The following is a 144179-nucleotide window of genomic DNA, read 5'->3' as shown; positions in this document are numbered from 1 at the left end:
GCCAATAGGTTTAGAGCAGTGGTTCTCAAACATTTTGGTCCAGGACCCCGTTGTGCTCCTAAAAATTACTGAGGATCCCCAAGAACTTTGCTTATATGGATTCTAGCTATATTTGTCATATTAGAAGTTAAAATTGAGGAAATTTAAAAATACATACTGATTCATTTAAAATTATAAAAATAAACATAACACACGTTAATATAAGTAATATTTTTATAAAAAATAACTATATTTTCCAAAACAAAAAATTTTAATGAGAACGGTAGCATTGTTCTGCATTTTTTGCAAATCTCTTCAGTGTCTGGCTTGCTAGAGGACAGCTGAATTCTCATAGCTGCTTCTGCATCCAATAAGTTGTAGTGTGTTGTTTTGGTTTTAGTATATGAAAAAAATCTGGCCTCACACAGATATGTGGTTGGAAAATGGAAGGTATTATCATAGCCTTTTCAGAGATTTGTGGTTATTCTCCTTTGATACTGCATCAAAACTCAATAAGTGATAGTCTTTCACAGGGTAGTTGCAAACTGGGATCTGAAACCGTATCAACAAAATATTTGTTCTCTGAGGACATAGACATGAGAAAATAGACATGAAAACAACATCTTAGTATTAGGATAAAAGAAATCTTGACCTCCAGATCCCCAAAAGGGTGTCAGGATCTGGATCTACGTTTTGAGAACCATTGCTTTAGAGCATAGTAATTGAGGAAATAATGGGTGAAGCTGTCCTCAGACAGTCCATGTAGGAACTTGCAGGTTGTGATGAGGACTTGGAAATTTATTCTGAGTAAAATTTGAAGTCATTGTAGGGTCTTGAGCAGAGAAATAAGTTGGTCTAACGTCTCAGAAGTTCACTCTCTGTGTCTGTGGAGAACAGACTACAGAGGATGAGGGTGAAGCAGAGAGGTCAGCTAGGAGGCAGTTGCAATCATCCAGGTGAGAGATGACGGTGGCTTGTACACAGAGGACATCTTGGAATATCTCTGGAACAACAGAAATGGAAGCCTATCTTTACCTAATGTCATTTTGCCACTGTGTGAAAGTTGATTAAAAGAATTTAAGCAGAAGCCTCTATTTTCCTTTGTGATGCTTCTGGTCATCTACAAAGGCTCTTGAGGTCTCGAGGAATCAAAGTGTGTCAGAGCATAAAAGAACCTTGGGGAGCATCTTTGTCAGTGATTTCTAAATTATTCTCTAAGGAGTCACAGGATCTCTATGAAGATACCATGTCAGTAATTATAGAAATTAAAGGAAACCAGTAGGGTAGCACTAGGCTCCCCCATCTCTGCTTCAGCCTGAGCAACTTTTATCTGTTTTATTAATAGAGTCTTTAAAAGTCGTTTGTCCCGGGAAAGCATTCTGTGGCTAACAAGCGTCTGTGAATCAGTCTGGGCCCTCTGCTCAGTCAAGGTGCAGCCTCAGAGTTCTTCTCAACGAAGTATTCTGCTTATCTACGAATAACGGGTCAGAATTGGCACTTTAGATGGATAATGTTTGCCATTCCTCATGTAAGTCCAAACTTGGTGTCTTATCACACAGCCATCAGTAAATGTCAATGCCTCTCGCTGACTTTACTAGTTTCTACTTTACACCCACCCTACGCTCATGGCTGTGTAACTGTCATCCACATAGAGATCACAGAATAGTCAAGCTAAAAAAATATTTATAGAGTGTTTAGGGGTTGAAAACTCAAATGCCTTCAGAGGACAAGTGGACAGCAGGCAAAGAGTAGAGACCAAGTGGGAAGATGGGCCCAGAAGTGTGGATGTCTTGACTAAAAGGTAGTCAAATTCAGAATTTTAAAAAATTCCGGCAAACAATGACAATAAGTCAACAAAACAAATAAAAACATTCCACAATGCCTTATGGGCTTTTTCTCCCCCTCTGGAATTCTGGAATCTCAAATTGGTTCAACTTGCTCATTTTTTGGAGGAGTCTTTTTTTTATATATAAATTTTATTTATTTACTTATTTATTTATTTTTGGCTGCGTTGGGTCTTCGTTGCTGCGTGCGTGCTTTCTCTAGCTGTGGCAAGCAGGGGCTACTCTTCGTTGCAGTGCGCCGGCTTCTCATTGCGGTGGCTTCTCTTGTTGCAGAGCACGGGCTCTAGGCGCGTGGGCTTCAGTAGTTGTGGTGCGTGGGCTTCAGTAGTTGTGGCATGTGGACTCAGTAGTTGTGGCTCGTGGGCTCCAGAGCACAGGCTCAGTAGCTGTGGCGCACGGGCTTAGTTGCTCCGCGGCATGTGGGATCTTCCCGGACCAGGGCTTGAACCCGTGTCCCCTGAATTGGCAGGTGGATTCTTAACCCCTGCACCACCAGGGAAGTCCCTCAGAGGAGTCTTATAAAGGTGCCATGACATGAGCGATTGTGTAGTTTGGGGACTTAGAGCTTGGATTTTAGAGTCAGACTGACCTGGTTTGTATCCTAGGACCACTGTTTGCTAGATGTGTGATCCTGGAAATAATGACTTCCATAAGCCTTCATTTCCTCATCCTCACATCCACAGAAAGCACATTGTCCAGGGCCAGGCACATTAAGTGCTCAGTAGAGTCCCACACAACTAGTCTCGTGCAAAGCTGGAAGATTCCCCATCATCCTGAGATTTTACTTTGAGAAAGTCTATGATTGACTTCTGGTCTCTGAGTGCACATGCGCACATGCGTGCGTGGACACGGCTGTTAAGACATAGCAAAGATGAGGATTGGAGAAAGAGGAGACCTGGGCAAGGGGACGAATTAAGGGATAGTTTGTGGCACGACACAAGCTTCTCTCAGCCTCATGTTGTTTCTCAGGCGCATCTGTTTTGCCTTAAGCATGGGGTCCCTTTAGGGGATGTTTTTAAAGGAAGTTGATCTTTTCCTCAGGTTTTTCCCAGCTCTGCCATGTGGTTCCACAGAGGCCAGTGGCATCCAGAGTTTGTGCACAGGCAACACTGCCTCCTGGGAGCACCAATTTACTGAGAATGAATATGGACTGCTGAATGGCTGTCAGGAGGGAACAATTTTCCGTCAGTTCAAATCTAGAACAGATGCCCTGGAATTAAAAAGTCATCCTGTCTCTGGTCGAATAGAGAATGAAGTTTGCAAATGCGGTTTTAAGCATGTTGCTTGGATGGGCTTTATGTTGCAGTATACCCTTCTCTAGAGTGTTAAACACTTTATGAATATCTGTTGGCTCTTTGGGTACGTATGGTTTTGATTAAATTAGATTCACATTTCTGGAGAAATGTCCCTGACATATCCATGTAGTGTAGGTTTTCGGCACTTAAAAAGAAATGCTTTCATAGAGGGTCCACTCCATCAATTCAGGACCTTGAGACTTGCAAGTTAATTTCTTGTCATTAAATAATTTATAATGTGCTTAAAGGGGAGAGGTAGCATGGTGTAATGGTAAGAGTATGGGCATCAAAGTCAGGAGGACAAATCCCAGCTCTCTGCTTTCTAGGTGTCTGACTTCATCAAGTCACTTATGTCTCTCTGAACTTCTCTTTCTTCATCCCTTAAATGGGCATAATAACATCTCCTACTCAGGACAGGGCTATTAGAAGATTCAAACTGCATAATGGGTGTTGAGTACTCAGCTCAGTGTCTGGGAATTAGTGGGTGCTTCTGAACACCAGATCAACACCCTCTACTATTGTAACAGCCTTGATGAGCAAAAATAATGAATCACATCTGTACAGTCTGAATTAGCACCTCATGCATTTAGGTGTCTTTAGTTCAGGGGGAGCAATCTTCAGTAGTTTTCTTATCATACGGCAAGTTCTGGGAGGCAAGTCCAGCAGAGAACTGAGGATGCCACCTTCTTCCCTTTCCTGGGCTTTCCAATGATCACTGATGTTCTGCATTGGAAAAGTGTAAAATAAAAAAAACAACTGCAAAGGAAAGCAATAACTGATGATGCCAAATAAATCAGGCTTGATTCACAGTTCTAGTAGGTAGATCGTGAGATGGGAGGCAGCTACAGTGTGGGCTTAAGTCTCCTGAGAAAATTTGAGAATTAAGAAAGGGAAGTTTGAGAGCCCCAGAGAGATAGATAGAAAGGCCAAAGGACCAGGCATAGTGGCTTCCTCAGGGTTCCTGGAACCCAGACTGCCCTGGAGGAGCACCATCCCCCGGGCTCTACCGAGAGGCGTGAGCATGGGTGTTCTGTGTTCATCCGTTCTGCTTGACGGGGCTGCACCAGCAGTGATTTCTGAGTTGTACCTAACTTCTGAGCTCAGCCCCCAATTTTATCCCTCCCTCACCTGCTGAAATGCTCATAATTGCCTTTCATGTGAAGGTGTTTTTCTAAACCAACCACCCTTTTGTCCCTCATTAAAATAAAAAAAGAATACTCTTTTCAGGAGAGTTTTCCAGTTATCACCTACTTTGCTGTGTGTCAGATGGCTGTTTTCCAGTGAGACAGCTAGCCGAGGGTGAGGATGAAAACATGGGGCTTGTGATTTTGAAAGAGGAGGATGTGGTGCCTGACACACTATTCTGGGAAGTCTTTTAATAAGTGTGGTCTGAGCACCTATATCACAAATCCTACCTAGACCGCTTATTAAACATTCAGATTTCTGTGCCTTACCAAATCAATCTTTCAGGGGCAAGACCTGGGAATCTGTGTATTTAATGAACGCTTGAGTGATTTGATCACAGCTTTGAGAGTCCCTGCCCTGGTGGAGAATCCCCAGGGGTGAACTACATTAAGGTTCAAGCAGTCAAATGTATGACAGATTTGCTTACATAATTGCCCCTAAGACAAAATCCATCTACTGTACCTCAGCATCTTTGTAGAGCACATCCTGGTACTATTTCTCTGCCATGCAAGTGATGCCTGTACCAACTGGCTTGAGATGGAGAGGCAGGACCAGGGGGGCGAATAACCTTCCTTATCCCCTCTACGCTCACTCTTTATTTTACACTAACAAAATCATCACTCCCAGGTGGAAATACACAGGTCCTTTGATCCCAATTGTGTTCAGTAGAGTACCACTGTGAGCATATCTGAATTGTTTTGTTTGGAGCTACAAGGAGGAGAGAAAAAGCTTTTAGCAGCTCCCTACAAGATCATCAGTCCAGGACAAAAAACCTTCAGGGAGCAAGTGTTGCCACAATCTGTTGTACAGAAACACGCTAAACCCCATTCCAATTTTGTAAAACTAGTTTGCATATTCCGTAAGTTCTGTGGTGATCTTTTGCTTTTTGTTTTGTTTTGGCAGAGCTGAAGGAAAACTATCATGGGGGTTATTTTCCGTGCTTTTACCATAAATTTTTATTTATCCAGCAGGAAAGAAAAGAAGCAGTAAATTGAATATTCTGCCCTTAAGAAAGACACAAGCAGGAGGAAGGAAACTCACAAGGCTTTTAATGACATCATTTACAAAAGAAAGTCCTTAGAACCCCTCAGTGCTGCCAATAGGGCTTGACTGGTTGGTGTCTGAAGGAAATGAATTGATTCCTGTTTTTGTACGCAGGTGGAAAGAGCATTAGAAGTTATGAATAGTGCTTTTACATTGAAGCCTGTCCTCCAAATTTGCAAACAGAAATAAATGCCCTTTCTCAGAAGTATTTTCTGAGAGAACCAGTTTAACCGAGTGAAGGGGCGTCTCTGGTGGTCTTCATTTCTGGTTGGAAAGGAAGGATTTTTGTATCTTAAAAATTTTTTTATAGAAAAATATGCAAGGAACGATTTTTGTGTCTTAAAATTTTTTTAAAGAAAAGTAGTAATAAAGGAATGCTGAGGTTTGAATTGTGTAACTGCTTACAAATAGTTTACATGATGACTCTATACATCATAAATTTTCTTACAGTTTTTACCTCTACTTTTCATATTAGTCAGACCAAGGTCATAGCAAAGGCTGTGCCATTTAATTTCATAATAGTTGTAAATGTATTGAGCATTTACTTTATGCCAAGCATTATAATATTGCTTTAGAAGTCTGATATTGTAAGAAATCAAAAGAGTTAAGTATTCTAATTTTTATGTTTCAGATAAGCAAACTGAGACTTGGAGATGACCAAAGTTAATCCCTTCCCAGCAAATAGTAGTGGAAGATCTGTAACTTGAAACTAGACCATCTGGTTCCAAAGTGTGTGGAGTAAATACAACCATAAGCTTGTAGTTTTCTATAGTACTTTGCTATGGGCATGCACACTCGTGCACACACACACAGATAGATGATTATTTCCTAGGGACAAGTTATTTCTTTACTTCATTTTTTATACTGGCATTGGTGGTATAGTGGTGAGCATAACTGCCTTCCATTTTATAGGGACCAGGTTCAAGAGAGAGAGGAGGGACTTCCTTGGTGGTGCAGTGGCTAAGAATCTGGCTGCCATTGCAGGGGACATGGGTTTGATCCCTGGTCCGGGAGGATCCCACATGCCACAGAGCAACTAAGCCCATGAACCACAACCCCTGAGCCTGTGCTCTAGAGCCCGCAAGCCACAACTACTGAGCCCGTGAGTCACAACTACTGAAGCCCGCGTGCCTAGAGCCTGTGCTCCGCAACAAGAGAAACCACCACAATGAGAAGCCTGTGCACTGCAAGGAAGAGTAGCCCCCAGTCTCTGCAACTAGAGAAAGCCCGCCTGCAGCAATGAAGACCCAAGATAGCCAAAAATAAAATAAAGAGAGAGAGGATATTAGAAGCCGAAACAAGGAACCCAGACACTTGGGAAAATAGGTCAGGGCTGTCAGCCTTCTGATACTCTTTCAAATCATTTTGGTGTTTTAGTTTTATTCTTTCACTAACTCTTTATGTTCTTATGGGCAGGTGATAATGTCCTTGACTCTGGGTTTTCTCATCTGTAAAAGATGGAGCTGGATCAAATAACCATTAAATTCCGTCAGTTTCTAACATTCTGTATGTATGGTTCCTGCCTTGAAGAAGCTTGCAGTCTCTAAGGCAGGTGTAAAAATACAAGCAATGCATGATGTAAACAGAAGTTCAAGTGAGTGATTGAGGTCTCTCTTCAGGTGGTCTTGGAGTCGTTGCTAAATGAGTGGTGAAGATTGTAAGGAAGGTGTAGAGATGACTCAACCCTGATGCCATCTGAAAAGATTTACCCAAGAGGATAAAGCATAAGCTGGGTTTATAAAAAGTTCTGACAATCGACTTGCAAAAATTTACAAATTGACTATATGCTCTTTGTAATGATTCAAATACTACAGGAGTACAGAAGTTGTAAGGTAGCCAGGTTGGGTAGGGAAAAAAATGGGTGTCCCTGCTGTAGTATAGTTTGGTTTTTCATTGTGCTGTGTTCCCCTTAACACTTCACACACATTGTGACTGACTTCACATCACTTCGTTGTCATTCACTCTTGGCACTTTCAGTTGGTCTGGAATTCCTAGGTGACACTTCTAGGTCATCATATCTGGTACAGTGCGTGCAGCAACGATGCACTTAGCAAATAATTGGTTGAATGAATGTTGTTATATTTTGGAGATGTTTGTTCACCGATTTAAACAACAACAATACCTCGGTTGAACACGTCGTGGGCCTGGCAGTACATGCAAAGATTAAAGTGAGATTGATCTTGCTCTCACGTATCTCCATAGTCCCATGGGGACGTGTTCATAAATGCAAAGTAGGAAGGGAAGAATTCCTCAAGAGAAATTTTGTAATTGAGACTCTTCCAATTTGGATGGACTAGAAGGAAGGGTGCAAGTAAATTTTCAACTCATTAAGGCCTAAAGAGAAGACATAGAATAGGAAAATATAGCCCCAAATAACTAGGTGATTTTCTTTGTCCTATCAGTTCCCCAACTCTCAAGTGGATTAGTACCCTTAGACCTTGGATGTTGACTCAAGTTTTCTCCACTATTCCAGCATCTTGTAAGGCTGTATCCAAGAGACTCAGATCACTTCCTGACTTGTGGGTAGAAGTGTATCTAATTCTAGAAGAATCCAGAACATGTATGAAAACAATATAACAGAAGTGTTGGCTCTTATCACAGACTGAATAAGAACTCAGATGGAAATGCTGGCCTGAGACTGAGGGGGAAAGGAGAGGAGAATAAAAATAATAGGCTAGTCTTTTCATTTCCATATATCACCTCACAGAGAATTAAGCATGGGAAGTCTAGGTGAGTGGTGGTTCCATTTTTAAATTAATTCATTTGTTTGACAACCACAAATGGAGTGTTGATAATGTCTAAGGCAATGTGCTAAGCTCTGAGAGACCCCAGAAACTCACCATTTCTGTAAATCTGTGACAGAATATTCAAAGTGTATTAGTTTATTAATGCTGCCATAACAAAGCACCACAGAGTGGGGTGGCTTAAACAAGAGACTTTTATTTTTTCACCATTCTAGAAGTTAGAAGTCCAAGATCAAGGGGTCAGCAGGGTTGTTTCCTAGACCTTTCTCCTTGGCTTGCAGATGGCCATCTTCTCTTTCTGTCTCCTCACGGTCTTTCCTCTGTGTGTTGCCTGCGTCCTAACCTCCAGTTCTTATAATGACACCAATCATATTGGATTAGGGCTCAACCATATGTCCTCATTTGACCTTCGTTACTTCTTTAAAGTCCCCGTATCTCCAAATATAGTCACATTCCGAGGTACTAGAGGTTAAGACTTCAGCATATGAATTTCGAGGGGACAAAATGTAGCCCATAACATGAAGCTTCAAACACTCAGCCTCAATTCAGGAAGGGAAAAAGCTTGGGGGTGTTTATTTTATTAAAATTTACCTTTAATAGGTAAATAAATATAGGTTCTTTTAACAAAATGAAAACCAGCTTGAAGAGTCCAAAGCATTAAAATTTTCCATTCACTCAGGGTTTCATTGTTTGATAAAGATAGTGATTTTTAAATTTTTTTGGCACTAAACTCCGTTAACCAGTCCTGACTGTTTTGTTTACTAAGTCCTTAGTTACAGCCTAGAGTTGATGTAGAATATCTTACTCTGGAAATGTGTACACATTGTACAAGCTCTAAAAGAAGAAAAAACATGATACTTTGCTGGCTTTAGGCTATTTGCTATAAAAAGGATTTCAAGGGTGTTAAAACAGGGGATGGATGGTACTAAATCATTTTCTTCCAGGGGACATAGGCAAATTGTTTGGACTTGGATAAAAGGAAACATTTTGACTTGGGATCAAGGGGAACAATGTGACATTAAGATTGTTGGTTATGCTTATCAACAGGAACCGCTATGCTTATTAAAGGCACTTCTGTTCCCATAGAGGTCATTTTCATTTATGACCTTAGTCATGACATATAAGAGCCTGTGCAAAAAGATGAAAGATAATGCAAAATTCCATCTCTGAGTCGATTTTGTTATCATCACAGGGTGGTAACTTTAAAAAAAATCCTAATTTTGTGCATGGAATATTAGATTGGGGTTATTTAGATAGTACAACTTATATGGATTTTAAATCTAGTAGTTATTAACTTGATTTTTTCCATCGAGGAAGAATAATTTTCATAATGCATTTATAGAATAGTTGAACTCTATGATGTATTATAAGGCATTTTGTTCAGCTCCCTTGTCTTAACAGGTGAAGAACCTGAGGTTAGCAGATGTGGCATATTTCTCTTAAGATTATCCTGTGAATTAGTGAAAGAATCAGGATTTAACCCAACTGAATTCAAGGTTCCTCAACTCCCTATTTAGGGCTTGTTCCAACTAGAGAGTCACAGAGCATTTGTGCTAAATGACCTCGGAGGCCACTGAGTCAAATCATCTTGTTATAATTGATTAATTCATTGTTGTTAATTAAGGGACTTGAGGCCCTCAAAGGTGAGACAGTCTGCTGAGGGCACAGGGAATTGATGGCAGAGCCAGGATCTAGAACCTACATCTTTATTCTCCAAGTCCCTGAGAGCCCTCCTCCAGGATTTCTCTCGGGATGTTCTGAGTATATGCTGTGCACAGAGCTAGTTAACGGGGCCCTGGCCCTTTATCTCACAGGGGAAGGAAGCGTGCAGTTTGGGGCTACTCTTCTTGGAATCTTTATCTTCCTTTTGTACAGAAGGATGATGAGACAGGGCTCAGAGATTCCAACAGGAAACTAGCCAAAGTCCCAGTTTTACTTAAGTGCAGTGGATCAACTGAAGAATATTTTTATCAATCGGTCAAAGTATTGAGTACCTGCTGGTATGCAAAGATAAAAACCAAAAAAGCCCCAGAAAAATGCACTCTTTCTGTGCTTTCTCCATCATCCATGTAGGGAAACTAGATATAAACACTCCAAAATATACCTAAAAATACACTAAGCGTAAAACTTTTCTACTCACATACCAGGTATTCCCTTTCTTTTAGTCTCAGGGGCACGTCTCCTCTCCCCTTCTAAATGGAAAGTTCCCTGAGGTAAAACTGTATCTTAGTCATTTCTATCTATAATATTTATCATGACCAATACCAGTTTAACTCAATGAACTTACATTTAACAACAATACAAGAAAGATTTCATAATACACAAGATGGCATAAGGCATCTAGACCCAACTGTGGGAAAAAGGAAAGAAAAGCAGTAGCTTAAACAAGAAGAGACATGTTTCCACCCCACATTCAAGATGTCTGTAGGCAGTAGCCAGCACTTCACAGTGCAACTGGTCTAGACACCTTCTTTCTTATTACACTGCTGGGTATGACTTCCATTCCCAAATGGCTGCTAGAACTATAGCGATGACACGTAAACCCTATCCAGCAGAAGGGAGGGAAGTGAGGAAGAATGATATGCCCCCTTTTTTTAAGAATACTTCCAAGAAATTGCATAGCCCACTTCTGCTTATGTCACATTAACCAAAATTTAGTCATGGGCATAGCTAGCTGCAAAGGAAGCCGGAAAATGTTGTCTCCCCCCCGCCCCCACAGAGGACCATAAGAATTCAATTAAATATCAGGGATTTGGGCTTCCCTGGTGGCGCAGTGGTTGAGAGTCCGCCTGCCGATGCAGGGGACACGGGTTCGTGCCCCGGTGCGGGAGGATCCCACGTGCGGCGGAGCGTCTGGGTCCGTGGGCCATGGCCGCTGGGCCTGCGCGTCTGGAGCCTGTGCTCTGCAACGGGGGAGGCCACAACAGCGAGAGGCCCGCGTACCGCAAAAAAAAAAAAAAAAAAATCAGGGATTCAATTACTGCGGGAGAAGGAGGATCAGGGAGAAAACTTGCAGGATCTGACACAACTTCAAACTCCTGAAAGAAGTATTTCATTGCAGTATTATTTCACTATTTTTTCTTTCTTAATCAGGGGAAGGTCAGCCATCTCTAGTCTTATGACTAAGATTGTAGATTTAATAATAAACAGATCTGATTGTATTCTGGCTCTGCTGATTACTGCATGTGTGTGACTTTGGTTAAGGAACTTAACTCATAAGATTGTTGGAAGAACTAAGCCACAGTCTTGGCACAGATGCAATGTGCAATAAATGATGGTGTTTATTGTCATTTTTTCTTACTAATTTCCCTGTTGAGAAAATATATACCTCAAAACATGTCTAGTAAAAGATATACCATCCATCAGCTGGAGGATGCGTACCTTATAAGCTGCAGTCACCAGAGTGCCAAAACAAAGAGTTGTTTTTTTCCTTCTAATTGAGTTGGTCTGGGGAATCATTGCTGTGAATATTCTGTATATATGGGTCTTGGTCGTGTAGCCCCATGGGAAATGCCGTTACTTGTAGGATCCTCTGTGTTTGCAGGGCAGGTGTCCTGGATGGAAATGGCATACAGGAATTCCAGAATCTTTAAATATGTTCCATTATAAATATGGCCACAAAACATATCTTTTTCCCATATTGAGGAAAGCTGCAAAGTTGCTGGTACCCCTTCCAGCTAATTTCATTGGTTGGTTGGTTTTGAATTAATTGAGCGATGAGGTTGAGCACCAGTTATTTACCCCAGCCTTGGTGTTTTCAGGCTCTTTTTAACAGAGGCAAATAGGTTATAGAACCACCCGCAGTGACCTCGGCCTAGAAAAAACAACTCAGTAGAACAAATATTCATTGAATACTTGCTATGTGGCAGACACCGTATTGAGCAATGAACAGCATTGATATCTTGTGGGAGAAACAGAATCCAAGGGAAGAGGTGATACCCAGATAAAGCATAATGATAACAGAAGCTCTCAGGTCAAGAAAGTTTGCATATTCATCTCTGTACAACGTAGCTGGAAATGAATATGTGTACAGAACTCAGGTTGGACAAATTTCTATTAAAGAATGAGCAGGGAAAATATAAAGATATTTGCATTGTGACCTTTCTTTTGCCACTAATTTTGTGATCTCTGTTGGTTTAGTTACCATTTCCTGGGCACTTAACTATTGACAGGGATGAAGCCAATGCAGTCTGGCTGGTTTACAGGAGGGAGGCTGGTAGGCTAACATTGTACCAACACAGCCCTGGGTACAGTGATTATGTTTTGCATGACAGTCACTAGGAAACTATGATCTGAAGTATATTACATTTTTTGGTTTACAGGCATTTGTTAAGTTATTCTAATCTGACTTGGAAATTAACATAGTGGAAACAAGATGGTGCTTTTTTTTTCTTTTTGTGGTACGCGGGCCTCTCACTGTTGTGGCCTCTCCCGTTGCGGAGCACAGGCTCCGGACGTGCAGGCTCAGCGGCCATGGCTCATGGGCCCAGCCGCTCCGTGGCATGTGGGATCTTCCCGGACTGGGGCATGAACCTGCGTCCCCTGCATTGGCAGATGGACTCTCAACCACTGCGCCACCAGGGAAGCCCCAGGATGGTGCTTTGAATGCAGGACAAGCTTGTGTGTAAATCTAGCTGCCTCCTTAGCTTCTGTGTGATGGCACAAGGGTTACTTAATGTCTGTTAGCCTCTGTTTCCTCTTCTGGGGGATTTTTGTGAGGATTAACTCTAATGATATATGCAAAACACTAGTGTATTGCCTGGTATGTATTAGATACTTATTATTTGTTTGTCATTTTCCCCTCCACTCTCCTTCCTTCCTGCCCAAATTGCTCTCACCAATTGCCAAATTCTGTGGACAATTTCAGTGCTTGCTTTATAACCCTTGTCAGCACTGGACACTGCTGACTATACACCCTTTCTTGCCTCTCTCTCCTGTTGTTTTTCATAATGCCACTGTTTCTTGTTTTCTTCCGGCCTTTACAATTCTATCCTTCATGGGCTCAGCTCTCCCCACCAGCCCCTTAAATACTGGTGTTCTCCTGCTTCCATCTTCAGCATCCTCTTATTTTATACTCTCTTTCTTGGCAAATTAATCTATTTCATGGCTCCAGCCACTACAGCTTTCAATGTGCTGGAGACTTCTAAATCCACACCTATTGCCCTGACTCTTTCCTGAATCTCAGTTCTGTGTTTCCAACTGCTTGCTTTCTATCTTCCTCTGAATGTCCCAGGAACTTCAACATATTAAAAAATAAACTTTTCCCTCTGCTATATTTCCTCTCTCAGCTAATACATGGCCATCCACCAAGTTATGTTTTTCTTTTCCACTTGGCCTAATCTTCCCTTTTAATCAGTTACAAAGTCCTGTCAGTTTGGCCTTCAGAATTTCTCCCAGACTTTTTCTCTTCCCCATCACTGCCACCACCACCCTAGTTCAGGTTTGCTTCACCTCTCTTCTATTTTGGATGAGCACACTAACCTGCTAATTGGTTTCCCAGCCTCCATTATCTTTCCCCTCCAGTCCATCTGTCAAAATCATAATTAGTCTTATGTCAACATATTCTCTTCTACTTAACTATTTTCAATGGAGAAATTTTGGCTAAAACAGGGGTGGATAGCTGTTTCTACTCCAATTCTATTGACATCTTCTAAAACCAACTGAAAAAAAAGAAAAGAGAATTTTTATTTTCAAAAAAACTTAGGAAATCCCTATAACCTCAAATTCTGAAGAATAATTGCTAAGCATAGTAAAATTTGGATCTAATTGAGGAAAGACAATAATAGTAAATCTGTATTTCCGTAGTGGTCTTTAAAAAGAGGCAGCACGTCATTAATGAGCCAACTGTGCCTGAAACAGCAATGTGTGGGGTTGTGAATGGACTAAGAAAGTATCTAAGTTCCAGTTCCCCACTGTGGAGTGTCATGGGAAGTGGAATCAAAAGAAAATCCTGCAGACATGCCATCTCTACAAGAGTTCTCAGAGTGAGAGTGTACAGTAGAGAGGTGATAATCATATCAGGGTCAACTGACATATACAGGTAGACACATACACACCAAACACTGCTGACATAAGAGCCTTTGCTGTATGCCAGGCAGACTCCTTGTTCTTGCATCAGGTAGTTCTCTGTAAAGAAATGAAAGGAAATTCCCTGGCAGTCCAGTGGTTAGGGATCCAGGCTTCCATTGCAGGGGGCTTGGGTTCAATCCCTGGTCAGGGAACTAAGATCCCATAGTGCAGCCAAAAAAAAAAAAAAAAAGAAGTGAAAAAAAGAAAAGCAGACATATCGAAGAAGATAAAAACAGACCATGGACCAAAAGTTAGAAAACAGAGGAAGCATTAAGAATAGAAAACATAACAAAGAGAATGTAACTAAGGACAAACACCTCTATCCTGTCAATAAATTGAAATGAGGGTAACATCATCTTTTAAAAGAAAGACACAATGAAAAACTAAAATCAAATCTATATATGACACCTTATAGCAAAACAAACTCTCGATTGATTAAAACTGTAAACATAAAATAGGAAGTCATAAAAGTATGAAAGAAAAAATGGGTGGATTTTAAAATAATATTGGAAAGGAAGAGACATTTCTAAGAACTGGACAGAGCCCAGACTGAGGAGCAGGAATAAGCCCAGTATTCTGGGATGAAGACAGGGACTCATTTTTTATTGCCTCCATTTGTACTGCTTGAATAATTTTTTAAATATGTGTATGGTTTTCGTAATGAGAATAAAAAGGCTAAATACAAAATACAATCAAATTCAAAAGAGAAAATTTCAAATCTCTTTAATGATCCTGCATTACTTGTAGGATAAATCCAGAAGGGCTGCCTCTCATGGTAAGCTAACCCAGCTGACCTTGCGAACACCAGCTCCCAGCATTTCTCTCTCTCTCTCTCTCTCTCTCTTTTGTTTCGTTTTGGCTATTATGCATAAAGTTACTCAACGTTCTTGTACTAGTATTTTTGTCGCTCTATGTATTCATTTCTGTAGACATATTCTTAGGAATGGGGTTTCTGGGCCATAGGATGGGTATATGTTTAACTTTATAAGAAACTACCAAATAGTTTCCCAAAGTGTTTGGACTGGTGCCCCACCAGCAACATATGAGAGGGCCAGTTGCTTCATTGCCTTGCCAACGCTTGAGATGGTTGGTCGTTCTTTTTTTTTAATTAATTAATTATTGATTTAAAGATCTTTATCGGAGTAAAATTGCTTTACAATGTTGTGTTAGTTTCTTCTGTACAACAAAGTGAATCAGCTATATGTATATATATATCCCCATACCCCCTCCCTCTTGCATCTCCCTCCCACCCTCCCTATCCCACCCCTCTAGGTGGTCACAAAGCACCGAGTGCTATGCGGCTGCTTCCCACTAGCTATCTATTTTACATTTGGTAGTGTATATATGTCAATGCTACTCTCTCACTTTGTCCCAGCTTCCCCTTTCCCCTGCTCGTGTCCCCAAGTCCATTCTCTACATCTGCGTCTTTATTCCTGCCCTGCCACTAGGTTCATCCGTACTGTTTTTTTAGATTCCATGTATATGTGTTAGCATACGGTATTTGTTTTTCTCTTTCTGACTTACTTCACTCTGTATGCCAGACTCTAGGTCCATCCACCTCACTACAAATAACTCAGTTTCATTTCTTTTTATGGTTGAGTAATATTCCATTGTATATATGTGCCACATCTTCTTTATCCATTCATCTGTCGATGGACACTTAGGTTGCTTCCATGATTTGGCTATTGTAAATAGAGATGCAGTGAACATTGTGGTACATGACTCTTTTTGAATTATGGTTTTCTCGGGGTATATGCCCAGTAGTGGGATTGCTGGGTTATATGGTAGTTCTATTTTTAGTTTTTTAAGGAACCTCCATACTGTTCTCCCCAGCATTTCTCTTGATCAAAGAAATGAATGAATAAATGGATGGATGCATAAACATTTTTTTAAAAAAGTCTTGCACTCATGTTTCCAATGAACATCACATTTGGACTAAAAGAGCTCTGAAATCGTACTGTGTACTGTCCTGTATTTGTCTTAAATATTTTTTTTTTCTGCCTTCACAGAATGCATTTGAAAGGGTGAAGCTCTAGGAGCTGGGAACTCAGATCATCCAAAACCACATCTTTCCCATTTTACAGACTAAAAGTGTCAGACTTCTTTCCTTGTAGTATTGATGGATGTTTCCAAATGAAAAGGTGCTGGTTTTTCTAAGATGTCTTCACTCATGAGTCTGCCCACCCTCCCCTGACATTGCCTCTCCTCTAGCCATACCTATCTTGTTATAGTTTCTTGAGCACGTCATGACCTCATTGTCTTTATTTATTTCCCCCTTTTGCATGAATGTCTCTGATTCCTTCCCAGAAAATTGTTAGTCATCCATTAAGGCCCAGTTCAAATGATGCCTCATTTATGAGCTCTGACCCTACTGTTCCAGGCAAAACTAGCTTTTTCATCATCCTTGCTGTGGTAGCACTTTAATCTGAGAGAGGCTAGATTTGTTGTCTTCTCAGCTGCTCTGTGAATCCCAGGAGGAGCAGGTGAATCTGAGCCCCCTTCGGAGCACCTGATCAGGGCTCCAGTTGCTGGGAAAATTGACTCATTCCCGTGGGACTTCCGTGAGTGGAGATTGTGTTGAATGACAGTTTGGGCTCACGCTTGCTTGGGCAGGTCACCATACGGAAGGTAGGGGACAGGAAGGGTCCAGACAGGTTTGCTAATATCACACACGTATGTGTTTTACATAAATTACCTCATTCATTCTTCACCTTTCAAAGTAGGTCTTATTATCCTCATTTGGAAATGAAGAAATCTGAGGCTCAAAGAGGTTAAGTGAATTACCCAGAGTAGATGGTGGAGTCTGGTTTCAAATTTGGGACTTTCTGGCCCCAAAGCCTGTCCCTGTTCAATTCTGGAACCTGTGTTCTGGGGAGGGAGATGTTCGGCTGAAGGAACAGTATTCTCACTTGAGAGACTACATCTCCAAACTCTCTTTTGTCTTCTGCTGTGGAGGTGAGCAAGGGCGGGGCTGAGGGCAGGGATATGGAGGGCCATGTTGGGGAAGCAGGGTCTGGGAAAGTTATGTGTGGCAGCTTTCCCTCTGCATGGCATTTACTCTCTAATTCTCTGTGGAAGTTCTGGATTTGTGGATGCTCTCCTGACCCCAGTCCTGTCCTTCCAAAAGACCAGCTGGAGTGATTATGTTTTCTGGAATAACACAGAGAGGATGATGATTAATACTTGGCAAACTTCGGAGTAGGAAATGTGAAACACGTGCCTGTTTGGGGTTCCTTCGCATGTTTCTAATAAACCAACCAGATTTCACTAGAATCTTTTATGGCTTCTCTGAAATTTGTAGTGAAATTGAAAGCCAAGTGTAGCCCTTGGACCAATTTGTGGTTGCTATAATAACTATCCCTTTTCCTGACTCCTTCCACCACTTAGTGAAAATTATTATTGCAGTAAAATTTCTTAGTCATACTTTCCAGGGGGTTGAAATTTCTTAGCTTGTCATATGGATAAATCTTATATTTATGTTAATATGAGAGCAGTGTGGTTGGATGAGTCTCTGCATGGAATTTGACAAAAGACGCAGTTGAAATTAGTTATTGAAAATTCTATATGTAGGATGTACTCCACCTTCAATTCAATTTAAGAAGCATTTTGAGCACCTATTATGTATGAGGTATGTCTGAAACTGTGTGTACAGAGATAATTCCTACCTTTACTTCTTAGGAAAGTCCATTACTTAAACTGAATACATCTTAGTGAACTCTCTATCTTCATAGTCCTAAGCTCAGATGACGGTACCACCAGTGACCCAGCTGCTGAAGCTAGAAATCCTAGGATCTTTTCTGATTCTTCTCCCTCTCTTATTACCATATTTAATCAAGTCCAAGAGATTTTTTCCTCCTCAATTTCTAAAAAAATTTGCATCCTTATCTCCATTACCATGATCAAGTTCCAGGCCTTCATCACCTCTTGCCTGGATATTCCAGTGGCTTTCTTTCTCACTTCCCTGCCCACAGGCTCTCATCTTCCTTACCCCTTATAGAGCAATTGCTCAAGACACAAAAATGAATATGACACTCCCTTGTTTAAAACTTCATGAACTCCCTAGTACCCACAGGATGAATGCAAAACTCCTCACAAAAATATTCAAGGCCTTCCACTGTGTTGCCTTGGGTGCCATGTTGGGGGAAGGTGGACAGGCCCATGAGTTGAAGACACCTTGGAAAGACCAGCATCTTTTCATTTGGAAACATCCATCAAGGCTACAAAGAAAGAAGTCTGGCATTTTTAGTCCGTAAGATGGGAAAGCTGTGATTTTGGATGAGCTAAGATGAGTTCCCAATTCCTAGAGTTCCACCCTCTCAAATGCATTCTGTGAAGGCAGAAAAAAATACATTTAAGACCATTACAGGACAGTAGGTAATAAGATTTTGGAGCACTTTTAGTCAAAATGTGATGTTCATTGGAAACATGAGTTCAAGGTTCTTTAAAAATATGTTTATGCATCCATCCATTTATTCATTCATTTCTTTAATCAACAGATATCCATTAAATACCTAGACAAGAAAGTTACAAAGAACCATGGTACAGTCCCTGCTCTCAAGTAAAGAGATAAATAGGCAATTATAAAACCATAGAATGAGCACACTGTTATGAAAAACACATGGTGCTTTGAGAACACGTATTGGGGGCTCCTAATCTAATCCAAAAGGGTCAGGGAAGAAGATATTTAAGTGGAGAGAAGAAAGAAGAATGTGACTTACCCAGGTGAAGAGAAGAATGAAGAGAAGTTCAAGCGGAGAACATGGGCAAAGAGTCAGAAGCAAGACAGAGGGGAATTTTGAGATGCTAATATTGCGGGGTTATAATGCTGAGGTTAGGATGGAAGCAGGTATAGGGGCTATTAGATATGCACCTACAGCAGGAAGTAATAGGTCATCCAGGGGGGATCTCCAGCCCTTCCTGTGTCTTAGGCAGAATGGGCCAGTGCTAGGGCTCATGGCTTGGCATGTGGAACACGGACCAGGTTCTAGCTCACTTGATTCCTTAGCTAGAAACTTTTGTCTATAGGCAGCAACCTTGACCAGATTATCACTAAACTAGATTATGGAATTAACACTTTATCCTTGGGACAATGGGAAACCCTGCAGTGCATTAAGCAGAGGAATTAGGTCAGGTTGGAATTTTAGGACAATCTGTCCGGCTGCAGAATGGAGGGTAGGTTAAAAGACTTCAAATTGGACTCAAGGAGAATGGTTAGGTGACTTTCTCAGTGGTCCAGATGAGAGGTTATGCCCTTAAGGAGTGGCATTCATTGGAGTTAGTGCCAACATGAGTAGTTAAGAGAAACTCAGCAGCAGCCCTCAAGGAGCCAGGCAGGAATTATAGTCTTGCTCTTTATTACAAAAAGCCCACCTAGTGAGAGACACTGAATAGTGGATTTGCTGCACCATGATTTTCACTCAGTGAGGAAATAGTTTCTTTTTCTTTTTTTTAAAACACATTTACTGAGGTGTAATTGATATAAAAAACATATCTAATGGATATAACTTGATGAGTTTGGCTATATGCATACACCAAATCAAAGTTAACAAATAACAAAGTTAACAAATAACAAATAACCATAACCTCCAAAATGGTTCTTAACAATAGACATTCAACAAAGAAGCAGGTAGAGAAACAGCACAAGATTCTGTTTGTCCTCCAAGCTGGCCCAAATGAGTGTTGCCTATGACCTTTTGTTGTATAATCACCTCACCTGAGCCTGACGGGCACATTGATGTTTGTGATAACTTGTTCTGTTTTTCCTCCCATTGGAAACATTTTCACGAGGCAATTGAAGAATCTCATTCATTACCCCGAAAAGCAATTTGAGCTTTCATGGTTGTGCAATCGCACCAAGTTAAATTTTTACAGGCCCTTGGTTGGCCTGGGGTGGGTGAGATGTGAGCCAGCAGGGGTGGGTGTGAGAAGGACAGGGAGTCAGACGGTAAAGGAATTATCCACACTGCAGATTTGCACTGGTCTGTGTTAATATCCTCCCTCACCAACTCAGGGGTGCTTTGAGCGCTAGTGTTTGATCTGGAAAAACCATTAATGAACAAAATAATCATTCATATTTTCTCTAGTTTTCCAACCATGTTCAAAAATCTGTTATTTTTATTTTATTTATTTAGTTTTTGGCCTCACCATGCGGCGTGTGGGATCTTAGTCCCCTGACCAGGAATCGACCTGTGACCCCTGCAGTGGAAACACGGAATCATAACCACTGGGTCACCAGGGAAGTCCCCAAAAATCTGTTATTTTAACCAAAGGAAAAAAAAATCCCTGCCTTAAAAGAACAAGGTGTCAGGAGAGTTGAATTCTATCCCCAATATTTTCCTTTCTCAGGCATTGGAGAAACTTGTTAAGACACAACCTTTTCTGGGCTTCATTTGCTTGTCTCAAAACTCCTTTCAAAGTGAAACTCCCGTGCTTCTATGAAATATTTGCATTTTGAAGTGTCAGCACATAGTAGGCTCTCAATATATATCTGTAAAATTGGAGGAACGAGCCTCATGTGCTAGGCCCAGGGCTATTAATAGGAGACACAGAAATAAATGAAAAAGGTCCTTGTGTTTTAGTTGTTCATAGTCATATGCACAGGTGATGACTGGACACTGTCTAGGCTCTGCCCCACAGGCATGTACAGGGGCTGTGAGATCACAGAGGGGAGGAAGTCAAGAAAGAGAGACAGTTGAGCTGGATCTGTACAGAGGTTTGCCAGATGTGCAGGAAAGGCCATTCAAAGCAGCAGAAGTCAGATGAAGGTCCGCAAATTACCCTCTGTAACTCGAAATAGACACTGGATGCTTACATGCAAGAACAGCATCCCTGGAGCTGGCAGGATAATGGACCACTTGATAGCAAAATGGGTAGATCCTGTGCCCACTTGCTACAGATGGCTGTGTCTGACCATTGGATTGCCTACCAAGGCTCAGCCACCTACGTTTTTTTTTTAATTTAATTTAATTTATTTTTTATACAGCAGGTTCTGATTAGTTATCTATTTTATACATATTAGTGTATATATGTCAATCCCAATCTCCCAGTTCATCCCACCATCACCACCCCCCCACCCCGCTTCCCGCCTTGGTGTCCATACATTTGTCCTCTACATCTTTGTCTCTGTTTCTGCCTTGCAAACCAGTTCACCTGTACCATTTTTCTAGATTCCACATATATGCGTTAATATACGATATTTGTTTTTCTGACTTCACTCTGTATGACAGTCTCTAGGTCCATCCACCTCACTACAAATGACCCAATTTCGTTCCCTTTTATGGCTGAGTAATATTCCACTGTATATATGTACCACATCTTTATCTATTCATCTGTCGATGGGCATTTAGGTTGCTTCCATGACCTGGCTATTGTAAATAGAGCTGCAAGGAACATTGGGGTGCATGTGTCTTTTTGAATTATGGTTTTCTCAGGATATATGCCCAGTAGTGGGATTGCTGGCTCATGTGGTAGTTCCATTTTTAGTTTTTTAAGGAAGCTCCATACTGTTCTCCATAGTGGCTGTATCAATTTACTTTCCCACCAACAGTGCAAGAGGGCTCCCTTTTCCCCACACCCTCTCCAGCATTTGTTGTTTGTAGCTACCTACATGTTGAATTCAGATGTACCTAAGAGACACCGTAGGAGGGCTCAGAAGAGGATGCCAGAGGCAGGCTGACACATACGAATAGTAAAAGGAAAGTAAAGAAATCGCTGGAGAGGAGTGCAGATAAACAAGACAAGACACAGGGTCCATTTAGCCTACATCCTCTGCCTGCTAATGGCACTGACGAGCATTTAGTGGGAAGAAGTAGGTTCTCTCCATCCGCTTTTTATGCCAGGAATGGACCTAATCCATCTCCTGCCTCCAACTTTCCATTAACAAGTACTCTTTGGCTTCAGCTAAATCTTGCCACTGTCCCTACTGTCATCAAGCAAAACACAGATGACCATCTGGCAGCGGGTATCTGCATGGTGTGTGAAGTTTTCCTAGAATAACAGTTTGAATTATTTTGTAAAGCAGCAGAACCCTCTTTCCATATTAAATTTTACTTAGAAGAACACTATGAAAACAGCTGTGGTCAAACATCGACAAATACACCACCATAAATATTGATCAGGCACTTATAATGGCCCAAGTGCTGTGCTGTGCACTTGCTATGCATCCCCTCATTTAATCTTTATCTCGATCCTATGATGTGGTGCTTATAAGGTAGGGTTGTTTTTATCCTCTTTTTAGAAATGAGGTAGCTGGGAATGAAGAGTAACAGCTAACCTGTGGCAAAGCTCGAGTCTGATCCAGGCAGTTTGTCCTCAGTGTGGGTCCTTTTGGTGCAGGAGGTCCTGTCCCAGTGGCCTGGCTGTGACGGGACTGGTGAGGCAGAACTGAGCCATCCGGGAATCCATCCCCTCTCTCGTTCCTCCGCAGTAGCAGGTGTAGCTAATCCCTGTATCCTCCTTCCCCCAGCTCAGGAATTCGGTAATTCACCAGGTTGCTGTGTAATGTGGTCTAAGAAATACTGCTTTGGTTTGTCCTCCAAGATCTCTCTACAGAGTCCATAATCTGCCACATCGACTCAGTGTGAGAGGGATCCTGCGGCCAAATAGGTCTTCAAATGTGGAAGTAAATGCCTATCACACACACACAAGAAATAAGTATTGTATGATTCCATTTATATGAAATGTCCAGAAGAGGCAAATCTATAGAGACAGAAAGTAGATTAGTGGTTATCTAGGGCTGGGGGGCTGAGGAGTCATGGGGAGTGATAATTAAGGGGTACAATGTTTCTTCCTGGGGTGATGAAAATGTTCTAGAATTGACTGTGGTGATAGTTAACCCTGTGAATATCCTAAAAACCATGACTTGTACCATTTAAATTGAGGAATTTTATGTTACGTGATTTACAGCTCGATTAGGCTCTTAAAAATCCCCAAACAAAAAATAAACATAGAGCATCTCTTTTTTTTTTTTTTTTTTTTCGGTACGCGGGCCTCTCACTGCTGTGGCCTCTCCCGCTGCGGAGCACAGGTTCCGGACACGCAGGCCCAGCTGCCATGGCTCATGGGCCCAGCCGTTCCGCGGCATGTGGGATCTTCCCGGATGGGGGCACGAACCTGTGTCCCCTGCATCAGCAGGCGGACTCTTAACCACTGCGCCACCAGGGAAGCCCAGAGCATCTCTTTAAAAATTTGTTTAATGTGATAATCCATTAATTTATCTCTGGTTGGGCGGTCTGCAAGACATGGGGGTACAAGGAGAAAGGATCACCGGGTCAAAACCAATCATGACACAGCTGCTGGCGGCAGCACAACGGCTCTAACGGGGACATGTGCAAAGAGAAAGGTGAGCCCTTTGGGGACACTGGGAAAGATCTGGCAGAGGAGATGGTATGGAGCCCAAATCCAGATTTTACCGGCAAGTCCAGAGGCAAGGAAACTCCTTAGACAGCTGAGATGCTCTATGGGTGCTCTTGGTAGAGCTGATATTACGTGAAAGCTTGGAGCAAGGACAGTGCAGGGCTTGTTTTGCGGTTTGCATGCCTGGATAACATGATGAGTGGGAGGACTCAGGGGAAGAGGATTGAAGGATAAGCTGGAGCGAAATGACCCCATCCCTTGAATCATTCATTCATTCATCCATTCATTTCCTTCTCAAGCATCACCCACGTGTCAGGCAGAGGTTAGGTCAGTGGTCTCAAGCTTGGCTTTTACAATTGCCTGGAAAGCTTACAAAAACTGGTACCAAGGTCTCACCCCAGAGGGTGCTCTGGGCATAAGGATTTTTCAAAATTCCTCAGGGAATTCTAATTGTAGTCAATGTTGAAAACCAGTAGGATGTCTGATGGAGATAAAAAATTAAAAAAAGATTAAGGCAAAGATGGTTGTGGCACTTGGGGGTTTAACTATCAACAAATGTTTTCTGAGAGCCTATTAAGTACACCCTGGGCACTGGGGATACAGCAGTGACTAAAAGATGGGTCCAAGCCCTCATGAAGGTTCAGACTAGTGGAAGCAGCAGGAAATAGGCAAGTAAGGGAACAAGGGAATCTCTCATTACAACATGGGATAAATGATGTGATGGAAATAAAGAAGGCTAACAGATAGCTGATGATGAGGGAGAGGATGGTTCCCTAGATTGGCTGTCAGGGAAGGTCTCTTTGAGGAGGTGACTTTAAGCCTGATTCTAAAGGAAGGAACTGACCTTGGAAGATCCACAGGAAGTATGTTCTAGACAGTGGATACATGTGTGGGGGTGTGTGTGTTGTTGTTATTGTTGTTAAAATGAACAGGCATGTATTCAGACCATATTAGGAAAAACGGAGTACATCGTATGAGAGACCGTTGAATATGTTTAGCGACTGTGATTTTATTTTTATTTTTTATTTTTTTGCGGTACGCGGGCCTCTCACTGTTGTGGCCTCTCCCGTTGCGGAGCACAGGCTCCGGACGTGCAAGCTCAGCGGCTGTGGCTTACGGGCCCAGCTGCTCCACGGCATGTGGGATCCTCCCGGACCGGGGCACGAACCCGTGTCCCCTGCATTGGCAGGCGGACTCTCAACCACTGCGCCACCAGGGAAGCCCCTGTGATATTTTATTTATTCTTGTATTCCCAGAATCAAAGATGCTGACTGTCGTGTAATTTAAACATGTTATGTATAAATGTCTGATGAATAAATGAACTAGTGAAATCAGTAAAGAAGAAACTGAAAGATAGAGGGACGGCTGATGAAAGAATGATCCAGAAGACATGGGAAGAGAGGGATTTCATAGCACACAGAAGGAGGGCCACTTCGAAAGTGGGAGGCAAGGTGTGGAGACTGGAAATAAGTTTTCTGGTGCAAGGACAGGAAGCAGAGCTCCCTCCTGATAGCTCTTGTGCCCTTTGCTGGGGGAGAGGAGGTCGTTTGCTGAAAGTCAGCTGGGAGTGGGGTCCGGGTTCTCCAGGGGTGGGAAGAGTGACTTTGTGGAAGTGAAGAGGTGGGCTGACCAGGGACACTCATAAGGAATACAGTGGTGCTGGACACGGCACCTAGGCTGCAGAGCACACATAGGTGGTGGTGCCAGTGGACACGGTGTGTGATGCTGTGTAGCACTAGCAGACCGTTACATCGTGGCTGAGGGTTTTGCAGATGGTATGTGGCAGTGGTTGAACCAGGAAATGAACAAACTGAGGTGGAAAGAGAGTAAGATCGAAACCAACATTAAAGTCTAGACCGGGACATAAAGGAAGGAAGTAATGTCGAGAAGGAGGAACAAAGTGGAAAGAACAAAGGACAAACTCTAATGAGTCAAAAGCCAAAAACGTATAATGGGGAGAAGGGAATGAGCTGGAAGGAAGGGAGTTCCTATTCCATGGTAGCTGCTGCACACATTAAAGCATCAATACTTTAAAAGACAATAGTAGCTACCTGTTGCTGAGCACGACTGTATGTCAGAAGAAAGGCAAAGGGTTTTACCTACATAATTTCATTTAATTCTCATAGTATGTACCATAATCCCCATTTTACTGATGAGAAAACTGAGGCTTACTGAGGTTAAATATATTGCTCGCATTTTTTTTTTTTTTTTTTTTTTTTTTTTTTTTTGCGGTACGCGGGCCTCTCACCGTTGTGGCCAATCCCGTTGCGGAGCACAGGCTCCAGACGCTCAGGCTCAGCAGCCATGGCTCACGGGCCCAGCCGCTCCGCAGCATGTGGGATCCTCCCGGACCGGGGCACGAACCCGCGTCCCCTGCATCGGCAGGCAGACTCTCAACCACTGCACCACCAGGGAAGCCCGGTCGCATTTTTGTAGCTAGGAAGAAGAAGAAACTGCATCTGTCTGATGAAGCCAATGCCCATAACCACCAAGCCAGGTTGATAGATATATTTTTCTTGTTGTAGAACAGCATAGGACTCCTGCATCCTTTTCTTATGAGCTGGTAACCTGGAGCCAGTTATATTAACCCATTGGGCTCCGCAGGATGAAGTCCAAATTCCCTCAGGTGACACAGGAGGCTGGTCAGAGTCCAAACCCACACCCTCCTCTCTAGACACAGCCTCCCACACCCTCTGCTCTTGTCTGCAGGAACTATTTTCAGTTTGCCAAAGGCATCAGGACAGCGTTTGGACGTGATGTTGTATGAGTCAGTGATGTGCTTCTTCCTCTTCTCCTCCTGGCCGACTCCTTCCAGTCCTGCCAGGCTGAGTGTGAGTATCACCCCCTTTCCCCTTCTCTAAGCGAAAAAATGAGAATGATGTCATTTGCCAGACCAGGAATCTCTAGAGCATCTCTGCAGACCCCCATCACAGCTCTCCTCATCACACTAAAATTCTGGGACGCTGACTCCTTGTTCACGGAGGCATTCTTTACAATCCCACAGTCTCTTCCCCTTCTATTTAGCATTTTGCCATCTGGAAGGACCCAGAAAAAGGAGGGAAAAAGGCTCCGATCATGACTAGTGACAGACTCTCGTAGCAGCCTCAGGAATCCCTAGGCTTGTACCAGCACCTCAGAGTTGCCAGTCTGGTTCCTATAGCATTCTTTTAGCAGCTGGTAAAGAGAAAATATTAGACCATAAAGAAACATAGTCAATGAACTCAAGATATCTGTGGACATCCTTAACCAAAACAGCTATTATTTTAAAACACTTTCTAACGCTTTTATAATTCAAACATTAAAATGTTCTATAGTTACTCTTGCTGTATTTTATGCATTATGACATGTGCTTACGTGTTATAATTAAGTTACTGGGGTGGGTCACCCAGCAGGGAGGTGGGTGGTTTGTGGCTGCGGACAGGATGTGATTGAGAAGACTCAGATTTCACTTTCTGGTTGGGTGATTGGGCAAATATCTTATTTTTCTGGAGCTTATTTTCTTTACGTGTAAAATGGCAGTAATAGGAGAGTCTTCCTGGCATTGTTTGGGAGGCCAAGTGACAGCATGATTGTCACAAGCCCTTTGTCAATTGTAGCATGCTTTAGGGGGAAAAATGGGGGTATTATTTTCCAGAGTGTTAGAGGAATTTATACAATATACCACTCGCGTTTAACCTGGGAATGCTGATTCAGGGAACTCATCAACAACACGGCAGGAAACTTCGGCAGCAAAATCCTTTCGGAAACCCCGGATAAAGAATCCGGCAGAATGAGGGAGAAATGGCAAATCAAACCTCACAGAGACTCTCCTTGAAAGATTACGGGATGAAAAATTAACTTGGCACTGTTGGGGGTGGGAATGCGGACGGCTGCCCTGGATGCCCGGTCTTCAGCCTCCGGTCACTTTCCTTCCCCAAAGCCATTTTAGTCAAAGGTCATGTGTGAGTCTTGTCAAAGGCCAGCTTCCAATGGAATCATTGTCCCCCGGGACAGCGGCCCCCTGACTACATCTGCATTGGAGAAATCCCAAAAGCAAACGGCCCAGTGCAAACAAGAGCAGCCCGAGGCAGCCGTCCCGGGGCAGAGCTCACAGCAGAGGCCGCGTCCGCAGCGCCCGGGCCGGAGCAAGCGCCCAGACGGTCGCAGCAATGAGCCGCCGCGCCGAGCGGGTACGGTAGGCGCCTCCCTCTCCCCGTCCTCCATTGCTTGGGCTCCCGGGTCCCAGCTGCTGTTCTGTCAGCCGAGAAACCTTGCAAAGGGCCTCCGGATGTGCCGGAAAGCGGTCCCCGTTGGGCTGCGTTCCCGTGCACTCAGCTGCAGCGATTTCCAGGCGCGCGAGATGCAGAGCGGAACTCATTTCGAGCTCTGGTTGCCAGGGAATGTTTGGGTTTGTAAATATGTATCTCGTTTCTGGAAACCCAGCCGGTAGTCCCTGCAGAGAGGGGCCGTGGACGAGTCTCCGGTCACCGCGGCTGGAACCTGTGCCAAGTGGGAGCTCCCCTGGGAGCAGCGGGTCGCGGGGTTCGGGGAGCTCGGTCCTCCGGGGCCGCGAGAGGGCTCGGCGTTTGGTGGATTACCTGTTGGACCAGGGCTTTGCGGGGACGATAGGGATTTTTAAAGCCATCTGCTTCAGTAATGGGCTGTGGGATCCTACACTTGACTCCAAAGGCAACAGACATCTCGCAGATGGAGGGAGCCCGTTCCACATGGCCGGGTCCCCCCGGGGGCTCCACAAAGGGAAGGTGTTGCCCGGCGTGCACACAGCCGGCGGCGGCACAGCCAGCCCCTCGGCCCTTTGTACTTCGCTATTTGAACAAGCTGACTTTCAAATGAATCTGGCTCGTTTTTGGAGAAGAGTTGAGAGAGCCCGGAGTCTCAGCTGAGCAGGGGTGCTTCTGATCCGGACTTGGAAATCTCGCAGGGCAAATACGGCAGGTGGGGAGGGTCGGAGGGGGCAGCGGGCACAGCCGGCGTTCAGGTGCGAGCGGTGGGTCCAAGGCTTTCGATGGCTGTCCTGCTACACACTCTGGTTTCATTTTAACAGGTTCAGCCCGAACCGAGCCGTTTCTCACTGATAAAGACAATGAAAACAAAAGCCTTTCTAGCGCTCAGCAGGATGCAGAGAGGGAAGCCGGTTCTGGCATTTGTTTATGAATTTTTCACCCAGCCAGGTCTGCCGGGAATAGGACGTTTTCCTCACTTCAGTCAATCGATGTTTGTTGAGTTTCTGCACTTCCTCTCTAGCTGAAAAAAATTTTTCTCCTTTACCGTCCCACCAAACGTTTTTTATTTAAATAGATAAATTTATTTAATTTTTCGCTGCGTTGGGTCTTGGTTGCTGCACTCGGGTTTTCTCTAGTTGCAGAGAGCCGGGACTACTCTTCGTTGTGGTGCCCGCGATGCGGGCTTCAGTAGTTGTGGTTCGCAGGCTCTAGACCACAGGCTCAATAGTTGCTCTGCGGCATGTGGGATCTTCCCAGACCAGGGCTTGAACCGGTGTGCCCTGCATTGGCAGGCGGATTCCTAACCACTGAGCCACCAGGGAAGTCTGCCCCACCAAATTTCTTGAACGAGTGGGTGACATTCACCATCTCAATGCCCTCACTACCCAGTAACTTGCTCGTCCACAGTCAATGGCTTCTGCCCTCTCTTCTGAAGACAAACCTTGGCCAGGGCCACCAGAGACCTCTTGGGAGCTAAACCAGAGAGTGTGTTGTGTTCAACCTTCCCCAAGTCTTCTCTGTGTCATTTTGAACTGTTGGTCATCCCCCTCCCCCGATCCCTCTCTTTCTTTCTTTCTTTCTTTTTTTTTTTTAAACTCTGTCCTGGATTATTTGATACCACGCTTCCCTGGTTTCCCTCTGACCTTTTGAGTTTCATTTAATGCCTCTAAAGTTCTTCCCTTCATCAGCATTGGTGTGTCCCTGTGTTCCTTGACTCTCTTCCCTTTCCATCCAGTAGTCTCCCTAGGAAACCTCTCCCACCCCCATGGGTTCACCCACTACGTACAAATCTATAGCCTATCCAGATCTTTCTCCTAAATACCAACCTTTTCTATAGAGCATCTCCACTTTAAGGTGCATCTCTATGGATCACTGTAAAATCAACATGTTCAAAGTGAATTTGTCTTCTCCCATTCTCTCCCAGGCCTGCTCCTCCTTTTTTATTCTCCAGTGTTCAAATGGCATCCCTAGTTGTCCAAGCCAGACATGACAGAATCATCCTAGACAGAATCATCATTCCTCTCCTTCATTCATGACACCTAGTCCTATCTGCTCTCCCTGCTTAATGCATTTCATACACATACCTGTGTCTCCAGCTCAGCTTCCACTGTTTTAGTGTAAGTCAGTACCACCCCAAATTTGATTCTGGTCACAACCTTCTGTTAGTCTCATTTGAGGCCACTACTACCCATCCCCATGCCCCCTGTCTTGTCACCATACTGTATCAAATGGTCTTTCTAAAATGCAATATGATCACGCAGATCTTTTTTGAAAAGCCTACAGTGGATTCCTATTTTTTTTCCTTTTGAGAATAATGTTGATGTGGGACTTGCCTTTCTCTTCCATTTTATCTCTCATCAGTCACTCCCTCTCCACATATTATGCACATTTTAATACACACTTTATGCATGTTGTATGCAAATTTAGGCATATTAAACTATTTACTAAATATGACTTTCCTCTTTGTCCTTCTCTTAGGTCTAACTTCTATTTTTCCCTAAGGACTCAGCTGAGAGCCACTTTCTCTTGGAGACCGCTCCTTATCCTCCAGAATGGGTGGGTGGCTCTCCCCTTTTCCCCCAGAGCTTCCTCTGTTCCTTCTATCAGGGCATTTACCATTCTTTATTGCAAGTACCTATTTACTTGTCTGTCCTCCACTGGTCTGTAGACTCCTCGAGGGCTGGCATCAGCTCTATTTTTCTGAGCATACTTCAAGCCTATAGCCTGGACCCAATGAGGATGCTCAGTAAATTTGTGTGAATTCTTGTACAATTCTTGTCAATGACTATGATCTCCAGGCATTGAATAAGATGAGAGAGATATAATGTATAATACAATATGGTAAAGAATGAAGAATGAAAGTCAACCCTGATTATCAGGAAAAGGTGTAGTCTTCCAATTATTTAACAGAAGAAGGGTGTAGACTTTCTGGGTACTTAAGATAATCCCCCAAGTCTCCAGATCTACAAGCTTGCTCTCCCATCCACATCTCAGTGGGTTTCTCCTACTGCTGTCCGCATCTATCCCAACCTTGCCCAAGGCTGGGAAAAGCTGCATGAAAAGCTGTTTGCAATTTTGCTTTGGCTTTGTGAAAACGAAGGAACCGTTTTCAGGATAGTACCTGGCCCAGGAAGAGGTTGAAGACGAAGCTAGGTGGACTTTTAAGACAGCCTTCTGATAAGCTGATATCAAAGATACAAGCTGGCACCTTTTGATACCAGAAGGAAGGCTCAGAAGGGACCAACAGGTGAGATCTCTAAGAGCTGCTAGAGAGGGATGGAGGCTTTGGAGACTACAGATGAAAAAATTCAGTTTGATTTTCTAAAGAAATTTGTGCATTCGAAACTCTAGACAGAGGTGAATGATGATGAAGAAGGTTTTTTAAACTGCAGGTTATTCTTGTTTGGAGCCACAGTCCTTTTGAGACTCAAATGTACATTACTCTTCTCAGAAAAAATGCACAATATACAAACATGGCACTTTTCATAAACTTTCGGGAGGTTCATACAAACCTACTCTTGGACCCCCTTGCGTTGTCATGAACCTCGGGTTAAGAATCTTGAATCAAAGAATTCATTCAGGGCTTCCCTGGTGGCGCAGTGGTTGAGGATCTGCCTGCTAATGCAGGGGACACGGGTTCGAGCCCTGCTCTGGGAGGATCCCACATGCCGCGGAGCAACTAGGCCCGTGCGCCACAACTATTGAGCCTGCGCGTCTGGAGCCTGTGCTCCCAACAAGAGAGGCCGCGATAGTGAGAGGCCCGTGCACCGCGATGAAGAGTGGCCCCCGCTTGCCCCAACTAGAGAAAGCCCTTGCACAGAAATGAAAACCCAACACAGCAAAAATAAATAAATTAATTAATAAACTCCTACCCCCAACATCTTAAAAAAAAGAAAGAATTCATTCATTCAACAGATATTTGGGAGAGTAGGTGGTGATTAATAGGAACCCACGTAAGTCCAATAATGAATATTTTCTCTTTTAGAGGCTCTCTCAGTGTAATGAGTGGTATTGAGTTTGGAGTCACAGGACTTGGGCTCATGTCCCTGCTTTGGCACTTGCTAGTTGTGTGACTTTCTCTCTGAGTGATAGTTTTATCATCTATTAAAAAGGATAACAGGTGTTGGAAATGGTGACTAAAAGAAAGTTTGTGAAAATACCTGGAACATGGTTATACTCACTTAACATTAATCAATTCAAAAACCTTGGTTTTAGGAAGGGCCCAGATCCTGTGGTATTCTTCTGGATTAGAAGCATGCACGTGGGCCGGATTAATGACTGAGTGCATTTACTAAAGAATAGCTGATTGACAGATGGACGTCTTTAGGATGGTATGCTACTGGGGTCCATCTTCATTTCTGTTTTTTTTTTTTTTTTTCCGCATTACGCGGGCCTCTCACTGCTGTGGCCTCTCCCATTGCGGAGCACAGGCTCCGGACTCTCAGGCTCAGCGGCCATGGCTCACGGGCCCAGCCACTCTGCGGCATGTGGGATCCTCCCGGACCGAGACATGAACCCGTGTCCCCTACATCGGCAGGCGGACTCTCAACCACTGCGCCACCAGGGAAGCCCTTCATTCCTGTTTTATTCAATATTCTTAACATCCATGAAGGCATAGCACACTGATCACATTTGCTCAGAGAAAAGGCATAAGGGTTAGGAGTCCAGAAGTTATCAATTAGTTGCAGCATACTTTGACTTTTTATTTTTAGAAGCAGTGTGCAAAAATAGATATAAAATATATCATGTATGGCTGCCAAAAATCAATTGCAAATTATTGTGTGTGTGTGTGTGTGAGAGAGAGAGAGAGAGAGAGAGAGAGAGAAAGCGGAAAGACAGAGAGGGAAAGTTAAAGACAGAAGTGGTGGCTTCATATAGTTAAGGTTTAGGGATCTAAACTGACAAGAAAATCAACCATGAGATGTTTCTTCTAAAATAATGTTAGGTTTTATTAATAGAGGTATGGAGTATAGCACATGGAAGGCAATAGACCTTCTAATCTGTATTATGCAGATCACATTTAGAACAATTGTATCTGGTTCTGGGTGCTACACATTAACACATTTTTTGAGCACATACATATATCTTATACACACACACACACACACACACACGCATACTATTTGCCAATCACTGTGCTAGATACTTATGACAACAGTGCTGAAAAGAGCAGACCTGCTCTCACAGAGTTCACAATATAGCAAAGGTGTTAGATGAAAAAGCAGGTGATTTTAATTAAATGTTTTACTTGTATAATAGGGGAAGCTTAGGTCCCTGAGGAACCACTTAAGAAGGGATTTTTAATCCAGACTTAATGGAATTGGGGTAGACTTTCTGGAGGCAGTGATGTTTAAATTGAAACCCAAAAGCCAAGTAGGGGTTATCAAGGTGCAGGTGGTATAAGGAAGAGGGTTCCAAGTGCAGGTGACAGTAACTTCCATAGGGCAAAAGTCCTGTGCAAGGAACTGAGAGAAGGGATACACACACAGAGGAGAGGGGATGAGGGAGATGAGATGAGAGTGGTGGTCGGGGATAGAACTTCATGCTCTGAAGCTGGAATTGATCCTGAGGAGAACAGGGAGCCATTGAAGGTTGTAAGCAAAACAGTGTCACAATCAGTTTTGTGTTTTGGAAAGGTCAATATGGACAATGGGTTGGAGGGATGGTCAATGATAGAGAGAAAGAGAGAGAGGGAGAGAGATGGAGAGAAATGACATAGGAGGAGTTATTATAGTATAAGCAAGAAGGATGGCGGCTCCAACGAAGATGGTAGAAGGGAGATGACAAGAGAGGAACATTTTAAAAGCTAATTAGGAGATACAAAGCAAATAGTGACAAACTTCAGGGATGCTGTAGGAAGGATGTCTGTAGGACATTTAACCTGCAAAAGAGAAAGTCTAGAGAGCCATATTATCTGTTTTTACATCTTTCACTCTCCATGGGAAGAGATTAGTATTGTGTTTTTCTCTCTGAGATGGCAGTGCTGGACCAAATGGGTGGGAGATACAGGGAGATAAATTTCAGCTCAATACAATGAAGAATTTTCTAACAGAGCTGTTCCAAGGCAATGCATTCTTTGTCACAGAGATATTTAAACAAAGGCTTGAAAATTTGGAGAGGCAGGGATGGGGTGGCCAAGCTGGAGGGCATTGACATTTCCTTTCAACCCCAGGATTCCAAGACTGTGTGTATGAAGTTCAAATATCTTACTTAGGCTGGCATTTAAGGCCCACTGTGACTCAGCCCTTTGTAGAGAAGTCTTATGTCTTGGTTTCCCTGTATATTCCTAGTGCATGCCTGGTGTCTCCTAGTAGCTATTATGAGCACTCAACGTTCACTCTCAAAAGGTCCTAGTTTGAACAATAAATTTTATGATCATCCATCTCTTGACTTAATGTTCCTGCCTCATCCCCTGGCATTCTGTTAGAAACCTTACAAACAACTCATACTGAAGTTTTTGTTACTCCCAGAGGAAACCTGGCATTTTGCTACATGTTTGTTTACTTATGCCATTTCCTATGTCAGGTATACTCCTCCTCTGTGCATTCTGTATACTTCATTGAGAATATACTTTTTCATCAAGGCCTTTTTATAACATCATAGGTTGCATTAAAGTGCTAAGTACATAATTATTTTTATAAATATTTGATCTTCCTCTATTATCCCCTAGAAGTCCAGTGAAAAATAGTCACCCAATGGTATGAATAGTACAATGTACAATGTACAATGGTACAATGTGTAAGGCAATAACATTTCAGAAGGAAATTCCCATTTATTAGAAAAAGTCATATTTTCATTTTTAAAGTGATTCATGCATTTTGTAGAAAAAATTTAAATTAAGGAAAGTACCAGGAAGAAACAAAGAATTGTCTACAATCGTAGCACCTATAGATAAGCATGTGAACATTTCAGTGAATATCCCTTCTATATTCCTTTATGCACATGTAGTCTTAAAATTGGAATCATGCATATCCTTCTGTAACCTGCTTTTCACTAAAACATACCAAGTGGTTACCCCATGTCATTATATATTTTTCAAAACCGTGGTCTTTGGCGGGTGGTGAATTGTGTTCCATTCTGTAGCTGTCTCATGCTTTGTTTAAATAACTTCTGGTGGACATCAGGTTGTTTCTATCTTTTGATGTTGCAAATAATGCTTTGATTACCCTCTGAGACATACATCCATGTACCCATATATCCATCTGTATGGGACATTTACATTTTCTAAAATTGCAAGATAGTTGACCAAAAACTGATATTGAGTTGCTAAGAAAGCATGAGTTTAAAAAAGGTCTAAGTTTACTTTAAAAACTTCACTATTATTCTATGTTATATAAATCTATTATATATGAGATATTATGTGCATGCGTGTGTGTGTGTCTCCACTTATTAATTCTCTAATTTCATGAAGGTATCTGATTTGAAAATGTATCAACAATCTGTGGGCTTGATGCAGAAATGAGAGATAACAAGTGAATACATTTCTTGAACAATGAATTGGGTTTGAAATCTAAAAACTTCAGTGACTGTCTCAGGGTGACAAATTTTTGTTTCCAAGCTAAATATAAGGAAAAGTGATGACATGTATGTTGCAGCATAAAGAGAATTCTCTGAAAAGAGAGACACTGCCTAATGTTCTGGTGTCTGGAGGAGGTATGTGGCCATGGCCTGAGATCTTTATTCTAAAGTGAATAATTCATCTTCTTAGACACTCAAGGAGCAGGTAGGTCTCCATTGTAGAGTGAAATGTTTCATCTGAGAAGCAGGCCTTGGTTGGGAAACACTGTGAATCAGTTTGGTGATTTTTAACAAAATAAATGAAAGATCTTGTCATGGGTTGATTTGTATCTATCCTCCACTCCTTGAAGTCCTAACCCCCAATACCTTTAAATGTGATCTTATTTGGAGATAAGTTCCATATTAGTCAGGGTTCTCCAGAGAAACAGGATCAATAGGATATACACTTGACCCTTGAACAGCACAGGTTTGAACTGTATGGGTCCACTTATATGTGGATTTTTTTCAATAAATATGTACTACCTTTCTACTCAGTCTGAGGCTGGTTGAATCCATAGGTGTGGAACTGTGGGTACGGAAGGCTGACTATATAGTTATACACAGGTTTTCGACTGCTCTGAGGGTCAGCACCCAACCTTGAGCTGTTCAAGGGTCAACTATATACATATATCTATATATAGATATATGTATATATATATATAGAGAGAGAGAGATAGAGAGAGATTTATAATAGGAATTGGCTCACACGAGTATGGAGGCTGAGAAGACCACTGATGTGTTTTCTGCAAACTGGAGAACCAGGAAAACTGGTGATGTAATTCACTTTGAGTCCAAAGAATTGCAGGGTTAGTGGTGTAAGTCCCAGTCTGAGTCCAAAGGTTTGAGAATCAGGAGCACTGATATTGAGGGCAGAAAAGAGATGGATGTCCCAACTCAAGCAAAAAGAGAAAATTCACTCTTCCTCCATCTTTTTGTTCGATTCAAGCCCTCAGTGGATTGGATGGTGCTCACCAGCCTTGTTGAGGGTGATTTTTTTAAAAAAAATTATTTATTTTATTTACTTTCCTTATTTTTTTGGGTGCATCGGGACTTAGTTGCGGCACATGGGATCTTTGTTGAGGTATATGGGATCTTTCGTTATGGCGCACAGTCTCTTTGTTGCGGTGCACAGGCTTCTCTCTAGTGGTGTGCAGGTTTTCTCTCTCTAGTTGTGGCACGAGGGCGCCAGAGCGCCCCGGCTTGTAGTTTGTGGCACATGGGCTGTCTCATTGAGGTGTGTGAGCTCAATAGTTGTGGCGAGCAGGCTTAGTTGCCCCGCGGCATGTGGAATCTCAGTTCCCCGACCAGGGATGGAACACATATCCTCTGCATTGGAAGGCAGATTGTTTACCACTTGATCACCAGGGAAGTCCCGAGGGTGATCTTCTTTACTCAATCAATTCAAATGCTAGTCGCTTCCAGAAACACCCTGCAGACACCCCCAGAAATGTTTTGGCAGCTATAGGGGCATCCCTTAGCCCAAACACATTGACACATAACAATTAACCATCATAGGGTCTTTACAGAGGTAATCAAAGTAGAGTGAGGTCATCAGGGTGGGCCCTAATCCAATATGACTGGTGTCCTTATAAAAAGGGGAAATTCAACACAGAAACATGGAGGAAGATGATGGGAAGAGACACAGAGAAGACAGCCATCTACGAAGTCAAAGAAAAGGGGCCTGGAACAGATCCCTCCCTCACAGCCCTCAGAAGGAACCAACCCTTCTGACACCTTGGTTTTGGACATCTAAGCCTCCAGCACTGAGAGACAGTACATTTCTGTTATTTAAGCCATCCAGTTTGTGATACTTTCTTATGGCTTAATACAGATTTGAATTAATACAGATTTCATGAGAGCATAATTCCCTTAGTGTGGCTTCAGCTGGTAACAATACAACATTATTTTGCTCTTTCGTCACCAGAGATTATGGTGTTGTCCCTAGGAATGACAGCTGACGATATATTGCTGTTTCAGTTAACAAATATTTTCATTACCATGATCTCCTTTGACCCTGGTCAAAGCCTAAGAGATGGGCATTCTTACATCTCTGTATGAATGCCCACTAGAGATAGGAAACAGAGGCTCAGAGAGACTAAGTGAATTATTCAAAGTTGCAAAGCTTGCAAGAGGTAGACCTGAAACTCAGATATTGGCTTTTGGATACTAAATAACACACTATTTTAATGAAAACACAATGTTTTTCACCTTCATGGACATGTCAAATATCATCTTCCTTCTTTAAAATTTGAAAGACACGTTTGTGGCATGCTGAGCCAGATTTTTCATGTTTTTTCTTTTCTCCTAAATCCCCTGAGAATGATTTTATAATCCTACTTGTTGGAAGATCTCTGATGGCTGAAGGCACCTACTCCATCCATGTCCTCATTATCAAATATTTATCAGGAATTTAGGCACCCGTGTTTATGTGCACAGAATATTTCTTCTCCACACAGAAGCTTTGTTTACTGACAAAATGGGCTTTCTCAGGACACAGTTTGATTACTGACAAATCCAACTGCAAAACTTTGGATGTGTTGGATATAATTGAGTTTTTCCATCATTAATTCTGCTCAGATATTAATTCAACATAGTGACATGAGGGGCGCCAAGCAATTTCCAGGAAGCTGCTTGACTTTAATCAGCAGGAACAAATGCAAGATTATTGCACTTTTTCCTTGGGTGACCTAAGCTTGTTCTTGGCACCCGTGAACACAGAGCACTGGTTGTCTCATAGTGTTTCAGTGGCTTCTACCCAGGGGACTTATTAGTTTTGAACCTTAGGGATAATTCCATAAGAATGTAATTCTTTCCCTCCCTGAAAGAACAAAATGTTGCTTGTGTTGGGCTATTCTTGTTACGTGATAAAACCAGTGGTTCCCAAATTGTGGAATCACAGAGGTCTGTAGGTAGGGTCGTCAGATTTAGGAAAAAACAGGCAAGGGAACCAAAATAGACACCAACAGTAAAACCTCCAGGATGCCCCAGTTTAATTTCAATTGCAAATAAACAAGAAATACTTTTTTAGTATAATTATGTCCCCGATATTGAAAATACTAAAAAAGTATTGTCTCTGGCAACCCTACCTATAAGGTTATATTGGGGGTAGAGTGTTGCTAATTTGTCAATATTTCAAAAGTTATGAAAATTATACATTTACACAAGTAAGACTTCAGAGGTTCCTGAAAATGTTAAATTTCCTTGATTTTGGTTGGGATTTTTTTGACCCAACTAGAAAGCACTGTCATCTCATGCTGAAACCATAATTTTATTACCATTTTTGATGACTTGTGTTCCAGGGATCATGCAAAGCGCGTGCATTATCTCATGTAATCCTCAAAATCAGAGGTCGGAGGACTATAGCCTGCAGGCCAGATCTGGTCACTGCCTATCTTGTAAATAAAATTTTGTTGAAACACAGCCACCTCGTTTGTTTCTGTATAGTTTGTGGCTGCTGTCATGCTCCAACAGCAAGTGTGTAGCTGTGATAGGAGATTGTTGTATGGCTCACAAGACCTAAAATACTTATTATTTGGCCCCTTGCAAGCAAAGTTTGCCTACACTTGCTCAAAACCACCCTTTGAAGGAGTTACCTATATTCCCATTTTTATAATGAAAACATGAAGGCCCACAGAGTTTAAAAAACTGGGTAAGTTCTCACAGCTCTTAGAGTTCAAACTAAGGTCTGTTGAATTCCAACACTTCTGACTACAGCTGACCCTAAGGCTGATGGTCAATTACATTTATCCTAAATGGGTTTAATAATGGAGAAACTGATTTCTGATTAAATACTGTCCATCCCAAAGATGAGGCAGAAGGAATGGGGTTGTTGTTAGGCAACCAGGCTCTGGAGCCACAATGCTTAAGCCCCAGCTCTACTGCTTAATTTCTCTGTATCTCAGTTTCCACCCTTGTGAATTACAGATGATGATAATTCCTATATGTGTGATTGTTACTGGGGTTAAGTGAGACAATGTCTGAAAAAACGGGAAGAGCAAAAAAACAAACAAAAAAAATGGGAAGATCATTTGCCTAGTGGCCCACTAGGCATTTATTATTTTTATTTCAAATGACTATTTCAAAGCAAGGGTAAAGTAAAGAGTTTGGGAAAGTTGGGAACATCTGCCATGGTTGATTGACAGAACAGTTCAGGCAGGAAGCTCGAGAGCACAGTGGCCCCTACTTGTCAGATCACAGCAAGGAAAGATGCTTGTCTGGCTTCTTTATACAGGCATATCTCATTTTATTTGCTTCACTGTGCTTCGCAGATACTGTCTTCCGTTTTTCTTTACAGACTAAATGTTTGTAGCAACCCTGCGTGGAACAAGTCAATGGGCACCACTTCTCCAGCAGCAATGGCTCACTTGTGTCTCTTCACATTTTGGTGATTCTTGCAATAGTTCAGACTTTTTCATTATTATTATATTTGTTATGTGATCAGATCTTTTTTTTTTTTTTTTGCGGTACGCGGGCCTCTCACTGCTGTGTCCTCTCCCGTTGTGGAGCACAGGCTCCGGATGCGCAGGCTCAGCGGCCATGGCTCACGGGCCCAGCCGCTCTGCGGCATGTGGCATCTTCCCGGACCGGGGCACGAACCCGTGTCCCCTGCATCGGCAGGCGTACTCTCAACCACTGTGCCACCAGGGAAGCCCTGATCAGTGATCTTTGATGTGACTATTGCAAAAAGATTGAGACTTGCTGATGGCTCAGACAACAGTTAGCATTTTTTAGCAATAATGTATTTTTAAATTAAGTTATGTACACTGATTTTTAGACACAATGCTATTGCACACTTAACAGACTACAGGATAGTGTAAACATCATTTTTGTATGCACTGGGAAACTAAAACATTTGCGTGACTTGCTTTATTGTGGTATTTGATTTATTGCAGTGGTCTGGAACCAAACCCATAATATCTCTGAGGTGAGCTTGTAAGAGATGTCTTTGTTCTGAGAGTGTCTTTTAGTCTTTGGTTGGCCGTGTTTGCCTTGGGAAGCCGTGCTGTGAGATGTTACAGGATGTTCATCCAGTGCTCACTGGACCTTAAACCCCTTATTACTATTACCTCTGATATTTATAGCCCTAATATCCACCCCCAGTGGCTCCAAATTGACTAAAAATATAGCCAGGCTGCTGGAGAATAACCTTCTTAAATAGCACAAGACAGGCAATTGTCCTCAGAAACACCTCAATCTATAATTTAATCCTTAGGCAAAAACTAGAAAAAAAATCAGTTTTTACCAGTATTCCTCACCCTCCAAAGCATATTTTTTGTATGGAGTCACTATGAATAAAATCTGTATGTTGACCCTGTTAAATATATTAGAATAGCCTTGATCTTTTGAGGAGATTAGGAGATAAAGGTTGTTCCCTGAGAGTGATGGAATTGGGAGACTTAAAAAGACTGGAAAATTTTGCGATATTGTGTATAAACCATTCAAGGGCTAAGTCAATATGTAGTAATTAAAAACATGGCCAAGACTCCTAGAGATTTTGCTTTGCAAAAGTGAAGTGGCATGAGCATGTATGGCCATTATCAGCAGGGTTTTGCAATTTCCTAGCGTGCCTGGGGTGCATGGAAACAGGAGCAAAGAAAGTAGCATTATTTTTCTAGGGTTGGCTTAGCCATCCTCTAGGATCTAGAAAATTCTTGAGAACTCTAGCCTTGGAGGTGGAGGGAGAAGCCTCCAGCAACCCTGCTGCCATTTTACAGAGAATAAAGCTGCAGGACAGTTGCCTCATCCCTTTTCTCCTCTGTCTCAATCCTCCACACTCTGGTTACGTTTCCCTTTCTCTCTCTTCACAATCTTCTTCCTTTGTTAATTCATTGAACCAACATTAGTTGAATGTCTCTGTGTGCCAGGCACTGTGCCAGACTCTGGGGATAAATGAGAAGAGGCATAGACTTGGTTTCTAATCTCGTGGAGTTTACAGTCTAGTGGCAGAGGTACACATGCCAGAAGTTGTTACCGAGTCTAAGCTCATACTGCTCACCACACAACAGGCCGATAATTGAGAGACGAGTGGCTGGGGCAAGGGAGAATGACTTTATTCAGAAAGCCAGCAAACTAAGAAGATGGTGAGCTCGTGCCCCAAAGAACCATCTTGCCTGAGTTAGAATTCAGGTTCCTTTTATACTAAAAGGGGAGGGAGTAAAGTCAAACACTTCCTGGTTCCCATCAGCCTCCAGAGGGGATGTGTTCATTTCTTCCTGTCTGCAGTCGTTCACAGGTGGGCCTGGTCAGGATGTTTCCTGTGAGCTAAAAAAAGGTATTTTAGCTTAATGCTCATTACCTGGGAAGCAGGGTTCCCAGAGATGGGCCTTTATGTATAATTTAAGCTTATAGGCAACATCCCTTTAGTGATTAACTTGTAATAGAATACGAAGGTTCTTCCCTATTACAGTTAGAGTAAGTATTGCAAGGTGTAAAGATTGGGGAGAAAGAGAATAATGACGTGTGTGTGTGTGTGTGTGTGTGTGAGGGGTGTGGATGGGGTCAGGAAGGCCTCTCTCTGAGCTGAGAACTGAAGGCTCAGTGAGAGCAGAAAAGTCTGATGAGTTGTTTCCAGACGCAACCAGCTAGTGAGCAGTAGCCCTGAAGTTTGAACCTAGGTTTGCCTGACTTTGAGAATTCTCCACACTTCACTAAATCTTAGCCCAGAAAGAATTATACTTGCTCCCAAGATGTTTACATTTAGCTGTGTTGTCCTCCCATGAAGCAACTTGAACAACAGTAAGGAGAGAAATCATTCATCCTTCACCCAATCTGATCATTTACCATGGGTTAGCCACAATGTGTATGCAAGTGCAAAGCACAGCTGTGACCAACGCCAAGGAATGTTGAGGAAAGCATTGTTAGCCTGGACTTGGGGTGATGCGGCCAGAGTCCGCATGCTCTTCAAATGCATCACAATGCCCTCTTTGCTCCAAAGGATCCTGGCCCTCATTAAAATGCAAGGCATGTGCATCCCACTTGTTTATTCCTTTCATTGCTAGACAAACACAAGTCTAATAAAGAGGCAAACAAGTGTGTCCAGGTCATAAGTCCACTTGGGAAGATGGGTATTTTGGGGAGCTTAGGCTAATGCTAGCAGGTTGCCATTGCATTGTGAACTCTGAATGCAGTTGGCACTCTGGTGTTCAAGGGTAATATTGCCTGCAGTGCTAATTACACACTGCAACTCACTGCCAAGGGAGGTTGAGGAGGTCTGAATGTTAGAATTGGCAGCCATATTTCTTGGGTATTTAGAGTTCTGTCTGTTTGGAGAATGCGGCTGGTCCAGATGGAGAAAGTTCAACACTTTCTATGCCAGATGTTGTGGAACTTTCAGGAGATGATGGAGAGGCAATCCCTGTCCTCAAGGATCTTTCAGTTTAGTAGGACGAATTTCTGACAAAACAAACTCAACCCAGGAGGCAAGGTGTGGTGAAAAAATCAGGAACTTGAACCATTCAGTCTGGGTTTTCTCCACCATTACCATGTGGTCTTGAGGAAATTATTTAATCTTTCTGAGTCTTGGTTTCTTCACTCATAAAATGGGATTTTATAACTACTTCATGCCATTGTATAATTACCTTAATAGATGGTGACTATTAATCACTGTTGCTGTATTTAGTACTGTTAGTATCAGAATATGGCAAACTCTGTTCTAACACTGAGTGACTTTGGGCAAACTGTTCAAATCTTCGACTGTAAAATAGGATAATTCTAATGGCCTTATGTGTGTAGGTCAAGAGCTAACTTCCTTCTCTCATCACTCTTACCATCCTTTTTTATTCTTTATTCATAGCTCTTATCACTCATTGACATATTTGTATATTTTATGTCTTTTTCCATTCAAAAAAATGTAAGCTCCAGCAAGAATCTGGGTTCTTCTGTTAATTGCTGGTGTTGTTTGTGCCTAAATACAAAGCCTGGAACATAATATGCTCTCAATAAAATATTTACTGTGTAAATGGATGAGCAAGTGAATGAATGCTAACTCCTAGGTTAAATATTTAGCAAGTTGTAGGCTCCCAGCACACGGGACCTGTCCTTGTGCTTAGTGCCATTACTAGGGGTAGAATATGGTGCGTGCCAGGCCAGGACCCAATACAGAAAGATTGCTCCCAGCTCTGTCAGGTGGTGATCTTTGTTCTTAGCACTGGCATCTTATCAACTGTGTTGTCGCTGGGAGAAACAACCAGGTCATTGTCAATAGTAAGGTCACATGAGATTAATTGTAAAAATAAGAGTTTCAGAATTTTTATCAGTTCTCAAGAAGAAGGGGAAACAGCTGCAGAAAGGGAGGAAAGTCTGGGAAAAGGAGAAAATAGCATGTTTAGCAAAATGTTTTGTCACATGGGACCATAGGCTATAAGTCTCTGACTGAGACTTACCCAGCTCCAAACCTAGAAGGCATGCAAGAGCAGCTGCTTCGGTCCGATGACACAAAAGTAGTACACTGGTAAATGGCCCCAACCTGTAGTTGGTGCCAAAGTGAGAAACTATCCTTGACAAATTCTGTTCTGTTTCTGAACTGTTAAAGGCACTAGGAAAAGAAACTCTCAACTGCCTTCAAGTGTGAGATTAGAGAAATTTCTTTTTAAAATAATAAAACAAAATATAACATAGTGGACTATAGCAAGAAATACTTAGAAGCTGGATTCTGGTTAGGCAGACCCGAGTTTGAATGAACTTGGGCAAATTACTCAAACTTCTGTGAGCCCCTGTCAAAAAGAGAAACCAATATGTACTTTGCAACATTGAGAGAATTCAGTGAGTTCATTCCTGTACAATGTCTGGCAATTCTAGGGGCTCAATAGATGGTAGCTGATATTATTAACAATGAATGCTACGTGGATTATTTTGCTTCATTCTGCAGTAACCCTATGAGAAGGTAAGGGGATTCTTCCCATTTTGCATATAAGGAGATGGAGGTCTAGGGAGGTTTTCTAACTTAGTCAAAGCCACACAGCTAGTGAGCATCTGAGTCATGACTCTAACCAAGCCTGAGAGCCCAGGATTTTCATAATTAGCAAGTTGTATAATATCTCTCATAAGAGCAACAGAAGCTTAGCAGGACAACGGAAGGTCCAGGACTTCTGCATTCTCTTGCATAATACTCTAGTGGCAAGCTGGGGTTATCGGATTTCAACTTTTCAGTGGCTCTCTGTTTACAAAGGATTGTAAGAGACCTATAAGGCTGCTAGAGGCGATATAAGGTCAGCTTGTCTTATGCCTGTCTTCTAGATCCATCCAGAAGTAGATTGCTTCATCTCTTAAGTCCATCAAATGATTTTGTGAAAGGTGTTCCTCCTTTTCTTAGCCCACTCCTGACAATGTTCCCTTTAATTAGCATAAATTACATTGCGCATGCCATAGATATTATATATCTATCTATACCTATCTATATCTATATGTATATTTCCTTCAGGAAATGAAATAGTAAGAACAAGGTGTGTATAGGATCCTTACCTTTCCTTTGGATTTATTCAGGAAAAATAAAACCAAGTTCTGGTTATTTAATTTAATTGAGTAGCTCTTTGCTAGTCATTATATATATAGAGAGAACTCAGCTCCCTAAGAGAGTTGTAAGAAGAGAGAAAAATAATAGATGCCTAGAGTTGGAAAGGACCATAAATGTATAGCCAATCTTCCTTTGAATTTAGTTACTTTATAAGACCAACCTTTTCTTGAATAGTAACCATGAGTTCATTTTTTATAAGAGAACTCTGGCAGCATGGCTGGCTAGAAAGTTCATTTTATTATGAGATGAAACATGCTTCTCTGTACCTTCTAGTTTTGCTCAAGGAAGTGCAATGCCCTTCAAATATCCGAGAAAGACAACCACACCCACCTTCTCCCATCATCCATGCAAGGCACCCAGGAGGCATGGTCATAGGTTCCTCAGCTATGGACCATGAGGGGAGCCCATTAGATATCCATTCTCTAAATATTAGTCAGAGTGAGCCTTTCAAAACAGAAATCGGATCGTGTCACTGCCTGACTCAGATCTCTCCAGTAGCTTCTCAGCACACCCAAAATGAAACATAGAGGCTCACTGTGAACTGGGTGGTCCTACATAAACCAGCACCTGATCCAGTCTTTGATGTCCTCTGAAATTGCTCCCCCATCTTTCACTCCACTCCAGCCACACGGGCCTTCCTGAGCACACTGAGCTCTCCCTACCTCAGAGCCTTCCCACATGCTATTTCTCCCAAGAGACACCTGGTTCTTCCCTCACTCCATCCAGATTTTTGTTCAGAGGTCATCTCTCCAGAGAACTTTGTTACCACCCAGTTGAAAATAACTCCTCCCATTACTCTCTGTTCTCCGCTCTGCTTTGTTTTCCCTATCATTTATTAATTACCTGACATTATTATATTTCTCACCCACTAGAATGTGAGATCCATGAGGCAGAAGTTTCGTTTTGTTCACTTTGCATTTCCAGTGCTAGATACATACAAAGTGCTCAATAAAAGTTTGTTGAATAGGGCTTCCCTGGTGGCGCAGTGGTTAAGAGCCCGCCTGCTGATGCAGGGGACACAGGTTCGTGCCCCGGTCCGGGAGGATCCCACATGCCGTGGAGTGGCTGGGCCCGTGAGCCATGGACGCTGAGCCTGCGCGTCCGGAGCCTGTGCTCCGCAGCGGGAGAAGCCACAACAGTGAGAGGCCCACGTACTGCAAAAAAAAAAAAAAAAAAAAAAAGTTTGTTGAATAAATAAACAAATAGATGAATGAATTAATAAATGGATTGGGTAATAGGGACTGCTCATCATCTTGGTCATGCCTCTCTCAGTGCTGTCTGGTTCTGTAGTGACCTAAAACACGTGGTCACTTAAATGAGACACCCAGAAGTGAAAACAGTCCAGACGGAGTCCATGCAGTGCCAGGCTCAGCTGAACTTTTCTCTCCTGGATCTGAGCGGTAATTGTCTGTTAGAGGAGCCTAAGGTAAAATGAGGTCATTTAGAGTTGTGGTCAAGCATAGGCTCCTATAGAACTTGCAGGTGACAAAAATTCCCAGCTTTCTTTTACAAGGATTGTTTTCAGTTCTGGTCTCTCCTAGTGTGAAGTTTTATAACTGAATTTTGTATTCTATTTCAAGAATCTTACCCCAGACAGATTGATCTGGCTCTCTCTCTATTTTTTCTATAATCTTTTGACTTCAACCTGTCAAGATATTTTTGAATTTCGATTCAGTCCATGGTACGTAGTACATGGCAGCTAGCTGTTGCTGGAATATTGTGTTCAAGAACATACCCTGTATCCATGATTCAGGAATCAAGAAGCTACCATCTCTGTCACGCCCGCAGATGTCTCCTAGGGCATAGGAAGCTGGAGAATGGACACTGAAATAATGTTTCAGAAAACATTCCACTTCCACAATCTTATTTGCACAGAGCAACAGCTGAAAGGGGCTGGAAGAGAGATCCTGTCTTAATTCTGCTGTCCAAATCTCATGTACATAAAGACAATCTCAGCAGCATAACTGGCAGAGTCTATAAACTGTATCTATAACTCATCCTACAAAAAGCCTGCAAGACAGGAGGGCTCCCTGGAAGTGGGGTGGAGTAGAGACTGAAGGAGCCAGTTCTCAGTCTCTTCCACACATAACCCTTGCATACCTCTACGATGGAACTCACCAGAGTGTGTTTAACAAACAGTTGACTTCCATTTCTTCCGATTAAAACATGCTTTTTACCTCAATATCCCTGATACTACGTGGTACTTGGCACAGAGTAAGCTTTCACTAAGCATTAGTTTATATTATAGGGCATGCTTACTAAATCTGTGTTGAATCAACACTATATGAATTTGTAAAACTCTCACACTCCAAAATTTAGAGCCATTGTGTGACAATGACCTGCATTCTCTCTGATCCCTTAGGAACTTTGAAATGACACGGTTATGATGCCCATGGCTCTGATCACTTCCTCATTACCAACTGATCCTTTTTTGGGGGTCAGTCTAGAATAGAAATTAATCTGTGGCTTCTGATATGTTCTGAAATAGGAAACATAATCAAGTATCAAGACTTATCAGACATTTATCAGATTCTCTGCTTTTAATAGAATCATGTTTCTTCTAGAAAATAGTTGAAATTCCCATTCCTTTTAGAGCTTGCTAGTTTTGTAATTTTCATTGGGAAATCATGGAGAAAAGAGGACTCCCCCACTTAATATGTACTTGAACTTGGGCAAGTTGCCCAATTTGAGCTTGTTGACAGTGTTAATACTCTGAAGGGCTTTATGAGGCTAAATAAGGCAATGTATAAAAATATCTCTAGGGGCTTCCCTGGTGGCGCAGTGGTTGAGAGTCTGCCTGCCGATGCAGGGGACGCGGGCTTGTGCCCCGGTCCGGGAAGATCCCACATGCCGCGGAGCGGCTGGGCCCGTGAGCCATGGCCGCTGAGCCTGTGCGTCTGGAGCCTGTGCTCTGCAACGGGGGAGGCCACAACAGTGAGAGGCCCGCATACAGCAAAAAAAAAAAAAAAAGAAAAAAAAATCTCTAGTTCTGTTGCTGGGCAAAAGGCAGGCACTTACTAAATACTAGCACTTAGGGGGGGTCTGATCCATGCCAGGTATGGTACCACTCATGCATACTTGCTTTTCCCTTTTCCTTCACCCAGTCCTGAGCTGTCCTGATATCCCAACCAGAGCTACTTTAGCTCTGTGACCTTTCCTAGGAGCAGCATTTCAGTTTTATTGACTGCAAAGTGGGAAGGCTGAGCAAGCCTTAATTCTTCTAACTCATAACCCACTTCTTCTTTTTTTTTATTAAAGAAATGTTCTTTAAATGTTAAGACATTTTTTTAAAATGAGGTATAATCAACGTATCATAGTATAGTCATTTCAGGTGTATAACAATGATTCGATATTTGTATATATTGAGAAATAATCACCATAGTAACTCTAGTTAAGATCCATCACCACACACAGTCACAAAAAATTTTTTTCACAATGAAAACTTTTAAGATCTACTCTCTTAGCAACTTTCAAATCTGCAATGCAGTATTATTAACTACAGTCACCATGCTATACGTTACATCCCCATGACTTATTTATTTTATAACAGGAAGCTTGTACCTTTGAACCCCCCTTCACCCATTTTGCCCTCCCCAACCCCCTGCCTCTGGAAACCATCAGTCTGTTCTCTGTATCCTTGAGGTCTTTTTTTTTTTTTTAGGTTCTTCCTATAAGTGAGAACATACAGTATATGTCTTTCTCTGTCCGACTTTATTTCACTTAGCATAATGCCCTCAAGGACCATCCATGTTGCTCCAAGGCATTGTTCTTACATCCCCACAACTGTCCCACAGACTCTGGTTACAGTTTGTTGCCATTAAATTCAAGCCCAATGCCCTAGGTTTTCTTCTTAGGCTACTTTATTTGAAAGTAAAATGAAGCAGGAAACTGATGGAGCAGAATGGCAGAGACCCTGAAGTGCTCTAAAGGAATCCCAGGAAATCCTCCTATTTTTAGGGAAGTAGAGGGTTTCATCACACATCGGGGCTAGTTAAAATAGGTCCACACCACAACTCAAAACGCTTCAGTTTTCCTGTTAATTATCAGGTTTGGAGGGTAACTGAGGTGACTCTGGAGACAGCTTTGAAGGCACTGACCCAAGCAGCAGATCAGGATTAATATTCCTTTTCTGTGGGTCCAGATGCTTTGGAATTTGCTTCACTGTGAGAATAATCTCACTAGCTCTCTTTTATTTTAGCAGCATTTTTTGAGATATAATTTATAAACCATAAAATCCATCCTTTTAAACTGAACGTTTCGGTGGTTTTTAATACACTCACAGAGATGTGCAAACACCACCATAATGTAATTTTAGAACATTTTCAACACTCCAAAACAAAACTTCATATCCAAAAGCAGTCACTTCCACATCACCTGACAACCACTAATCTACTTGCTTTCTCTATGGATTTATTTGCCTATTCTAGGTAGTTCATATAACTGTCTGGCTTTTTTCACTTAGCATGATGTTTCCAAGGTTCATCCATGTTTTAGCATGTATCAGGGCTTCATTCTTTCTCATAGCTGAATAACATTTAATTGTATAGATATACCAAATTTTGTTTGTCCACTCATCAGTTGAGAATTCTGCTATGAACATTTGTGTACAAGGTTATGTGTGGACTATGTTTTCAATTCTCCTGGGTATATACCTAGGAGTGGAATTACTGGGTCATATGGTAACACTATGTTTAACATAGTGTTTAACACTTTGAGGACCTGCCAAATTGTTTTCCAAAGCTGCTGCACCACTTTATAATCCTATCAATAATATGTGAGGGTTCCAATTTTTCCACATCCTTCCTAATACTTATTATTTTCTGTCTTTTTAATTTCAGCCATCCTGGTGGGTGTGAAGTAGTATATATTTCATTGTAGTTTTGATTTGCATTTCCCAAATGACTAATGATATTGAGCATCTTTTCATGTCCTTATTGTCCATTTATATATCTTCTTTCTAGAAATGTCTATTCTAATCCTCTGAACATTTAAAAAATTGGGCTATGTGTCTTTTTATTGCTGAGTTGTAAGAATTATTTACATATTCTGGATACTAGACCCTTGTCGGATATATAATTTGCAATTTTTCCCCCGTTCTGTGGACCATCTTTTCACTTTCTTGCCATCTAGACAATAATGTTTTTCAATCCATGAACATGATTGTCTTCCCATTTATTTAGGTCTTCTATAATATATTTCAATTATGCTGTCTGGTTTTCAGAATACAAGTCTCACACTTCCTTTGTTAAATTGATTACTAAGTATTTTAGACTTCTTGATACTATTGTAAATGCAGCTGCTTTCTCAATTTAATGTTAGATTGCCCATTGCTAGTGTACAAAAATACAACTGATTTTTAATATTTAGCTTGTGTCATGCCATCTTCCTGAATTCATTTATTAGTTCTAATATTTTTTAAACAGATTCATTAGGATTTTCTATGTACAAGTTTATATCATTTGTGACTAGAGATAGTTTTCTTTGTTCCTTTCCAAGTTAAATGCCTTTTGTTTGTTTTTCTTGCCTAATTGCTTTGGCTAGAAGTGCAGTGTTGAATAGAACTAGTGAGAGAAGACATCCTTGTCTTACTCCTGATCTTAGGGGGAAAGAATTCAGTCTTCCACTGTTAAGTATGATGTTAGCTGTGAGTTTTTCGAAGAAATCTTTTATCAGGCAGAAGAAGTTTCTTTCTATTCCTACTTTGCTGAATGTCACTAATTGTTGTTTGATTTCAAGGGGAATCACAGAAATGGCAGTTTTGCTTCCTCCCTGAGAGGGTACCGTTGTACTCTAAGCATGTGATGATGCCATTCCATTAGCAAGTATAAACTTCCTTTTAGGTTTGAGTTCAACAACTTTCTTGAGTTGAAGCTCAAATTCTCGGGACTTTCCAATTCAAATAGAAGGTCTTTATTATTGTAGTTAAAACCTGTGCCTTCAAAGCTGTCTCCAGAGTCACTGCACCCTTTTCCAAATAAGTGCTGCCCATTTTCTCTTATGGTTAGAGAGAATGTGAAAAAAAAAGTTGTTCATAACATGTCTAACTTAAACCTACATGTAATCTCTCCATAAGTAAAGGGAATTCTCCTAGAACCTTTGTCACTACTAAGCACCTATTATGTGCCCAGCCTTTTGCTACCTACTGAGAATGAAATGGAGCAGGGCACTATGGTCTGTTCCCCCCATATCCTCAGCCTGCCTTTTGTCTGTGGAAAGATTTTAGCCAAAGAATAAGTTTAATCAGAGAGGTGAGAAAATGCAGAAACAAAGGAAAACAGTCAAAGGAGACCAAATAATAATAGTTTAGTCATTAAGCATAGTCAAGGACCTTTAGTTCCTTCTCAAGGGCTATAGAAAATATTCTGAGCCATATCCTGTGAGCTGTCTTATAGATACTGAAACCCCCACCAGGTGAAAGAAGTTAACTACAGGATGACCATTATGACATGACTATAGCAATGACATGAGCTGCCGCAATTCTGAGGATTTGCCTCAAAGAAATGGAGACAAGCTGACCCTGGAACTGAAGATTAACTATACCTAAAACCATCAAGATGAGGCTGGTCAGACCACCAGTGACCAATTTCAAGATGACTGTCAGAGCTGACTGTGCTGTTTCTGCATGTAGCCCCTTCCCTCTGTCTATAAAAGCTCTTGCCCCTGATTGTCGGGGAGTGGGGAGGAGTCAGCCTTTGAACCGGCATCTGACCTCCCCCCACCCACCGTGTGCTGGCATCCAAAATAAAGCAAACTTTCCTTTCCACCAGCCTTGCCTCTTTATTGGCTTTTGAGCAGAGAGCAGCCGGACCCCACTTTCGGTTACATGAACATGATAGTAGATGATGCAGTCTTTATCCTCCTGTACTTAATAATGGCTAATATTTGTATGTTTCCTATGTTCAAGTACTGACCTACCTGCTTAACATGTATTATATCATTTGGTCTTCATATCAACCCTGTGTGATGAGAACTATTATTATTTTTATTAAAAGAAATCTGAGTTTTAGAGAAGTTAAGCAAGGTCTCATGCTTAAAAGTGGTAGACCTAGGTTGGTTGGACTCCAGAATCCAGACTCTGAGTCTCTATACCATGTTGTTTCTTTCCCCTGCTCTCTGGGGATTTATATTCTTATTGCTGAGAGAGGAAATACTTAAATAAAACAGGCAACACTAAAGAACAAGAGATAAATGTTTTGGGTAGAATCTATAGGTTCTTGAGGATAACACGGTGGGTATTGCAGTTGTGAGGAGGGTTCTTGTTAAGATGCTGAGTCTTGGGGAAAGGAATGGATTGACTAAGATTTGTATGAGCCCAGTGGAAAGAGGAGCAGGGCTGAGAAGCAGCATAAGGAGAAGTGTGGAAATTAGCTTGGACTTCTGGGAGGAAGAGTCTGACTAGAGTGAGAGTTTCTGTCATTTATCAATGAAAGATCTGGTTTGGGGGTAATTTGGGTCATATTTTGGTGTATGTGTAGGTATATGAATACTACAACAAAGGGTAGCGTTTAGAAAAGTATTTAAGTAGTGGAATTAACTTACTTATTGATTGTTTTTGTTTATTTTTACAAATTGTACTGCTTGAATTTCCACATTTCTGAGAAAGTGCCAGAGAGAGAAGGGAGGTGGCTGCTTAGATGGGATCCTGGCTTCCCACTCCCACTAGAGCAGCTCCAAATTTAGATGTTGGTATTCATTTTGAGATTTTATTTGAAAATAAGGTTTTAATGCTTAAAAAAGTGTTTCAAACCACTGAGTTAGCCCAATAATCCTGCTTTACAGATGAATAAATATGGGCTTAAAGGGACACAGCTAGTTAGTAAGAGAGCAAGAATTCAAGTTCAATTTCAAGTTCCAACTTAAACTTCTTGATGCCAAGTGCTTCATTAGACAAACATTTATTGTCTGTTTGTTATATCCCAGGAAATATTCAAAGCTCTGTGGAGTGTAAGGATGACTGGTCCCTGCATTTGAAGGACCACAAGGGATAGAGATGCCTAAAAAGAGATTATAGACAGTATGGGAGGCCCATTGCTCTGCACGGGAAGGGCAAAATCAGGGGGTGCTTCACAGAGGAGTGACACCTGACCGGAATCTTCACGAATATGTTGGAGTTTGCCAGGGGGAGTAGGTGGAGAAGAGCATTCTAGGCTAAAACAACAAGGTATATTAAAGAACGAAGATGTAGGAAAGCACAGCTTAATCAGGGAATAGCAAATAGTTCTCAAATTAAGAAAACTTACCCTTTATTTGGCATTCTCCTGTGTCAGGCATTGTGCTAGGCAATTTACATGGATTATTTCATGTAGTGTTCTTAAGAATCCTATGAGCTGGATACAGATGAGAAAACTGAGTCTTAAGGTGGAGAAGTAATTCACCTGAGGGTCATGTAAGGTCTCATAGTTAAACAGTGCTAGAGCTGGGATCCGAATCTGGTGAGTTTAATTTTGGATTTGGAGTCCTGTGCACCTTGCTAAGCAGTTTGGATTTGATCCTCTAGGTCAGTGGTTCTCAAATTTGCAGCAGAATCACCGGATGGGCTTGTTAAAACATAGATTCTGGGCTCTACCCCTGAGTTTCTTAGGTAAGACCCAAGGATTTGCATTTCTAACAAGTTTCCAGGTGATTCTGACCCTCCTGGGGATCACACTTTGAGAACTGCTGTGATAGGAAGCTACTGGAAGGTTTTCAGTTTGGGGGGGCGGAAATCATCAGATTTGCCTGTATTTTATGCAGGGCTCTCTGGGTAAGGAATGGAAATGAATTACAAGTTGGATAAGAGAGACCTCAGTGAAATGGTGTTTGGAGGGGGAAGAGAATGCACACAGGAAGAATGGTTGTGAGATGAACTTCTAATGTGTGTCCAGAAGAATGAAGATGAAGAGATAACTCTAAAAGTAATCACACAGAAAGATAATTTCGGTATTAATGGCATTCAGCAGGCTCTGATAAAGGATAGTAATAATTGTAATTAATAATGAGACTCTGCAGACATGGTTTCTCATTAGAAACAAGAGATGAAAGGATTGTAGAACAAAAAGTGGTTTTAAGGTTTCCATGAAAAGAAGTTGGAGAGCAGGGTGGCTGTTGAGGTAGCTGTGTTTTGAATGTGTCGAGTTGAGGCCCTTGTGTGGCCTCATAGAGAGACATCACGCTGTAGTGGGAAGAGGACCAAACTGGCTTAGGAGGCATGGTTTCTAGAAACTCAGTCACTCATTCTACCATTTTGAGATGTCACCTCCCTCCATCTCTTTATCTACAAGTGGAGTTGGCAACAGATTCTCAGCCTGCTTATGTGAGACTGGAGGGTAAAGGCTGAGCGTTTTCAACCTTGTATTGATACTTTTAGTAAAGCAATTTTCTCTAGTCACATACCCACCGATTTGTGCTCAGATGTTACACAGTCCACATGGCACAGTAGACTCAAACGTCTTTCATTCACCTGGACTTTTACATGCACGTTTCAGGGTAGCCAAAAAAAAAAAAAAAAAAAAACTTAAATTGAGTTTGAGTTTGAAAATGTTTTATTATAAGCTATGATTAGGAACAAAGCTGAGTTATTTCCTGGGGGGTAATTCTTCTTAACCTTAATTATGAATAAATGTATTTTCAAGTTTTCAAGTCTACTATAACTTTACTTTAAATCCACTGCCTTAGAAGATTTTTAAGACTACTGACACGTTTTAAAGCTATTAACGAGATTCCTTATGTTAACTATTTAATTCTAGAGTGTTAGCAAATGGACACATCTCTCTAAGTCTTTCTTATAATCCCATTAAAATTTAAGAAGTGACTTTACTGGTCATCAAGATCATTGCATATTCATTCACTCAGGAGTCATCACATTTAACGCCTGCCTGTCCCTCAACCTCCATACCCAATGCATTAACAAGTCCTTTTCCTATAACTCTCCCAGTTTTCTGCCTCTCCACCAACACCATAATTTTCTTGGTGCAAAACATCACTCAGTGTCTTTTGTCTGGATTACTGCTGTCATTTCCAAACTAATCTACTGTATCCATTTGACTTCCTCCAATTCATAACCACACTGTACAGAGATTAATGCTTCATATCTAATTAAGCTTCCACCGACTTAAACCCTTTAAAGGCTTTCCAAAGCTTTTAGGATAAAGACTATACCACCCTACAAGACTGATGAGGCCCCACATGGACTGACCTCTACTAACCTCTCCAGTCTTATTTCACTCCAGGCTCCCTTTTATCTCCCTGAACTAGTCAAACGGGCTGTCTTCTCTTCTGGTGGATGCCCGGTGTCTCCAGCCTACAACCTTTGCGGATCCTGTTCGCTCCTCCTAGAATCCTTTTCTCCTCTCTTATCTAGTTGCCCCCCTCTATCCCTCAAATCACGGTTCATCTGACACTTTTCAGAGTCTTCCGTGACCTTCTTGACCACATCAAACCTGAATTACACGTTCTCATAACATAATTGACTTCTTTACGTCTATGCTTGCCACAGCTGCAATTTTACATTTATTTCTGTGTCTATTTGATTGATATGCAGCCAGGGGACTATGTTTGGTTTGGCTCCTCGTATAGAACTAGTGCCCAGAAGAGTGCTTGGTACACAGTAGGAGCTAATGAACATTTGTGCAATGAATGCATATTCTCAGAGAGTGTTCCAGTGCAGGGGCTCATGCTCAGATTCCACTGGGAGTAAATGTAATGCATAGAAGTTTATGATATAAGTTGATGTCATTGAAAGAGGTGACAGTGTTGATTTCAGCTTTCAATTGTGTAATAAGTAATAACACAAGTACTGTTTTCATTTGAATAGGCGTATGCTATTTCTCCACTGGAGAAACCCCCCGGGACCATAGATTACCAGTAAAACTTTGCCTCTGTGGTTTAAACTCTTAAGTGGTGTCTACTTTATACATACAGGCAGTCCTGGGTTGTGGGAGTGATTGAGCCTGCTTGTTTTTCTATTAGCTGTCATGATTTTTTGCTCCATTTAGATTGGCAAATCCCCTTTGCAGAGACTGTTGTCCGGTTTTTATTCTGAATTTTCTAATAGTCCTCAACGACAGCAGAATTGAAAAACGAGACTTAAAGAGTTTTAAAATAGGATAGGAAGAATACACATGGGTGCAGTTTTCTTACTTTCCTGGTGTATGTGCTGTAGTGACTGCTAAGTGGTACCCCTGAAAATCAAGTGGTCAGTGACTGTCTAACACCATAGTCTTAGAAGTATCCTGGGACTAGAATTAAGTCAAGTCAAGCCACCATGATTGCAGTTAATTTTGCACAATGAGAAGCTGGACATTGATAAAGTTTGAATCCGTTCATGAATGCTTCATAATTACTGCAGGAGGAGGCAAGAACAACCCTCAGTTACAGATCTTTCAAATCTCACTGTTAACCTCAAGCCCTCTTACCTTAATCAGGGCTTGGGAACAAGGATTCACAGAAGTATTTCATGAAAAGATGGACTGTGCATTTGTATAAATGCAACTACTGTATTGCAATTAAGCAATACACACACTGCTGCTTCGTACCACCAGCAAAGTAAATAAAATACTACTCTGCTGCTTACAGTTTGGAGATGATCCCCATGGAGGAATAGCCACGGTTCGTCATTGAGATTGAAACTTTAATGTCCAATTAGTAGTGACTGCTATTAATGGTATATTAAAATTACATTATGAATTAGATCAAGCAAGTCAACATTCAGGGCAGAAATTAATTGATTCAGAGTAATTTATTCTAATGCTCTGCTGTTCTTACGTTATTTGTATCAGAATGCGGTCCTTACATTGCTTGCATCAGAATAGCCTATTGTGTCAGTTCTTGCCTGGCTCCTAAACCCCCTTTCTTCTCCCCACCTCCTGGAGCTAATGAATCAGAATCTTGGGGTTTAGACCATAAGCATCAGCATTTTAAACAAGTTCCCAGGGTCATTCTTATGCCCAATAAAACTTGAGAACCACAGAATGATTTTTAGGGCCTGAGACTTGTCAGATTTGTTTGGGTTCTCTTCTGCCAGGGGGCAGTGTTCTCTGAAATATGGCTGGATTAATAAACCAAGCTGAAAGTTAATTTTAGTCTTTCTCATACACTTTCTTGTTTACTGACCCCAACCATGGTTGACCTTATACCCAAAATCTTAAATACCAGAGCAGGTGAACTTTCTTGATTCGGTTTTGTTATAGAAGGTTTTAGACTTATACTTCAGTCATTTTAGTTGAGTTTCTGGACGTGCGGTATGCGTTATCAGGCTTTTTCGTTTTCTCAATTTTAGATAATGAGGGGTAATGTTATTTTGTGTTTGATTTGATGCCCAAGATAAGGACTTTGGTCATCCTACTGACAGTTAATTTATAATGATGTCTTTTAGTAAAATCCTGTGTAACTGTGTTAGATGTGGTGTGTGTGTGCATGTGTGTGTGTGTGTGTGTGTGTGAGTGTGTGAATGTATTCCATGCACACAATGACCTGGTAGAAGACAAAGTTCTTTGGCAGATGGTTAACAGAAATAATGGCTGAGTTCAATCCTCTTAGATAATTGGTAACAAGTGCTGTACAGAAGCCAATTCTGGATCAACCTGGCTATTACACTTCAGACTTTTCCCCCCTGCACAGCTACTCTGCATGTCAAAAAAAATTAATGGATAATGTTTGGCTTCTGAGTCTCATTTTTTTTCAAGGGGAGCCTTCACTGTCCTCATGCTGGATTCCTACCGTCAAATGTCAGACAGATTCTAAATCTGCTGGACTCCGGTGAGGGCTGGGGAAGTTGGCAAGGGCAGGGGAGCACCTTTGGAACACTGTGGCATACAGTGCAGTCACAGGATTGCCTTGATATTTTCCTTTTAGCTTTAGAGTTGTCCTCTGTAAAAGCAAGCCTGCGTCTTGAAATTGAACATAAAGAGTAAAAAAAATCTTACGTGGGGTTAACATCTTTCATAAGCCTTGCTAAATGCAGGATCCCAAATCATTTCAGTATGGCACACAGACTAAAGCAAGAGACGTCTATAGAAAAATTCATAAGCCTGCCATCTCTGCAAGACTGTGAAATGAAAAGGACGTTAGAAAGGCAGCTAAAAGTTTGGCACTGTGTTTTTTTCTTTTGTTCAATTAGCTGTTACTAAATTCTAGAATATCTAATGAAACCCAGGACTAATGTGCAATCCACCATAAACAAGTTCTGGCTTTTGTGCTATCAGGTTTTATTTGAGCTGAGCCACTGCTTCCTCAGTAATTTGTTGCATGGTAAGCGCCGTATTTGTTTACATACACACATATGCTGTGTGTAAGAACCATGGTCACCGGGTCCGGCCAGAGAAAATCCAAAGATAAGCTTTCCTCCCTCATTTGAATCCTAAAAGTGTACAGTATTTAAAGACCTCTCAGCGTTTGAGGCCTTGATTTCTTTTAGAAGTCTCCTGATTGCCAACTAGGTTAGTAAAGAGACTTTAATGCTCACGATAGCATCAAAGGGCACAGTGTTTGGTGGCTAGATGATAATTTATCTGGGAGAAACCTAGGGAAGCAATTCTTTACAGCCAAATTCTTGCTGCCATTGAGATTTCTTTCCTCAATTCAATCATTAATAAAGCTTTCCCATCCCACCCCTGCTGCTCCCACACCCCCCCAAAAACACAAAAACAAAAGCAAAAACCCCCAAAAACCCAAAACCCAAGCTGACAGTTTTTTCGGGAGGAAGAGGCAGAGAGATGTGAAGTTATATTGTCCCTCCTCACCGGGCAGAACTCTGTGTTGCTTAGTTGGCATTCCCAGTATTTTGATAAAAGTTACTTCTCTAAACTCTAACAACAACATGGGGAAACATAATGCTATCTCTTGTGTTTAGTTACAATCGTGGGAGATTTCATCGTGAGAAATATTTGAGGAGTCGGGAGTAGCTGAGAATGTGGCAAAAGGGACAGGGTCCTTTAAACTGCCAGAAAAATAAATAAATAGGCAAGACAGAGAAAGTTATTAGGTTTATAAATTATAAAACTTTCCTTTAAAAAAAATAAAGTCGTGAGGTTGACTGCATTGAATAACTACATTGTAAACCTTAAAAGCTTAGAGTGGGTAGAAACCCTTTTATGGCTCTGTTTCATTTTTATCGGATAAAATGCATTTGGTTTCTTTTTTTAAAACCATGTTTTTAGGAGGAAAGAAAAATGAACATGCAGTGTTATTGGCTACAGCGACATAAGAAACCCTTATGTTACCAGAGGAAACCACATGAAAGTATCTGTGTGTCAGGGGAGGGACAGATAGGGGGTGGAGAGAAGGAGAGGGATATTTCAAGCTTCTTATGCTCAGAGCTGCGATTTGTGAACAAACTGTGATGAAATCAAGCTGTGGACAAATCAGAGGAGCCTGTCAACCTCCCAGGTGGGATTACTTGTAGTTAATAGACTGGACTCAGAGCCCCAAAAAGCAGTGCATTCAGTGTAGGCAAACAGAACACACTGCAAAAGGCTTTCCAAGAACCCTCTGCCATGGCCAGGAGAAACTCCTGCCAGCTGTATCAGGTAGGAGAATGACAGAATGCCAGGGGAAAGCCTTGGTTTTCAGAGCTGCTTCCTGATTTTGAATTTTCTTTTTGTTTCTAAAATGAAGACAGCATTGTATGGTGCCTTTGGGAAGCTGTAAGATTGGGTGGTGATGTTGAAGTCATTTGCATTGCCTTCCTGGAATTTGATTTAGACTTGTCTGGCTGCATTGACAATTTGAGCTCTTTATTCCCTCAGGTAATATCCCTGTTCACTTTTGCTGTTGGGGTCAATATCTGCTTAGGATTCACAGCAAATCGAATTAAGAGGGCAGAAGGATGGGATGAAGGCCCTCCTACAGGTAAGTGTAGCAACTATTCCCATTTTCAATCTTTTCAAAATTTTATACGTTGGGTAATCAATGTCAGCTCATTAAGAAATTCATCTCTAAACTAATCTTGCAGTGTAACTACTTTAGTCCTAGATGTCTCTGGAATAAAAGCAGCTCTGTGTATAATTCAGATAGGATAATGTGGTTTAATGAGAGAACATTTATGATCTCTTCATGCTAGATAACTGGCTATTTAAATCTCTGTCCTCTGAAATTTCTAAATGTTAAGATAATATTAAAGCTCTTGTGAATTGACAAGGCTGAAACAGAAGTGGTGAGAACAGGTGCTGGCTTGATATTAAAGATACATGAATTTGATTTATTGTCACGTGGTATGAGATGTAGTATTTGCTTCCAGAAAGTTCTGACCTAGAGAAAAATAGGAATGGAAGTAAAAAAGGCAGGGAACTCTCTTTGTGAAACTTCAGGGCTCTGAGATTAAGATTTACCTAGAACAGGAAAAATATAAAAGAGAGGAGGTGCTTAGAAGAGCTTACAAGATTGAGTTGCACTCATTGATTTTTCTTTTGGACTGAGGAGGGGTCAGTTTTAATAGTGTGCCTTGACTTAACTAATAGAACTGAAGTGAAAGAGTTTCCTTTTACAATACACTGTGCCATAAGCAGTGTGGGAATTCTTATGAAGGAGCTCCTTGTGCAGATGGAGGGGCTTAACTGACCAGGTCTTAAGTAATGAGTTGGTTAATTTCCTGGAAATTGGAGCTGCTGATGGTTTTATAAATAAAAATTACATATTAAGTAATGGGTACTCTATGGGGCAATCTTTTCTTGACTTTTCCTGACATCTCAGCAGGTTTGTCTGCCTTCCTGTGCATTTTGTATTTCTCTGCACTGTATTTCTTGACCTGACTCATAAGAGACTCTCACCTGTCTCTGTTTAGCCAGCATGAGCACGTATTAGCCAAGTTATGATCCACACATTGATGGAATACTGAGTCTTCCTTACATCAAGCAAGTAACTTTTGAGTAAGGGTGAAAAAATTATATTAGAAATAGTTTAGTGAGTCCAAGTGGGGTGTGCTTGGGGTGAAAAGTGAGAAAATAGATCACAAAAATTGCACCCCCAGGGAGCCAAATGGACAGAATGAATTGTCTTCTGTTGGGGAAGGGGAGGAAAGTAGATCACTAGGCTGGAGAATCCTGTTTTTATTGGTAACAAGTGCTCTCTTCAAAGACTTCTTCTTCTTCTTCCAGACAAGTATAACTCCCATTCACACTGACTGTAACTGTTCAGACTGGAAGGGGGGAATTGGATCCTTAGTTTGGTCACGTGGGCAAGCTAACATCCTGAGAGCCCACTGCTGGTTCTTTCCAATGGACCCTAAAGGAACTTTTTTCCTGTTTTGTATTAATATATTACTTTGGCTAAAATTGATATTAAAAGCGATTTCCCTGATGAGCGTTGTAAAATCAAGTCGCCCATTATTTTCAAAGTTGACTTCTTTGGAAAATGGTCACGAAAGTCCTGGACTGGCACCCTGGATCTGTATCACTTGCTGGGCCACCTTGGGGAAGTCACTTATGAATTCTGCTTCCTTAGTTGTATGACAAGGAACAGGCCTAGATGATTTTTAATTTTCATTCTGGATTTGAAAACAAAAAGCCCATGATTCTGTCTACTCTGTTTCATTGCCTTTTGAATGTGTGTGCTCTCTTCAGGAGAACTTGAAAAATATAGACCAGATTTACTAATCCTTGAGTATATTTTGTGTATAATAAATTATTTCCATACATTATTAAGAACAACTATAAGAACCAATGAATCAGTGCTACTTCTGGAAAAGTAATATAATCTAAATTATCATCTATAAATCTAAGTGATCTTAAACATACTACAAAATATTTGCTTCTTGAATTATTTAATTAAATCATTGATAATTTTCAGCCTTTATGGTATCTTCTAAAATAATTTATTAGTGAAAATTCTACGGCTAAGAAGTATTAGTCTTGGGACACAGCGCCATTTAAGTCTGAGTTTTGGGATTTTGGTATACCTGACACTTTTTATTTTAAATTGTCTGTTGATATAGCTTACTGGCTGTCTAGGCACTGTGGATGATTTCTCCTGAATAAAGACCAAGATGTACTTTGGAAACTGGGTGAGAGCATAGTGCAGAGAATTTAAGCATTTTCATCTTTTTAAATGTTATATGTGCCTGAAATGACACATGTAGTTGGTTATTCTGTCAGCAAAGCCTACACATCAGAAAACACTGGGTGAACGATTACTTATGCATTAGAACAAGGTACTAGGAGGATAGGCTGCTACGTTTATTTTCAACAACGCTTTCACATTCCAGAGAAATCCTGGGAAGCTAGATGCTTCGAGATCTTTCCACCAAATAGAAGGAACATAAAGGGTATTGACATACGGCCAGCTTCAGACTGACGGGAGCAAGACCTCTCATTCACAAGCATTCAGTTTCTTGTTTAGCAAATGTAGGTCCTCAGAGTCCTCAACTGTAGCTGAGAATGTTCTATATTCATGCACACCCTTGCTGCTGTACTACAGACTGAGGTGTTAAGTTTCAAGGCTGTGGCAGTGCAAACTGTTATAATTAATTAACTAGCACACTTGTTAGCTGGATTTTTTGTTAGGATGTTGTGATCTATTGGAAATCGTGGTAGAATAGGATTTCCTCTACCAGATCATAGAAGATCTATAGATTTATTAGAAGATATGAAATGAGCAGAGCTAATTTTAATTCTGTTGGGTAAATGTAATGGGCCATCAGGTAAATGAGATGGCTGGAGTAACTTTTCAAAGAGAATGTAAAGAATATGTGCAATTCAGTTTGACATCCTTGTCCCATACATCTGATGTAGCCAGCTTGATTTACCTTTAAAATTGCAGGCGAATTTATGTGTATACAAGTGTGTGTGCACTCATGTAATGTGCATATGTGTATGTTTGTGGTGTGATGGTGGAGTCTATTTCACTGAAGTTGGTGATACGTACTCTTCCAGTCTCCAGGTGGAAATGGGATATCCTCTGAGAGAAGCAAGTTAATACTTGAAAGACAAAGGGAAATTTATAAGCTTGTGAATAACTGGCTAATACAGACTGGAAAGCTCAGTCCTCATTTTACAATGAAAAGTCACTTAAATGATAGGGTGGCAGCATGTAGGAACTGCAAAGCTGACAGATATATCAGTCATTAGTCTGCAAGGAAAATTAAGGGGACTATCACGTCATGGGATTTTATGTTAAATCTAGTGTAGAAATCAGAGTGAGTTTAAGTCAATGGAATGAAATGATTTGAATTAGAATTTAAGAAGGGCATGGATTTTTCAGTTCATTGTTAATTAATTGGTGCTTTGGTGCAGTGGTTTTTCATTTATCTTAAAAACGATACAGAATCTTCTATCTTGTTGCATTAACCAGAAATCTCCATCTTCAATAGAGTTCAAATAGAATATATCTTCCAAGATTATGTCTTAAAAAGAACATCTAAAATTCAGAGCTTATGTACATAATTTGAAAAATCCTTTGTTAATGCAAATGTCAGATGATCTGAAATTGCAGCTAGGCCTTTGCTAACTCAAGCTAGGCCTAGAGCTCTGCTCTTCCAACCAGGAAAATGGGGGTAATGTTGCCTCTTTATCCAAAAAGATTTTTTAAAACAAAATGCCATGCTAAGACTGATGAGAATATAAAGTGTTAAGTATATGATGATACACTTAATTTACCTCCAATTTTGTTTGAAGGTCAGTGTCTAAATTTTTACCCTATCAAGTTGACAATACCTGCTATATAAAATGATGTTTCATTGTTTGGTAGCAGATTTGTAAATCGTTCAGGCTTACACTACTGACTGCTCTCATAAATGCTATTTGAGTGGTTTATAAGTGAAATTAAAGTCTTAAATTTCATTCAGATCATCTAGAAATGTGTTTTCTTGTAGTTTATGAGGTCTTTCTACATGAGGACGTTGTATTTAAAAACACATTGAAAGTACAGGTGTTTGAAAACTTCCCAGGTGGACCTATTTATTAAAAAAATTGTCGGGGCCTCCCTGGTGGCGCAGTGGTTGAGAGTCCGCCTGCCGATGCAGGGGATACAGGTTCGTTCGTGCCCTGGTCTGGGAGGAGCCCATATGCCGCGGAGCGGCTGGGCCCGTGAGCCGTGGCCGCTGAGCCTGCGCGTCCGGAGCCTGTGCTCCGCAACGGGAGAGGCCACAACAGTGAGAGGCCCGCATACCGCAAAAAAAAAAAAAAAAAAAAAAAAAAAATTGTCTATGAAATCTGGTTCGGAAGCTGTGAAGAGGAGAGAATAGTGATGCCTAAGTAATAGGTATTTATAGAACATGATGTATTTAGGAAGCAGAGATACAGACATGCAGGCCTATATGTAAGTGCTACTTTCTAAGGGATGAGGTCAAAATGTATGGACACCAAGGAGGGCAAGGGGGGGTGGGATGAACTGGGAGATTGGGATTGACCCATATACACTACTACATATAAAATAGATAACTAATGAGAACCTACTGTATGGCACAGGGAACTCTACTCACTGCTCTGTGGTGACTTAAATGGGAAGGAAATACAAAAAGGAGAGGATATATGTATAATATAGCCGGTTCACTTTGCTGTATGGCAGAAACTAGCACAACATTGTAAAGCAACTATACTCCAATAAAAATTTTAAAAAAGAAAAGAAAATCAAACAACAGAAAGAAAAAATGACTTCAGTACAAGAAGGTATGACCAGAAAGAGCGAATCATATACTCCAGAAGAGGCATCAGACAGTATTAAATCCTCGAGTTGGGTGGTATCTTGACTGTCATTCACGTTATCTGCCTCCTTTCCTTGCATTTTATACTTCAGACAGGGTAGGAAGACACAGGAGAACCAGATCTGTTTCAATGCTCTTGAAAAGGAGGCGACATAACCACAGTCTGTTTCATTTCAAACCTTTACTCTCACTGTCAGGAAATACTAGGACTGGGAACCATGGAGAATGGGAAGAACAGAGAGGGTGTCAGATCACAAACTCTGAATGCAGGACCAGACAAAACTTAGAAGAATCATCCAGCTTTATGCCGAGCTAAATGTTTTCAAACTTAAATATAGCCTTCTTCACTGGCCATCATCCAAATCTGAAAATTTCCATTTGCAGAGAGAGTTGGAGGGAAATATGATTGGGACACCAGGATGAAGTAATGTTTAGGTCACAACTCTTGTCATGAATTAGGTTCTTTCCAATAGTCTAATTAAATTATCAATAGTATTTCTTCCGTATATAAATGACACCAGAATTCCACAGTGCTACCTCTGTGTCGATACGGTAAGATGGAATGTTTTAGAAATAAGGTTTTACTTAAAGAAATAAAAATAATTTTACTTGTTTCTATCAGAATTATGAATTTGAATGAAATAAATCAGGTTTTACATTGTTTTTTTTTCTAAATCATCAAATTATGCTTCTGTGAAAAAAAAGAAATGTATAACTTTGTTTTATGCATATCATACATGTATATACACACATATTTTAAAATTTAAAGTCCCTATTTTTAAAAAACTTCCGTCTGTGTAGATCTGTAACATTTATTTTTTAAGATTCTGGAACACTAGTTTCTTTGAAGTAAAATAACACCATTTAAGTATGTTATTAAATTGGCAAATGTCTCATACAACATTTCAAAGCCCCATTGCACCTAGCACAGATTTCTGACTTGATCCTTTTGAAGTTTTTTGTTTGTTTGTTTGTTCCATTTTGTCTTCGTCTTTCTTGTTAGTTCTGAGCTTATTAGGTCTGGAAAAGGAAGACTTTACAGATTTTAGAATTCAAGCAAAGTAAGTCAGAGAATCTTTCCATATTTGATCATTCAATCAGGTATAATAAAAAGAGAAGTCCTAAAATCTGTGCTTAGCCTGGTGTGGGGAGAAGGACATGGGACCTGGGCATGAAATGAAAAAGCCAGCACATGGGGAAGAATTACAGAACTACAGAAAGAAGCAGGGCTAGAACTTGTTATGAAAGAAGATGGCAGGGATGGAATAGGCCCTGGAAAGGCAAAGTGAACTTTGTTCTACAGTATCACTTTATTTTCTTAAAAAAGGTGCAGCAGTTCAGTTCTTGGGCTCATCGGACTTGAAGAAGTATACGGCTCAACCGTTTATCTTCCTATTTCTCTTCCTGCCATTGTCAGCTGAATCCAAGTCAGCCAAGAATGAATTTTGTCATATGTATCCCTAATCCACATAGGTCCAGGAATTCACTCTCATTTGAAAGCTGTTGGTAACCCAACCTTGAGTACTTTTTATGAGATGTATCTTTGCATTATGAGTGTAAGGGCAAATCTTTCTTAACAAAGCTGTCTTCAGTTTAAGGGTTGGCAAGGAAGATTATAATTGATAGGGGCAAGCTATTGAGGGAGATTCAGTTATTTTCAAAGACAAAGTAAGGGATAAACTTAGAGAATAACCAACTTTGTAAGAAAAGAGTAAAAATCACGTTGACAGAATGGATGAAGAAAGGTTTAAAATGGCTAAAATTTTGTACAGATATTTTGAAAGGAAAGAAAGAAAGAAGAAAGAGATTATGATGAGGGGAAAGCAAAGGGCATGAATGGAGGAAAATTTCACATGCAGGCTGGGACTCTATGAAGAAGAGGAGCCAGGACAAGTAAACAACTACAAACAATGTGCCTTTGGATCTCTTCTGATTATCTCAGTTATAAGTGAAGCCAAGCATATTTATGTATGCAGCTCATAGGCATGAATACTACTCAGAATTGATTAGATGGCTGTTGGAATGATTCTGTCTAAGCAGTACCCTTAAAAAAGGAATAATTCCATTATAAGCATTTTTCTTATCTTTATCTTTTTTCTTATCTCTACTATAGGATTTCTCTATTTTTCCTTTTCTTACTTCTCAACCCTCCTCCCCTCATAGTTTCTTAGGGTCCAGCATGCACTGTTGATTGGTTGGCCAAAGTCAATAGAAAAATGTGGTTTATGAACCAGAGGTAAGGCATTGCATTGGAAACCTGACATTATTTCTTAAACTGAACTGGTGTGCTTTGTGTGTATTTCAAGATCCCAGAATGAACCATGCAAAAGCGTTTCACATCTCATGGTCTAGTGAATCTGTTTGCTTTAGTTGAACTGGTCTAATGCCATGTGCGTGAGGATTGGGTGACTCTGACTTTAAAGAGGACAGAGAACTAAGGGATGAACAGGATGTTCAGATAAATGGCTTCGGTGAACCTAGAAGTGTCATTTAACATCTGTTCTCTCCCTGCCTCTGGTGTTTTGATTTTATAAGTAATGAATACTAATCATAAAAAAATGAAAAATTTGTAAATGTAAATAAGGAAATAAAATTACAAATAGCATGTTTTAAAGAACATTTGTTAGGATATTTATATATCAATATTATATAACATATACTTTATACACATATGTTCACATGCATGTATACATATATACATGAGAGAGAGAAGCAAGCAAGCAAAAACCCAAAAGGACATTTGTAAAATGTTAGACGTTTCAAACTGCAGAAAAGTAAGAAGTCTCCTTGCTTCTCTCTTTCTCATTTTCCCCAAATGTAATTCCTGTAAGGAGTTTCTTACAGTTAAAAAAAAAATGGTTATTCATACTGGCACCGTGTCTCAATGCCTCTGTTCTCACCCTCTGTCTCATCTCTAGCTCTGGCCTGTTTTTATTTTATATTTATCTTTATCCTTATTGCTTTGGCTCTATTTTTAACACAAAATATATCAATTATATGTACTATTTACTACTATAACAGTTTTCTGTACTTTGCTGGTTAAACAAATGTGTTTATCAATTTTGTAGATCTTTCCATATTAGCCTATGCAGATCTGACTCGTTCTTTTTAAGGGCTGGGCAATATTCCATTTATGGAGGTAGTGATTCTTTCTTGTATGTGTATCTTGGCAAACTTTTGCAAATATATGTGAGAGATAAATTCGAGTAGTGGAATTTCTGGGTGAAAGATTCATATGCATTTAATAATGTTGATAGATACTTCCAAATTGTATAAAAATTTTTTATAAAAATTTTCATTCCTAGCAACAGGTATGACGCTGCTTATACTTTCCATTCATCAGAAATTAATTATTTTATAAGCTAGGACGAGGATCCAGATTAATTTTTCCAGTCAGCCCAGCACTACTTACTGATACATCTTTTTCTCACTTCTTGATTAATCCTTCTTTCTTTCTCTGATTTAAAATGTTATTTTCATTATAAAATCATTTCTCTTATATTTGGTCCTATTTCTCATCCTCATGCTCAGCACTGATCTACTTATTTTCTATAACCAATCTGTTTTAATTATTTAACTTCAGAATATGTTTTACTTTCTTTTCAGTGGTTTTTGTTTTCATATATTTATTTTTGATAAGCATTTAATATCCTCTCAAGTTTCAAGAATTCCTTTTTGTATTTTTATTGTGGTTGCATTGAATCTTTAAGTTTATTTAGGAAGAACTGACATTTTGTTGTTGTTGTTGTTTTGTTTTTTTCTTTTTGTTTTTTTCGGCTGTGCCATGGCTTCTGGGATCTTAGTTCCCTGACCAGGAATTGAACCTGGGTCCTCAGCAGTGAAAGCACAGAGTACTAACCACTGGAACACCAGGGAATTCCCGACATTTTTGTAATACTGATATTTTTACCTCCAAGATGGTATGTTTTACCACTTAATTAAATCTTTTAAAATATCTTTTTTTGTAGAGTTTTACTGTGTTCTTCACGTAGGTTCTAAACATCCTATTAACTTTATACCTAGATAGTTTACCTTTTAGGTACTATGATGAATGCAACTTCCATTTAATTTTTGAACTTACATTGCCTGTATTTTACAAATTTGTGGAATTTTTATCTCATTGAATTATTTTTTCCTAAAATTTTTAGTTGGTTCTTAACGATTTCTAGATATACAATCATACCATATGAAGATAATGTAGGAGGATTTATGTTTGAAAAGCCGAGATTGTAGAGTTTGTGTTTGTGTAACCCTAGTTATAGGTGTAGATTTTATGGCTGGAAGAGATCTTAAGAGTCTTCTATTCCAATCCCATCTGTTCAGACTGTTCTCAGAACATTTAGGCTCAATTTTCCTTAGAAAATCTATGGATATTTGAATAGGGGAATGAACTCTTCTTTCTAAGTATATACTTCAAAGTTCTGTTCTCTGTTGGCATCACAGCATCCACAGAGAAACTAACCCTCACATTTGTATAATAATCATTGTAAACAGTAGTAAAACCAATAGCCAACATTTGTTACTTTCTACGTGGCTGACACGCTGCTCAATGTTTTGCATGGTTTGTTTCATTTAATTCTCATTGTAACCTTGAGTTACTTCTATTAATCCTCCACTCTACAGATGAAGAAACTGGAACAATGAACCTGCTGAAGGTACATAGCTGGCAGGTGATGGATCTGGCTGCTCAGCCAGAGTCTGACTGCATCACCACATTGTATTGCTACACAGGGTCACCCCTCCATAGCAACACAACCCATTCCCTAATCCCACTGCCTTTGTCTCTTGTATCTTGTAGTGTTATCAGACTCCCCCTGGACCAACACCTCTGGATCTTGCAAGGGCAGATGCTTTGAACTTCAAGAGGTCGGACCCCCTGATTGTCGGTGTGACAACCTGTGTAAGAGCTACAGCAGTTGCTGCCATGACTTTGATGAGCTTTGTTTGAAGACAGGTGTGTAACTTTTGAGTCTTCTCTAGCCTTGATTAGATGGCTTAAGACCCCCTGCTGTTGTACACCCTGCCATTGCCATTCTGCTTTGGCCAAACCAAACCGTGAGTTTTAGTTTTGTTTCTTGAATGATTATCAGTTTTATTATGAGCACACCCTATGTGACTGTTGTCTCCACATAACGCCCACCCAAAGGTGGTTCTTTGCAGCTGCAGTCATTATTTGCTAGTTTTGGAAGTATTTGTGGCCAGCCTTTATTTTTTTATCTTTATCATTTCTGTCTCTTGCTGTCAATTTCCCTCATTCACTGCTAGGATACCTGGGCTGAAATTGTGCACATTCTTAAAGTGTTGGGGTTTTTTTATTGTTGTTGTTTCAACTTTAATTTTTTTGTTTGCCTGCCCAGTTTCTAATGTTTGTTTTATTTCATCTTATAGTCTACTACTATACTACTTTGATGTCATTCCCTGTTCTCAGTGCAAGTAGAAAATTGTTATGGAATTCTATTTGGGGTCGCATGCTCAAGGCAGCTCTCAGATCTTCCTCTACAGGTTCCTGACCTTTCTTTACATTTCTTCCCTATTGGAAGAGTCGGTAGAATACAGGCCTCTGAGTGAATGTACATGAGTTGAGAAGAAGCACTTTGGAGACTCCTGCCATTCTACCTGCTCTGTTTCCCAAGCCTAACACTTTTGATGGGACTTTTGAGATACCTTGTAGGCTATCCATCATGCCTCTGGGCAACATCATGTTCAAACTTTCTGGGAAAGGTGATGAGCAACCCTGCTCTTAACACCATTAGATGCAAAGATTCTACAGCTCTCTTGATAAATTATTACCTGTTTTCAGACATTTATGGTTAGATGTTTCTTTCAAAAATCTGACATATTATCATTAACATTAGTCTGATTTTTCTAATGACATCATTAGAAACAGAGACATTACTCTCCTTTACTAAAGAAATAGCCACTGATTTTTATGAAAACCTATGTCAACCCCCTTACTAGTTCTGATTTGTCTGTTTTCCACCCCAGATAAGAAGAATTTTATTAGGCTGTTTTTTTGCATAATACATTTTCCAAATATTTGGCCATTTTTTTGGTTACTTTCCTTTGGAACTTCTCCCAGCTTCCTTAGTTGTGGGTTTGTAAACTTAAATGCTGAGAACCTTGTAACCTGAATATATGGATGGAATAGATGTTCCAGGGCTCTAAAGTGTTATTTCAAACCAGTGGTCTGTATTTGCTTGGCACTGAGGAACTAACTAATGTTGTATGTTTCCTCTCTACCTTGAGTATCTTGTCTCTGACACGTCATCTCAGCCCTCCGGATTCCTGATCTTAGAGCTCCTTGCAAAGTTTAATGGATCTCCTGACTTTAGCTTAGCTCTCTCTGAATGTAGCTCATGCTTTTCTTCCCAAGTTTAATAAATATGGGTTATAATAACACTTTAAAGTAGTTCGTTTCCCTGTGGAAATTAACAAGGCCAAATGTGGAAGAATAAAATATAAAATAATAACAAAAGGTTGAAGGAACAAACAGAAATCTCTGAGATTCTACTATGCTGACTCAGCACTCTCTAGAGATAGGCACAATCAATGTTACAGTTGATGAAACACTGATGAAACCCACTCTGAGACTGGATGTGTGTTTAGAATGTGTGTGCACATTTATACATGTGTATATTTATGCCTGTGTGAGGCGTATCTGTATTTATGTACCTTTATACACATCCCCCTTTTGAATGCCTACATTGTATTCTATTGAACAGATGCAGCCTACTTCATTGAATAACTGATCAGCATTTATGTTTCGGTAATTTTTGCTATTATGAACAATGTATCAATGAATATTTTTCATACATATTCATATTTTTGCCTATTTTCCTTGAGATAAATTCTGAGGAATGGGATTTGGGGATCAAAGCGTATATGAATTTTTGGAATTTAAATATATATTACAGAATTACACTTCTCAAAGTTGATATTTCTCTCAAAGGGCACAAGAGCTTTTCAGAACTCCCTTTTCAGCATGTTCTCATTTTTCAAAATATTTTCTCTGATAGATAACTTTCTTGTTATCCAATAAAGTTCAATGTTTTTTGTGTTTATTCCCCTATTTGCTTTGAAAATTATACAGCTGACTGAATCATACCTTACTTGTAGTTCACTGAATTTTTTAAAATTTCATCCTTATACAAAGTTAGTAATTTCTCAATAAACCTAGCTTGTTAATAGGGATGCTGTTTTGTAAGCAAAGGGATTTTCTTATTGAACTAGGGGACGAATAAACTAGGAGAGGAATACTGGTTGATAGAGTTATCTCTGAATTGAGGAAAAAGACTCGCATGACCTCTATCAGTCAAAGTAACCTTGGAAAATTGCTAACCATTGGGAATAGCATACCCTGGGCAAGAGAATTCCAAGCATTTATTCTGCTTGGGAAGAGAAGGCAGTGGAAATAGGAGATATTAAAAAAAATCAGGGAATGGAATCAGGATGCAAAGGTAATTCTAAAAGAGTGGAAATTAGACAGTAGTTGTGTTGTTTTCTAGTATGGAAGCTATTATCTCCTTATCCATTTATTCACGTAGCAGTAGTATCTCTAGGTAGAATATTGTTAAGGAGCAGCACTGCTTTCTTTTCTTTTTTTTAAATTTAATTTTATTTATTTTTTATACAGAAGGTTCTTATTAGTTATCTATTTTATACATATTAGTGTATAGATGTCCGTTAGCACTGCTTTCTAAAATCATTGCTTTCCACTTATGACATGTTTTAAGAGGTGAAGACCTGAAGTCTCCTCTTGCTCAGAGAAGCGTTTCTTGACCATTCTATGTCAAGTAGACCGGGCCCACCCTTGTCACTCGCTATCCATGCCATCCTGTTATTTCCTTCACAGCACTTAGCACAAACTGAAATGATCTCATTGACTAGTTTACTTGCTTATGATATGTCTTTCCCAATTGGAATGTAAGCTCCATGAAGACAGGACTTTGTCTTCCTTGTTCTTCACTACTTCCCCAGCACCTAGAACATGGAAAATATAGTGGATGTATTTATTGAATAAATGAATTAACTATGAAGTTTCTCAATACAGCAACCCCAAATTTAAAGAGTCATATTTTATTTTCATGGTAATTCTCAATTAGATTTAATAAGTGTTCATGGACTACCTGGCATGTGCCAGGCAGATAGACTCAGGTACTGGAGATATAGCAGTGAAAGGAGAGATGTGATTTTTCCTTCCATGGAGCTTACAGTCTAGCAGATGAAAAGTCACACAAAAAGTACAGCACACTCTTTAAAATAAAAATATTACTTTTCTGAAGATAGTTTCTTGGTAGAGTTGAGTGTGAGCTCCCAATCAAGTATGCTCAGATAGAAATCTGTAACCTAGCGATTGACCTCCTTGAACATAGGGACTCTGACCTCTGATTGTGGTTAGGGCCACAGTTTGGTCAATGCTTAGGACGGTGAACGTTTTTAGTATACCTTTATACTCTTCATATCTGTTTAGGACTTTAACCCCCAAGTGCATCTTATAGCAGGTAGAGGCCATTTAGTTGCACTATTAGTTTTTTTTAAACTTTTTATTTTATATTAGAGTATAGTTGATTTACAATATTGTGTTTGTTTCAGGTGTACAGCAAAGTGATTCAACTATACATATGCATGTATCTATTCTTTTTCAAATTCTTTTCCCATTTAGGTTGTCACATAATTTGAGCAGAGTTCCCTGTGCTGTACAGTAGGTCCTTGTTGCACTATCATTTGTATTTAAGTCAAGCTGATTAAAGTTTAAATAAAGCTACTTGGGAAAATAAAAGAGTCCAGCTATAGCAACTATGCCTACAATGGTAGGTATCTCTATCACAAACCTTACACACTATACATTGTATTGGGTCTTTTTGGACAGTTGGCAAATGGTTAAGGGTTTCATTTTTCCAAAGGAACCCAGTGGCATTTGGCTTTGTACTTTGATTTGAAAAATTAAAAATCCATCCTATTTGTAAGTCCTCCAAATATCATCTAGGCCTCAGGCCAACTCTAATTTCACAAGCAGATTAAATGATGTGGGATTTTAGCTCTTTTTCTTGGCAAACGTTGTAAGCAATTGTGGCCTCTTTTATTTGGTTTGTGTGAAGCAGTGAGTGTTCTGTTGTGCCGATTTCAGCTGGCGGCTGGGAGTGTACTAAGGACAGATGCGGAGAAGTAAGAAATGAAGACAATGCTTGTCACTGCTCAGAGGACTGCTTGGCCAGGGGAGACTGCTGTACTAATTACCAAGTGGTTTGCAAAGGTACATGTTTCCTTGGGTTGGCTTGATCTTTAAAAGAATAAAAACTGGAGATGTTTGAAGAGACCTTGGATATTGTGGATATATCACCTTGGATATGGGCTTGGGAGGCAGGAATGAGTTGTCCTTCCTAATTTCTCATGCTTCTTTCTTAGTTTTGCTTCTCTGCATTTCACTGATCTGAAATAACAAGGAAATAACCCCACGTTCCATAATTAGATACAGCCAGAATAATGAGGAGATTTCTAAAAGAGTTCCTGTCTTGGTCCTAGGTCAGGTTTCCTAGAAGCAAAGCCTGAGACAGGAATTCTGTGTATGGAATTTATTGGAAGAGTGCTCCGCAAGAAAACCATGTAAGGGAGCAGGGGCTGTGGGAGAGGGGAAAGCAAGCAAGGATGTGGCCTCAGGGGAAGTCTCACCTTGGTCTGCTCTACTGCGGGCTCTGGAAAGTAAATCCCAGAGTTCTTACCTTTGAGGCAAGGGGCATGGCTTTTGTACTCACTGGCTGTAAGCTGTAAGGCGAAGCACCAGCAGCAGCATGGGGATGGGGGTACTAGCTGCTAAAGGGGATGGGACACCAATATCTCCTGCTATACCCCAAAGCCATACATGCATGTGTGCTGACTTTGTGTGGCTGAATGTCAAATATGATGGTTTTATTCCAATAATAAATACTACTCAATGGACTGCCAAACATAGAAATATGCAGTTTCTGTGTTTAAGGATTTTTCAGTCACCATGGCACCCACTTCTAAAGTTAATGGAAGGATCCAAGGATCTTTGTGTAAAGTTTGCAAGTCATTTTTTAGTGTCTAAATTAAGTCCTCTTCCTAGCTGTGACATGGAACATTTAAATAGAGTTTCTGTTAAAATATTTTGGGGGAAAAGCAAATCAGTTCTGAAATATGCATAGTGTTTATTTATGGCAAGACATACTGCTTGAATGCTGAGTTTGAAAATTTTTCCTACCCAGATGATTATTGGAACTGTTGATAAAGCATAAAACTCGTTGAGAATTTATTTCCTTTTCCCTTTTATTTCCCTAGTAAATGTACCAATAAGCCACAAAGGCTATTAGAAGAGAAAATAAAGTCCTAAGTATCACTGGTCGTTGAATCATGAAATGCTGGCTTTTGCTGGTTTAAAGTTCTAGTTACAGTACTTTTGTAGGGCCCATATGTACGCCTGGGTTATTACACGTGTGGTAAAACTTCCCTATTTTAAGGAGCATGGTACTTACACAATTGTCAGTAGTTAGATTCTTATTGACCAGGGAGATTTCCAGTGTTCTTTACATGGGAGCAATTTCTCCAAAGTCTTGGTCACAAATGTTACTTATGTTCAAGACGTATGCTTTTGTTTGTTTTAGGAGAACTTAAAGCAAATTACTTTTTGATAATTTTCATTTTCTCCAAAGTAAGCTTCATTTTGTATCTAAGCTCTTTTCTGTTCTCTATTCTTGATGGAAGTAACTCAAGAAAGACATAAGTTTATGCTTTCAGATCTTAGTGGAAGATAAAAGTGAAAGATAGCATTGGTTTTTATTCCTAAGTGCAAGGGCTGTACACAGATCCATTGGCAAATAACGTCTCTATTGCAATATTCCATCTATCATCCCTGCGTAGTCTAAATCTTTTTCCCCAACTAAAGGGAAGTTGTGCCATGTTTTCTATGGCTATGAGATGTTTGGTGGCCTAGGAAAAAATGTTCTGTCTAATGACCAAACAGTTTATTTATGGAGGGAAACAAACATGGAATTTTGTTCACTGACGCCACTGGTGTTTTTATCTACAAACCATTTAGACTCGGAAGGCTCAAATAAACACCACTTGGGGTTATTAAATCTAGACTTTCCCATCATGTATGGGTGTAGTTTAATAATCCAAAACAGACACTAGGCTTTATTTCAGAAGTTCTTTTTAGATGGCGTCCCATAAACAATGAGTATCAAACAGGACACAGGTCCTGCAATTATACACTTCAAGGCTCTGGATGATATTTATAATTAGATTCACCAAAAAGTCTACCCATTTTTCCTTACAGGAGAGTCACATTGGGTAGATGATGACTGTGAGGAAATAAAGGCCCCAGAATGTCCTGCAGGGTGAGTGCATTTTATGAATATTATATAGTTTTATATATTTATTGATAAAATATCACAGGCTATGGATGGGTAAATGGTTAAAAACAATGTAAAACTCAAATCCTCTTATATAGGCAAACTTATGAGTACTTCTGAGTAATTTACCAGTCGAATGCTGGAATGTACATCTTGAAGTAGGGAATTAGAAAAAAAATTTTTCCCCTATCACCTGCACATATCAGAGACTGAATATCCTCTATATCTCACCTTAGCTGAAGATTTTACAAAGTATATATAAATAATACTGAAGAAGAAAAGAAACATTTCTGGCAGTGATTTGGTTTTTTTTCCTGTGTTTTTTCCTGAAGTGCTGCTTTTGCTTTGTTTTTTTGTGTGTGTGTGACGGTAGTGGTGGTGGGGTGGCTGAAGGGAGGACTACAGAACGTCTCGAAAATATTATCCAAGATGGTAACTCCTACCAGATGCTACAGAAACTTGACAAACCACTACAGCCCTGCTTTGCTGGGATACAGCCAAACTTGAGTGACACCCCACAGCTCAAGTGGGACCAGCATAAGGCACTTATTACGCCTTCCAGGAAACTGTTGCAAATTCATGGACCCTTAAAATGCCTGGCAGAAAATATAATGTTCTACAAATGTGTTTTCATGAATGTATTTGATGGAGTGTCTTTTTGTTTTAGGCAGCACAGCCTGGGACACAAAATCCAAGAATTTAAATATTTTTATTTTTGTCTCCTTTTTAACTTTCATGAGCTACTTGAATTTCTTTGGACTTTTAGAATGGGATGGCAATAGTTTCTGAATGTTTAAAATGTTTTCAGTTATTTTGGAGGTGAAAGCAGTCTATGTGGTAGAAGCGTTAAATTATAATAGTTATGATAATAATGAACTCATATAGTATTGTTCTAAGTTCTTTATATGTGACTCTATTTTAAACGAGTCATTTAAAATATGCCTCATTTGGGACTTCCCTCGTGGTCCAGTGGTTAAGATTCTATGCTCCCAATGCAGGGGGCCCGGGTTCGATCCCTGGTCAGGGAACTAGATCCCACATGCTGCAACTAAAAATTCTGCATGCCGCAACTAAAAAGATCCCGCATGCCGTAATGAAGATCCCATGTGCCGCAACTAAGACCCAGCGCATCCAAATAAATAAATAAATACTTTAAAAAATGCCTCATAATAAATGTAGCTTCAAATAAATTCAAGCCCGTGCTTGCTGAATTATCGTCAAACTATTAGAAGCAGTTTTGTACATAGTTTAGCGTTCTCAAGCCTGATCGAACAACTGTATCTTTAGTATATAACAAAAGGCCTGTTTCCTCGGTCCTGCCCTAGTTAGGTGGATAGTCTAGTTCTTTATTGATTGATTTTTAGATCTTCAACAATTTTAGTTATTTTTGAAATTATTTTGTAATTAAACCTAAAATAATTTTTGTATGAGTATTTAGTTCTAGTGACAGGAGTACTACTGCTATTAATTTCATCTCCCTTCCTTTCTTCCTTCCTTCCTTCCTTCCTTTTTTCTTGTATTTGATAAATATTTGTTGAAGCCCTACTATGGGTCCACAAAATAAAAAGATGAATAAGACACAAACTGTGCTTTGAAACGAGTGAAGAAGGTAAACATGTTAATATAGCAATATAATATAGTATAATGTATATATGAATGATAAAATAGGTATTAATTAATATCTTAAAGGGATTCAGAAGCAAGACACCTAATACTATGAAAGAGGGAATCTTGAGCTGAATTTTAAAGAATGAATAGGAGTTTTTCAGGTAGCAAATGGGAGAGTCAATATTCCAGGCAAATATAGCAGCTTTTTACATTGTGAAAAACCTTGTTTGCAGTGCAAGAGGCAGCAGTGGAGAAAGTACATTAGAGGAAATCTGGAGTCCAGTCCCTTCCCTGGTCATTTAACTGTGCACTTAAGTTGCCACAAATGTTATGTGGCTAGAAGCCCAGGCTTGTACAGATATCCTCACTTGAAGTTTCATCTTGGAAACCCTCGGTTCCAGTTATTGAGAATGACTAGGCATAAAGCAAACGTGTGACAATAATTTTTCTAAAGCTTAATGTGTTCCTGTTTAAGGTTTGTTCGCCCTCCATTAATCATCTTCTCTGTGGATGGTTTCCGTGCATCGTACATGAAGAAAGGCAGCAAGGTCATGCCTAACATTGAAAAACTAAGTAAGTCATTTTCATACTGTGTTCTTACCTGTAACCCATGATCTGCCCAGTAACCACTTAGCTGTGGGTTTTGAGATGTATGGACACATGACTTTACCATTTGAAATTCAAGAGTGAAGGTAGCACATGTCTTTGATCATTTATAGAATGGATTTGCGTACATGAGGTGATTCCTGGTTGTTCTCTTGCTCTAATACCTGAATTCTGTTTCTAGGGTCTTGTGGCACTCACTCTCCCTACATGAGGCCTGTGTACCCGACAAAAACTTTCCCTAACTTATACACTTTGGCCACGGTAAGTATTTTTTCAAGTGGTGTAGATTCAAAGCGCTGATTTCATCCTGAAATGACTTAGATTTAAAAAACATGTTCCTTAGTGTTCAAAGAAAATCTTTCTACTTTTCAGCTTACCTGTATCAGTTGTTCATGGTAAATGCCTTTGACAACTTTGTGGATGACTGAACTTCGTTGCAATTTTAAGACCTTTTTTTTCAGCTGCAGTTGTGTCTGCATACATACATTCAACCTCTCAAATACCGCAGGAGCTCTTCTTTATTTCTGAATTTTCAAATAAAAAATGTTGACTTCAGAGCTGCTATGTTTAAATTTTCAGATACTCTCAATTCTACCTTGCTTTCTTCTTTAAAAAATATAATTTATTTCTTTATTTTTCGTTTGGAGTAGAAATAGAACCTAGGAAAAAGGAATAGTGTATTTAGAAACTTTGGAGGCACATAAGTAAATTTCATTCTAAATGATAATTTATGGTAATAAAAATTATTGTCATCTTATTAAATGCAGCAGTTAAAAAAAATCCCAATATTAAATTTCTTATAATCATGTCAAGTTTCACAGATGGCTTATAGTTAGTCCATAGATAATATTCCTGTTTGCTAAGACAGACATGTATGGAGGTTATATATATCTTATATAAAATTGGAGATTAAATATTGTTATAAAACCTTCTATGATAAGAAAATTTATGATAGAACTATTACGTGTGGATTATTTTGACAATAAATTTGCTTTTCCACAAAGGGGCTATATCCAGAATCACATGGAATTGTTGGCAATTCAATGTATGATCCTGTATTTGATGCCACTTTCCATCTTCGAGGGCGAGAGAAATTTAATCATAGGTGGTGGGGAGGTCAACCGGTGAGTTTTGCATTTTTTTGTGTGTCTGTGCCTTGAAACATTTCACCCACCCCCAAATTTGTTACCTGTTGAAAAGATGCATTTAATTTCCTCATACTTGGCAATGTTTCTGTCTTTTGATATTGTATATATATGTGTGTGTATGTGTGTACATAATATATGCATATATATGTGCATATAATATGTATGTGCATGTGTATTATGTATATATATTTATATATGTATGTATTGTGTATACATATGTGTGTATACGATGTATATATACTGCATATACATATGTTTATGTGTCTATGTTTATACATGTGTGTATGTGTATGTGAGGTTATGATTATAAAAGCGTGCAATGAGAAGGATCTTCACTAGGGTGACAGTGGTAGAAATGGTGACATAGGGGTAATTTCAGAAATATTTTGAAGAAGGAATACTCAGATCTTATTGATTTACTAGATTTGTGGACACAATGAAAAAGAAGTGAATGACATGACTGCCACAAAATTTTAGCTCAAGCGCCATATGATCAGGAACAGGGAAACTTGCTGGGAAAAAAAATCTCGATGAAACCCACAGTAAATTTATGAATTCTTCTGTTTAATCCATTTTTTTTTTAAATCTTGGAAGTTACATATAAGTGGAATCTACCTTGGTTCTGGACCAGCAAGTTGATACTTTGAAAGAAATCATCCTATTTACTTCAGATCAAATGGCTGGGCAGAAAGTAAAAAGGGATATAGGTGGCTTTCTGCACAATATTTTTCCTGTGACTGTGTGTATGTGTACGGTCAGGCAGCTTGCTTTGGTCAGAGGTGAGCAAAGCAGCAACATAAATCCACAGCTGTTTAATGTGCAGAATTGAACTAAGTGCATGCGACCCTGGGTAGAAACATCCGACTCCCCATAGGAACACATCCCAGTACACACAGTCAATCAGAAACACGTAGAAGAAGGATGGCAAATGGTTCCATCTCATGTCTACTCTGACTGGGGGCCACGGCTCCCTGGAACACTGGTGGGAAGGGGGGCTGGGAGGCTTTTGTGCAACCTGCCATGGCATGAAGAGTGGGCAGTCTGCACATATCCATGTACCTACCATCCCCAAACGATCTCCTACCTGGAAATGTTTGCTTCAGTCTATGGGCTAAATTAGAGAATATAAAGTATGAAAAAAATGGTATTGCTCTTTGAGAAAAGGTCATCTATGACAAAAATATTCATATTGCATAATCAGTATGCATGGTTAAATATGGGTTTTTCATTTTTAAAAAAGTTGGAAGACTTGTATATCTGTAGAAGTGTTTCTTCCTATCAGAGGTTCTGATTCTGCTGTCTTTATTCAGGCTAGACTCCCAGAAGTCTATGATGTCTTACGTTGTAAGCAAAGTGAAATTTGTTTACAGTGTGAATTTCCCAAACAAAGTTTATGATAGAGGAACATTTTAGGTGTAAATAAAATAATTGAAATTTGAGTTCTGTCAAAAGCTGTTGCTAGTTGGTGTTTTATATTAATTTTGTCATGAAGCAAACTTGCTTGAAGAACCACAAAGGATATAAATAGTAATTTTATCAAATTGGATCAACTTCCACTGAGTGTGGATATTAGGCTTCCTCTGGGTTGGCCTGACTCAGAAGATGAGTCCACATATTCATTAACTTCTGCAGAAACAGAGAAGACGGAAAGCTGTGAACCTGCTCAATGAAGTGAAGTCTGTTTTAACTCTGTTTGCCTGTTTCCTCACTAACTCTCTAAGTCGATACATTTCACTAAGTTTAGTAATTCCCTAGAGCTGACTGGAGATTTGCAGTGAAACTGATTTGTGTTTCTGTCTATCTTCTTGAACAAGATGCCACCATAAGAAATCCAAGGAGCACAGTAGATATCATTTAAAAACATGTTTTATAGAAACTTGGCAAAAAGGAATAATATATGGACAGGCACTATAAGAAACTACAGTATAAGTATAAGAAATTATAAGTGCTATAAGAAAAGACGAGCCTTAATAAATACTCCTTAAGCATTTATACCATCCTCTCAGAGGCTTGTATATTTCACAGTGAAAAAATAACTGGAGTAGAGAAAATATTTATAAAAATCTTAAACAGGTAATGAAGTCAAACTCAACTTATTTTTTACTGAGTGATTAAACCATGAAAGACATTTGGCTAAATAATATATGAATCAGATTAAATGATGAATAAGAACCATTCTTATTCCAGTTTGAAATCTTATATATGACATGAGGCATTTGTAGGGTCCATTCAATTTGAATTGCACCATTCAACTTCCAAAAATAATTTCTATAATTTAATTTTATTTTTAAAACCCTGATATAGCCACTTTAGCAAAGTTGTGTCTGCTTTTAATTTGTTAATCTCCAGAATGCACTATTAAAAGTTGTCATTCACTGTACGACCCTACATTTCTCCTACATATTATAATGGGATTCCTTTTTATGTTGTTGTTTTGAAACTATTTACTTTTTTCTCACTACAAAAGTATGTTCCATACTCTTAACAGAGTGCCATAAGTGTGTTTGTTTCTTTGAAAAATCTCTCCATTCTAATCCTGCAATTTCTAATACTAAGATAACTCAGTGGGGAAATCGCCTGTTCTGTTCAAAGCTGGTCTCAGAGAGGTGGAGAGTGAATGAGACTCCACAGGGCCCACTACGTGTGGCGATTTGAGAGCTGAGTCCAGCACCCTACCATGGTGCAAGTCCTCTGGAGCCATAGTTTCTGGAGGAAGGAGGATTCTTTTTAAAAATTAAAAAAAATTTTTTTAATTGAATGAAAGATTCTTTAAACTCTGTAGTGCTTTACAATTTTCAAAAGTTTCACACACATGATATCAGATAATCCCATAATAACCCCTGCTTTTTTCCCCTGCCTTTATATCGCCCCCTCCCCCTTCCCTCTCTGCACTGGTAACCACTAGTTTGTTCTTTATATCTGTGAGTCTGCTGCTTTTTTGTTTTATTTACTAGTTTGTTGCATTTCTATTACTTCTCAAGTTGCTGGGCCTATGGTGGTTTTGGCCAGTATTGGTGATGCAATGAGTGGGTCCTGAGACCATCCTTGTGAATTACTGTAGTGTAAGAACACAAGAAAGATGGCAGGTTCAAGAAAGAGACAGCAAAGAGAAGAAGAATGACATTAGAGTAGGAGTGAACTTCCAGGCCAAAGGGATTGGCTTGATGGAAAATATTAGTCTTCGCTTACCACTTTGTCTAACAGGTGACTTCCTTTTTTTTTTCTTTTCCCCAGGAAAATTTTACCTTTTCTTTATTGTGTTTCTTTTCCATATACTGCGATAAATCTATATTTCTTTCTCATTTTACTGTATCCTATTGTACTTAGGATAGACTCTACTCTCCTGGTCCCTTTGCTGCCAGGCTGATTTCGCTTTCAAATTTCACTTTAAGCATCCTTTTCTAAGTAGATTTCACTAAGCTCCCTCAGCCCTCGCTAAGCTCAGGGACCCACTGTTGGGTTTTCTTGTTATTTCTATCATAATGGTGACCATATCATTTGAAATTATTTACATAATCTGCTTTAGTCTCTGGGCCCCATGAGGGTAGAGACTTGATTTATTTATCTCTTTATTCTCAGGACCTAACCCACAGCCAAACACATTTAGGTGTCCATTTATTATGTTTTGGATTGAGCTGTTCTACAGCCCCATCTGAGGTGTGTTTGCCTGTACTTCTTCCTGTATTTCATCACTCATCTTCTTCTGGCCCTAATCACCTGGAAAGAGCCACACTAGTTCACAATCTATTCTGCTGCATCCCCAAACCCTCACATCTTTAGTTTGTTCCTACTCTTGAATCTCAGTGATTGGTTTACTCCTGCTGATACTAGGGCCCCGCCCATTCCTCTAGTCTCCCAGAATTCTATTTCTTCTACCTCTGTGCTTTAGAATGCAAAGGAATAATTTCCTTGCAAAGAACTGCTAGGAAGACTACATAGTAGTTCCTGGTTTTCAAAAATGTTTTTTTGCTTGTTTTCCTTTCTAAAACATCTCCCCTTCTCCCACAGCTGCATATTCTCCTGAATTTGAGAAAGTGTTGGATTTCGCATTTAAATGCTCCTGCTCCCAGGGGGAGTTTTCTTTTCTTTTTTTTTATTCCTGATAACATATCAAGAGGGTACAATATTATTTTCATTTATCCCCTTTTCAAAATGTAGCATCTAGGACACAAATGTTGAAAACTCTGCCTTTAGATAAAGGAAAGCAATGGAAGAAATACTGGGATTAAAGGTGGGAAGGCCAGACTCAGTGTCTTCTTAGCTAATTTTTTTTTTAGCTGTGTTGTTTGGCCCATCTCTGAGGAAATATAGATTACATTAAAATTCAGAATGGGAAATTATAATTCCTATTTCTCTGAATTAACAAGAAACTAGTTTTATGATTTCTGTTTTACGATTCTCCCTCCCCTGCCCCTCCTCCACTTTATAGACCAAGAGGCTCCTTTTCATTTATCTTCCTTTGGACCAACGTTTTACTGCATTTTTTTCTCTGTAATTACTAGATTTAACTTTAGAGTTCTGAAATATAATATATATGTGTAACTTGCAAAAGAACCTTTATAGCTGCTCATGATCTGATTTAACTTAAGAAAGTTTCTTCATGCTTCAGTCTCATACCATTTGCCAAACCTTTGACCGACCAGCTTCATTACTGCTAGGGTCCTTTCCTTTGAGATTTTAAAATGTTTTTAAAATTCCAAGTATTCTCTCTTATTTGTTCATTCTTTGCACTTTTCTGACCATGCTCCCAATTTTCTTTTAGAAAATGCGGCCAACAGGACTTGTACCAAGAAGCAGGGAGAAATATTTTGCTTCTTTTTTGGAAGAAATAAAGAAAGAAATAAAAAATTTTTACCTTTAGTTTGTCTTCATAGTTCACATTGCTTTTTACAACTGGTTATTTTTTTGTTTTTTCTGATTACCAAGATGTTAATTGTCACTACAAAATTTGGGGGAAGTACAGACAAGTACAAAGAACCAATGATTCTGATTTTGCCACTGGGATAATTTTAGCACCCTCACATCTGTCGTCTCTCCTAGCGCTCTTTCCTTATACGATTGCAAAGACTCCTTTGGTGATCTTTCCCCCTGAGGGTTAGTAAGCTAAAAGTTACTTATAGGGCTTCCTGTTGCTCTGATAATGCCAACATCAGCATGTATTCCGCAATATAACTTTTGAAAATGTAGGGTCATCATTTGACGAAATTGTATTAAAAAAAATTCCATTAGAAAACCCCAGATTGATTTTACATTTCATATCTGCCAAATATTGCCTAATACAACTTCCTTGGAAATGTCAAGGCACCACATTTTCTAGGAAGTTGTTTGGCTATGCATGCACCAAAGTTGTGTCTCTGAAACTAAAATAAGTATACAAATAGATCACTTAATATAAGAAACTGATCTCTCTGGGATCTGAGGTGGCTTTGAGGCACGTGCAGGTTGTCCAGGACTCAGTTTGAGTTCACCTTCTTGCTAGAGGAGGCGCTGACACAAGAATGTATGAAACTCCAGGACCCATTTGAGTCCTCCTTGGCGTGAGGATACCCAGAAATGCCAGAGTTTATCTGTAAAGCGGAAGGATATTTTGGACCAAACCCCGATAGGATACTCAGAGCAATCTGAGGTTCTGATCTCTCTGGTCCATCCCAATGGGGCAAGGACTCCACCTTTCCCATGCTAATGACATCCGCTGGCAGCTCAGACCTCCTGGAATCTGGGCGGGTGCTGTATGCTCTCCTGCCCCATCCCTCACTTGCCAGCTGCAGCAATTGTGATTTTGGAGCTGGCGGTTTCCAGTCCTCCCCAGGGGCCTGGAAATCCTTGCAGAATTCTCCGCGGCCAGGCGTTCCAGACCTTTCTGAGGCCATGGCCAAGCTCCTGAATGCCCCACACCTCCAAATTGCCCCTTTCCTCAAAAAACAAAGATTTTTAACTGGAGTAAGTAAAACACTATCAAATTCTGGAGACAAAGAAACCACAAAGCAGGTTGGTTGCAACTCGTAGACCATTTTTGTTTTGGTCTTATAAAAAACCAAGCTACACTTCTTTTTCCTGTTTGCCTCCTAAAGCTAAGGGGTTTCTTCTCACAGACTTCTATTCAATGGGACACTGGCCATTCTAAGTTGTTTTTAGTGTCCTGAAAATAACTGGATTTCCATTAATGCATAATAATTAAGGTGAAATAATTAAGATGAAAATTGATCTAGTGTTTACCAAATGCTAAAACACTGTTTTTAAGGACTTTACATGTATTACCTCATTAAAGCTCAGAATAATCCTATGTGCTAGGTAATATTATCTATATTTTAAAGGAATGTAGAGACCTTAAATAACTAGCTGAAGGATCACACGGCTGGTAAGTGACAGAGGCAAGGCTTAAAATGCAGCTAGCTGGTCGCTGGGCTCAGGTTCTTAACTGCCGTATCTTCTACCTCCCAACAGCATGAACTGGAAATAATATACATATATTGGCCATTCCACGGGGCATGGGGGATCTTAGTTCCCCAACCAGGGATCGAACCCATGCCCCTTGCACTGGAAACGCAGAGCCTTAACCACTGGACCACCGGGGAAGTCCCTGGAAAGAATATTTTAAAAGCCTTCATGACATTCTTGGTTCACCTAACTTATCCCAGGAATTTACTCCTAAAATTCCACTTACTAAAAGGCTAAGTAAAAGGTACAAGGGGAAAACCAGAATAAAAACTAGCCCCTTTTCCCCATTTCATTCACCTCATTTAAAACTAAACAAGACAAAGCTGGGTTCCGAGATCCTGGCATCTGTGTGCCAAATTGGGGTTTTCCTCTGTAGGCTTTCAACAGTCAAGGAAACATATGGTCACTCAGGGTCCTTTGATGAGCAGAATTCTGCCATGTAAGTGAAATGTTCAAAACAATGATCAGAAAAGACAGGTACAGAAGAGACTCTTGAGATGAAATAAAAGTTTTTTTTTAAAAAAAAGCCACTATAATCATAACAGAGCTTGAAAGCTTTTGCAGAGAATGTATTGAATAACATTTATGGAAAGAATAATTCTGACTTCCAGATGTGAAAAAAAAAAGGTTGCAAATATTGGGAAATTTATGGTGGGGCATGGTAAAGTATAACATATCTGAGCTAATATATTTTAAAACCTTTTTCTTCTTTGACCCAAACCCAGAATATGTTCTAAGCCTCTTATATTTTCCTCATTAGCTATGGATTACAGCCACCAAGCAAGGGGTGAAAGCTGGGACATTCTTCTGGTCTGTGTAAGTTACCTCTATTTTGTCAATGTAAAATTACAATTATGATTCCATTTAAGAAACATTCATTCAATTTGATTTCACTTCAGTTAAATGTTAACATACTCCAACATATGAATATTTTCTGATTCAAAATAACCCTCCTTTTTTTTTTAAGAGATCCTCTCTGTCGTTTTCCATCTCCATTCTCTTTTCCTCTTCTCTCTCTCTTTCCCCCCATCTTTTCTTAATAGAATGTAAGGAAGATTTTCTCTCCTACATCTCGTCACCCTTTAGAATTTTCTGTCCCTGTTTATAGGTTTTTGGTAACTTGGCACCTAGGGAATGTATATTTCTCAGGCTATTTATTGCTGTGATTTGAATGATCATTTTCTATAAATATATTACAACATTCTATATTTATTTTGGTTCACAACTTTAAAAATCAAGTAGGGTCTCAGACAGCTGATGTAGTGGTCTAGAGACTGGAAACTCCAGACAGGAGACAAGAGGAAGTCTCTGTTTCCACCCCATTTTCCCACTGAGCTCCAGGATTTCCCTAATAAGAAAAAAGGAACTACTTCTCTTCCCCGCAGACGTGATGGGGGGATTAGTAGTTAATGTTCATAAGATGCAACTTACCTAATAAAAGTGTCAACATGTTGATTATTTTTGAGGCTCCTTAGTAAGAAAAGGAATCTGTTTCAACTTTCATGGGGATTTTGTTCCCACTGAGATGTTCTTACCATCTTTTTTTTTTTTAACCACCTAAAGCTGTTTCCATATTTGCCTCTTATGCCGTGACAAAAATCTGACTATTCTGTAATAGTAGTGCGCTGAGAGCAATCACAGGTTCAGATTAGTACAGAATGGTACCATCTATATTCTCCAAATTCAGGAATAAAGGTAGCTTTTTCAGATGTGAAGGGCTAAATTGAAATTGGGTTTGGTGATTTGAAGCTAACACAGAGTGTCCCTTAAAAGTCTCCCCACTTTTTAAAAAGAGATTTGCTCTGTTGAGAAATAAGTATATGTTAGAAATGACATGTAGATTTACCAATTTAATCTTATGCATTACATTTTTTAACCTTTGATTGTCATTGATACGTATAGAAGGGATTTCTTCTGCTCCACAACATATTTGGCTGGCAGAATGGAGAGGTGCCAACAGCATAATTAATACTTAGTCCCCACCCTTACCCCCCGAAACTGCTGCAGAGCTTCATTGAAAAGGCTTAGTGTTCCTGTTTTGAATGGCAATTTTTTCCACCCATTTCAAACCTTATAAGAAGGTAGCTTTTTTGCTCCAAAGATGTCTGTAGTTTGCTTTGCTTCTCAGACTATTCTTCTTTTATCTCTATATCCTGGAAGTGACTTGGATTCATTTTCTTTCTTTCTTTTTCAAAAATCTCTTTAGAACTGAAAAAAACTTGTCATACTTCCAGGTATTTAATGGAATATATGTCAAGGAAATCTACACGTCATAGATTCTGAAAATTTTAAAATTTAAAACCAGATTCAACCATAGACTTAGACTTTAAAGGTCATCTTTTTAACCTGGTTCCATATTGCAACCTAGAATTAGTCTAGCTTTTCAAAGGATAGCATTTCATTTCAAAATCATCCTCAGCTGAGTCTCCATTACATTCTTCTTTGTCAATTCATGTTCAAAGGCAGTAATTCCCTTTATGTATGGGTGTCTAGATTGATTCCAATCCCAACTCTGTCACATAATAGAGTGACTTAATCTAACAGATGACTTAATCTCTCGATAAATCAATGTCCTCATCTTCAAATAGGAATGATAGTGTCTTCATCATAAGGCATCGTGAAAATAGAATGAGTTAACTTATTTAAAGTGCTTAGTAGTGTACTTAGTACATAGAGAACAGCCAATAAATGGTATCTGTTTTCTTATTCACATTACCTCTTTCAACAATGACCAGACAATGGCTATATATGACCTAAGGTAATTTGTTCCCCTTTAGCACTAAATCACTCAGCTGGCTTATTGAAACTCATCTAGTTTATTTTCCATCTTTCCTACTTCCTTTTCTTTTTCTAAACATGTCTAATGTACTTGGTGTCATGAGAAATTCTATGTCAATCAGTGATGGTAAAGGCAACAGCATGAATCCCATTTCCCTTTCTGTTTGGAATACACTCTTCCTTTGTCAGATCTGTTTGTGCCGCGTCTGCTTCAAATTTTAAACATTAATGGCTAAGGGCCATGTCCTTTTTGGTCTCTGAGGTTATTTCATAAAGATAATGTAAAACGACTAGGAAACTTAGAGACCACTGTGTCTGACTCCTCATGTTTGAGATCAGAATGCCAAGGCTTAGAGAGGTAAAATGTACCCAAGGCCACAGTTACAGTGGATACTCAGACCTCCAAAGTACTCATGCTCTTACCACACACACGTATTCAGCCCCTGCCCAGAAAATGGCAATCACATGCTTCTCGTTCCAAGCTGAGAATGGTGACTTCCCCGTAATAGCTTTTTTTTTTGGTAGGAGTATCTTGTATCTTTTTTTGTATTCACAGAAATGCCTTGAACGTAATACGCTTTTAACAAATATTTCGTGAATGAGTGTACTATATCTGTGGGCCTGTGAATCCAGTACGTAATGATAAAAGCTAACTTTTTTGGGGGGTGGGGATGCCACGTGGCTTGCGGAATCTCAGTTCCCTTACTAGGGATTGAACCCTGGCCACAGCAGTGAAAGTCCGGAATCCTAACCACTAGGCCACCAGGGAACTCCCATAAAGCTAACATTTTTCCATGTGCCAGGCACTATTCTAAGTATTATCTCTTTTAATCCATACAACAACCTTATAAGATAGGGACTATTATTCTCCTCATTTTATAGAGGCACTAAAAGGTTAAGTCACTTGTCAAAGTCTCATCCAACACAAACCCAGGCATTCTGGCCTCAGAGCTGATGCTTTTTTTCCCTGCTCCCTACTTGTCAAGTACCCCATCCAAAGAAGGCATTAAAGCGTGAACATTTTGAGCTTGAAACAAATTCTATTAATTTGTATTTTTCCACTAGCATCAAGTGAGTCCATCAGAATCCATTTTTGTGACTTAACACCAATTACATAAAATAAAGCAGCTTGTAGGTAGGTAGTGAAGCAAGGTAAAATGAAAAGGCTACAACATTCACTTTTTTTTAAGTTAGGAAAGAATTCAAAGTATGTAATTATTTTGTTCAGATACAGGGGATTTCTAAGGCTGAAGAATTAAATACCTTCAGCGATTAACCTGGCTTTGTTATGCCTACTTCAAATTCAATTATAGGTTATAATAAACAGGATCGCATTTATTCAATAGCATTGGAATTTGTTTAAATGAGAACTTGTTTTATGGTAAACATGACTTTTTTGGGGCTGGTAGGATAGTTCTAGACAGAGAAGGGGCCAGAGAGAAGAATGACAAATCCCCTACCTATTGGAAATAGGGGGAGGCTGCTTGATTAGAGTCCCTGCCAACTCTAGCCATCTACCATGGCTCTGAAGGTTTGTCTTTCCTCCTACCTCTCTCATGCTCATGTCTACCAAAAGCAAAAGTTGAAATGGCTCACTCAACATCCCACAATAAATTTTTAATAGTTTATTTTTAGAGCAGTTTTAGGTTCACAGCAAAACTGAGCAGTGGGTACAGAGAGTTCCCATCTACCTCCTGCCCCCAAACACACACAGCCTCTCCCAGTATCAACATCGCCACCAGAGTGGTACCTTTGTCACAAATGATGACCCTCCATTGACACATCATTATCACCCAGAGACCATAGTTTATATTAGGGTTCACTCTTGGCCACAGTAATTTTTATAGTTTATATTCGGGTTCACTCTTGGCCACAGTAATTTTTACTATCTACAACTAAACTTAGGCTTCAGTTTAAATTCATCATAAACATGCTCTAATGCCTGGTCTTGGATGGGGAAGCAGAAAAGTATGTTGTGTTCCTTGTTAGGAAAAAATAAGCAAATTTCCCCACAAATAAAGACATCACTCAGCTTGTGAGCATCTTAATGTAACTCAAGCCCATGATACAATGCTATCATGTTAGCCGAGAGCTCCTGAAATGAGTGCCAGATTGAGGGTAATTATATTTCAACCGAGGAATGAGACTTAAACACAAAAGTCATTGTGGATGAAGATTATACCCTTTTTGTCAGTCTCATAATTATATGTGCCTATTCTTGATAGATTTTTATAGAGCTAGAAGAGAATTTCAAGAATACCTTTCCTAAATGCTGATTTTATACATGAGGAACTTAAAGTTTCAGGTTAAATAGTGTTTCTTGAGTCATATAGCTATTTAGAGATTGAATGATAAATAATCATGATCATTAATGAAAACAGGGATTATTTTTAGCACTCACTATGTGCTGGGCACTGTACATGCCTTTTGCCTTTCTTGACTCGTTTCCTCCTTACAAGCAAGCTGTTCAGTGTGCTTTGCTATCATCTTTATTTTACTGATGAGCAAACTGAAGCTGAGAGAGGTCAAGAGGCATAGAGGTCAAGAGAGGTCACACCAGCAAGAGGTAGATTGGGGATATAAGTCCTGGCCCCTCGGTGGCTACAACTAATGGCTTTACCCACTAAATAGCAATGCTTCTGAGTCTGGGGTCCTTTCTGCCTGTAGCTGAGCCTCTGATAAGCATGGCAGATTCTTCGTTTCACTGCGAATCAGAGTTTCCAGTGTTGTCTTCTGTAGCAGAGGCTGAGCAGCATGACATGTTGCAAATAGAAATGGGCATTTAAACATTAATTGGAAAGGGGATCTTTTACTATGACAAAGTGAAAACAGATGGTGGTAAATAGAGAGCCCTTGGCCTGGGTGCAGGAGTAAGAGCTCATCAGGCTGGAGATGGTAGAAATGCAGCCTAACCTCACGCTTTGCCGGTTGCTACCCTACAGGATGATCCCTCATGAGCGGAGGATATTAACCATCCTGCAGTGGCTCACCCTGCCAGACAACGAAAGGTATTTGCTTCCCCCCATCCCACCTGGCTCTCCCTCTTCTTTCTTTAGTACTTTTCCATTTTAGGTTGGAATTGGGTGAATAACCAGATGGACTATGCAATAGAAGTACAGCCATTGTTTGGTATTATTACAAGTTTTGTGATGAGTTTTCTGAGCCTTAAACGTGGCTTCCCTAAGAAGGACTTAGGTTACAATGGACGTAGGTTATTGAGGACCATTTAATTACATGAATTACTCCAGCTATCAATCCTGGTCACCGCAGCGGAGCTCGAGGGTGTTCCCAGCTTTGATAAATAAACCAGCAGCATCCCAACGATTGGGGAAGCATGAAGACTGCCTTTTAAAAAAGATTTTATTATATTGAAGTACAGTTGATTTACAATGTTGTGTTAGTTTCTACTGTACAGCAAAGTGATTCAGTTATGCATATATATACATTCTTTTTCATATTCTTTTCCATTATGGTATATCACAGGATGTGGAATATAGTTCCCTGTTCTATACAGTAGGACCTTATTGTTTATCCATTCAATATATAATAGTTTGCATCTGCTAATCCCAAGCTCCCAGTCCAGAAGACTGACTTTCCACTTGAATGGAGTTGTTCTTTCAGGCTGCAGATTGCATGGCCCCTGTGAATTATCACTGGGCTCTATTATCTTGGGGATCCAAGACCAGAGTCTGCGTTTCAGATTTTCCTCATGACTTTTTATTCCTGAAGGTAGTAACCAGACAGTTACCCCAGCGGGGACGGTGTAGGGGGTGGTGGGTGTTTTTTATCTTATAGAAAAAAAACAAGAAAGAGACTTTTTTCATGCTAAGACTAACAGTGGTTGGGCGATTAATTAACTTGATTTGAGAGGATTTTTCGGTAATGTGTAGGGATATTTGATATTCTTTGTCATGTGTGGTTTGGGGGAGATTCTGAACCTTCCAATTTTCCCGTAGGCCTTCAGTCTATGCCTTCTATTCCGAACAACCTGATTTCTCTGGACACAAATATGGCCCTTTTGGCCCTGAGGTTAGTAGCTTATCTTCTGCCTGAGGAGAACCTGTGTCCCTGGGCCACCTAATCTACTGACCTTATTTCAGGATTTGTACAAAGTCTCTTAGGGTGTTTGTATGTGCAAAGTGGATACAGAGTCAAAGAACTACAAGAGTAAAAACTTAAAAGAATCTTAAATGTACCTGGTTTTCTTACAGGAACTTCACTTCAGATTGATTTGCTATTCAAACATATCCTAAACTTGGTGTTCATAGGAAGGGATGTATTCCAGCCCTGCAGGCATCAGTCAAAACATGAAGCATCGGGAATGGTTGGCATTTGCCATCACTGGGATAGGAGCAGAAAAGAATCTGGAGATGAAACCTGCAATATAAAGCATTGCAACTGAATTTCAGCTCCCTTAAAATGGTTATGCTGTTCAGAGAGGGTAGGTCAGCTCACTAACCTTAGCAGGTACGAGCAACCTGGAAAATTTGATAGCATTGGACATTTTTTATTTGATAAATCTTGACATAGGTATATACCTGTGAGACCATCACCATGATCAAGAGTATGAACATATCCATCACCCCCTGAAGTGAAACAAATTCTTAATTGGGAGAAATACACTGTTGAATGAATCTGTTTAGCAGAGCAGCGTGACACCCTTGTATCACTCGGGGATCTTAGTAGAAGACAATCTGTCTATAAGGTAGCATCCAGTATAACTTCAAGTTCAGGAGGTGGGAAAGGGATGGAGATATTTTATTATGTTCCTCTTTTATCGAGAGATGGAAATTTCCCCAGTGCTTCAGCACAGATCATTTAAAAATATGCTGGGATTTGCAAATCTAAATCTTTTAATCTTTGAAATGTTTTCCACCTCTCTTTCTTACTAGAGTGGTGAAGTCTACATCAACATAATAAAACTTGATTTTGGATGAGAAATTGTTTCATAAACTCTTTGATGATGGGAACTACCTCTTATTCTCTGATAGCCGATGGCAACACTGTTGGCTATAATTAAGTTTGTTATGTTCAGCGTAAGGATGACTAAGGAAATACAGATAAGTGTGTCTTGGTTTAAGTATTTCTGATCAAACTGCAGCATGTTTAGGGCTTCCCTGGTGGCGCAGTGGTTGAAAGTCCGCCTGCCGATTCAGGAGACATGGGTTCGTGCCCCGGTCCGGGAAGATCCCACATGCCGCGGAGCAGCTGGGCCCGTGAGCCATGGCTGCTGAGCCTGCGCGTCCGGAGCCTGTGCTCCGCAACGGGAGAGGCCACAACAGTGAGAGGCCCGCGTACCGCAAAAAAAAAAAAAAAAAAAAAAAAAAAATGCAGCATGTTTAAACAAAGACAGTAAATACTAAGGAGCCATAAATACTTCTGAATGCTTTAACATCAATTCAGCGGTGATTGCCTTAAGCACTGGAAACTAGAGGCTGTGTGAACCCATTCCGAGTTTGCCTTAAATCATTGAAGTCATATAAGTCTGATGCTCTTTTTCCTATTCCTTTGATGTTTAACCACTGGTGCATGATTATGAAACACAAATGATAAAATGAGATAAACATCTGCATACATGAAACACAAATCTTATTCTTGCCAGAGCAAGCATGGCTGTTTTATCTTTAGGATGATTTTCTTTGAGATTAATCTAAAGTGAACAATAGGAACCTCATTTTATTAAGATGTTAAAAAAAACAACCCAAACCCTAAGCAGTTCCACGTACCCTATTTAAAGGTTCAGTTTTGCTTGGATAATAGTATCCCCTAAAAGACCCTGTGGCATAGACAAACAGTGCTTGGTATAGCCGTTCTTTTAAAAGCCAGAGGCTGGTATTTTAAGAGGTTAGGAGCTACTCCAGTTGCTCAGCTGGTAAGTGAACTTGGAGACAGAACTTCTGACTCCCAGACTAGGAAATAATTTAACTCTCCTTTAGTCCAGGAGATAAGCAAAGTGGTCCATTAATAACTATGTTCAAACCACACAGAACGTTTTCTTTATGTCAAAAGTTGGCTTTTTACTACACAGAGGAGGTATAATTCTTATAATTTTCATTTCCTTAAAAGTTATATGGCTTAGCAATGAATGTTCTTTATTCATTAACATCTCTGGATTTCTAATATGTGTAGTTCAGTTATAATTACTTACTTGAAAGTGTGTTTTTGATTGAGAAATAAACTAAAAGTTTTTTTTTTAAGTCCTGAGCAGTGATAAATGAAGTATAACATAGGACACTTTAATTTGCTGTAATGATGGTTCTATGTTCAGGATTCTCATAAATATACAAACATTTTTTCCTGAGTATTTTTGAATTAAGAGTTGGAAGTATTCACGCTATGTTCTTTTTTAGTGCTAATGCTTCTTATAACGGGGATATTCTCATATATCTACGGGGTAAAACACTTATGATGTATCTTCAGTTATGATAACCTGAGAACTTGGTCACTTTCTCCCAAAAAAGCAAGGGATGTTTTCAGATTTCAACGATTTCTCATTTGGTTCTAGGAATCTTATTTTTTACTGAAAGAAAAACAAAACAGTTTAAAACATGAAACCAAAGCCAGCAAAACCTCTTTTTTGTGGTAGACGAATTGGTTTATCTACCTATATAGCCCTCATCTACACTTATTGTGCATGTAGCTAAAATATTATCTTTAAAATCAGTAACGTTATCTTTTACACCTTGCATTTGCAATTTAATCGAAATGATTCAATCTGGCAAAATGTTGTGTGCTCCAACACACTTGAAGTTTGTGCTTTATTCGCTTAATACCTGAGTATACTTTTTTCAGGACGATTCGCAAACATTGGGCTAATAGCTTCAAGAAATGGCGTATTGCTGCTGGTTTCACAGTGTAATGGTGAATGTTCAGAAAATATGCTTGCTTTTGGTTACTGGCGCAACCTTTTTCTCTTTGAGCTTCTATGCTTTCCCTGTGACTCTTCGTTCGGCTGCTCTTCAGGCCTAGGGGCAGAGCTTTGGCTGGCTAGTTACTACCTTCAGATGGCAAAGTATCCTGAAAAGCAGGGAAATTTACCCCTCTCCTTCCCATCCTTCTAATAACCTCAGGCTAAATCTTCTAAAGTCAGACTAAAGTATGGCTGGTCAGTGAAAACTTAGCTATTGTCAACCTCTAACATTCGAAGAAGGAAATCCATGCAATATAATCCCTGGATGAAAACTCATTTTGACTAAAATCCTGTTGCTCCTGCTGCCCCTCTAACCTGCTGCAACCAGAAGGGCTACCTTTGGAGCCTTTGGAATGTTGAGGTCTCTTGCAAATGGCCGAGTGTCTGATGGGCAGACTTGAGCGCTAGCTGATGAATTTGGTGACCATGAAATGGTAAACCCTCTTTTTCCTTTTGCTTCTCACCTCATGGGGAATTGGCTAAAACTAGAGGCATTAAAAAAAAAACCAAACCAAACCAGAGTCCGTGGGGCTGTGTCTTTCCATCGCTCTGCTGGAGAGAGAGGATGAGACAGCTGTGGCGATGCCTTTGCAGTGGCTTGCTCTGGAAACAGTGAAATCGCATGGCAGATGGCCTCCTTTTTGGATACACTAACATCGTTCCTCCTCCTGGCCCTTCTTGCATTTGAATGAGTCTCGGAACCATCCCACCGAAAGAAATCAGCTAGGTAGACAGCAGGGCTTGCTGCTTTAATTCACCTTTGCACCATCAGCAAATCAGGGGCCTGTTTTTCTCCAGCATTTGGAAGTCCCACAAGGTTACCTTCCTTACCTACAGTTTACGTGTCAGCCTTTACTGCTCGCTAGATTTTCAGAACACATGCATAGTACAGCCACTACCCCCCAACCACCACTAAAAGGGAAATGTCTAACAGAAAGAGTATAAGTAGAATCTTTCTTGATATATATTTGTATACCAAGATGAAGAGGTCTCGATGACTTTTTACATTTTACCTAATTTCACAAGAGGATTTTTAAAAAGACAGTTCTATTTATGGTTACCTCTTAGCTCAGAGTTCTTCTCTACCAGAAACCTAAATTATCAGTGGGAAGTTCTCTCTGCTGATTTGTGGAAGTACATTCATGACCAAGGAGGACTGCTTGATATTTATGTTTCATTCCACCCTTGGTTTAAAATTTTTTTCCTGATCCTTTCCAAAGAAGGTGACAGTTGCTTGGATATAGTTGGTGGTCTGAACAGATACCTGTTAGAATCTGAATTGGAACCACCTCCATGAATCCTTTTGCACCTTGAAACGACCAAGTGACTAGTATTCTATTAAGTTTTCAGCTAGTACTTTATAAATGGAGAGCTTTTCGTAGCCAAGGACCAGTCTCTCCGTAATGCAGGAGTTATGGAATGCAGAATTCTGTGTCACCTTCAGGTCTATCCACAGTAGGCCCCTCAGCCAAAAGAGACCCACATGACCAGATTCTCTTAAATCATATTCTTGTTCTCAGTGAAGAAGCTGTAACAGCAGCATCAAGATCAAGCTAGGAGGCTTCTCTCTGTAGAGTTCCCTGAATCATCCCTCATACCAATGTTTTCTCACTTAAGGAGTCAGTTTTTTTAACTAAGACTCTGCTGACCCCAGATGGCAAAGTGTGAGCTTTATGATCTGACCCAGAGGGACAAACGACTTCTGAGTCCAGACATCTCTATCCGCCAGTACAGGAGAGTAGTTATGGTTCACCTTTTACTCCGGCTAAGAGACCTAAGAGGAAGGTTACCCCTAAGAGGAGACAGGAAAGACCAGTTACTCCTCCAAAGAAAAGAAGAAGAAAATTACATAGGATGGATCATTATGCTGCGGAAACTCGTCAGGACAAAGTAAGTTTATCTATTGTTCCAAAGCTTTGTGGCGGGCAGGTCTGAGTTGAAGGTTTCCTTCAGTGCCTTGGTTTGAAAACCAGCTGAATATGTTTCAGAAAAAGTCTGGTGTGTCATCCTTGGCTTTGAATCCAGAAGAATCTGCTCCTTCAGAGGTTAACACTGATGTGAAGACTTCTTGATCTTTCAGCCAGAAAAAAACAAAAAACAAAAAACGCCTTCTACTTTCTTTAAAGTTAGTTGCCCCAAACTAGTATGAATATTTAGGCTTGAATGAGTGTTAAGAAAGCTATTGGTTTTGCTTGCACTTTTTCACAGAGTTTGTCACAGTTTCTTGTAGCCTTGGTTCTTGAGAACAACCCAGCAAGGTAGTCGGGGAACTCCTGACAGACGGGATAGATTAGAACTCAACAGTATATTGGACTAGATCAGTGGTCTGTACCTTGCAAGTTCAGAAGAGGTCTTAGATGATAGGCAAGGGAAGAGCTGAGACAGAAGGAGAGGGAACACAATGGGTAGATAGAGTTGGGTGTGTTTTCTTATAGAGATATGAGCAATGTGTACTCTTTTCACTACATTCAGAATAGCCTATAGGTTGTTACTTTTCTTGAAACCTCCGGAGACCTCTGAGGCCCTATCTTATTTATGATTGTTTGAACTAATCAGTAAGAAATACGTTCTGGATTTTAACCTGAGTCATCTTTCTGACTAAAGAAAATGAGTTTGTTGCCAAGGGTTGACATAGGTTGCGCACTTGGTATTTCTTTGTCTAGGTGAAGGTCTTAGAGGAGAGCACAGTTTACTCAGAAGCAGATAGCTCTAAGTCTACCCTCTGTTAGTCTCATCAGATTATGCTGCACACATCATTATGAAACTTTCCCTTGTGACTTACTCCTTGGGACAGAATTTGAAATACTGACTCCTGTCATGAAGAAAAACAAATTTACATCTGATTTTACTGATGACATGATATAAGGAAAGGTCAAGAGTCATCTGAGAAGATGCTAATGGAAGATAAGATTATGTGTCTGAGGAAAAAAAGATACACCGATCCCTTCCGTTCTTATCTCTGTCATTTTGAGTGGATATGTGTGATTGTAGCTAAGCTGTCAAATTCAGCTAAAGTTCTGTCAAGTGTTTGTCTGATGGGATGTTTCTTGAAAATCTTTCCATTGCACGGAGATGAGAGGGAGAGGGAAGTCTCTAGTAGGTGGTGGCATTCCTGCTATCGGAAACTTCCATTGGAAACAAAAACATGAGAGATGGATTATGATTCTTATGCTTTGGAAATGTTCTTCAGAGAACTGAGTTTTCATTTTTCGTTAGGCTAAATAAGAAACCTTCTAGAACAAGCTCAATGATTCACTTCTGTTTAAGTTTGAACTCTTGTAGATTTTTATTTTACTCAAGATCAGCTTGAAAGGGACTAAATTGAGAAGTAGTAGCTTGCTTCTTAGAAGTAGTCCTTCTATTATGAATCTGTTGTCAGAAATTGACAGCTAAGTTTTTTGGAACACTAGATGGATCTCTTTGTATTAATGATGCTCTAATTTGGCATCCAGTGGAAGGTTACCATTTAACCTCAGAACTGCTTTTGATTCACTTAGCCTCCATCTTCTTGCCATGGTTCAAAGCCTAGGTGATTTCACGTAGGGAACAAGAGGCTTAAACTGTCCATCTGACTCACTCTCAAAATTCTTGGACTTAAAGAACATTGTTACATTTTAGAAAGGCCATTTTATCTCTAAAAAAAGAAGTGCCCTTAATTTTTCTATTTTTATATCAAAGAATCTTGAAAGGGATTGAATGAGGAGAGGTTTTACATTCCTAAAAGAATATAAATAAAAATGCTGAGACCATGTTTCCATTTAGAAAGGCAGGAAAATCTCCCTAGACAAAGCTCTGCCTCTGGGCCTGAAGTTTTCTTTCCAGAATATTCTAGGGGTAGAAGATCTATGAGGTACTGAAAGGAAAAAAAAAAAACCTTCAGGGACTAATTTGCTACTTTTTCCAGATGACAAACCCTCTGAGGGATATTGACAAAACAGTGGGGCAATTAATGGATGGACTGAAACAACTAAAGCTGCATCGCTGTGTAAATGTCATCTTTGTTGGAGACCATGGTAAAGCTTTGTTTCATTATCCAGATAGATAACGTTTCTTATGTGCTGGGGAAACCCTTGCTCTCAGAATCCCTGGTTGTATTCTTCTTCGTCCTTCCCCCTTTCTTCAGGATGGGGAAAGAAATCGAGCCACGACTCAAAATTATGAGACGACCTGAGATGACCCTGCATACATTTTGATCAAAACCAGGGAATTCCTGTATCTTCCTATTCTTCCCAGGAAAAGCCTTCCTATAAAAATCTGTCCCATATTAAAAAGTTGCAGGGAATTCCCTGGCGGTCCAGTGGTTAGGATTTGGCGCTTTCACTGCTAGGGCCTGGGCTCGATCCCTGGCGGGGGAACTAATATCCCTCACGCTGTGCAGCATGACAAAAATAAAATAAAATAAAATAAAAGATTGCAGACAATTCCCTTGTGATATTAAGAGCTTCCTCTGTGAATGTGACATAGCCCTCCTAGCCACATCCCCAAAAGGAGCCCACAGAGTTCATGTGGCTAAAAAATAAATCTAAATATGATTAAAAAGAGGTGGAGACATAGGCTTCTTGTCAAAGAAGTGGCATATGAGAAAAGTGATTTCCATGCATTCATTGAGCGAATTCAAGACCCAAATCAGAGGACCCTGTTTCAATAGAGAAGACTGTTAAAGAGAGGAAGAAGCAGTTTAGGAAGCTGTTTTCTAAATCACTGTATAAAGTAGAAAAATTTATGGATCAAGAGCATCACAAACATATATGTTTATAGAGCTGGGATGGGAGGGTGCATCAGCGAGCATTCTTATTTCACAGGTGTGCAGGCTGAGAGTGCCTTCTGCATTCCAGAACTAGCAAATTGAAATCATGACTCTGGAATATGGGGCTGCTCCCTTCTAGGAGAGTGTTTGGAAGAAGAAAATTAGTTGACTTGGTAGTTCTGTTAAGAAGGGCAGATAACTCTCCTTAATCAAAACTCTGCTCTGGGCCTGAAGTTTTCTTTATAGAATTTTCTAGAAGATCTATGAGAAATTAAAACAAAAAACAAAAAAATCCCCTAGAACTAATATGCTCTTTTGCAGGGACTAAATGTAACCATCTGCAAAATCATGTTCCATGAGTTTGACTTGGTGGAGAGCTGCAGATAGGACAGAGAATCTGGAGCCTGTGGCACAGCTGATTTGATTTAAGTTGTCCAGAGGTGTCAAGAACATTTGCTTACATGGTGGAGCCATATGTCTAAGAAGTAGATGGGCTCCAATGAATCACATGCTGTAGCATTGTAAAAGTCTTGGCTAGATTACAGTCTGGTCTTGCCAGTGTGCAGGCTTCTGAGATTAATAGATGGCACAGCATCTCTTTCTTAAAAGGTAGTATTGTCTAGTGTTCCAGAGCCTGGGCTTTGGAGTAAGAATGAGTTGCAATGGAGTTCAAATTGCACTGTGCCACTTAAAAGCCTCTCCAAGTCTCAGCCTCCTTGTCTGTAGAATGAGAACACTAACACCACCAACACAGAGTTAGTCTGGAGGGTGAAGGGTGATGATGCTTGAGAGAACTTTGAAAGCAAGAGAGATGGTTCACCACTGGGGTGGCTTAAGTGACCTAGGAAGGCAGCAAATGGAAGATCCTTCTAGTCTCCCATTAACATGTATTTAGAGACTTCCCCTTCCTGGATTCACATTGTACTTGAACATAATAGCTGTTTATTGTTTCAGTTTTTCCTCCTGAGATTTTAAGTGTTAAAAGGCAAGATCTATAACCCTTGTGCTATGTTGGGATATGTTTTTCTCTCTCTTCCTTCCAATTTATATTTAAAAAAGAGGGGTCTGGATCTGGGATCCCAGAAGGTGATAATTTGAATTTCACCATATCTGGGCCACTCTGAGTTATATTTCTTTATTCCAAAACCTTAGGGAATCCTTTACAGAATCATTTAAATTTCCCCACTTAAAAAATATTTGGATACTGGATTGTACAAAGCAATATATTAAACCTTTATAGCTTCATCTCATCTCATAAATTCTGAAATGACAATAAAGTTCTCTTCCAGCCTCCATAACTTGTGATTCTAAGATTTGAGTTTGTTTTTATTTATTTTTTTAATATTGATCAAGAAATTCTCCTTGATGGGAGGCAGGAAACAAATCATGGGTGGGAGGGGGCAATATTTGTTGGTGAAAAAATTCCCTATCAAGACCCTTTTTATATTCTAGTTGCTAGCTTTCAGTTTTAACTGATTATACTGTTTACAGCTTGTTTTCAGCGTTATTTTGTTTTTCAGTTTGGGTGGTCACTGGGGCTGACATTTTTCTTTCTCTCTCTTGTTGCCAGTATTGTTTTGTCAGTAACATCCAAGGCCACCAGTGAAGGCAGAGTGAGGACTGGTGATTATGTACTCAAGTCGCGAGATACATTAGAGAGTTGGAAAATGACATTCTGTAAAAGAGACATAGCTATTTACACCACCCCTAGCTGGGAAGAGTTTAAGGCAATCTGGGTTGTTTTTTTTTTAAGAATAGATCTTTTTCATAATGACAGTGTAAATAGATTTTTTTAAAAAAGATCATGGTTACTTCCTTTATCTTGTTGGTCTTGCTGAATGACTTAAAATATAATTGAGATGATGCATTTTCAGCCTTCTAGTGCTGCAAGATGATATGACTAAAGCAATGTCTGATGAAAAGAGTATATAATGAAACATTCAAAAATTCAAAGTCAAGTTAAGAAACCTCAAAAGAGAAGGATCCTCATGTTAAGTTGTGAAAAACGAATTAAGGAGAGGCCTGAATGTTACCTTTAGTGTCTGTGTGGAGATTTTAATTTTACAGTTGCCTGAAAATACTTTCTTTTCCCTCCCCATAGGAATGGAAGATGTCACATGTGACAGAACCGAATTCTTGAGCAATTACCTAACTAATGTGGATGACATTACTTTAGTGCCAGGAACTCTAGGAAGAATTCGACCCAAATTTAGCAATAATGCTAAATGTAAGTTGACTCTTAAAATACTAAATTGTTAGAAGGGTAATTTAGCGGAGTGAGAAAGGGCTTATTCTCTGAAGCTAGACTATTTGGGTGGAAATCCTAGCTTTGCTGCTTAGCTGAGTGAACTTGAATGAGTCATTGAAACTCTAAACCTCAGTTTTTTTCATCTGAAAAAAGGGATGATAAATAACAACTAGCTCATAGGGTTGTTGTGAAAATGAATCTATGTATATCACTTAGAATAGTTCCTGGCCCCTGGTAGCATTATGTAAATATTTGCTCTTGTTTTTATCATGTGGAAAATACACTTAATTTGAGGCATGTGTATAACCATAAACTTCTGCTTACAAGAGACAAATTTTCCAAGAGGTTCAGGTTTACTCTTTAGCTCAAGTGAGGGAGTCCATGACAGGGTTGGCAAAAGTGCCCTCGGACCCTAAACCTTCCTAGGAGCCTGGTTGAAGGGAACTCTTCACCTTTAGAGAAGTGATTGACAGAACCCAGAAGGAGAAACTATTAAGCCCTTGGAAAGTGGCAGCTGTTTTGACAGATTAGAAATAAAATAAACAGTAATAATCTTAGCACTTCTGTTTTATACATTTGGATTATGATATGCCACTGACGAGAACTTTGATTTATGGGCTAAGATGTTTTACATGCTGCCCAACCACCTAGCTTTGGAGAAGTGTATAGTTTTATTGGAGGCATGCTGCATTTTGGGGAAGAAAAAAATCCTTTAGTATTTTTAGCCTTGAGAATAAGAAACCATTGGCACCAAGCGTAAAGCTTTGGAAAATTAAGTTTTTCCCAAACGATGTTACTGAGTCAACAGAAATGGGAACTGTTCCAAGGTCAGCTCCAGGCAACGCTGTGAAATAAACAAAACGTTGGTGTCTCTGCCTTCTCTTTTCCATGCCTTTTCTATGCTCCGTGTCCTGTCTTCTCTGTTCACTTGAGCTAGGCAGGGCCTCGCCAGAGTGGCCTGCAGAGTCACTATGGTACCTCTTGATTTAGTATTTGCATTCTAGGGCTTATGCAAGAAAGTTTTTGTCTATTTTGAAAGGTATTTCAAAACATCAGTAAAAGTAATGGGGAGGTTGTTTTAGGGGTGGAAGGAAAACTTTCCTAAGGCTAATGAAATGATAACTACCAATAATTAAATGTCTTGTATTTAAAAAAACACATTCATACATTTTATGAGAGATGGGAGAGCGAGTTGTCTAAGAGCAAAAACAATGGTGGCAGGATGTGTGGGTTCAAATCTTTGCCAGCTGCTTCACTCTGTGACCTTAAGCTACTTAAGGCAAGCTACTTAAACACTCTGTGCCTTAGTCTTCTCATCTGTAACATAAGGATTTGGGGGAAGATTAAATGAGAGATTCTCTACATATCACTTAGATTAGCGTTTAGCACATAGTCAAAGCTATATAAATGGTAGTTATGATGATGACGTTTTCGTCACATCACTCTTTCAGCCAGATGTATACACATGTATTGAATCTTTCCAATGGCCTGTGTGCTAGGTATTATCATCTCCTCTTATAAACAGTGGCAATCAAGGCTCAGAGAGAGGTGAAGTAACTGGCTAAGAGGACGACAGTCAGTGAGCGGCAGAGCGGGGATGTAAACCCAGATGCTTAACTGACTCTTAACCACTACCCTGTCCTGGGGACCTCCCCTGCTCTCTGGGAGCTGTTAGCATGAGAGGGCTGAGCATTTCAGAATTGAAGGATTGGTGTCCCACACATGGACTCAGGCATTTGTTATTTCCTAGAAGTTCTCCGGGATTTATCTGAGCACAAGACTGCCCTGTGCTATTTATTTTTCTTCATTATCGAAGAACATGAACTCATTCTCTTTGGTCCCTTTGAGGACTGTGGTTGATGAGGTCACTGAATGTAGAGGTTCAAAGCATGGCTTGCTCAGTCAGATTGCCAGCAGGGTCCCAGTGTGCACGTTCCCCTCGTCCCCCGCCTCCACCTTCTAAATGCCAGTTGGCTTAGTGAGGATTCTGATCGCACCTACATTCCAGCAGAGTAGCTGTGAATGACCAGAGAGACAGTGCCTGTAAAGCCCTTACAGAGACAGAACATGGTATGGACACAATTTCGGTTAATTATTATTGCTACCATTATTACTTATTTTCTTGTCATTGAAAGATGCATCTAAATTTTAACCCCAATTTAAGGAGAAGGGAATCCACATTTATTAATCTTCGAACTTCCTAGCTTTAGAACTAAGATTCTGAACGTTGTCTTTGAAGAGTGTATATTTATGCTGCAAGGCAAGCTTATTCATGCATGTGCAACAAACATGAACAAATATTTATTTATATTTATTAACAAATGTTTATTGAGTGCTTACCAGGCCCTGGGGATGCAGCAGGAAATGACAGAGACATGACCTGCTCTACTGATGTTTATATTCCAGGGATGGTTGCCTCATGACTGTCGGTATCTCTTCTGAACGCTGCTTTCCTTTTCTGCTGATTCTATAATGACATGCTGAAGCAAATTTTTGGAAAACAAAACAAAATCCAACCAACCTACAATCTCTTCTTTCTCCACCGCCCCCCCCCCCATAAAAGGGGACCTTCAGATAATATAATCCTGTCCACAGTTTATACACAGCCATCATTTACATAGTTTTGCTTTTAGCTAGTTCAGGGTATTGACTAAATATCCTTTGTTTGCTGGTAGTGAAAATAAAGGAGGTGCATACATGTGTGTGTCTGCAACTGGAAAGGGGCAGCCACCTATGTAATTAGACCTGTGATATTACTGAGGAAAAAACTTCCCTTTAGAAAAAATAATGGATTAGAAGATTCATCTTAAAAGTGGATGATCGCTTGTTTGAAAGATCTGCAGATACATAGGAAGTTACATTAAAAGCCCCAATTGCCCAGTTTAGTTCCTGATGTTAAACTTCAAATAAACTCAATCCAGGTTCCAGAGGGACCATTTGGGAGAATTTTAAAAAAGCAATTTACCCAGCAATACCCCGGTGTTCTGGAAGGAGGAATTCCCTTCCGGAAAGGTTGACTTGGACCTAGCAGGGACATTTACCATAGGAATTGTTCCTCTCATTTAGATACATTTCACTTACTGAAATTTTAAATACCCACACACAGTTTTACATATATTTTACAGAAAATCTGAAGTGATAGGTCTTCTAGGAGAAGAAAAAAAGAATTGAGTCTCTCGCTGCAAAAATGATTTCTCTCAGTGATTACTGTCAACTGTTTTGAAATCTTTCTCCTTCTCTCTTTGAACAGATGACCCTAAAGTCATTATTGCTAATCTCACGGTAAGTAATGCATGTCACCAGGCCTCTGCCCTTGGAGTAGCTTCCACACACTCATCTCCTGTATTCAACTTCCCTGTAGGCTGAGAGGAACATTTTCCTCACTGCCCTGCCATCCTATCTTAAAAATTTCTAACTCCCCTCTGATAACCTTCTATGTCTTCTTCAACATTATCTAATCCCCTTTGAATGTATTTGTTTTCAGCTTTTATCATTTGATAGGGGTAACAAATGCCATTTATGCAGTAATTAGCCTTTTGTTTGACTTAAAACCTCCTTCCTCTTTCTAGAGAGAATGTCTTGGACTTTTCTAGAAGACAGTCCATCTAAAGTTCAATATCTATTTCTATTTCAGTGTAAAAAACCAGATCAGCACTTTAAGCCTTACATGAAACAGCACCTTCCCAAACGTTTGCACTATGCCAACAACAGAAGAATTGAGGACATCCATTTATTGGTGGACCGAAGATGGCACGTCGCAAGGTAACTTAGGGATAGGCTGTCCCTGATTCTCATCTTCATAACCACCCCTTTGGAAGCTGGAGTCCTTTAAGGTCCTTAGCCATTATAAAAAGAAATTTCAGTTGGAAATCTCATCGTTTGCAAAGAGTTTGTGTGCTGGATAAACAATTAGCCCCGAGACAATACATCTCTGTGTTCCTGGTCTCAGCATCTTGGTGGCTGTTTGTAGCCTCTCAGTGCATCTTTGTGTGTTTGTCTGTCTGTTTTGTTTTTCAAATTTACATTCTATTCTTATTACTTGAGTAAGTCAAACATATGCCTGGGACATTGCCTTACCACACTGGACAGGTTTGGCCTCCGTTGACGAAACTTAGCTTGTAGCGACATTTATAGAAGAGTTCAGAAAATGTTATTAATCTTAAAACCTCTGTTACTGTAGGCGTGTTTTACATTGCCTTAAATATTTCAGATGTTTGCCTTGTTTTGAACTACAAAAGACTCTCCAATATGGAAGAGACTATTCTTTGCTCTTGAATCTGATGTAGGATGTGTCTGGAAGCTCTAACCAGTTCCAAAGAGTTAATCATCCAAAGCTTAATCACTTTCACACAGACCTGGGGGCAGCCCTTTCCTACTCACTCTTTTATTTATTTATTTTTTTGGCTGCGTTGGGTCTTCGTTGCTGCGCATGGGATTTCCCTAGTTGAGGCAAGCAGGGGCTACTCTTTGTTGCGGTGCGCGGCTTCTCATTGTGGTGGCTTCTCTTGTTGCGGAGCAGGGCTCTAGGCGGGGTCTTCAGTAGTTGCAGCACACGGGTTCAGTATTTGTGGCGCGGGCTCTAGGGCATGTGGTCTCCAGTAGTTGTGGCTCACGGGCTCTAGAGCGCAGGCTCAGTAGTTGTGGCGTACGGGCTTAGTTGCTCCGCGGCATGTGGGATCTTCCCGGACCAGGGATCGAACCCCTGTCCCCTGAACTGGCAGGCGGATTCTTAACCACTGTGCCACCAGGGAAGTCCCCCACTCACTCTTACTCTGACTTTCTCCTTAAAAAAAGTGCTGAGACTCAGTCTTAATTAACTTAGTAATAATTGAACAACTAGTAGATGTACTCTGGCTTGGTACCTGAATGAATTTACAAGGGAGAGAAGATAACAAGAAAATGTGTGTCCTCTAAGAGCTTGCATCAGTATGGAACATCTAGAGAAACACATGTGACAAATACACAAATATCCTACCGTAATTGTCAGGGGGTACATAGAGTTAAATATGTAGGATTGTGAAGAGATATGTATGTAAACTAGAAATTATTGAGATCATTTAGAACAGACATGGGGAGTCTTCAAGGAAAAGTTACAAAAATGTGACCAAAATGGATTGGCTGAGTATGTCTGAGTATGGGATGGCTTGGAAGAATGAGCAAATTTGTACCGTTTGTAGGTCTCGATGAAGAAAACTTGGGAGTTGAGTAGGAGTTAAGTAAAAGATGAAGATAGTTGAGCAAATTAGTGTAAACCAAAGCCAGGCATTTTAATTAGCAGTAAACCTTTTCAACTTATGTCTTGCACTGTTGAGTTATTATATGCACATATCTTATCCCAAGATGAAAGTACTTTTTCTAAGAGCAAAGACCCCAAAGTTTAATTTCTTTGTTTTCCCCCAAGCACTTTACTTCAGTACAATGTACCTATAGGTACTTAGGAAATACTTGTCTTAATAAACATGAAAGTGTTTTGGAAAAGTGCTGCATGACTCTAAAGCAAAAGGCATCTTCCTGTCCCAACAAGGAAGCTCAGATGTTTTTGATGTCTAGAGAGCAAGGTTTCCGTTGTCTATTTCTAAATAGAGGTACTGTCTAGGTGAGGCTTGACTCTTGTTAGCTATGCCACTATTACATATGTTAAGCTTATGACTCAGTTATGTTCTCTAGTGGTATTACTAGGTAAATTTGTTGACAGGTAAATTTGTATGCAAACATTTTTATAGAATACAGTTCTCCATTCATTGATTAAAATCACATATTTTTAAAGTGCCAACTGTGTGCTTAGCATGGAACATAGTGATGGGTATGTAGAAATGAACCAGACAAACACGGCCCCAGAGTGGAGAGTCTTACAGTCCTGGAGCTAGTGAAGCACATAGGCAGACAGTTGAAGTTTTGTGGCAACCCTGCATCGAGAGTCTATAGGTGACATTTTTCCGACAGCACTATTTTTAAATTAAGGTATGTGTGTTGTTGTTTTATACATAATGCTATTGTGTACTTAATATAGTATAGTATAACTATACCTTTTCTATGCACTGGGAAACCAAAAACTTCATGTGACTCAGTTTACTGCGATGTTCTCTTTATTGTGGTGGTCTGGAATCGAACGTGCAGTATCTACAAGGTGTGTCTGTACCTGTGACCAGGGCTTTGCTCAGTTCAAGCACTAGGTATGAGGAGAGGACTAGGACTTCAGGTCCCAATTTGTCCTGGGCTGATTGTCAAAGCAAAAGCACTTGGGGCAAAAGAACAGCATCATGTTTTCGTCACCACAGGAATGATGCAATTACAATGAGAAGAATATACTTGTAAGATCCACTCCTTAGAGATATTTTTTGTGCACTGGTTTTTGTCTTTTGGTTTTTTTTTTTAATCAGAATGATTTCATGAGAAATCCTAACTGATTGTACAATGTTTCACTCTAGGAAACCTTTGGATGTTTATAAGAAACCATCGGGAAAATGTTTTTTCCAGGGAGACCATGGATTTGATAACAAGGTCAGCAGCATGCAGGTATGCTCCTAGGACTGTGACTTGAGGTGTGTTTTAGTGACTCCAAGAAGGGGTGGGAATGGTGGTGTGAGTGAAGCTTGCAAAGCATTTATAAATCGAGGAAGGGTTGCTACTAGGTATTAGCAATGCCTAATTGTTTTGTTTGTTTTCTTTTCTTTTGGAAGACTGTTTTCGTAGGTTATGGCCCAACATTTAAGTACAAGACTAAAGTGCCTCCATTTGAAAACATTGAACTTTACAATGTTATGTGTGGTAAGTCACTTATTTCATCAAAACCAAGAAAACAATCTTGAGTTAACGTATGAGCTTCTTTCAATGTCAGAGAAAGAAATGAGGTGTCTGTTTTCTGGGATCACCTCATCTTTTCACACACAAAAAATGTTGTAATTTGCCCATTGGTTCAAGAGACAGAATATCATCCCCTTCTAAGGCTTCTTTGTCTTCCTTCAACAGTTGACTAACGGGGAGTTTTCATAGTGTTGCTGTTGGCAGTCTCTGGCTGATCTAACATAGCATTACAGTTTGACACCAATGGTCAGAGGCTGGGTAAAGCAAGAGTTCGGCACAGAGCTTTCTCCCACCTCCATCTCTCCCATTGCAGCCCAGTTAAAATTTCGCCAGCTTGTATCCTGGCCAGCTATTTATGTACGCCTAATTATTTTTCTTCCTTGAGTTTCTAGTTGCTGAATGAGGACAACTTTTCCTATTTAGTAAGGGAGTGCCAGTCTGGTGGTTAGAGGGGGAGTCTGAAAGTCGGGTCTCCTGGGTTCTTTTCCCATCTTGGCTGCTGGCTCTCCCCTGCCCCACCTCTCAGCTTAGGCAAGTCACTGTATGCTCGCTTGGCAACCATTTCACTTGCTGTGAAATCAGCCTGTTCATTTCACAGCGGCACTTTAGGGCACAAGACCAAAACCTCCTCTTGTCCCCGTGCTTCTGTGGAGTGCATGAGAGGGCAGACTAGAGGTTATTTATTGATTATAAGTCCCACTTCAAAATTTGGAATAAAAAGTCTCCTTAGACTTTTAGAGAAGCAGAAAGGCAACGATACTGACGCCGATGGTCCTTGGGTTGTAACTATCACAGACATAGGCAGTAGCTAAGTAAGGCGCTATTTCTTCACTCTGTCTTTCTGGAAATGTCTCTCTTTATAATCAAGCAATGAACATACTAATTCAGAACACTGTTGCCAAGACATGATCGGGCAAGAATGATTTAGGAGGTAAGAAGCAAGCCTACAGTCTAAATTTGGTTTTGTTCGATTCTAATTTGTGTTCCCAGTTTTCAGGCCCTTGGAAGGTGAATGGTTTTGACTCTCCCTATACCTCATCAAAAATATTTACAAAGTACCTGGATCTTTTCTTTCTTCTCATCAGATCTCCTGGGATTGAAACCAGCTCCTAATAATGGGACTCATGGAAGTTTGAACCATCTCCTGCGTACTAACACTTTCAGACCCGCCATGCCAGAGGAAGTTACCAGACCCAACTACCCAGGGATTATGTACCTTCAGTCTGATTTTGACCTGGGCTGTACCTGTGATGATAAGGTAGAGCCAAAGGTAGAAATAATTTTTAATGTTTATCATGGAGGAGCCTATTGGGTGTAGAGCAGTGCTCCAATAGAACTTTCTGTGATGATATGAATGGTATATCTGTACTGTCCAGAATGGTAGTCACTGATCAGATGTAGCTTTTGAACACTTGGAACTAAGTTTTTAATTTCGTTTAGTGACTTTAAATGTAAAGAGCCATATGTGGCTCATGGCGACCATATTGGACAGCCCAGGGATAGAAAATGAAGAACCAAAAGTAAAATTCATAATGCTATTCTGTGGAATCACAATTCCCAACCAACATGGTTTTTTTTCTTTTTTTTTTTCAACCTGGATCGCATGTCTATCAGTCATGGTCCCAATAAGAAACAGATGGCCCATGCAGAAGAACTTTTTAAAGAAGTTTTAAAGAGATTGTTCCAATCACATTTAATGAGAAGACTATTTCAAAGGCTGGCAGGGTAGAGAGAAATCAGTGAGGGATGCTGAAGTACCCTGGGGCTAATAGGGTACCAATCCTAGGCCTCAACAATAAAGGGAGGGAGGAGGAGTTACTGGCACATGAAGAAAGAGCTATATAGGAAGAAACGATGGAATTTGGTAGATGGGTGCAGCTAACGCACTGCAACCTGGTAGAGGGGAAGCTGGGGGAGTAAACCCACCCCTCCCCATCCCCTGCTGGTACCTCTCATTGGCTGGAGGGCAAGCTTGCTCTTTGGTGAGTCCCTAGAGATCAGTCTCCCAGGGCACAGAACAGGGTAAGGAAGGGTGTGGCAGGGTGGGCGTTGGGGGTGCAGATAGGGACTACCCAGCACCTCGTGTTTGGACAGTTATTGAAGCAAGCAAACGACACATGTTCAGTAATGATTTGCTTATTGAATTTTATATTGATCCAAGACTTGTAGAGTTGCCCATCAGTGCTTCTGACAGCAAGATACAACCAGTGTTACCACTAACACTGGTTAGTGGTTGAGAGGGTTCCAACACAAAGCAAAGCAATTCTATTTTTGCATGTGTGGTTTTATTACAGGCAAATGTGTGATCTTTCTATCAGACCTCAGAAAAATGGAAAATAATTTTCCCACTGGTCTATCCCTCTCCCCTACCATCTGCTACCTTCTAGGGTTCCTAGGGGCCTAGGAGCCACAGTGTGGGAGGCCCACCACGGGAGGAAGTTTGCTCTTCTTCCCTACCTCCTTCCCTTTATTAATCCTTCCTACTTTAGCTCCTGATAAGAACTAACAGGGCTAATTAATATAAAAAGTAGGTAATTCTAAGACCTCAGCTGGAGGAGTTGAGTTGCCAAAGTCAACAGGAAGTGGCCTTTGAAGTGAATTCTAGTTATATTTTTAGAGACGTCTATTAGCTGTATCTTGTTTTCTGAATTACCTTTCTTCTGGGAAGCAAGAAATATTTTGGTTATTTTATCTTAAACCGTTTTAGAGGGATTCTAGATCATCTTTATTTTGTCAGTGGCTTTCTCCAAAAGACTTCTTAAAAAAAATATATAGACATACTGAAAAGGTATAGAGATTAATAAAATGAATACTTCAATACACACATTGTGAGAAAGAAAACATTCCAGATTGAATGGAAGCTCCATGTGACATCCCACACCCCAATCCCACTTCCTTTCTACCCCAAAGGTAACTAATATCCTGAATATAGTGTATATAATTGCCATGTAGGCCTCTATACTTTCACTCCATACATATGTATCTCTTAAATAATGTATTAACTAATTTTTAGTACATAGTTCCCTAAATTAACCTATGGGATAGCTTTGGATATTTTATATTTTTATGTAAATGCTGTTATACTATATGTATCCTGCATTTATTTGTTCATCCTTGTATTTTTGAGATTTATGCATATTAATATGTGAAGTTTTAGCTCATTCGTTTTTACTGCTAATAATTAATATTTAATTATATAATTACACCATCACAATTCTATTCATTTTCCTATTTGAGAACATTTGATAATTTCCAATTGTTAGTTCTTCCAAACAATGCTGCAGTAGACATGACTGCAAATGTCTTTTTGTACACGTATGCTAGAGTATCTCTAGAATATATAGTGGGAGATGGAGTTGCTGAGCCATGGTTTTTCAGAACTGCTGAGTCATTATGTTTCAGCTTTAGAAAAAGCAATTTCATAACTTGGTTTGGGAATCACTTTAGTGTACCTAGAGATTAATCCGAAATATTGAGGCAATATTCGAATTAATTTACATATATGCGCCCTAATCATCGTTGTCGACATGAGAGGTTGGTACCATGATTATCCACACTTTTAAGGAAAGGAAACAAATTCATGGAGAAATTAAATAACATATTCGTGACCATAGATCTCTAGGACATGGAGCCTAAAATTTCATTTTGAGATAAAGTAGTAAATACTCTGCAGAGTTCATGGTATTGATGAAGTTTAGGATCCTGTTTTGAATTTAGCTGGGTACTAAATAGAGAGAAGGGTGCTGGAAAGAAAAAACATTTCTGATTTGCTTTCTCATCTCTTTTCTTTTCTTTCTTTTTTTTTTTTTTGGTTTTCACACATGCAGAACAAATTGGATGAACTCAACAAACGCCTTCATATAAAAGGGTCTACAGAAGGTAAGCAGTTGATGGGAAAAACAACCAGATAAGTTTTGTTTTCTAGCTTCCAAAAATTGGAGAGACTTCTTATTTACTTCATAGTGTAAGCACAATATTTTTAAAAATTCGAATTTGGATTGCAAAGTGATTTTTATACCATCTGGCAAAAGGTATTAGTTTATTCTATGTACACGGGATGCCAGCTGTGTAATAAGTCAGAAAAGTTCCATTACCTTTCTTTTTCCTTAATAGCTTTTAAGCCCTCTGAAAAGCAGAGGGATTAAATATACCATTGTGCATCTGATGGGTCATAAGTTAAGGTGCTGATGGGGACTTCAATGAAGGGAATGGAAGTCACAGTTATAAATGGTAACAGCTGGTACCTCTACTGAAGCTTACCGACCTGCAGAGTCAGTGTATATGTTATGGGAAGGGATGCACAGAAGGAACCAAATCAGAAATCTCTCTTCAAAGAAGAATTATCTTGAGCCCTAACTCATTCTCCTCTTAGTTTACGTACAATAATAACCCTCCTGTATTAGTCAGCTTTTGCAAGCTTGTGATGAAAAAAGAGAATCTCAGTGGACTGTGCATTTCTTGTTCATATTTCAGGATGCTGACTATAGGCCAAGTGTGGCTCTGCCCCATGTGTACATTTTATTCTGGAATCTAGGCTGAAGGAGCAGCCCCTAGCTGGGACATGCCCTTCTCGTGGTAGAGGGAAAAGAGGAATGGCAGAACCAGGCAATGGGTCTCAACACTTCTGCCTTGATGAGGCATCTGTCACTTCCATTCCCAGTTCATTGGTGAAAGTAGGGCACATGAAACCAGTGGAGTAGGGAAGTATATTCTTTCCACAAGGACACTGTCCTACAAGTCACTTGGCAATGGGCAGAAGTATATAATCCCTTACAAAAGAGCATAAATAGTTAGGAACAATAATGCAATCTACCACATAAGCTCTTCCTTCTGGTTTTGAAATCCCAGGAAAATTAGAAGAGATTAGAAGAAGACGGAAAGGCTCCTACACAGGTTACTACAGCAGGTGGGATAGCATCTTGTAACAGCAAGGGAATGACCGAAAGTGTATTAAAAAGAAGACAGAAATCAAGCACAGCAGCCCAAGTCATGCAGTAAAGATGCACGTAGTCAAATTCTCTTGAGAGCATTACTTGAGTTATTAGCTTACATATGGTTCTATTTATCATACGTGCCATTTCCAATCTGATTAAGTAAAGGTTGAGGAAACCAGCAGAATATTTTATTTACTTGAATGATTTCCCCTCTTTATAAAGATTTTCACTTTTTTTCTTCTCTTTCTGCATCACCACCGTCCCGCTTCTCTCTTTGATGATAGAACACACAGACTCTTTGGCATGTAATTGGAAGAACACGGCTTTTGAGATAAGACTTAGTTGATGGAAGGTACACAAATGCTTCACAAATCTAGAATTGATCTGAAATGTTTGACATCAGACCTCTAGTGGACTGCGGTGTCATTAGAATTGGAAAAATTACAGTGCTGCCAGGATCATGGAGTATGGAGTCTCATGATTTGAGTTTTTCAAATATTCACTCACCAAGGCAGAGAAATATTACTGAGATGTTTCTCTTCTAAAAGTCACTAATGAAATAGTTAATTATGATAACTTTGAATGGACTCTAATGTTTTTGCTGATTCAATCTCTGACTATTCATGGTCCTAAAACATTTCCATCTGGGAAAAAAATCTTTCATTTAGTTTTTTCGTGGCAGTGTGCTCATAGGACAAAACCAGTCCCACAAGTCAGCATAAACAGTGGCCTCAAACTTCTGAGCATGAAAATGAGAGGCATCTTCTAGGTGAATCACTGACTCTCAGGGCTGGAAAGAGCCATAGTTATTGACCTCACCGCACCATTGCTCTGCTCAGAGGTGAATATGTGTCTTATCTCTAGATGATTTTATGTCACTGAGGCTTAAAGTTTATATACTTTCATGGAAATGGACCCTCATGTGTTTTTGTTGAGTGCCTACCCTGGGCTGGGAGCTGATTTCTCTGAGACATCTAGTTCTGTCAGGTGTGTCACCAATAGTTTCCAGCATGTGACTTCACAATGGTGACATAAAATGTTAGGGGAGGATCATGGTAGCACACCTTCTTGGTCTGCTCATGGCCTAATGGGATAGTCTCTAATGAGAGACTTTATTTATTTTTATTATAATTAACAGTTTAATATTCAATAGACTTTTGGTAAGGTTGTTTAAGTTTATACAGCATTGTTTTGTATGTATGCATAATAATGGCTACTTGCAATTGCCAATAACTGGAGTGATACAAGATAGACTTTAAAACTATTACATGAAATTCAAATAATTATATATCATTGTCTTATTATGTGCGAAGCATTTGCTCATTTAGATTCTAGGATATGTGTAAGCCTCGGTGTTCTCTCTCCTGTCTCTTTCTCTCTCTCTCTGTCTCTTGGTGTCTGTCTCCTTAAGGGTCTTGTCTCAGTCATTTCTTCAGCTGCAAAGTGACATTTTCTTGGTCTGAGTTCTTTCAGGCCTTTATGGTGTGTCCTGGGTCATAAGTCTAGTCTCCCACTGGAAATAGTCAACGTCTGCTCTGCTGGAGTAGAACCTCATGAATTCGAGGTGCTGTAGGTGTTATGCTCAGGGTAACCACTTCCCCTTTCTGGCTATCTCTAATATATATTGAGGCTTTTAAACCATTTTGTAGACCTAAAGTTCTATACAAATGTAAAGTTGTATTATTTTCCTGCCTAGTTTTTTTAAAAAAATACACCTACAGGTAGCTGATTTTTTTCAGAATAAACCACAGGCCCTGCCCATTCCATTTGTAACATTCATATGTACTGTTTTAATGTCATATGACATAAAACCACTCATACATCTGTACCAAACACACATGTAAAGGCTATGCATTCCAACAGTGAAACAACCCAGGGTAAATTTGAGGTAACAAAACAGTGGTATATTAAATTAATCTTAGGCTATATTTTATTATGAATACTAAACTTACAGAATCAAGTCCTTTACTAAAATGAAGAGGAAGAACAAATATGAGCTTCAAAAATTGTGATCTAAACTGCTTGCTAAAGCTTTAATATTTCTACATTTGTAGTGAATTCCGGATCTTAATTGCATGGCTGCTTTTCTGGATCACATGTATGTAATGTCTTGGCAAACTTATTGAATTTTCATTTTGTAATCCATGAATCAATTGATAAATGAATGAATGAAATGGAAATATTTAAATTTCTCACAGCAAGCAATCCTGGCACTAGAGCCAAGTATAATTTTACTGTAAGAATAATTGCACTATTTATTTTCACTTTAGTCTTTTCTCTACTAGCATTGTTAAACCATGTTTTGTATTTTCTTAGTCAGGTTGGCATTCACTATCATCTTTGTGAGAAAGGGAATTAAACATCATTTTAACACCTATGTGTTTGGCTCCTTATCACACGCCGTGAGAAATTAGTTTGCTTAGAAAAATGACTTAAACACTAGTAATTCTTGTTAACTGTAAAGCTGTCCTGAATAGCTAGAGAGGGACTATTAGGCAGGTTATACATAGAAAGCCAGTTCTTGAAAGTCGTAAAGAACAGTATTTTTTTAAAAAATAAAACAATCAGGGCTTCCCTGGTGGCGCAGTGGTTGAGAGTCTGCCTGCCGATGCAGGGGACACGGGTTCATGCCCCGGCCCGGGAAGATCCTACATGCCGTGGAGCAGCTGGGCCCGTGAGCCATGGCTGCTGAGCCTGTGCGTCCGGAGCCTGTGCTCTGCAACGGGAGAGGCCACAGCAGTGAGAGGCCCGAGTACCGCAAAATAAAATAAAATAAAATAAAACAATCATTTATTTATCCACATAGATATTTGGCATTGTTGGAGGTAGAGATACAATGGTAAACAAAATAGATAAAATCCGTGTCCTCATTAAGTTATTATTTTATTGTGAGATTTAGCCAGTTGATGAATTACAGCATAGTGGTTTTGTTTGTTTGTTTGTTTTTGCGGTACACGGGCCTCTCACTGTTGTGGCCTCTCCCGTTGTGGAGCACAGGCTCCAGACGCGCAGGCTCAGTGGCCATGGCTCACGGGCCCAGCCACTCCACGGCATGTGGGATCTTCCCGGACCGGGGCATGAACCCGTGTCCCCTGCATTGGCAGGCGGACTCTCAACCACTGCGCCACCAGGGAAGCCCCAGCGTAGTGTTTTAAGGGTTTAGGTAAGAAAGAACAGGACCCTACCAGAGGCATCAAATCTAATCCCAGAGGAGTTTGACATGGCAGTAAATGCTAGTAGACACTTCTAAGGCAAAGGAGGAGAAAGGATGTAGGAAAAGGAAAGACCTTGGGTAGAGATTTTGTGGTAAAATGTAAGAGCATATTATTGTGGGAGTAGATGTTTAAAACAAAAACAAAAAAGAGGAGAGATTTTCATGTGGCTCTCAAGTCAGCCAGCTAATCTGTGGGAATATGAATCAGGAAGCTGAAGAAGGAAAAGAAACACACACTCAAGTCTGGATGACCAAGTTTTGGAAGACAAAAAGAATGAGCGCTGGGGAAGTCCACACCACTTAAAAAGATTTGCCTCACAGTATTTTGCCAGCGTGGTATCTGGAGGAGAACCGTGGCATGTACCAAAAATGCCAGCCACTATTGTAAACAGAGAACTGGGGTGTGGAATGGAGGCTCTGTCTGGAATTTCACGGAGTAGGAACCCAGACTGGGAAGACACAAGCTATACTAGATCTGTATCAAGAAATCACGAGGAACATATTTCAAAAGCAGAAGCTTACAGGCTCATCTCCAGGGTGGCTGGTCTCTAGATGAAGCACTTATGTGTCCAAAGAGTGAGCTTCAAGTACACTCTTGTGGCTCAACAAGGGACTTTTTGCTAAACAGAAATACAATGGGTGACTTGTCTAAGATGTCATATGGAGTAGCAGGCTGTGACCAAGAACCTGTGATTGTTTGATATCCTGATAAACTGAAAAAGGGAAATCTAAATTTTGTTTCTGGACCTTAAAGTGTTTCTTACTGCAAAGGTGATTTCACCTCTTTCTTAGATGAAACTATTATGCAACAGGAAGACCCAAGTAGATTCTTTGGGTCAGTTGGGGAACTTGGTTGGATATTAGGAGACTGCCAAAGCCACTACATTTTCTTTTCTTCATGTCATACATGCTCAGTTAACAACTGAGAAAAAGTTAGTCAGATAATGATATATTTGGGCTCCAACTGTGTGCCCAAAACTGCAGTTGTGCATATCTTGGGAGCTATGACACCCACATTTCAAAAGAAAATTGAGTTTCTACATGCAGAGCAGAAGCATGAGTAGAGATGGAGAAGCTTAACTGGAGAAATCTTTCAGGAGAAAGTGACTCTTAAGATGTCTCTTCCCCTCTTGTCCTTTTCTCCCTTTCCTCCCCATGTCTCTTTCATGGGAGCTGAGCTATGTGACCATATTATTTGTCATCCCCTTTTGAAGGTGAGAAGGACAATTTATGCCAGGGTAACAGGCATAAATGGGATGTGGGGTCACTCTGGCTTAGCTTCATAAGTTCTGTAAGGTCTGTACTGATGCCACCTCATCCCCATCTGTGGCATGCATCATGCTCTGTTTTCCTGTTCCACTATGTAGATATCTCTGAAATAGTGAGCAGCATATGGCATTTTAGTTATTTATGCCATGTTTGTCTCTCCCATTGAACTCTGAGCTTCTTGAGGGTAAAAGCTCTAACTTAATTGTCTTTACCAAGTATCTCTATTCCATAACCCAAGGCCTGACACAAAGAAGGTACTCAGTATATGTTTGATGAGTGAGGAACACAATAATGAAAAATTTGGAGGGAGATATGTGACAGGACTGGTGGAGAAGTTATTCCCAGTAGAGAGAAAAGGAGTCATATATATGATAGCATAGAGTTGTTGACAGTGATTATGAGCAGTATTACAAATCAATCAGCCTTCATGGAATGGAGTGCTATGTTGAGGAATGGTGAGAAATAAGGAGGAACCAGAGTTGGTGGAGTCTACAGATTGTCTAAGAGTGTCGATTGATGGCTGCTCTAAAGAGGGGTGTTGCATAGAGGAATATGGCTGCTGTTTTGTTTTCCTCTTAATGGGATAGATTGGATAATATGCCAGGTTTGCATTTGAGCTTGGAGGAATGTGTTGGGTAAGCATTAAAACTTGAATGATAAAAAGAGAATAGCTTCTCAAAGAATCTTGATACTTCTGCTTCCAGCTGAAACCAGGAAATTCAGAGGCAGCAAAAATGAAATCAAGGAAAACGTTAATGGAAATTTTGAACCTAGAAAAGGTTTGGTTTGAGTTTTGAAGGAAAGTCTGACCTGGTAAACTGCCCCCAAGTACTACTGTTATGATTTGCTGGCTTTTTATTTGTTCATTATATTTCATTTATATGATATTAGCATATTATGTTCTAATTCTTAGGGGTGGGTCCCCAAATTTGGCAGCTTTACCAAGACTTCTACATTTACTGTAATGCTGACAAAGCCCAACTACCCAGAACAGGCTTGTGCTGTTAACAGTGTGGGCTGTTTTGCCTCAAATCAGCAGTTCTACTTGGGAGGGTCTTGCAAAGTAATCTACAAAGGGTTTTCTCTGTTACTTGCGTAGAATGGTAATACTTTAATTAAAGCAACATGTATACATAATTTAATAAGTGCCAGAACTGACTTTTTTCTAATAGAAATAATAGTAAAAAATTTTTTTTGATTATCACTTAGGGGATCGTGAATTGCCAAAGCCTCAGTCTCTAAATATTTTGGTCTGCAGGACCCCAATTTCTATGAATCTATGGCAGTTCTGACTTTAGCCTGTCTAAAATGGGCAGATCAAGCTTGAAGCATTTATTGTGGGTGTAGAATGAAGGTTTGCGCATTAATCTCCTGTGTCTTCTTCTTAGAAGAATAAAGTTTCAAACCTTTATTTTTTCCTAAGAGGAGAGCTTTCTCTTAGGGGTCTGAATCTACATTCTGGGGTCTTAACTGAATTCTTTGGTAACCGATGACCTCCCTTTTGTATTTAAAGGACCCCCTTGAATGCCACTTATTTTATCTATACATGTTCCTTTAAGTTCTTACCTAAAGAGTTTTCCTCCATGTCACAAAGCTACTTACTTTAAATGCTCATTAGTACTCACTTTTTATGCTGAAATAATGCATATTTGAGTTGCAGTTTACAAATAATGATCAAAGAGTACCTTCCTCTTAATTAAATCATTGGTTAATTTGATGAGCCTTTCCAGGGTCAAATGAATTAATTCTATAAAAAGCTAATTGTCTTGACTTCCCATTCAGCTGAATCATTTCAAAATTTAATAAATAATTGTCTTTCCCATACAGATTAAAATTCTTTATAACTGAAAAAAAACATTAAAATAAATACGGTATTTACATTACAGTTTTGATAACTGTAAGCCTTGACCCACGCTTAGGTGATCAAATAAACCACAGAAGTGTTAGGAAAACTAACCTGATTAAATTAAGAAGAAGGAGCTACATTATTAATAAGTAAGCAAGCAAATTGTGGACAATTTGACTCTCTTCCAATATTTCTTTAACATTTGATGTACAGTTTAATATGTGTTTAAGACAGTTTATTTTTTTCTTTCCTAGAGAGACACCTCCTCTATGGACGGCCTGCAGTGCTTTATCGGACTAGATATGATATCTTGTATCACACTGACTTTGAAAGCAGTTATAGTGAAATATTCCTAATGCCACTCTGGACATCGTACACTGTTTCCAAACAGGTCATTGAGAAAACTGGGTTTCATGTTCTTCATGTCATTATGCTCCTTGCCTTAATGTAATGATTGTTTGCTGAACAGAATTGTCTTAGACAAGATTTTAATTTTTCCTAATGAAGGAAATCCTATATTGGATCTGTTGTAAAATATTTTGAATTAGACTTTCTGCAGTGTTCTAAAAACTTCATGGTAATAGGTGAAATAGCATAGCATACTAATTCTTTTAGGTTTTTTTACTCTGCTTGTCATGGTCCACTAGTTACAGAAGCCACCAGTATCTGGCCATTTGTTTTAATAGACTTTATTTTTTAGAGCAGTTTTAGATTCAGAGCAAAACTGAATGGAAGGGACAGAAATTTCCCATATACCCACGGCTCCGCACATGTATATCCCCACTATCAACATCCTGTTCTTTTTTAATGAAGGTTTTATGTTGGGTTTCAGTTTTGGTAAAGGTGAGGTAGGAAAGTTTATATCAGGAATTAGAAAAATTCATTTGGCAGTTGAAGTATGTTTTTAAACTCTGAATACAAATAACTACTTCTACTGCCCCAAACACAGCTTCTTATTAATTTGTACTCAGGCACATACAATACATACATAGTCTTTTTTTTTTAAATAGGAAATATGTCTATATTATTTCTCAGAATCTTATTTTTTAAGCTGTCTTCTGTGGAATCTCATTCATTATATCAACAGTGAGATTTCTGCCTTATGTATTATTGTTTTACCTAAGACTGATAAGAGAGTCCTGCTACTAAAAACATAAGAGTTAAAAAATTACTAGCTTAGTGCATTTAAAACTGAGGTCCTTAAAAAAGAAAAAAAGAGTCAATATCAGAATATGAGCTATAGTAAAAGCTAATGGGGCTTTGATTCTGGCTGTTTGGAACCAAACAATCTGGCTTCAGTATTTCCCTGTTGGTTTGGTGTTGTCTCTGCCATGGCATTGCTGACTACCTGTGACTACCATACAGGCTGAGGTCTCTGGCATCCCTGAACACCTGACCAATTGCGTCCGGCCTGATGTCCGTGTTTCTCCGAGTTTCAGTCAGAGCTGCTTGGCCTACAAAAATGATAAACAGATGTCCTATGGATTCCTCTTTCCTCCATGTAAGTTACAGAGTAGCAGGATCTGACCATTCTAGAGGGATGTTATTTTGTGGAGTCTGGCGTGTGCAACTTGGTATTTAGGATTTCAGTGGTTTTTAGGTTTTCTAAAAAACCTAAAAACCAGAGGGGCGCTCAAGAGATTGAGGAGATGAAGTTCTCTGGGAGCCTTCCAAAAGCAGCCAGAAAAGAGACCAGCTTTCACAAATCCTGTTCCCGGGGAATTCTAAAATGCAAGGGAATATTCTGTATGTCACCTGACATCATCACTAAATGAGCATCTGAAAGTGAAATAGGGAATTATTGACATAAATCTTTTAAATAATACTATAGAGGTGATCTCTTAAGAATACATGAAGCCCTTAAATTCTCTCCCATTACCTTGATGACATTTTTTTAAGTCCAAATTATGCCAGTAAAATCAAGGAATTCTTTTATAAAATACTTAGTAGACCCAAGACTAAGTAAGAAGAAAAAGAATCATAAAAATTTTTTGAAGGAGAAACTATTGAGTGAAGAAAAGAGATTGAGTGGGAAGGGAAGTAGGAAATGGTATATGAAGAATGGGATAAGTAGGAATAAAAGAGTAGATCCATGCTTTTCATGCGGTTTGGACCATTTTAGAAGATTCCTTTTTTTTATTGATGTCGATTTTATTACGTAATGGGCACTCTTTGTTTTCCCAATGTTTAGATCTGAGCTCTTTGCCAGAAGCTAAATATGATGCATTCCTTGTAACCAATATGGTTCCAATGTATCCCGCTTTCAAACGTAAGTCTAATATTTACCTAGTAGACTATTATTTGTGGAAAGAAATGTTTCTAAATTTACCACTTACCTTTCCTACCTCTCTATTCATTTTAATAATAACAATACCTTTCATGTGTTTAGCCTTTATAATGTTTGAAGAACCTGAATGTAAATTCTCTACTGCTAAGCCAAAGTATGGATCTGTGAGGGAGTTTGGCAGGTTTTTTTATCCCTTGTTTATAATTAAGAAACTGAAGTCACAAGAAGTGACCCATGAATGGCAGAAGCTGAGCTTAACCAAGTTTGTGCTTTCCTTCTAATCCAGTGTTCTCCCTATTTCAACGCTCAGTGGTTTAAAAGAGTCTTCTCTGTATTTTGGAGGCTACCTGACATTTAACAGCATCTGTATTTATTTATGGAGTGTTACAGTAAAAGCCACTAACACCTTCTTCCTTTAGGGGGATGGTGATGTATTCTGAATATTGACCCTGAAACCCAGCAAGAGCTTAATGGGTCTTCTGAATCATCAGAGAATTAAGTTCAGTTGGTTTTAGGGCTGTGCAAATTTTTTACACCCATAATTTCTTTGTATATGACATAAATATTTGTGGATGATAGTGATAAAATGAATGGTATAGGCACAGTGAGCCCCAGCCCCAAAACTGAGTTCTGGTCTCTGGAGTGTGAACACTGGCTGTGTGATCATAGAAATGCCATTTAACCTCTCATTTATAAAATTATGAGATTTGATTGCATGACTTCTATGGCTTATATGGATTTGTAACTTAATTGTCCAATGACAAAAACAATCCATTTTCTATTTCTGCTAACAAAGAATTCATTCATTTGCCCATCCATCCATCTTCCATCCATCCATGCATCCCTCCATCCATCCAACCATCCATGTATTCAAAGACAGAGAAAGCATTATAGAGTAGCTTTGACCTCCCTTTAGTTTATTTACAGTGAGCAGACATATATGCTTATAGGAAAGGTAGGAAAAGGAAACACTTCTACATAACTCCACTTTCTAAAGGAGTATTGGGCTGTGTTACATGACTCTCAGGGCTGAGATAAAGTCTCAAAATAGGACACGAGATGGTGGAATGTCCTCTACAGGCCAGGCCTCCTCAACTTGACATTGGTGAAATGGCCAACACGGTTTAGAGAAAAAAAAATGTTTATTTGATGTCCTAAGTTAGTAAATAAAGGCTTATTCAAAGGTAGAATCTCTTGCATATGAGTGAAAAATTAAAGTATGCTTTTAAAAGGAGGTTTCCTGGTTTGTTCTCAGCCCCAGTTGAGAAATGTTTCATGGACCCACGTAGATCCATTTGTCCTAATATTACATGGAATGCAGCTTCATTGAATTTCCACAGATCAGGGTTTTCTGGATTTCTTTATCCTTTACTGATGCCTTTTTGACCAAGCAGCAATAAAGGAAGCACACGGTACCACCCTGAGGCTGGTGTGGCCAAAGGCCTTTCACAGAGGGCCCGCTGTTCTTCTTCACTAGGGGAATGGTTTTTTTCACATGCCACATTTCTGCGGGTTTGGCCTTTTGACTGTTCTCATTGTTATTTCTTTCCCTCTATGCCTCTCCAATTTTTATGCTTAAGTTAACATTTGAACTTCTACCCACTGTCCTCCTTTCTTTATTGCAAATAATCATCCATGGTATTTCGGCTCTGGTGGGCTGCTCTGTCTTTCTCATTTAGAATAGAGGATCAGCAGTTGAAGCACTATGGGAAAAATGCCCAAGCCTTTTTTAATAAGGGGGGGTAAGAAATGATAGCAGCCTGAACCTCAAAACCCCGATGTAGAATAGAGCACGGTAAGTTAAATCTAACATGTTAGAGCCAACTTCTTTGGTTTGCCTTTCCTGTCCTCTTCCGTTATTCCCTTCTTTTGCCTTTTCCCTTTTCCATTCTGCCCCCTCCTTCCCCTGTGATTGACTATCGCGTAAATTGGAGCTAGCGAGGCCAAGGAAATCCTCTCTAGAGGATGACCATGAAAGTGAGAAATGAATAGCGGAGGAGAAACTAGGCATGCCTAGTCAGGGGACGTGTTTTCCAGATGAAGGGAAAAGCATATGCAAAATCTTACTCTGAAACATGTTTAGTGAGTAGGGGGACAGGAAGAAAGGCATGTACCTGAGGGGGAAAGGAATAGGAAGAAAAGTCATGGAGAGAGGCAAGGGCCATGGTGGAAAGTTGGGATTTTATTCTAATTACAGTGAGAAATCATCTGGAGTGTTAGAGATGGGTGTTGCGGAAATGTGATACAATCTGATTTATAGTGTAAAAGGATCCATCTGGCTACTCCAAAGAGAATGGGCTACAGGGAAGGAAGAGTTTCTTCCAAGGTGCCAAGTAGTCTTTGTGGTAGTTCATTGCAAAGAGGATAGTGACTTAGACCAGGGTGGATGCAGTGAAAATTGTGAGGAGTGGTCAGATTTGGAAGACTGGGATGTATTTTGGAGGTCGCACTAACAGGACTTGTTCACATGCATATGAAGTAAGGAGAGAAGTCAGGGATGAATCCTAAGATTTTGACCTGAACATCGGGATGAGTGTGAGTGCCACTGGCTATGATGGAGAAGCCAAGAGTTGGAGCAGGAGTGGAAGAAAAATCAAGAATTCTGTTTGGATAATTTTTTCTTAGATATGATTATTAGGTATTCAAATGCACCATGAGGTGGCTGGTTGGATAACATGTCTGGAGTTGCCTGGAAAGGTTAGGGCTAGAGACATAAACTTGAGAATTAGCCCATCTATGACACGTGAAAGAAGAGAAAGTAGATTAAAGCCTTTGTTCAATTTCCCACAAACACCATACTTCCCCTGTTGCACATACTATTCTCTCTGCCTGGAATGTTGTCTCCACCTCTTTGCCTCAGAAACACCCACTTGTCCTTCAGATCTCAGCCTAGTAACCACTTCACCTGCAAATCCTTCCCTGACTGGTTGGGCTACATTAAACTCCTCTACCATTGTCTCCATATCTTTCTCTTGGCCGTCTCATAAATGACACAGCTAATGCTTTAGGATGGATTGCTCTTAAGAATCACAACAGATCTGCTGTCTCTTGGCTTGTGACATTTGGCTTGTTTAATGCATCCAAGAGAGAATTTGGCCAAAGCAAGGAGTTTTGTTCACGGAGAACTGATTTTGTTTTTGTACAGGAGTCTGGAATTATTTCCAAAGGGTTCTGGTGAAGAAATATGCTTCAGAAAGAAATGGAGTTAATGTGATAAGTGGACCAATTTTTGACTATGACTACGATGGCTTACATGACACACAAGACAAAATCAAACAGTAAGCTTTTCATTTCCACGCAAACGTGTGCTTTTAAATTCCAAGATCTCACTCAAGAATATTTTTCAAATATTCACGTACTAGAGAAGAACTGATACCTCTTAAACCTGTTGCTCTTTGAATCTCCTTGTGATTTCTTCAGTTCTTTTGGACCTGTGATTAAACGAGACATTAGTGGTTGGAAAGGAATTAGGATTTGTGGTAAATAAATGCACTTTTCATTTTCATGAAAGAAAATGTATCAAAAGATTAGAAATTTTTTAAACTTTATTCTTCAACAACTCTTTAGTGGGAAGATGATAATTTTCACTTGTGTTCACTATTTGGGGGGGGACTTTTAGAATTCCTTATGTTTTCTGAGTCAGTACATTTCAATAGGAAATTGCATATAAACTTTGGTCAACACTAATTTCTATCCCTCTCTGTGGTGCTATTAGGCATATAAAAGGATGAGGCATACTCTGTTCATAAGGAACTTACAGTCTGGTGGAGAAAGTAAGAAGATATAAATACAACAAACTCATCATTTAGGTTTTTTTAAGGAGCTAATATACATAATATTTGAAGAACTCTTTTAAAAATTTATTTTTTTGCTGCGTTGGGTCTTCATTGCTGCATGCAGGCTTTCTCTAATTGTGGCAAGCGGGAGCTACTCTTTGTTTTGGTGTGAGGGCTTCTCATTGCGGTGGCTTCTCTTGTTGCAGAGCATGGGCTCTAGGCACACGAGCTTCAGTAGTTGTGGCACACAGGCTCAGTAGTTGTGGCTTGCGGGCTCTAGAGCGCAGGCTCAGTAGTTGTGGCTTAGTTGCTCTGCGGCACGTGGGATCTTCCCGGACCAGGGCTCCAACCCGTGTCCCCTGCATTGGCAGGCAGATTCTTAACCACTGCACCACCAGAGAAGCCCTCTTCATTTAATTTTATACATGCATGAAACAATTAGAGAGCAACACAAAATATGAGAGGGTTTCATTGTGATTGACAGACAGACATAAAATGCTAATATTTTTCATATATATAACTAATAAAATAGGTGTCATCCTACCCCCTTTCCAGTCATCCATAAGAGAAATTTTATCCTACTTGTACATTCATTTTATTGCTGACTATTGTCATAGTTTTCAGCTCAAATTATATTGTTAGTTCAATCATAATTTCAATATTTTGAAATGATTAAAATTAAGATAATAGAAAACCAGGTAAGGAATTATGAATCTCTATACTATGCTCTACTCAAAATATTTTTTTATGCTTTTGTAACGTATCAGTAGCACTCAGTTCTTAGAATTTTCTTAGAATTTTCTTTAGTAAATGAATTCTCTGTACCAACTGTACCAAGTTCAGGATCTCACTGTGGCTGGAAGGGCTATCACTCTGCTAACTCCTGTGTTTCCTGCCTCTGGTCCATTTTATACAAGTCTATGAAAGTTATTTTCCTGAAACATGGATCTCATAATGGCACCTCCTAGCACAGAAACCGTCAGTGGAGCATTACTGCCTGAAAAATAATGCCCAAACTCTACAACTTTGGCACTCAGAACCCCCCTTACTTTGACTTTTATTGACTCTTCCAGACTTACATTTCTACTCCATTGACCTATGCATTATGTCCCACCTCTGAGAATTGGTTCAAGCTGTTTTCTTTGGCTGGAATATCTTTTTCACTCTACCAGGTTGAGAGAAAGAGGAGATTCCAGGCATTGAGTACATGATATTCAAAGATATAGAAGTGGGTTAACACTTGTAAGTGAAAAATGACTCCATTGAGTGAAATTTAATTTTAATGACTTGGGCAATATTCACTGGCCACCATTTAAAAAAGAAAGCTACTACCTCGGCTATAGTTTGACTTTGCCTTCCTGTTTCAGGTATGTGGAAGGCAGTTCTATTCCTGTTCCAACTCACTACTACAGTATCATCACCAGCTGCCTGGATTTCACCCAGCCCGCCGACAAGTGTGACGGCCCCCTCTCCGTCTCCTCATTCATCCTTCCTCACAGACCGGACAATGATGAAAGCTGCAATGTGAGTTCAAGAACAGTGTCCTTTAGGATTTGCTGACAGAATTCATCTTGGTGTCTTAATTTATATTCCCACCCTTGAACTAGGACATACTTATCATAAAACATTTGCACTACACAAATGGGTATACAAATTGGGTCTTTAGAAAGGACCCAAAGGAAACTTTGCATAACACTTGGGAACTTTGTGCTCTAATGGCTTTTTATTTTTCAGCATAGGGGTGTGTGGGATGTGTGTGCATTTAATGTTGTTCTATTTCTGTGTTTGATTTTGGCAAATGATAGAAGTGCCCACATGTTTTACATTTTGCAAAAGACATAGATATTTTGTAAAAAGTGAAAAGTAACACAATTTTGGTAATTACTGAAATGAGGGAAGAGTTCTCAGGAGCTCATTATATCTTTCGCTCTACTTTTGTGGATGTTTGAAATTTTCATTAATAAAAACTTTTTTAAAAAGACACACACACACAGGAATATATACTTTACAAATCAGAGTTTCATTTGCTACTAGTTATGAGGGCAGATGTAACAGGTCACCCCATTCTTAAATAACACAGATGACTCTTGATTCAGTTATTCCAACGTGAAAGGAGGACGGCATGGCAAAAAAGCCTCAGGAAGGCAGACAGGATCCGTGCTCCGTGCTCCTGGCTCTGTACTAATGCTGCACTCAGGGACACATCACGTGATTACTTCAGGTTTCTTTAATGTGATGGAAATCCTGTGCTACAAGGTTGATTTTAGAAGTAATAGTCTCTATGCTTTTGTTTATATAATAGAACAGGAGATAAAATCTACAGAGGAAGATTTTCAGTCAAAAAGCAGTACTCAAATTCCTTAATTATGTAAGGTACCCTGGGAAAAATGATGGCATGTTTAACATAGTCACACTCCAGGCAGCCTTCAAGGGGGAAAGTAAATGAAACAAGCACAGAAATTGCTTCACTAAAAGGCAAAGACCCTTAAGAATAGCTTCAACAGAGATTTTCAGCTTCGTGGACAAGGCAGCAATGGGGCCATGGCTTCAATTACAGGTGAAGATTGAAGCTATGACCATCCAAAACAAAATAACAGATGCAGACAAAAAATTGAAAGTTGAAATATGGCTGAAAAAAGCTAATTAAGTTGGCTAGAATATTGGAAATGAGGATCATAGTGGGAGATAGGTTTTAAAGTTTGCATGGAATCAGATTTAAAATAAAAGTAGTCATGGTAGTAGTCATAGCGGCCATAGTAGTAGTAGTTACCATTGATTGAGTCCATGTTACTATCCAAGTACTGTGCAGGTCCTCTCATTCATTGCTTCTAATCATCTCACTACCCTATTAGGCAGGTATATATGAGCTCCTCCCCCTCCCCTTTTATTAACTCTTGAGAAACCTGTAGCTCATAAAGAAAAAGTATGTAACATGGCTACTGGTTAGTCAGTAGAAAAGTAGAACTTTAGATTCAAGACCTCTGATTCCAAAAGCCCATCCTTTTTCAAATTTATCAGATTTCTATAGTGGAAGCTTGGGGCCTTAAGACTTTTTTCTCATCGCACAGACATTAGATAACCACAGAAAATGTTTAGGCATAAGAGCAACATTGTAGACTGTGTTATGGGGAGATAAATTTGAATTGGAGGGGACCAAGCACGGTCCTCAAAGGTTTTTGGCAAGATTCCCAGGATTAAGGGAACAGAATTTGAACTGGATGTGGTCTTGGAAATTTCTAAAGGAAGGTGGAAGGCAGCAATACTGTACTGGAAGGATAAATAAGATCTTAGAAATAATTGGATGGGAGGTGGAGAAGTAAGGGAACTTCAAGTGAGAGAGGAGCTGTCCTCAATTTATTGGCTTGACTTTCTCAATGTTGATTGTTCGCAGCCCGCGAGACTAGGTAATGGTGTACCAGAGGGATGTAATGTCTCTGGATAGCATGATGTACTTTTTTGAACTTCAGTTTTACTAAAATCTTGTTGTGGGGAGGTAAAATTTTTGCAAAAAAGTAAACACATATTTTATGGAGTTAAATTCAAAATGCCATACATGTTTAAGATAAGGCAGAGACTACAAAGACATTTCAGACTTAAAGTAGGCCATTTAAGAGACACCTCAATTCCTGGGGGATGTATGTTCACGTTTCCCTGTCATTAGGGGAATTTGGTGATGCAGGAGTTTGAAAAAGGTTGTTCTGAACTCAGCTCAGAGGCAGTTCTTTATTCGCCCCGTTGTTACATCTGACAAATGAAATCCACTGATGTCCTCATACATCTTCCTCTCTGCACAGAGCTTAGAGGTATTTCTTATAGAGTTCAAGGCCAGCATGTCTCTTATTGAAGAACCCCCTGCCTACATAGACACCTGTCCTTGCCTTAAAGTCCACCTTAAGACTTCTGGGACTTGAATTCACAAACTCACTTGGGAGGAAGTCAGGGAGAAAAGGCAGGTGAAGGATAAATGTCCATAGCAAGAAAAACACTAAGCAAGTTCCTGGAGTGTGCTTTCGTTTGCATTAATGTGTAAAGTTATTTATTTTTTAAATTTATTTTTAAAGTTTTTCTTTTCCTCGCTTGGTGCACATGAACTTTTATTCGACTTTTATTAGTTTTGCATTTTGTACTAGAGTCTCCTGCAGCAAATACTTCTGTGGATTGCTAGCTAGCAAGAGGCAGAAGTCATTTTCTTCATGTGTAACATAGCCCAGTATTTTGACTAATTGGAGGCCAGATTTTAGCCTGTGAGAACCAGAGGAGAATGCCTCTCAAATGAAATTGGCATATCACTTCCCAAGGAAAGAAATAACAAAAGACAGATTTTCCCCCCAAATTCGTAGAATCCCAGCTAGCCATTATTTAAATTAGGAAAAACCTTTTCACTTCTTCTCCACACATTCAAATGACTGCATTTACAAAGGAAACATTAGACTTACTGGCCATTGAAAAATCAAATAAATGAGTTGCATATGAAAATTCTCCCGAAAATATCACTTCATGCTTACTCTGCTTACTCTGAGGGGGTCCCGACCCATTTGGAGACCTCCTACTTCGTTAATTATATGGTCACACTGAGGATTGGTCAGTACCGTTGTGGGTAGAGTTATATTTAGGCCTGTTCTTTCCTATGACTCGCAGAGATCTTGGTTAGCTTGGGTTAGGAGGGTGGGGCGTGGAGGGTTAAAATCCTTATTTCCCCCAGCCTGCAAAGCAATTTCTTCCTGTTTCTTCATTTTGCCTGGGATGGCCAGGCATCAGTTTCTTGAACCAACACCCTCCTGTACATATTTAGCACTGGCACAAGCTGCTGGAGCTCCCTGTCCAGGTCCGTGTGGGTTGGAGCTTTCTGAGAAAACCCAGTGCAGGTTCTTGGGTTTTGGTGGGTAGTTCACTGAGTCCACTTGCAGTCAAAGACTTGGGTGAGGGCATGCCTGAACATTCTCAGCCCTGGGACGCACAGCTACCCTTTGACTTGTAGAAAGACTTTTGGAAGCCATTGCAATTCCGGGGGCATTTGGGAATAAAATTATTGGCAAGGACCCTCCTGCCCCATGTCTACTGACGAAGGTAGACATTTCTCCATATTCTCAAGGTTTTCAGATCTCGTTCCTTCTTTCAAGTTCCCTCAAAAGTGAAAGAAGATATTTTTTAAATGTAAAGGACTGCTTTATCTGCACTGCCTTTTTGTTTCTACTTAGATGTGAAATAAATTGTTTAGTGTGGGGCATTTAACTGTCTTTCATCTCGAATTTGTGCCAGTGAGGCAATTTTTGGCAATTAGTTAAGACGGAAAGAGATTTCCTTCCTTCCCATCCTGGGAAAACTCATGATGTTGTTTCCTTACTTTACTCTTTTTTTTCCCCTTCTTCCTTCCTCTCCTTCCTCCTTCCCAGGGAGCTGAAGTAAGCATTATTATTCTTATGAACCAATGAAGAGACTGAGGCCTAGAGAGGTCAAGCAGCTTCAGCAAGGTCTCACAGCCAGGAAGTGGAAGAGTTGCAATTCCAACTCAGGCCTCTTGGGCCCCAAAGTGCCATGTGTATCAACTGAGCTGCTTAGAGTCGAACTCATTCAAATATCAATTCACTGCCATCTAATAGATGATATCGTTGATCTAGCACATTCTTCTGAAGGACTAGAAATGCACACACATCATTTTGTGCATTGGGCACAAGCTCTTTCCTTTCCTTGGGAGGCAGAGAAGCATTCCTAATTCCTCATGCTCTGTACTTCTCTTTGCAATTTGACAGCAGGGGAAAGAAATGCATCACTGAATTCTCCAGGGCCTTTGGTTTTCCCAATTTTGATTTATGTTAGGAGAACATATTGCATCAAAAGCTGTTTCGCACCACACATCTGGTTTATTTGGTACAGCTAATTGCTGTTGAAAACGTTCACAGCCAAGGACCAGTATTTGTGGCCCATTGCCAGCAGCACTGTGGGAGAGAGGCGGGGAGGCCAGGAAGGAATAACATGCCTTGGCTTTGGGTGCAAGAGTATGTAGAGGTCATTTGTGGACTTGGAGCAAATGGACCGTGTAGAGAAACTCCTTTGGAAAATTCTGACTCTGTACTCCCTTTCTGTTGCAGAGCTCAGAGGATGAGTCGAAATGGGTAGAAGAGCTTATAAAGATGCACACGGCTCGGGTGCGGGACATTGAACATCTTACTAGTCTGGATTTCTTCCGCAAGACCAGCCGCAGCTATTCAGAAATTCTGACACTAAAGACATACCTGCATACATATGAGAGCGAGATTTAACCTTCTGATCCTCTGCGGTGCAGTCTTATCAACTGGTGTATATTTTTATATTATTTTTGTATTTATTAATTTGAAACCAGGACATTAAAAAAATGTTAGTATTTTAATCCTGTACCAAATCTGACATATTACGCCTGAATGACTCCACTGTTTTCCCCTGACGCTTGATATAGGTAGTCTTGTGTTCTGAGTAGAGCTTGTAATAATTACTGCAGCTTGCATTTTTAGTGGAAGCTTCTAAATGGTGCTGCACATTTGATATTTGCATTGAGGAAATATCCATTTTTCAATGCACAGTTGCCACATTTAGTCCTGTACTGTATTGAAATACTGATTTTGTAAAGTTGCATTCACTTACTGTTAATTATGACAGACATATTTAAGCCTTATAGACGAATCTTAAATATAATAAATCACACATTCAGTTTTCTTCTGGTTTTATTTGGTCTTTATTTCACATAAATTAGAGTGTTTGCTTCTGGTATATTTCATGCATAAAATGTATACATTTCTTGTATTGGGCCCTCTTCCTAGTTGGATGTAGTTCACATAGAAAAAGGGACATCCTTAATATTCAACTGTGGTGGCCTGGATGAGATAGATGAGGTACATATCTATGGGAAATCAGAAGGGCAGAGGAAAAGAGGAACCAGAAGAACTCCTGAATATCCTGTCTCACCTATCGATTTCAAAAATATTTTGAAGTTTGGAGGAACAGGTTCTTTTGATCAAGTTGTTTCAAAGCTCTTATTAGACTCAACAGAGACTATATTAAGGCTATATTCTGTATAAGTATCAACGTAAGAACCAGGGAGGATATAAAGAGAAATAAGACACTGGGATGAAATATAGACGTAAATGTGTAATTAACCAATCAAAGTTGAGAATAATAAATGCCAAGTGAAAAGTGTTAGTAATCATGCAATATGACAGAAGGGTCTGAATGATAGGTGGGGTGATTTTTGATGGACCCAGTTGTGGCTTTAAGTAATAATGAAGCACAAAGCGAGGAATCATTCAGAGATTTTCAGTCCTTCTGATGTGTCAGGGAGAAAGGTGCATCTTAGTATTGCCATGTCTCTAACAGTTAGTAATCTCCCATAAAAAAAAAAGCAGCATTTTTTTTTTCATCATGTTAATTTTTACAGTAACCACCTTTTATGGTCAGTGAAATGGGTTTTTAATTTCTATAAATTCACCTTTAAAAGTAAATCTGCATAAAAGTAAAGTAAAGTAAATCCCTGGTGGCACAGTGGTTGAGAATCCGCCTGCCAATGAAGGGGACACGGGTTGGAGCCCTGGTCCGGGAAGATCCCACATGCCGTGGAGCAACTAAGCCTGTGCGCCACAACTACTGAGCCTGCGAGCCACAACTACTGAGCCTGCGTGCCACAACTACTGAGCCCATGTGCCACAACTACTGAGCCCACGTGCCACAACTGAGCCCGTGAGCCACAACTACTGAAGCCCGTGTGCCTAGAGTCCATGCTCCTCAACAAGAGAAGCCACCACAATGAGAAGCCTGCGCACGGCAACAAAGAGTAGCCCCTGCTTGCTGCAGCTAGAGAAAAGCCCATGCACAGCAACAAAGATCCAACACAGCCAAAAATAAATAAATAAATAATTTTATTAAAAAGAAAAGAGGGAAGACATTGTGTTAAATAAAAAATACATAATAACAAAAGTAAGACAGATGGTAGTGGGGATATGTGAAAAATCATGAAGGTGGTATGAGAAAAACCGATGTTTGGGAAACACAGATATGGGAATACTCTGGAAGAAGTGAACATGGTAATACTGTTGACATCTGTATTTATCCAGCAGCTGCTATAGTCCAGGCATGTCTCTGGCACTTCATATGCTTTGTCTATAAATATTGAAAAGTGAGGAGCTCAGGGAAGATTTTATGGAAAGGGGAAGCATGAAGTTGGGAATGGAGAAGGCTTGAATTGGGGTTTGTAGTTTGGGGTAGGTAGTGTGGAAGTGAAAGCGTGGGCAATCATTAGTCAAATTCATTTCACCTGCCTTCATGAATCAAAAATACGTACGTGTCCTCCAAGTGGCATGTAGCCTAAACAATAAGATGCTTGCCCAAGTTGTTTTCCAGGAACTTGGAGTCAGCTTTGTTTAGTTTGAGCTGAGCTGGTTAAGACTGGATAGGACCACCAACCCTCCAACTGGGCACGCGCGAGTGTCCACTCTCGGTGACCTTCTGACATCACAGGGCCAAAAACTCCACCTTCAAATCGTGCTAAGCGCCTCCATTTTTTAATGTGCAGAGGCCTGTGGCTTAGTTACCCCTGCACAGAATGACGATTGACTACTGCACCTTTTTCCAGTCACCTTTCCCTACAACCCTTGTGCTCCCCAAGACTCAGACCTCCCTGCTTCTTTATTTTTTAATCACATAAATACCCCGAGCTCCTTGCCTTCTGGGAGGCGGATCTGAGATGCCTCCTCACTTGGCTGCCTTTCAAATAAATCCTCTCTCTGCTGCAAAACTCAGTGTCTCAGTGTTTTGGTCTGCTGCAAGTCAGGCAAAACAAACCTCGCTTGTTAACAAAAGTATGGTAGAAATGAATTGGGATATCACTCATCATTTATTTAATATTCAGTAATGATTGATTGACCATCTACCGCATGGCAGTACCTATACTTGCTGTTGAGGTTAAAACTAAATAAGAGAAACATGGTTCCTGCTGTCGCAGAACTTGCACTTTAGTGGGAGAACGAGACCCCTTAAAAAACCCCAAGGTTTAGTTGTGATGTGTGCTGTGAGAGAATAACAGGTGCTGAGGGACAAGGGGGATGGAAAGAGAAGAGCCTTCGATGACACTACAGCCAACGCTTGAGGGATGAGAAGAAATGGCCGGCCTCAAGAACAAGGATGAGAAGGGAGAACAGGGCCAAGGACTAGGGGTGGGGAAAAATCTTGGGATGCGTGAGGGTCTGAAAGAAAATAGGTGTGCCCAAACACAAAGGTGGGGTTGGTTGGGAATAGGTCAGCAGATTCTTATGGGCCCTGCTGAGGATTCTATTCTAAGTGCAAAGGAGAATAATTGAGAAGTCTCAAGCCAAGGTATGACAACATTCAATTTAAGATTTCAGTGTATTGGCATGGATATGCAATAATTACATAGTATGCTCTAAATGTAATTCCACATAAAATACATCTGATATGAGAGGGTACACCTATTAGGTGCAGTAATTCTGCACTAACACTCCCAAAAGTAGCCTTACAAGAGAGAAGTGTTAATTCTACTTTTTAAAAATATTTGCAAACTCCTTGCTTAGCTAGATTTGCACATCACCTCAGATTGAACTCTTCTAAAAATAGGTTATACCTGAGGCTTTTGGGGAAAGCAGCTGCAAATTTAGTTGAGTACTGTTACTCTATTTTTAATCCTTAGGTCAAGTCTTTCTTTCTCATAAATAAACTCCATACCGACCACTGTATATTTCAAGTGAGTGGTTTTGCCAATAAACACATATCATTAATTGTGGGGTTATTCGTGCAAGTCTCTGAATGGACAGGAACTCTATTAAAATGAGGTCTGGAAGACTATTTTAAGTTGGGGTGTTTTTTTGTTTTTTTATTTTTTATTGAGACCTTGGTCCATTCATGCTTTCATTGAGCACGTTGCCAACTGCTTGCTAGCATGGTGGTCCTGTTCTAGTGGATGGATTCAGAAAGTGACTCTCTAACACGAGCTCATTGTAAATAGAGTAAACCAGGAAAGCAGCCACATAGTTTCTCAAGGGTAAGAACATTCTGAATTGTTTTTAGGAGTGTTGACTTAAAAAAAAAAAAAAATCTAAGCAAAAGCAGTGTTTGGTGTCAATCGGGTTTGCCCCAGATTCCAGTGCCCATTATTCCTTGCGGTGGCTGGGGAGAGGGTGGCTGTGGATGAGGTCTTGACCCCTCCTGTTTGTGTTCCTCTGACTTCAGCTGTCTCTCCCTATCTCTTTGCCGAGTCAGGCCGGGGCTGCCCTGTGGGTGGGAAGTGGTAAAGGCAACGGGAATTCTCCCAGGAGGAGAGGGATTGTATGGGATGGTGAGGAACAAGATTTAGCTGTTTGAGTTTGTAGGCTGGGGTAAACAGAACACTGCTAGAGGCTCAGCCAAGAGTGGCAGTGGTTCCTGTTTGGGCTGCACTTCTAGGAAGCACATGTCCTTGATCCCTCTTGTCCCCATTCCTGGCAGGGATGTCCAGTTTTGGCTGGAATATGAAAGTGGAAATTGTGTCCCCGTCCTATGAAATTTTGCACTCTCGTTCCTGGGAACAGGCAAAACTCCAATCCCTGTTCCCTCTAATTCCCCCTGGACTCTGTTCCCTCTAATTCCTTCAGGTGGTTCTTTTCCTGCCTTTCAGTGGAAGCTCAGGTGCTGATTAATGTCCAGCTGAACATTTGAGACCCTTGGCAGTGTTCTTTATACAAAAACGCATGAGAAATAGATTTAACTTTAAAAGTCTTACAGTATAGTGGATCATATATATGTTAAAATATAGTTACAATGCAACATACATTCAGTGAGAACAGAAGGGAAGAATCACTCTACCTTGATGTGGAAATTAGCATTTATTAAGCACCTACGATATGCCAGACTCTGAGCTAGTGATCTGGGTGACCAGATGCCTTGGACTGACAGACTTAGTGCTAAAACCTGAAAGCCTTGGGCAAACCATGATGAGCTGGTCACAATATCCCTATGTTTACATTACTTTACATTTCTATTATCTACTTTGTCACAGAAAATGCATTGTCATTTTCCTTACCTGATTTAAAAATCTTAATAATCTTTTATCTCTTTCTCCCTTAGGGCTTTGTTTGCCATTTCAGTAGTAACTCCAACCAGTGTTGTACTTTAATATATTTATCTCCTCTACCTCAAAAGTAGGGGATCTTGTCTTGTTCATCATTACATTCAGAGACATTTGCCTAGTGCCTCATATAGATTTGATTACCATTAAGCGATAGATGAGTGACTGATGGGGCTTCCTCTCTCTTCAACCCTCTGAGATAATGTCATTGTGGATGAAAAACTCTAGGATGAGATGAAGATAAAATAGTAATCCAGAGGCCCACATCTCCTGAAATGAGAACTGTGTTTCTTCTGTGTGTTGATAGCATTCACTCTGGGCTATGATAACACCCCAGCCAGAGACCTACAGTTTTTGTCCTGTTCTTCCACTTTGGTAAAACTCAGTTGCCCACCTGGCCAAATGACCCCCATCCCTCTGCTGTGCCCTTTCACATAAACAGCTTGAATCTGCAACATGAGGAAAAACCCTGAGGCTTTGAAATCAGATGTAGGTTCAAGCATGGACTCTGTCATGTACTAGTTCTTGGTCATGTTTCTCACCTGTGGCCAGCTCATGTGTAAAATAAGAATGCTCATAGGTACCTCTTCGGATATTTAAGAAAATTAGAGATAATTGTGGACTGAAAAAAAATGCACAACCTCAACGCTAAGAATTATGTGTTATTCGGCAGATATTCTGAGGACTGAAGACAAGAGGCCAGCCTCTCAGATCCCTCTGGGGGACTGCTCCGAAGAGGCAGGAGGAGCCAGGATATAGAGGAGATTTTGCAACAAAAACCAGGTAGTGGGAACGTCACAGATCTCTGTTCATTAATGAAAACCAGGCATCTCAAGTTAAGGAATTTAGTGCTTTTCTATGTATGGGAAGATTCAAGAGTCTGGCTCATGGAAATCATTCCTTTGATATGCACCTTAACTGTCTAAGTCTAAGACTGGTATCCTGTTTTGTTTTGGTTTTTTTCATCCCAGATTTCCTCACAGTGCACAGTTGGGGGCTGCCACAGCGACTGCTGGCTTGATGGCTGCAACGTCCTTTTTCTACTGATATGGCAGGTGATATTCTTCATCCACATAATGAATGTGCAACACCTAGCATTATGCCTAGTTCAAAGAATATTTAGTATCTCCATGGGAAAAAAAAGTGAAGAACCCAGAGGTGTGACAATGGGGATCTATACTAATCATATTAACATATTGAAAACGTACCGTGTTTCAGACACTGCATGCAGCACTTCACAGGAGTTATTGTATTTAATCCTTACAAAAGTAACATGATCTACTGTCCTGGGAATGATGGTGTTCCTGGGACACAGGACTTTCAGCTCTAACATTTGGAACAGCTGCAGGCACACTGGGACAAATCGGTCACCCAAAAGCCCATCAGTTAAGTGTATTAGTGGGCCCATTTTATAGATGTGGAAGCTAAAGCTTAAGGAGGTTAAGGAACTTGCTGAAGATGGTACATCTGTGGCAGAGCCGGGATCCCGAGTCACAGCTGTACAAGGTCTAATCCAGAGTTCTCCATCGTGACCCAAGGCTCTTTCTCCTTTCCTCCAGCTCTACTGGATGTAAGAGAGTTAAGCTGTTAGTTCTCAGTAGGAATTTGGCTGAGCACTCGGTTTCATAGAAGCCTGGGATTTTTTTTGCGCGGGGGGTGGGGGACTGTTGAAGGAAGGTTGGTTTGAGTTCTATCCTTTATTTAACACCAGAAGGAAAACATTTGTTTTCCTGGTGGGAAAGCATTTTAAACTGGGAGTGGGGCGTGAGATCAGAGGTGGAGTCTGATCTCTTTTCTTTTTTACACTTTTAGTAAAAGTGCAAAATAAGCTCAGTTCTGTCAGGGTCACAGTAAACAGCTCTCTGTGGCTTGTACAAATCCACATCACATACATCTGCTGACATAATAAGGAGTTCTGTTGCTCTAAATCTAGGGAAAGAATACTTTTCTCTTCATTTACAAGTCAGAAGTCTTATCCAGAGAGATGTAAATAGTTTTACGGGATCTGAATATAAAAATGTCAGTTCGTCTCTGACAACACGCGTACGTGGCATCCACACTCATTGTGACAAAAGTCCAAGTATTTGAGGGTAAAATGAACCCTCCTGAATTCAACAGTATTTTGTTCCTGAGCAATATTTATTAACAATAATACTAATGAAAAGGCAGCTGTCATAGGCCCGTGAATGGGGATGCTCCATGGGTGGGTAATACTTGGGATTCCCTAATATAAGATGGGCCTTTCGTTCATGCGTTGGACCTGAGACAGGCCAAACAAGAGTGACTTTGGGGAGACCTCCAAAGAGTTGCAGCATCTGGAGGAGCAGGAAGTGGATGGAATCTTCATGGCATTTTCTCCAGAGTACCAAAAAGCAAAGCTTCCAGAGGACCGGAGCCTGGAGTGTGGCCAGGTGGGGGACAGTGGCCTATACTTTGGTATCAAGTAAAATCTCTCATGAAAAAGATGCTCCCTTCCATTACATTTTCTGTATGTCTCCACGTCTTGCTTTTACACTGCTTCTTCTGTTGTCTTTACCAATAATTACATCAATACATTATCTTAATTTATTAAGTTTTTTATTGAAGTATAGTTGGTTTACAATGTTGTGTTAATTTCAGGTATACAGCAAAGTGATTCATATATATATATATATATATATATATATATTCTTTTTCTGAATCTTTTCCTTACAGATTATCATAGGATATTGAGTACAGTTCCCTGTGCTCTACAGTAGATCCTTGTTGGTTATAATACATTACCTTTAAAATATTATTAAAAACTATGTTTGAGAATGTGTTGACAGGAAAATCCTTGCTTCTGTTCCAACTAACCCATCCTTCCACAAGCTGAGCTGGACTTGGGTTAGTTTAGTTTAGGTTTTGGTTTCCATAAGTGATAAGGCAGTAACACTCCTTCCTGTCTCACCCAAGGTGGATTTCTACTTGGGGTGACCAGTAAGATCTTTGTAGTCAAGAATGTATGAGGAAGATTCAGGACTGTTTTTATTTTATGATACCTGAGCTGTCATACTAGGTTCCACATGTCAAAATAAACCATTGCTGACTTCTATATGGGAAGCCAGCATTTTGTTTAACTGAAGAAAGTCACCTCCAGGTTTGCATTTTTTTCTTTCTCTTCTTGTCTTCTTGAGGTCTTCTTTTGAGATTTCTCCCTGGGGAGGAGGAGGGGATTACTCGTTTCTGTTATTCGTCTGGTAGGAAACAGAAGGCACGTTCAAAGCGGGTGTTGGAAGAGAGTTAAATGAAGGCACAGTTTGCAAGCGTTGAGGCAAATCAGCTAGAGGTAGTGAAGCTCTCTTGTGGTAGCAAAGGGGAATTACTGCCGTTTGGTCTGACAAGCCAAGGAAAGAAGAGGTTATTGGAACCTGGAGAAAGAGCTGTGGTTGTAGAGATGGTCCTCGAGTGGTAGCTGTGACCTTCAGAAGAGGGATGCAGCCATGCCAAACCATTGCCTGGAAGGGAGAGACCCAAGAGATAAATGCAGTGAGTCTGTATCTCTCCTGCTGGTGTCTCCCATTGGTCAGACCCTACTGAACACTGGAGGATAAGGGAGCCGGTTGATAAGTCCACAGCTCCTGTTGAACCAAATAGGAAGAATAGTGGAGAGTGGAGATGCAGGAGCAAACAGAAGACATAGAACAGAATTTCCAGCGATGAAGGTGTGTCTTTGATCTCTCCATTGAGTATCCTTATGTCTCTTCTTTCCCAGGCTAATTTTCAATGGAGCACCTCCTCTAGAGGTAGCTGGCTGCTACACCCTTCTCAGGGTCTCTTCACCCCCTGGTAGCTATATTTACTGATCTTTTTCTGGGGTAGCCTCTACTCTAAAGCTCCTCAGGAACATAGACTGTGGTTTAGTCAACACTTCTAAGTTCTTTTTTAAAAAAATTGAAGTATAGTTGGTTTACAATGTCCTGTTAGTTTCAGGTATACAGCACAGTGATTCAGTTATACATACATATATATATATATATATATATATATATATATATATATATTCTTTTTCACATTCTTTTCCCTTATAGGTTATTACAAAATAGTGAGTTTAATTCCCTGTGCTATATGGTAGGTCTTTGTTGGTTATCTATTTTATATATAATAGTGTGTATATTTTAATCCCATCCTCCTAATTTATCCCTCCCCCCCGAACCTTCCCCTTTGGTAACCATAAGTTTGTTTTCTATGTCTGTGGGTCTATTTCTGTTTTGTAAATAAGTTCATTTTTTTGTGTGTGGTATATATACAATAGAATATTACTCAGCCATAAAAAAGAATGAAATAATGCCATTTGCAGCAACATGGATGGACCTAGAGATTATCATACAAAGTGAAGTAAGCCAGACAGAGAAAGACAAATATCATATGATATCGCTTCTAAGTCGACACTTCCGCCGTCAGGTCTCAGCACCATGTTTGAACCTCAGTAGATACTCAGAGCATACTAATTGAGTAGTATTGGACTAAAGCAGCAAGACGAGCTCCAGGTAAAATCATGAATTTGAAAATCAGGGTTCTAGCCTTACACTGTCAATAATTTTTGGAGGAACCTTGCTCAGTGTGTTCCTCAATTTTCTCACGTGCAAAATGAGAGTGCGTTGGATGGTCTCTGGATGAATACAATGATTAGAGTCTTGTAATGTTGAGTTTCTCAACTTTCCCTCTCACTCCACTCCTAATGTCTAAGTCTGTCTACTCAGTTCAAATGTAGAATTCTTCTTGTGCCCTTCACCAAGAGTTTGTTCCAAAGTCAAGATGATTTACTCCCATCTTTGTACTCCCACTGCTGTCTAACCAAGTAAGAGATAACATTTATCTCTATATTCTTTAGCTAGTTGATTGCCACTGGTTCCTCTCTGGCTGGGTTATAAAATATTTGGCCCATAATCTCTGTTATGCATTGGTGTATTCCTAGCATCTACCAAGAACTTGATAATGTCAGAGGACTAGATGAATGTAAGAACAAGGAGTTTTAAATGATTCTCGTAGGGAGGGAACGAACATCAAATTACCTTACTTAACCAAAACTAACATAAGTGGCTTTTGGGTTTATGCTGCCCAGGGCCATTGCCAATGGCTGGGCATTTCTAAACCCGTCTCTCTTCACACTTCCCCTTGATCTCTACTCTTCTGGCCTTTCTCCTTCCCTGGTTGGCTGTTTGAAGAGACTTGAATAACCCAGCAAGATGGGCTGAATTCTAGACCTCAGTGACATTTTCCTCTGCAATCATTTAACTTTGCTTTCATTTAACTTCAAAAGAAAATAAATTTAAGGCCTTCTTAGAAGTGAGCTGGGCACCACAGCTCTTGTATGTGATTTAAAATTATATAAATTCTTATAAACATATTCCCTAGCTGACTATGGGCAAGACAGTTTGTCCATCAGTGATTTTTTTTTCTTAATCATCTCTAAAGTGAAAAATCTCTGCCAGATTTTATGATACTTTAAAACTTTCAAGCAGCCTCTCTGGCTTAAGTCTGCCTGGCTGTGACTATTGACTCACGCACTGATTAGCAATGACACCTTGCAAAAGTCACATAACTTCACTGAGTCTCACTTTCCTGTCTGTAAAATATGGTAATAAAGCACGGACTTCATAGAATCATTGTGAGAATAATATAAGATGATTCAGATAAACCTGGCACGAAGGTTAGCAATGTTTATTGCAGAAAAATCCACACTGTTACATAAATCAGACTTAATTTAGTTTTGTTGATCTTCTTTGAAGCCATCAGAATATAGAGATTATCACGAAGTCTCAGTCAACTGTGAAGGACATTTGCAGTGTGTTCGGCTGCTGGGATTCACTGCACCCCTCTTTTGGTAGCAGCACTCCAATTTCCTTCTAAGAAATCACCTTTCAGGACTTCCTTGGTGGTCCAGTGGTTAAGACTCTGAGCTTCCACTGCAGGAGGCAATGGTTTGATCCCTGGTTGGGGAACTAAGGTCCCGCATGCCACACGGCTCAGCAAAAAAAAAAAAAAAGTCACCTTTCTTTACTCTTCTCTGAGTTCATGCAATCTGAGTGATATAGATCCACCCCAGTTTTACAGGCTGGTTACTCAGATCTGACCAATTATAGACTTGCTTTTCCCTGGGTGTAGTGAGTGACTCTGAATGGCATGTAACCTCATCAGGACCAACAAGATACAGTGGGACTTTGGCTGGAATGTCCCGAAAGGAGATGCTTCTTCCCACTAGACTGGACCCCAGGAGGATGTAAAGCTGGACCATGATATTCTTCTTTCTTCCAGGAGGGAAGATTATTCCAGGTATAAGGTATTACAGTGGACTCAGAACAAGGTAAAGAGAGACAGATTGGGTCCCCTGCCTCAGCCAAGCATGTAGGTAGACACTTCAACCAAGCTTTTCAGTAACATGGTCCAGCAAATGTCTTTTGTGCTTCAGTTAGTTTGGGCTTGTATTTGGCACGTAATTGACAGAATGCTGACTTGCACAAGAGCTGGTCATTTCTTCCTTCTGCAGATTAAGGGCTGTGAACCCATTCACAACCTAGAAAACAATCTTAGCCACACATACCCCTCCCACCCCTCCCATCATCAGCCTCGTTGTTTCAAAGGTCTTGCTTCCACTTCTTTTTGCCACACAAGCACCTCCATTAATTCATCTCCTTTATGTCCCACCTGGTCACAAACCTATCTGCCCACCTCATCC

At 40.0% G+C, this 144179-nt stretch overlaps 1 protein-coding gene across 1 annotated transcript; it reads left to right on the top strand.

Annotated features, from left to right (window-relative positions):
• Positions 1 to 27451: 27451 nt before the first annotated feature.
• ENPP2 (ectonucleotide pyrophosphatase/phosphodiesterase 2) lies at positions 27452 to 133035 on the top strand (the record flags this gene model as incomplete). Its single annotated transcript, XM_081214330.1, is given in 27 exon segments — positions 27452 to 27661; positions 27663 to 27683; positions 59529 to 59631; positions 69216 to 69371; positions 73545 to 73670; positions 75711 to 75771; positions 77870 to 77967; positions 78182 to 78261; positions 79005 to 79124; positions 86347 to 86402; positions 91307 to 91372; positions 92321 to 92393; positions 99179 to 99287; positions 102123 to 102248; positions 105520 to 105551; positions 105904 to 106031; positions 108698 to 108785; positions 108950 to 109037; positions 110159 to 110343; positions 112901 to 112952; positions 119195 to 119269; positions 120591 to 120727; positions 121702 to 121837; positions 122528 to 122605; positions 125769 to 125901; positions 127767 to 127923; positions 132489 to 133035. Coding segments are annotated over 27 exon segments (2865 nt in total). The 3' UTR covers positions 132660 to 133035.
• Positions 133036 to 144179: the final 11144 nt, after the last annotated feature.

Source organism: Mesoplodon bidens, assembly GCF_964165515.1.
Source record: "Mesoplodon bidens genome assembly, chromosome: 16".
NCBI classification, from domain to species: Eukaryota; Metazoa; Chordata; class Mammalia; order Artiodactyla; family Ziphiidae; genus Mesoplodon; species Mesoplodon bidens.
This window is presented reverse-complemented; position numbering and strand designations above follow the sequence as displayed.